The sequence below is a fragment of the Mustela erminea genome, chromosome 3 (genome assembly GCF_009829155.1).
Source record: "Mustela erminea isolate mMusErm1 chromosome 3, mMusErm1.Pri, whole genome shotgun sequence".
NCBI classification, from domain to species: domain Eukaryota; kingdom Metazoa; phylum Chordata; class Mammalia; order Carnivora; family Mustelidae; genus Mustela; species Mustela erminea.
The window spans coordinates 109,999,993-110,144,171 of record NC_045616.1 but is presented as its reverse complement, the minus strand read 5'-3'; the positions used below and the strand labels follow the sequence as shown (position 1 = coordinate 110,144,171).

General features: G+C 34.8%; 1 pseudogene; it reads right to left on the bottom strand.

Moving 5' to 3' along the window:
* Nucleotides 1-66,221: 66,221 nt before the first annotated feature.
* Nucleotides 66,222-141,986, bottom strand: LOC116587235 (annotated as a pseudogene).
* Between the last annotated feature and the right edge of the window lie 2,193 nt (nucleotides 141,987-144,179).

Here is a 144,179-nt window from a genome sequence, read left to right as displayed (position 1 = left end):
GTTATGGACACTGGGGAGGGTACGTGATATGGTGAGTGCTGTGAAGTGTGTAAACCTGGTGATTCACAGACCTGTACCACTAAGGCTAATAATACATTATATGTTAATTAAAAAAATTAAAAAATTTTTTTTAATTAATATAAATAAATAAATAAATAAATAGAAGGACATGTTCATGTATTTTCAAAATAGATGATGATTTTCATATTAACTACAGGAATTAGATTTTATTCAATATATTTAAAGTTTATTTTAAATTCAGTGTTATTTATAAATCCCTAGACATTACATCTTCTGCTATTAAACTTACAAGAAAAGTTTAAGGTATCAACCTAATTTTGGGGGGTGTGTCAAGCAAAAAAATCATAAAGATACTGAAACGTAGAATCGAGTAAAGCCAAAATTCCTTATGCAGCTACACATACTTACCATTTTAGTATTCCTCATGTCCTAACATTTTACCTCTCATGTTCCAGTTGTGCTAACAAGTCATTGTGACTTTATTGGTCTCCTGGATTTTGTTTCTTCTGCTTAGAACCATCTCTCATCTCCCTTTTACTAGAGAGAAACTGTATGTAACTTTGATGCCAATCACCTGACAGTAACTGTCACATTGTAGATTCACATTAATAAAATTCATTTTTGTTTTTTGAATTCATGAGACATGCCAGGCAGTGAGCTAAGCATTTTACAAGCCCTGCTTTCTTTAATCCTCACAAGAATCTTAATGATGTTATAACCAAGACTCAGAAAGGTAAGTCTGAAAATTTACCTAAAATCCAGTAAGAAATGAGTCTTGTTGATTAAATTAATAACAAAATAAATTATGAACATCATATTCACATACCAGCCTTGCACACATTTCATATACTGTGTTTTGAGTAGTACGTTTAGAATCCATGCTAGATCCACCCCATTTCAGAAGTTTTTATTCAATGCTTATGATCTTGATCTTTAAGAATCCTATTTTTTAATACAATGTTTAACTTATTCTCATCATTCTTGCATCACTTTCCTGATTTTGTTTTATCCAAATACTCCTATATTGTTCTTTAACTAGTGTTTCTCTTTATATTGAATTGAATGTTTTTATCTCTATGGCATTTATTTATTTACTCACCACTACTAGTTGACTATCTGTATTGCTGATTATAAATAGGGTAAAAGCAAGTACAAAACAGTATTATCAAAATTCAGCTAAACATTATCATGAGCTATGCCTTAGATTCCTTTTCTGTCTGTTAAAGATTACCAGCAATTAGAGATGTGTTAATGACAGGTTGGTGCAAAATTACTTTTAGCCTTGATTTAATCAGGATTGAAAGATTATTGAAAAGACTCACTTTTTATGTTATTCGACTTAACTTAATGACATGACTTTGTGACCCCTAAAATTATTTTGGGTACTCTGTGAGATAGGGCTTGTAAAATATTTAATCCAGTGCCTGGTACATCTCATTTATTCAGTAAATATCATATATTCTTATACATATCCCATTCTTTGTAACACAGTTGAGGGTTAACACTATCTTGTTCCTATGGAATGGGATCAAATGGGAGCCTTCTCCCTAGAGTTAGCTATAATTAACAATGAAGGAGTGAAAATTGATTGAAAATCCATAGGTTGACAAAGCACACCCTATTTATCAACTCATCATTTGAACTGTCTCTCATTTAACATATAACATAGAGTTCACTGAGACTGTTGATCCTTTCTGGGTAATTTCTACCTGCTGCCATGCATGTTAATATTTACAAAGTTTCTGACAAAGAAAGGCATTGGAAATTTCTGGAGAGTATTAAACTTAATTGAAAAAACAGAGTAGGAAAGGGGGCTATATTGAATTTGATTCACTAGAGAAGCAGAAGCAGAAGGATCAATGTATACCTTCAACAGAGTCAGAGTTAAACTTGCCTCAAGATGTCACACTATTAAGCAAAGAGCAATGGTGTGTAACAATTTCTGGAAACTGAAAGAGGAGAAAAGAAATTGTACTTCTGGCAACTAGTTCACAATTATTCAAGAAATGGATTTTTTAAAAAATATTTTATTTATTTATTTGACAGAGAGAGAGAGATAACAAGTTAGGCAGGGAGGCAGGCAGAGAGAGAGAGGGAAGCGGACTTCCTGCTGAGCAGAGAGCCCAAAGCAGAGCTCCATCCCAGGACCCTGGGATCATGACCTGAGCTGAAGGCAGAGGCTTAACCCACTGAGTCACCCAGGTGCCCCAAGAAATGGGTATTTTTGATACTGGAAAGAGAATAGTAAATATAAGTTTATTACTGGACTTAATATATGCTGCTGAGAAAGTGTGTTTAATTCCAATCATATTTAATATTCACTGAGAGTATGATTATTAAAAATCCATAGTGAATCTTTTGCAAATATAGACAAAAAATAAAATGTCACACATTTTATAGTAACAAAGTTATTATACCTTCCATATTTTATTAAATTTCTTGCTTTATCAAGCAAAAGGCTAGAGCATTAGGATTCCCCCAATTACACTAATCTATCAGACTCCCATGCCTATATTAGCTATATTAATTAATTAATTAGTTAATTAGGGAGAAAATTAAGCACAGGTATTTGTAAATTCCTAACAAATATCTCTGTACATAATTAAAAAGGTAAGTATATAACCCGGGTCTCGTGATTTGCCAACATCGTAGTAGAGACACTGCCAGCATACTCTGGAATGTCCAGTTGAAGTTGACATTTATGAAAGAAACTGAGTAATGAAGTTTACTATAATTAACAATGAGGAGTAAAAATTGATTGAAAATCTATAGGTAGACAAAGCACACCCTATTTATCAACTCATCATTTGAACCGTGTCTCATTTAACATGTAAACACCATCTGTGTTAGTGCTTTCCTCTCCAAGGCCTAAAATTGTTGTAAGCTTGTTTCCAGAGAAATCAGCAGTTTCTGCTATTTAATGTAAATGGACAAGGTCGTCCAGTCTCAAGATAGCTAATGTAAATGGTGGTGCGAAGAGTCCATACTCACTGAGAGAGTAGGTGAAATCCTTTGATGACTACAATCTCTTCTGGAAGACTTGGGAAACTACTAACAATTTTAATAAGAAGACAAGAAGTATTTGGTACATTTATTTTTTATATTTTAAAATGGCATACGTGCAACAAATTATAACTTGGTTCCTGAGCTGGTCATTTGCCTCTTGTCTTAGTTTTTGTTTGTTTTTCATATTTACTGTGGTAAAATAGATATAAAATTTTTATGTGTACAATTTTAAGTGTACAACTTGGTGGCGTTAAGTACACATTGTACTGTCCATCTCCAGAACTCGTTACATCTATCCAAACTGTGTTCCCAGTAATCTCCTTCCTATTACCTGCTCCCCAGCCCCTGGCAACCACCATTCTACTTTCTTTCTCTGTGAATCTGACTATAGTAGGTACTTCATAGATGTGCAGTTACATAATATATGTCCTTTTGTGACTTGGTTATTTCACTTAGCATATCTTCAAGGTTAATCCATGTCGTATATGTGTCAGAATCTCCTTCCTTTTTAAGGCTCCAGTATTTCATTTTACAGATGTATCACATTTTGTTTATCCATTTATCTGTCAAGGGATATTCGGTTGCTCCCACCTTTTGAAAGATGAATAATGCTGCTGAATAATGAATTATGCTGCTATGAACATGCAAGCACAGATAATCTGTTTGAGTCCCTGCTTTCAATTTTTTGTGTGTGCATATACTGAGACATCGAATTGCTGGAACATATGGTAATTCTATGTATGATTTTTGGGGGAATTGCCATACCATCATGGCTTATTTTTATCCAAAGGAATCCATACTGATTTTTTTGTGTTTCTGTCCTCATATTACTATCTTCATACCACCAGCACTACTCTCTTTTTCTCTCTCTCTCTCTCTCTTATTCAGATTGGTTTTAGCAGGGGAGAGTCATTATGAAGCCCATTAATCTTCATTTTTCACAGCAAGATTCATTTTATAGGACTGGAAGATGCAGAAATGGAACCACACAGCACTTCGTCAGTAGCTAGGATTTCTAAATGTGATGCCGACTGAAAATTAAACACAAGAGACCAGACAGCAGCTCTAATAACTCAGTAATTTCTAAATAAATAGACTGAGATTGATGGAAATGAAAACAGTTTTCTCTAACAAGAGAAAGTGTGCAGGGTAGTAATATTTGCCTCAAATATGCTTTGCATAAGGGATTAAAATTCCTGAAAGCCTCTCATTTTCCCATCAGAGAATTTGTTTCTTCTATCAGTCAAATGGTGGTTAATTATCATATTTCAAGGAGCAGCTCATTAATTCATGAACTAAAAATAACTAGATATTTATGTAGGAAGATAACATATAATAACAGATAACTTGAATGGCTCTGCCAATGTAAATGGTCTTCCAATTTCATGAAAGTTTCAGGAGGTGATTGCGTGCTAAAAGTTTATACCAGCTGCTAATTTCCACTTCAAGAATTTAAGAAATTTTGAATTTTGGAATGAAATAAATTTAAAACTACATCCCCAAGGAAAATCCTTCCCTTTCCATTTGATCAATTTTGTTTGGCTGTTAGGTGTTGACAAAGAAAGTTATAATCAAGGGAATAAGAAACTGGCAAGGAAAGAAATAAAGTATTAAAGCGACAAACTAGGTAAAGGACCTTGAAAAAGGGAATGGGGGGGAAAAGCACCAGGAGAACTGGGGCCCTTATCTTTTCTCTCCTCAATTCCAAAATATGTCCCTAATTTCCGAAAAAGTACATATATATTTAGCATACTATTTAAAAACCTTCTGCTGCAGCGTTAACTCTTTCACACTTAAAATACCGATGACTGGGAAATATAACTTGCTTCTTTTCAATTGTTTTATTTAAAATATTTGGCAGAAAATACCTATAATGTATAGATTGATGGTGAATTAAAGAATATTAAGCCAAGAAATATATAATTTTAATTTAGAGAAAATTTGATTGACATTTTAAATTTTTTGACCAATGTTAGGAGTATATTTTGACCCATGTTAGGAGTAAATTTTTCTAGCACTGACACAATTTTAACAACTATATTTAATTTACATATGAGGAAGTTGAGGTCATCTAGAAAGGGAAATTTTAAAGGAGGACATTAAACTCAACTTGCATGACAATTTATATAATCTTAATATGCTAATTACCCCATCAAAGAAAATTCGACCAACTTCCCCAAAGATGTGTAACATTCTAAAACAGGCATGGAAAGCTCTGACTCTGCCATTGTTCCCACGTTATCCTTGATGCCTACCTCTGAAGAAAGTCTCAGGCACTGCACATATACATTACCAGTTCTAAATCTGTTTGAAGAATCTAGTTTAATTAAAATTTCCCTTTTAGGGGCACCTAGGTGGCTCAGTGTGTTAAAGCCTCTGCCTTCAGCTCAGGTCATGATCTCAGGGTCCTGGGATCAAGCCCCTGGGATCAAGCCCTGCATCACGCTCTCTGCTCAGCGGGGAGCCTGCTTCCCGCCCCCCCCGCCCCCACACCCCACTCTGCCTACTTGTGATTTCTGTCTGTCAAATAAATAAATAAAATCTTTTTTAAAAATTCCCTTTTATATCTCTGAAACTTTAAGCAAGATAAATATTTGTAATCCATAAGTATAAATATTGAGATTGGCCCTATGTCATAGTAAAACTAAGTTTGACTTACAACTTTCAGTTTTCGCTACCCCACCATGAGCACATGAAAATGGGACATATGTTCTCTCACTTATGAGAACACACATATGCCCAGAACATTCCTTCATATCCTCTTTTTCAGGTTTATATCCTCTTCCACTTTCAGGTCTTGGCTTAATCATCACTTCTTCCAAGAAGTCTTCCCTGATTTTGTACATGCGGAGTATGTTCCTCTTCTTCTATCCTTCTATCATTCCTGTGCTTTCCCCATCCCTCCTCTCAGCAAGTACCAGTACAATATCATACTATCTTGTGATTATCAGTTAACCTATTGCACTTCTCCTCACCAGATCTGCTAGTTTAATAACGGCAGAGATTCTACCTGGTTTTAACTCACATTATTATAAGTGATCTAACACAGGGCTTGCCCCATAGTTGACACCTATGTATTGTGCAATGTCATTAACCTTCTCTGAATAAAAACATTCATTCTGTATTTGTGCAGAGAATTGCCTATTGGCATTTAGAAAAATTAATTTACGATTATTAGCTTTTATAGTGTTGCCACTGAGTCTAGAAGAACAGATAGACACATTTTAAAATAGTGCTATATTATTTCATTCTTCTTCTTTCAAAGATTTTATTTGTTTATTTGAAAGAAAGAAAGAAAAAGAGAACAGCAGGAAAGGAGGGGTACAGGGAGAAACAGACTCCCCGCTGAGCATGAGGGCTGGGGTGCTCCACAGTCCAAGGAGGCTCCATGCTGGGCTCCCTATGGAGCTCCAGGACTCTGAGATTATGACACTTAACTGATGGAGCCACCTAGTCACCACCCAAGTGTACTTCTCATGGACTAATGGTTTTAATTTAGATCAGTGCTTGTCAAAATTAACTGTGCATAAAAATATCATGGGAAACCTGTTAAAATTGAGAATCTGATTCTGTGGGTCTGGAATTGGGCATGCACCCAAGCATATTTCTGTATTTTTAACAAGTTCCTAATGTTATTGATACTTCTGTTCTCTGGGCCACAACTTTGTGTAGTATTATTTTACAGAAAATATTTTTTGCCATCTCATCATCTGAAGTTATGTCATTAAGATAGAGATATAAAGAAATGGTCAGGGCACCTGGGTGGCTCAGTGGGTTAAGCCTCTGCCTTCAACTCGGATCATGATCTTGGGGTCCTGGGATTGAGTCCCGCACCGGGCTCTCTGCTCAGCGGGGAGCCTGCTTCCTCCTCTCTCTTTTGCCTCTCTGCCTACTTGTGATCTCTCTCTGTCAAATAAATAAATAAAATCTTAAAAAAAAAAAAGAAATGGTCAAAAAGCAAGAGGAGGAAGAGAAAGAGGAGGTAAAGGGCAGAGGAGGAGGGGGAGAATGGGAAGGGGAAGGAGAGAGAAAAGCCATTCTACTAACCAAGGAAAGTGGCAGCTGCCTTCCTCATATAGTGTGTGTGTATTTATATAAGTATATACATGTGTATATGTGTGTGTGTGTGTGTGTATATACATATGCATATAAACTATGCATTTAGGAAAAAGAAAGGCACTAGAGCAAAACTACCAAATTATAATCTACGGCTTAGATCAAAATATAGTTATGATAAACATTGAGAATTTAGTGACAAGATGGTCAACCAAACACTTCTTTTAGAGCATTGAATATAATTCAAAGCTCCTGTGTTAAAGGATAGACTTTACAATAGCAGGATAGAAAATCTACTGTTAATAATGAAGAGGAAGAAGCTGGCAGACAAAGCAGATTTTCAGAAAAGAATTAAAAATCAATTCACTAAAGTTGGAAGAAAATAAGACTCTGATGCACTAGGAGGAAGAATGAGAAAAAAATATATTTTTCAGTAGAACAACAGAGGGGAAGAAAACCAGGAAAGTAGGCTCAGGGACCTAAATTTTTTTTTTCAGTATTTATTAAGGAATTACTATAGTCCAGGCACTTTATTAGGTTTATGGCATTAAATATTAAATAAGATATTGAAAATATTCAGTTTTTTTGGTTAGACATAGACATAAGTGAAAAATTACAATAAAATGTGTTACAAAGCCATATGAAACAGCATTTTATACTTAAAATGGGAACATCTGACTGCCTAGCTGTGGACACACATAGGAAAGGTAACAAGGAAAAAACATTTGACTTAAGTCTTAAAAGATGAAAAAGTGCCCCACCAAGAGAAGAAAGAACATTCCAGGCATTGGAAGTTACTTAAAAAGATGTGTAAACTGAGCCATTCTGGGGTAATTAGTATTACTAAAGAAGGTAGATAATACTTTGTGATTATAGGAGTGTGTGTGTTTGAGAGGGAGGAGAGAAATGGACAGAGAGAGGAAACAGAGAGAGAGAGAGAAAGAGTATATATATATATATATATATATATAATCTCATTTTAGGGGGAAGAAGGGAAGACACATTTTATTGGTTGGTTAAGAGGAGTCATTTTGCAGTTAAACTATATGTAGCTTTTGGGGCAACAACTTTAAGCTTATTGGAAAAGAGGAATACTAGTAGTGAAAATAGAGAAAAAAGTGATGAGAAGCATAATTTGATGCAGTATTTTCATATATGAACACTTTATAAACTATATACATTAAACTTTCAGAGAGAGGAAACAAAGAAATTTGAGGAATAGTAATAATGTCCTGCTATAGAGACCTTGGCTTAAAATATTTCCCTTTCTGAGTTTCAGGTCACAAGTCAAATCACAAAGTGAAATTGTGTTACAATGTTTATGATTTCCTTTGAATTAAATGATATTAGTATGAAAGTAATAATTATAAATATATAAACATTTAAATATATAAGCATCTTATTTTCTTTAGGACATGCTTTAGACAACAGAAGTTTTAGCGACTTCTTAGAATTATTTTAGGTGGTACTAAAGGTACAATAAAACTCTGGTTTGATTTTGAATTCTTCTTTTACCTCCTTACATTTTTTTAATAAAATGATAGGATTAAGCAATTGTATAGTAAGTTGAAGATACCAATCATTTTTAAGTGAAGTCCCAAATAACAATAATAACATAACAAAAGAGGAAAGAAGTATAAAGTAACAGCTTTAATACACATGATTTTATCTTGTTTTTGTATTGTTTTTATATTGTTCATCAGCCAATACATTCCAACATATAACATAGAAAAGGGAAATTAGTCTGGTTTTGCAATTGACTTGCAAATAACATCACAGGCAAATGGAATTCAATGGCAAACTACAGCAGACAGACATTTCTCATTGACTTTCATTAGACATGCAGCCTGATACAGAAGTGAGAAGATTGTGCCTTGGGGTTTGGCAGTGTCTTTCTGCAGGAAAACTAGCAGGAAAAGGGAGCTCAGTAGCTTCACATCAGGGAAATGCTTAAAAACAGTGTTAATTTTTCCCTAAATCATTGTTTACAAGGAGAATAAATAAGGGAAGGATACCAACTACATCATTCTCAAAGCTGTATTACTGAAAATGACTATCAGTGTTTCAGTAGAATAAAAATTCATCTTTAGTGAAAGGATTTCTGTTTAGACTCATAGATAGATAGATAGATAGATAGATAGGTAGATAGATATGTATAGGGTTTTTGTTTTTGTTTTTGTTTTCCTAATGATTAGTATTATCCACCTTTAAGTCCTGGGCACTGGCATTTTATGAGAATATATTCCTGGAATACTTTTATAATTCACATTTGCATAAAACCAGATAATGCTGACAACTGAGAGATTCTATTCACCTGTCAATGGTTACTGACTACTGTTATTAGTAGCAACACATTTTGCAATTTGAAATTATGTGATAACTGGCATACTTCACATTATTTTGGATTTTACACATGAAATGAGTTTCACATAAATTTTATATTACATTATTTTAAATTGATGTAATTCAATTTAATATAATACATATTTCTAAAGACACATTTGAAGGTTTAATATCAAGTGTTTTATTCTCAAAACTTGACCTAATTTAACCTCTCAAACTGAAATGGTTTTGTCCTTATCTGTTGACCTACTTGCGTTTCTCAAAGAAATTAAAGCTCAAATAATTAAATGCTTCTATGGGATAATAATAAAATACTGACCTTAATATTATATACTCAGATAGCAAGTCTTATTAGAATTGTTACTTGTCTTTAATCTTAAATCTTTAATATAATTAGGTAGGTTAATGGCTTTTAAATTTTATTATATTAGCTGAGTAGTCATGTATGGTTCTTACTGTACACAGGGTTACCATAGTTATTTTCCTTTTAAGAATGTGGCTTTTGTAGTACTTATCAAGATGATATTTTTACATAAAACCTGATACTATAGACCTATTTAGTACACTCAATAACTGAGATTACTTGAAAATTGCTAAAAGCATATGCTCTCATGAAGAGAAACATCTATTTAATAATCTTCTCATTTTTACTGAAAAAACTTTTTATCTTTCTTACTAACATCTTCAAGCTTTGTACCACATGTCAAAGATATGTTATTTCAGGTAATAGGGATTATGGATATATAACATAAGACGTCTTAAGATAAATTGCTCAGTAATCCTGACAGAAGAAATAATATGTCTTTTTTGAAGATTATTTTTGGTAACATTCCTTAGAGTATAAGTCTGTGTTTGCTGTTTTTCTATCAAATAATGAGAAAATTCCAGACTCAAGTAGTAGCAAGTAAAAAATATATGTTTACAGTATAACTGATGGACTAATTAAATTAGTTTTCATTATAAGAAATAAAATGACTTATAGGTCTCTTCCTCTAAATAAGCACTTTTTAAATACAAGGCTATAACTAAACCAGGGCTTTCCACGATATCATCACTAAGAATGATAGTAGTTTTAGGAATTTGTATAATGAGCTCTTTAAAATAGATGATTAAGTTCTCATTTATTTCATCTAAGAAATCCAAACTGTTAATACCAATATTAAATCTAATCATATTATGTCCTAAAACATTATTTGAATTCATTGATGTGAGGGCAAATGATCATAAAATGTTCTCTGAAGTACATTACAGAGGAAACAAATACCCACCCTGCGCATTATTTCTGAGAAAGGACAGAGTATTAAAATGCTACTAGATGACAGCCCAGCTTGGGTTTAGAGAATTAATGAAGAACAAATGTTCTAGGTGCCACATAAGCATGCCATTCTCTCTATGGGATGACCTTTAGTCTTCCTCAGTTAGCTAATGAGAATTTCTTTGTTATCTTTCTTGCTGAAGGACCTCAGGGCCTTATATCATTATTGAGTGAACGCAATGTCACCTCGGCTGGCAGAAATGTTTCCTCTCTTGTCAGGAAGAGAAGTTTCCTTATGTCATCTAGAGGAAGGATAACACAGAGACTGGCAATTGTGACCAGACATTTCAATCAGTAAAGTCAATCCAGTGAACCTGCTGGAGTTGTTGGATCAGAATATTTAAAACTCTCTTGTGTCCTGGAATGTAGAAGATTTGTTATTAGGGATGAAGAAAAAGTTGTAGTAATCTATACTCAGTATATTTCTTATCTAGTAGGCAATTTTATTTGATTAGGATAACATCTTTTTTTATGATATTATATATAGATAAGTAAATGAATACTTTTGATCCTCGAATTACATTGACACAGCCTATCTGACCCATATTCCCATAGAGATTCAACTAATGGGAACAGAAACAGGGAAGAAAGGAGGAAGAGATCCATGTAGCAGCACCCCAAACAAGCACGACATTTTCCTTTTAACATTCAATTTATTTTAACAACAAGAACAACAAAAAAGCATTGGGGAATACTCATGTATTGGTGTGAAAATAAGGATACCAGAAGGTGTTATGTAAAATGACAGCCATAACTTATATCTGCAAGTCTTTTGGAAGGCAGGTTTTCAGGGAGCTTAAATATTAGCTCTGACTCTGTATTGAAATGCCTTAGGCTGTGAGTTTAACTATCTCTCTATGGGTTAAATCCTATCATTTAACTGTTGAACTTCCTCCAGCCTTCTGAATGCTATCCAGAGACTTGTCAATATAAAGTAGTAGCAAAGAGAAAGTTTAAAGCCTCTTTTTTTCTGAGGATTAATGGCATCAGTGATTAATGCTGAAGTTACACAAGTTTGTAAATAGAAAATGGCTCCATGTTTTTATTTTTAAAGGGCTAAATTATAAGAAGGTTGCAGCCAAGAGATTTCATGATACAGCCCAAAATATTTGGCTTTAGGTGGTTGGAATAGATTTGGCTCTAACAATGTCTAGCCTATAAACCTGGATAACAGAAATGCTCTCTGAGCCCCAGTTTCCTCTTTCAATGGGATAGAAATGAATTTTCCCCATAGCAATTGAAATAGAAAAGGTACTACAGTTTCTAGAGGGTTAATTAAATGACATACAACATGAAAAAATGCTTTAAAAATTTAGGGTCTACCATCATTTATCAACATATAGTCAGTGTTTATGAATTTTGACAATTACCTTGATGCTCACATGAAGTGGATCAAGTTGACAATTTCGGTCCAACCATGGAGAATTTATAACTCATATACAAGATTGTGCAAAATGGCTAATTAACTGGATATATTACCCATGTTTCTGGCTTCTATAAACTTTGTACTTTAAATACCTACCCTCTATGCATAGGCTGGTATGCCTTGTTCTGGACAACCCAATAATATGCTGAGATCATCTTGCCTTGGCCTCCTGCTTCCCTAGTCCTCCGCACCAGAAATCCTCCTCCTAGCAATATACCTATCAAATACAAATCAAACAATTCATGTTCTTTGCCTCCAACCACGTAACTTATTGTGCTCTCACAATAAGGCCACTGTTTCTACTCCTGTACCAGATAGCTAGGGATAGCCCCTAGATTCTAGAGCTAAGGACATTGTTCAACCTAGCCAATTCTAATCCTGCTTACCTACCTCACCCATCCCTTCCCATAGAAATCATAGCATTTCTCAGAAATAAGAAATCGCAGGGTCTTTTCTTTTCTCTGTGCCTCATAACTGACCCAGGTACTTTCCTATGTGGATCCCCAGGGGGTTTGGCATGCCTCTCCTCTTGGGGACTCTTTTCAACGGCAGTTTTTACCTCATCTGTTGGACTTACTATATATCAGATTTTCTATTAATTCACTGTATTTTAAATCACTAGGTTACTTTTATACATAGCTGTGCTTAAAATTACTTTGATATATTAAAAGACACACACACAGAAATAATCTAGATAAGCTATCTTTTCCATGACAAAATAGTCTAATGAAAGAATTCAAAGGGGTAGTCTGATAAACATGTTTTAAGGTATTTTTCTATTTAGGTTGTCTTGTTTGAACTTGCCATATTCATATTATTTGAACCACTCAAATATTTACAGGTATAAGTAGGAGGAAGTTACTGTTTTACTTCATTTTCACTTACTCAGAATTTACTCAACAAATACTTATGTACCTACAGTGGTGCTAGACAGTCTTCTAAATGTTGGAAATATAATAATCAAAACTGGCGATGTCTCAGTTCTCATAGGACTTACATTCTAGTGTGGAGACAATGAAAAGATAAGATACTGATAAATGAGATACTGATAAGTGCTAAGAGAAAAAATAATGCAGTGAAGGGTGATCTATGTGGCTGTTTGTGTGTCTGTGTGAGAAAGAGGGAGAATACGATAGAATGACGAAGGACTCTGAGAATGTGGTATTTGAGTAGGAATCTGAGGAATAGGGAGCTAGCTTTGAGGATATCTAGAGGAAAAGTATTCCAGCCAGAATAACAAGTGCAGAGATCCTAAGTGAAGAGCAAGGTCAGGAATCAGAATAGAAGCTGCTGTCACTGAGGCATTATGAACTAAAGCGCGAGTAGGAGGACATGAAGTCAAAGGGGAAATGGGAAGGGAAAGAAAGAACAATGGGACACCTGGAGATGAGAAGCCTTTGGAGCCACTAGCTGATATATATATTTTTTTAAGATTTTATTTATTTATTTGACAGATAAAGATTACAAGTAGGCAGAGAGGCAGTCAGAGATAGGAGGAAGCAGGCTCCCTGCTAAGCAGAGAGCCCAATGTGGGGCTCGATCCCAGAACCCTGGGATCATGACCTGAGCGGAAGGCAGAGGCTTTAACCCACTGAGCCACCCAGATGCCCCAACTAGCTGATATTTTAACAGAACCTCTTTGGCTGTTCTATTGAGAGTACACTATTGAGGGTTAAGGAAAGTACAGAGACCAGTTAGGAAGTTACAGCAGTCATTGAGGTAAGAGACACCATGGTGGCTTGGGCAAGAGGCTGGCCAAATTATTTAGAAGGAAAAATCAAATGGATTTTTTTAACAGATGGTATTTAGAGCTTGAGAAAAAGAGTCAAGGATGACAACAAAACTTTTAAGACTGGAAGGACAGATTTACTATTCATTGAAATGATAATTTAGGAAAGGGGAAATGGATATCAGAAGTTCAGTTTTGGATGTGTTAAGCTTGAGATTCTTATTGAAAACCCAAGTAGATATCTAAAATAGGGAGCTAGACGGGACACCTGGGTGGCTCAGTGTGTTAGGACTCTGCCTTTGGCTCAGATCATGATCTCGGGGTCCTGGGATCAAGTCCCGCTTCTGGCTCTCTGCTCAGGGGGGAGCCTGCTTCCCCTGTCTCTCTCTGCCTGCTTCTCTGCCTACTTGTGATCTCTGTCTGTCAAATAAATAAATAAAATCTTAATAAATAAATAAATAAATAAATAAATAAAATAGGGAGCTAGATATAGCTATATATTTATATATCTATATATATAGTAGAGTTCATGGAAATATCCCAGCCATATGTAATTGGGAATTCACTGGCATGCTAGTTATATCTAAAAGCATCAGACTAGATTAGGTCACCTAAGGAACAGGCATATATGGCACATGTTAATATATTATCATAAAGTGAATGCCTCTGTAACTACTATCCACGTCAAAAAAGAATATCAATACCCAGAAGCTTCCCTCATGTTATCTTCTAATCAATAAATATTTCACTAAGTATATTTTTTAGTTTGGCAGTTTTCCTTCAGCAGATAAAAACTATCAATCCAAGTTCTCTGGATTTCATTTTTGCTGTTGAAAGGCCACTGTTACTCTGTTTCTCCTTTGATCATAGTATTTATTTTTCTCCCTTCTGGCTGTTTTTAAATTTTTATCTTCTTTTTTTCTTTAGATATTGTACTATGAGGTGACTACATGTGGAATTCTATTTGTTTCTTCTTTATTGATTGTAGGAGTCTGTGAATATTCAGCTTGATGTTTTTAATTAATTTTAGAAAATTCTTAGCCATTATCTATCTATTCAAGTATTTTTATCTTATTTTTCCCCCTCCCTCTGTAAATCAAAACTTTCCTATTATGTCCTCAGTATTATTCTTCTCATCTGTATTTTCCATCTTTCCATCATATTTTCCATTCTCTTTGGGAATTTTTTTAACATGTCTTTTATTTCTGTTCATTAATTTTCTCTTCAGTTCAGTCCAGTATGTTCATGATCCTATATCTTAAATTTTTGATTTAACTATTATACTCTTGAGTTCCAAAATTTCTGTTTCTTAAAGATTGTCTGCCAGAATTCTCAATCTTTTATCGTCTTGAAAATAGCACATATAGGTACTTCAAAGTTGGGATCTGAGGGCTCCAATGTCTGGGTTTTTTGTGTGTCTATTTAATTGTCTGCTGTTTCTGCCAGGTTTTGGGGATTGTTAGGTTTTTCTTTACTGTTCATCTCTTGTTCCCTTGTGTGCATGGTTATGATTTATTTTGTATTTACATAACTGTTTTTAAAAATATTGAAACATTAAAATCTTTAAAAAAATATTGAAACATAAGGTGATCTGTTTTTCTTGAGATAATTATCTTACCTTGTCTTATTCATTATTTTCATTTGTTCTTGCTGGTATCTGGAACCAAAGCACCTCAATGATGGTTTAGAGATTAAGTCTTAATCATTAAGGTAATTCAAAGCTGAGCTTGAAATCCTTAAAAATCCCTATTTCCCTCTTTTATTACTCAGTTACAGTCATTCAGATCCAAGCCCAAAGTAAAGAAGGTCACCTGGTTTTTTCTATTGACTGATACTCCATTCTTAAATCCAGATGACCTCAAAAGCATTGCTCAGCCTCTTAACAATCCTTACATACATAGCAAATGTCCACATGGGAAAAGCAGTCCTCAAGTACTGGACAAATTTCTTAGAAAGTCATACTCCCACCATGTCCTGACTGTGTTATCCTGGGGGAAATCTCTCTCACTATATAATATAAATATATTTTTTTCCAGTTTTTCTCATTGTCCTCATTATGTGGATTGCTCTAAATCACCTAACTTCCATTATTAGAGACTCCTCAAATGTTGCACTTTTAAGTTTGCCTTTTTTCTTTTATTGAAGTCAGTTATGCACAAAATAAAACTTGAGAATGCAGTAAACTATGTAAATACAAATATGGCTTCATGATAGTATGTACCTTTAAAATCTTTTTGACTATGACACATATCCCACAAAATATACTAAAAATAATAAAACATCTTGAAGCTAATGTATTAGTTGTCCATATTGGCATTCTTCCTTATTTATACTTTGTAAATGCAAGCAAACCTTGTTCATTGTAACACTCTGCAAGTTAACACACAGTTTAATTTTTTTAAAGAGCAATTATGGCTAAGTAGCTGATTTGGATAACTTTCTCAGTTTTTTTCACTTCAAAACAAAATTCTTTAAATTCATTTTAACTTAAAGATCTTTAACACCTCCTATATTTGAAATATCTGGTTTTTTTTTAAAGAATTTATTTATTTATTTGACAGAGAAAGAGAGCACAAGAAGGGAAAGCAGCAGGCAGAGAGAGAGAGAGAGAGAGAAGCAGGCACCCTGCTGAGTGGAGAGCTGAATGTGGGATATGGGGCTTGATCCCAGGACTCTGGGATTATGACTTGAGTAGAAGGCAGATGGTTAGCCGAGTGAGCCACCCAGACACCCCTGTATTTGAAAGATCTTAATAGATACTGTGTCCATACATAGGCAAATCCCACAACTTTAATTAGAACTAATTTTTTAAAGTGTTATCTACTTTCCCATATACTTTTTGAACGGAGGTCCCCTGGAGCAACAGAAATTTCAGAGACACAGGGATCAAACTTGCATCTGGGCCTCAGTTCTGCCATTTAGTAGTTCTATGACTTATTGAGTAACTAATTCAATGTCTAAAATTATTCATCTCTTAGAATGGTGAGGCATTACCTTGCCATACAATTAATAGTACCTAACACATACTTATGAGACTGTTAAAAATATTGTTTATTTTTTCTGTAAAACACCAAAGAAGATAGTGATTCCTTTTGTGACCTTCAGCCAGATATTTATTTTTAGAAAACACTAATTTAATGAACTCTTTAATTTTTTTAATATAGAATTTTATTTTTCATGCAAAAGATATGAACCTTTATAATTGCTCCCTACATTAGACTTTACTTTTAGTGCAAAATAGATAGAATGTATCATCTATGTTCACTATGGAGAACGTTACATAATGATCTAGAACTTTAGTTCTTAACAAGCGATAGTACTTTGAACATACTCATGAAGCTTGACTCAGAATAAGTAAGGGAGGGGCTCAAAAAAAATCGGGAGGGGCTATTGAAGGCTTTACATTGTGGAACCCACATTGCTATAATGACTAAGGAATAGGAATGCCTTACGGAGACCATAAATACTGAAGAAAGATAAACCTTCTATATGTCCGAACCAAAATGAAAACAAGATTAAAATGAAATGGCCTATGGTAGTTTCATGTGTTCAAAGACCATGCTGGGACTATTTTGAAACCTCGTACTCCTTATAAACCCCTCAGAATATGTATACTTTTCTATGAAATCCTTTCCATGTTTTAGCAATTCGAGGCTAGCCCTTGACCTGCATAGAACGGTTGGGGAATGGCAAGAAACCTAAATAAACTTGCCTCACTTCAAACATTGCCAAGGCCCAACAAATATCCAAGGAACTTGCCATCTGGTATTTGGAATTTGGTGTCAGAGAAAATATGAACAGAAGCTCCTTTAGCTGCCAAACCATTTCTGAATGTATTGGAGTGTACATTAGGAATATATTATAATACAAAAAGCAGAAAAAATCTGACAACGGCTCAGACAAATAGGAGATTATTTTTCTTATAGATGAGCAAGTAAATATGCAGGCATTCCAGGGCTGGTGTAGCTGCTCAAAGATGTAAGCAGGCATCCTGACTCATTATATTTCTGTGCCCGACAATCTTTAGTATACACTTCAGGACTTTTGCTTGTCCCTCATAACCACAAAATAGTTACTTCACCTCCAGACACCGTGTCCTTAAGAACAAAAAGAGGCAAACAGTGAAAGGATTTCTTCGAGCAAACCCACCTTCTTATTCAAAGAAGGATCTCTTTTCCTGCAACTTTCATTTAAACCTCATTGACTATAAAGTGTGTCAGTGGCTTCCCCTAATTCCTGAGGGAGAAATGGAGTACTTTTCTTTCTAGTCTTAGTGGTAGAAGAATACAAGTGAGGAGAAAGCTGGGAATGGGTTTTGAGGATGATAGCCATATTATCTATCTCAAAGTAAAAATATAATGGGAAAACTTAATTATATATTGTTACTATATATTATTCTTTATATTATTCTGATATAAAATGATGGAGAAAAATGCCAACAGGGACATATACCATGTAGAAACCTGATAACTGCGGCCCAACATGCATCATGTTTTCAGATATCCTTCCATATAATGCAGATACTGATATATCTGTGCTTGTGCTCTCTCTAGAACATTGCTATGTGTCCTATGGAACAGTGTGCTTTAGGTCATGTTTGAGTACTTTGAGTGTCAGGTAATCTGAAATCCTCTGGTGTATCTGTAACAAGTGGCTTTCCAGTACACTTATCTTAAATAGCTTAAAATTGCTCTCCATATGTGTGTTGTAACATGTGAATATGCACATCAAAGAAAATGATGGTACAATAAAGTGATATTCTTAGTACAATGAAATTAATTGCCTATTTATATTGGCATCTGTTTAAATTTTCTGTTCGACTACTTTTAAAAACAAACAAAGATGTCCAGGTATAGGTTAAGAATATGAAGCTTTGTATTTTTGTCCTTGCCTGTTTCATATCATTAGGTTATCACAAGCCATGAGATAATACAGTACATCATAGGTAGTGTAATCCATGGTAATAGACCATATATTAAGATGCTGGGCAATGAAGAATTTGTTTACTCTCTTATGTTGGCCACCTGCTATCATATTAAGTTTAATAATCCAAGACTAAAGAATGAAAGGAAATGCAGATTTAAAAAGTCAAGAAATGTTACAGCTTATATTATCTTCTGAATTAAAGTTCGCATTAAAGAAAATTATTTCAATTCATGCAAGGTTCTGAGTCAGTGTCTACAGCTATTGTTAGTGAGGAAGCTTTCTGAAAGCCAGTAGGTTTTTGTGTTTTTTTTGTTTTGTTTTGTTTTGTTTTTATTATTATCTATTGATGAGACCTATTGTCTGATTCCCACATGTACCTCAAATATTATTTAAGAAGCAAGGCTTTCAGGGTCACCTGGATGGCTCCATTAGTTAAGTGACTGACTTTGGTTCAGGTCATGATCCCAGGGTCCTGGGATTGAGCCTTATCAAACCCCTACTTCTCTCTCTCCTTTTACCCCCCACCATGCTTGCTTTTTTTTTTTCCCTCTCTCTAATAAATAAATAAAGTCTCTCTAAAAAAAAAAAAAAAAAAAAGAAGCAAGGGCTTCAGTTCAAGGAAGAACCATAGAAAGAAAGTGCTTGTGGTTTTAATAGAAATGAAAAGATCAGAATATTTAAAAATTTGAATACATAAAATGTAAATATGAAAATATATCCAGGCCACTGGGTTATCATAAATAATATGATTATAATAAATCAAGAACCAGTTAATCCACAGAATAGCACATTCAGTCTAGAGTCATTCTGAAGTCTGGAAGTCAGTTTTTTGAAAGTTTGAGTTGAAGCTGGCTCCCGAAAGAATCAAGTTAAAGATTTGCCCTTTACTATGCTCTTCCACAAATTAGTAGATTACAGTCAAGTCAAAAATCTATTCATGAGGTGCCTTGGGTGGCTCAGTAGGTTAAGCCTTCACCTTCAGCTCAAGTCAGAATCTCAGAGTCCTGGTATCAAGCCCCACATTGGGCTCTTTGATCAGCGGGGAGTCTGCTACCCCCTCCCTCTCTGCCTACTAGCGATCTCTGTCTCTGTCAAATAAATAAATAAAATCTTAAAAAAAAAGGGAAAACACTTGAATTAAAAAAACAAAAAACTTATTCAAGAGTGGATACCAGAGTATGGAGATTTCCACACACTGACTTTGAGTAGATGCCGTTTTCCAAACATATTAAACTACCAGAGTATTCTTCAATATGTCATAATTTTTGTGTTTGTCATAAATGATACTTTATTACATTATAATTTATATACCTTACAGTTGACTTTTACCTTATTACTTTTTAATTTATTTTTACTTTATTATTTTTTATCTCAAAAATAAGTCAGGAATACCTATTAGCTACTGCCCATGCTACACATGGCTACTATACATTCACTTTAGAGTCCTTTCTAGGGGACACATTAATACAATAAAGGACAGATGAGTGAGCATATGGTTTGCTAAATAATGTTTATAATAATTAGATCCAGATCACATTTAAATAAAGGGTCAGTGGCACATAAATTGGAAACTCAGGTTTAACACTTTTTTAGTAGTAAGAGGTTAGAGGCATTATTACCAACGCATATAGAAAAGCCACATGCCATGAAACAAATAAATCTAATTATTAAAATGTTAAAATACAACACTGCATAAAAAGGTAGTGCATTTCAAAAATATGTTTAATGTTTCTATGAAGTATTTACCAGATGGCCACAATTGTTGCAAATCCATGACAGATCTATAATTATTTCACAATCTAGGATATATAGACAGCTTAAAACATGTGTGAACAATAGTTAATAAAGATATAATGATAATGTTTATATCCTAATAGAAAAGCCATTTTTTACATCTTTTTTAAAAAACTTCCTATATTTTATGTAGTTTGGCAGGGTCATGAATATCAGTGAAAAGAGATTTAATACACACTATTTGGGGATGAGACCTTTAGGAATCATGGCCCCAGTCCCATCTGGCCATTGTAAATATACTAAATTTCATAAGAATATTTCTCTGGATATAGAAAACTTTGTGATTTTAAGATAAGTTTGTCAATACAAAAATGACTTTCATTGGTTATATTTTATTCTTTTTGATAAATAGAATAATCACAGATAAAGTCTAGAAGCTACAATAAGTCAAATATATATATCTGTCTATGAAGCCAGGATAGAAAAGAGATAATACAAAAATCATCTGTGGCATATTTCCTATAAAATTATTTCTACTTAAGTTGTCTGCCACAACATTTGCACAATTCATTGTAATAATAATAATTATATTGATAATACACATACTACCTTGAATGCTTGGCATATATTAAAAGTTTCAATATTAGCTTGTCAAACATCCTTCTCAAAAGTTCAACTTACCATTAGCTATCAGTTTTTCTTTATTTTCCCATTCCACTATGTCACAATGCTTAAAAATACATCAGTAATCACAAGAAATTTTAAGAAAGTATATATTTGCATGAAGTATATTTAGCAAATAAATGTATACTTGATGCCCTTCTTGAGGAATCACAGTTCAAATTACTATATTAAAATCTTCACAAAATAGTAAAAACTTCTATTTAGTGTGGTCTAAGCCCAAATGTATTTTCCTATGCAACTCTTCTTCCATATCATATTATTAACATATTTTCAAATTCTGGTGCTTTATGAAGCACAGTTGGGGAAAATTACCTTTGGCTTATAAAATGTTCACTTATGCCCACACGTAGAATTGCTATTCGTTTATCATATGCATAGCAATCTCCTGGATAAGTGTTTTTCAGCTTTTTTTAGAATTGCCAAATTCAGCTTTCTATGGTCTATTCCACTTCTAGTGAATCCCCAACATGGAAATAGGACCAGGTAATACTGGTTTTACTAGGTGAATCTAATCTAAAAAATACTAAAGTAGATCATTGAGGCCTGTAAGGACAATTTTATGTGCTTTCTTTACTCTTTACATTAGAGAATGCAACTTGATATAAAGGATTGTGATCATTGAAAAAGTTGCCAGTAATCCAAGGACTCAGTAAAAATTAAAAAAAAAAAAAAGGCCTAGGGAAACAAGAATGAATTAAAAAGAAATCTAGGTGAATAGAACGAACATAACACCAAAATCAGTTAACCTTGTAGGAACTAGCATGAAAAGGGAGAAGAAAGCTCCACTAGAGAGTAATACCATGGTCAATGTATGGGAAAGGGATTTGGAAGGAATGGTTACCAGGGAAATTAGAAAACCAGTACATGAGATTCTGGTTTCTCTGATTACCTGGACAGAGGGTAGAATTCAAAAGGCAGGTATTGGATAGGATTTTTTTTTTTTTTTTTTTTTTGGTCCCATTGAGCTCAGTGAGTCTTGTTGAGTGAAACTATGCTATCAGTGCTGCAGTTTAGAGGTTAATGACTGCTAATTTTTAATTCCAGTAGAAATAATAGTGTTGTTAAAATAGGAGAGTATAGAAACTGGTACAAACATCGTTCATGAGGTCACTTCTAGGCATTATTACAGAAGGACAAATAAGCACAATCATGTCTACCTATTCTCTTAGAGCTAAGAGTTCCTGGTATACTATTCAATGGTAGAAGCTGTTTAGAAGAAAAACATGGCTAGCACACCATATTGGTTATTTAATGAATTAAATGGGTACATAATTATGGGAACCAAATGTGTCATCATTTAAGGTCTAATTTCTCTTAGAGGCTAAATTACCCTTGAGATAATCAGCTATACAAGAGTGATTTTCCTTAGAAGAAGGACTCCTGCAAACAATGTGTTAATAGCAGTCAAGATTTCCTTGGGAATATCAGCTTCTCAAGTCCTATCACCTCTACCTCTTTGTCTCTTCCTGTTCTTCTCAATTCCCTCCCATAGTTACCCTTACTTCAGTTACTGAAAATCCCTTAGACTCGGCATCGCCCCAGTTCTCAAAAACCTTGGCCTTTTAAAGGTAGAAATAGGGACTTAGTTGGAAATTGTGATTCTGTGTACATAGTGGATGTTCAATAAATTTTAATTGAATGAATTAATTTATAAAGCTGTGACTGAGTTGCCATCATTAGGACATTTATTTACTCATCAAAAATGAGGGGAATTCTCTTACATTTATTTACTAAGAGGGGTCAAAGCTGCAATGGTCAGATTAACATGGGAGTCCAGATGGTATCTTGTTTTGTTTTGGTATTATTTTTTTGATGAGACAATTTCAGATTTCTCTAATTTATCTCGGGCAATTTTCAAAAGAAATAAAAACCTCAAATAAATGAAAACAAAACAATGTTAACATCTTTACATGTATTCTAGAACTGTCCTTTAAATTCTATTTTCCTGAGAAGATATATTCTATGAGGTTTAACCAGACTACAGCTCCTCAGTCTGTAACCAGATTATAGACCCTCATTGTCCCTCATAAAGAAGGAGAATCTTCATTATAATTAGAAAAGATTTGCAAGGGGCACCTGGGTGGCTCTGTGGGTTAAAAAGCCTCTGCCTTCAGCTCAGGTCATGATCTCAGGGTCCTCTGCTTAGTGGGGAGCCTGCTTCCTCCTCTCTCTCTACCTGCCTCTCTTTCTACTTGTGAACTCTGTCTGTCAAATAAATGAATAAAACGTCTTTAAAAAAAAAAAAAGATTTGCAATATTTCAGGAATGCCATTGGTCATTTTCAAATTCACCTTGGGTATAATATAGATAATATATTTTTTCTTTCTTCTCATTTCCAGGATGAATAGGCCTGAGTTTACCCCAAGGCTGAGAAACCAAGCAAAAATGCTTAATTTGTTCAATTACCTTCAAAATTCAATGATATAACATTCTGGCTCAAACTGGGCATATTACAAAGTTGTTGGTTTTTTTCTTTTTCCTTATAAAACCTGAACATAGAACATGTAACTTGAAAAGAGATGGATTTTCACAACAACTTCTCATTAATTATAAATAAAAAACATTATGTATGCTTGAGAGTTGTATTAATATTGAGTACACCTAATCACTTCTACTTTTTTTTTTTGAAAAATACTTCAGAGGTCAATGTATTCTCTAATATCTGAATTTGTAGATGAAAATTCTCTTTCACAGACAATGATGCTAATTTTAGAAATAAATTTGATAGACATGCCATGCACTAAACATATATAGAATTCTTCTAGGCAAGTGTTAAATTTTGTGACAAGAATCTAAAGCATTGATTACCAAAGCTATGAATGCAGAAAACAATGAATCCAAATTCTATTTCCTAGTGTTGTCAAAAAACCTACAAATACTTTTCTGGTATTGCCTGAGTTAACTACCATATAAAATTATGGCCCAGAACTCACAATTTTTAGTGGACCAATATTTTATAATATGTTTTAGTTTATATTATCAAGCAATTGTCAGACAGGTAGAAAAAAAATCACAAAGTGCTATTTTTCCAAACTTAGTTGCTTTTTGTTCTTTGGAATACTTTTATCTTTTCCTGTCAAAATGTTCATCTTCCTACAAAGGAAAATGAACATAATTATGATCACCATTAATGTTGATTTTTTAGTCAAAATGTGTCTGTATTATCTGGGATAAGAAAGCAGATATTTATTAATAAAGAGTTTAAAAAAGGGAAAATGAAAATATGACTAAATAGAAGTAATTGGAATAAAGAAATGCAGAGGGAAATATTATAGCAATAAAGTAGATGTAAATCAATGAATAAAGCTAAACATCCCAAATACTTACTTAAAAATTCTGATGTTTTTCATTCTGAAGCAACTCTTAATCCAATGTTTCTTGATGTTTAATGTGAACTCATATCCTCTAGGCATTTTGCTAAAATGTGGATATAGATGTAGGTCTGGATTGGAGCCTGAAATTTCAATCAGATATTGTTATCACTGTTGATCTCTGAGTAGCAACATTCTGGAGAACAACCTAAAACTCAACTCAAAAATCTAGTATGAAACACAAAATTAATTACAAAGATTATAACTCGTTAAATTTGAAGAGACAAGACAAAATTTTAGGATCGTAATCAAACTATATAGAACATAGTAGACATTGAAATACTAATCTATAAATTTTATATATTATACTATTGAATGGTTACTCAATATTTACAGAAAATAAAAAAAATTGAGGACAAATGCTTGTGGACTCCTTGAAGGGTGAGGCTTTGGACATCTGATTTTTATTTAAATCATTCTGCATCTGGCTTCCAAAGATGAACTTCAAAGTATTTGTAGTCTCCTAAAAAATATTTGAAGGATTGCATTGTGACGATTTGTGCCATTTTTCAGGAGAGGGAGACCAGAGATTATAGATGTTAAATGGTTATAACAAAAAGGTTCTGAAGAGATTTTGCAGTCTGATTCCTCAGTTCTCAACTTCAGGAAGAAAATAAGTGGCACCAGATAAGACACCAGAATCATAAGACACCAGAATCACATCTGTGTCTATATCTATCTATACACAAATAGTATACATACATATAAACACGTATATGTGTATACATTTATACATATGCACACACACACACATAAATACAGTTAATTTATTATAGGAAGTTAGGAATAATAGGAGTAATTATGTGAGATAAAGGTTTTATTTAACTTAAAATTAATTAAACAGTCATTCCAAAAAAATGTGGAGTATTTCAAAAGCCACCTATCATAAGCTATGGTCACAATATAGCTGACGACTATATCATTTCTGTATAAATTATCTTATTTGTAATTGGCAACATTTCATATATATCATATTGTCAAAATTTCAAATATGTATATAAATACAACTTAAATATGTATTAATTTTAAGATCCCTATAGGGGACAGTCTTGTTATTAATACAGTGAAGAGCAGATGCTGTAGCATATGGCATACTAACTCATATTTATGTTAATTTTATGTAAATAGGATTTTAATACAGCAACATTAATCTGTTGTTGCTTTGGTTTTCTGATATATCACTTTACTCTGTTTTTGGATGAGATTAATGTAGGTAAGTTGAGACTTTCTGAAAAAGTCCCTTTTTAGCAGTGTAAAGAGTAACAAATTCCTTAAATCTTTAACACACATGTTTAAATAGAATGTCAGATCCATAAAGAAACGAAGAATTTATCTAAATCTTGTTCTTGTGCTCAATTGAAGCAGATTTTTAAAAAATACAAATGAGAAACAACATGGTATTAGCAGAGAAAATAAACATAAGTTTTATTTCAGCTAAATAGCTATCATTTGGATAGGCAAAATAGATTGGAGGAAAATTCCCTAAATTATGTTCATAACTTGAAGATGCTATTACAAGTATGTACATTTTTCTTTTATTTTAGAAGTTAAATTATTAAGTGGATACTACTTTTATTAAGGAGGTTTTGGTTAATCCTTTTTAATGTGTGTTCATCTGTTTTTATGTTATAAGGACAAAAATGTACCAAGCTTATGTATATATTTATGTATGCATATGTACATGTATGCTATTTAATAGTAATGCAACTTTAAAAATTACTTTTTAAATTGACACATAATTGCCATATAACATTGTATGTTTTAGGTGTGCATTATATTAGTCTTAGTTTAATATGTATATATTGTGATCACCAGAAGTCTAGTTAACATCCATCCATCACCATGCATAATTGCAAATTTTGGGGGGGGGGAATTTTGGGGGGGAATAAGAATTTTAAGATCTACTCTCTTAGCAACATTCAAATATAAAATACAGTGTTGCTAATTATGGTCAGGATGCTGTACACTACATCTCCAGGTCTTATTCATCTTATAACTGAAAGTTTGTATCTTTTGACCCCCTTCACCTGTTTTACCCATCCCCCAACACATTCCTCTAATAAACAACAATCTGCTGTATCTAGGAGTTCACTTTTTTACTTTTTCTAGACCTCCAATATAAGTGATATCTTATAGTATTTGTCTTTTTCTGTATGACATTTCAGTTAGCATATTTCCTTCAATATTTTTTATTATTTAAGTTTTCAAAATAGAAATATAATACTTCATATCTTTATAGAGGAAATATATTGGAGGAAATTTACCTCCTTTAGTTTATTCAGAATTGTATTAACATACTGAAAGATGGTATAAAATGGACTGTTTGATACTATTTTGGTATTTATTACAAATTAATGATGATTTATACTAAATTAACATACTGAATTTTAACTATTTTGAGTTATATTATGAATTATATTATTATACAGTATTTAATGTCTTATAATCCAGTGCTAAATTTAAGGATGTTTAAGAATATTTAAAACAGAAAATGAATCACCTAAATCTCACACCCATAATAAAATTTTATAGGTTTTGTGATCTGCATTTGCAAGAATCTGGGAAAGAATTTGCTTGTCTTTGCTCATTTAAAAATAATAATTATTTTTTTAATATTGTATTTATTTATTTGGCAGGCAGAGATCACAAGCAGGCAGAGAGATAGGTAGGGAAAGAGGCGGGGGGGGGGGGAGGAGGGAGCAGACGACCCGCTGAGCAGAGAGCCTGATGCTGGACTAGATACAGGACTCTGGGATCATGACCCCAGCCACAAAGGCAGAGGTTTTTAACCCACTGAGCCATCCAGGTGCCCCTAAAATAATTATTTTTAAGGTATTTAACAGGCATTGTTTTTAAAAGGTCATATTTATAGTTATGTAGCTATAAAGCAGAAATATGTGCTATTTTGTTTTTGTGGTTTGATTAACTCAATCAAGATAAAGTCAGAGCTTAAAAAATATATAATTCTAGTCCAAAATGAAGAACTAATGTGATTTAATCTAGTATAAAGTCAATTTCCATAAGTAAAGGAAACCTGTAGTGATTTAAACATGTGAATAACATTTTTGTGGGCAATTGATGGATATTTGAATAAGGACCAAACACTATTATAAGATAGAATGACACTAAGCCCAATTTATGGGTAAATCTAAATTTCAACAAGTTGTTTTGAATCATCTTTTGGACTCATTTGTTATGCATGTGAAATCTTTTTTTGCATGTGGAAGAAGTTTATATAGAAATGTATTTAAAATGCATGCTTAAAATGAAAACTTTTGTTATTTGATAATATGAGACATTATGATGCAAAATACTTCTAGATTTATTCAGAAGAAAATATCACTAGTAGTCAGCCTAATGGTGAAATTTAATTAAAGGGTCAGATTATGTTTATTGTGACTTGAGCAGAATGCATTGTTTAATGAAATATTTGAAGTGGAGAACAATTTTAAGAGGAAAATATGTGACTTTTCACATGGACTCATACTATCTTTATAAAGCAATGTTTTCCTGACTATTGAAATTACCATTTAAAGTGTAGTCCTAGATTTCTTATAAATGTTGAGGTTAATGATGGCTGCTATCTCACAGAAAGAGTTTCATCTTCTGAAATCTAACTACACTTGGGATGTATGCCAAGGTGTATAAAATCCTGCAGCTGGAGCCCTGTATTCTAAGAGCCACGCCGTTCTTTGTAGTTGTGATAAATATTTCATTTATTTGTTTCAAAAGATAGTTGATGTCCTGAGTTTAAGTAGAAAGGCATAGGGTATCTCTTCCTGCCTCAAAACACATGTAATATTTTCTGAAGTCGCTAGTGACTTACTCACACAAAGAAAACAATTGCTTTTATTTAGGATATTTAAAATTTGGCACCCTGAATGACGTTTTTGTCCATGGATTGTCACTGCAGCCTGTTGACAGTGGTTTTTTTTTTTTTTTTCATGTTTTAAACAAAAATTCAAAGTACCAAGGAGACTCTAGGAGTTCTGCTATGCAAATACAAAATCCTGAATACCTGAAATAGAAAATAATTTTTTGACAGAGACACATGCATGACATTTAATTTAGGAAATGAAAGAAAAGTGTAGAGAGGCGGGGGGTAAAGCATATGTAATATCCTAAGTTACCAAATAAATGTGTTGATAAATGATGTATCATAAAACACAAAAAAAGAAGAATCCTATTGTTAAATGACTGGACGTTTTATTCAGGGGAGAGCTGTCACTTTGAAAGGTCAATAAATTCTTTTTATTCTCAAAATCTGTGGTCGTTGGGATGTCCTGGGAATTTACAGTCCAGCCACAGTGAAAGGACAACTCATGTCATCATCAGGAGACTACGATCCGATCATATATCTTTACTTGACAAGAACTGGCAATTTAATCTGACAAGACTCTTGCCAATGAGGACAGCTTGAGGAGTTCCACTGCTGTGGTAAAGATTTGACATGTCATTGAGGGATGTTGTGCAGAGGTCTGACAATAAACCAGGACTTGCTAATGCAGTTTAGGATTGCTGTAAAAATTTATTAGAAACCAGAGACTGTAAAATCACTATACTTCTTCAGAACTGTTTTTCTTTCCCTTACTGAATATTTATGTGATGTTTAATGCACAGCACATGTTTTAAAACTTGTTTCCTGATGGTGTAAAAGAAGTCTATTATAATGCACATGAAATTGCACAAAATTCAATTAAATGCATGAGAGAGTAAGCAGAATGTCCACCTGTAAGCCCATTTTGACAAGATTTTTTTCATTGATGGTTTTAGTGTTTGTAAATTTAAGGAGTTTCAGTAATGGCACTTATGTTTTAAGAAACAAAAGATATTTACATTCATCTGGGAATAATTTAACACAACTTAAAAGCATGTATGACTTGGAGTAGTAGCATTCTATGTATTTTATTTAGAAGGGAAGGAGAGAAAATCTAACTGTAAAGTTACTGTTAATTGTCGATGCAACTGTGGCTGCTAGGTGATTCTACATAATCCGTATTAAATCACTACAGGAAAACAGAAAAAGGGAAGGCAGACACAATACAATTCTATGTCTGTTTTTTGCAGTATGCCAGCTCTCTAAAAGGTATTTCCAAATAATTATGTGGGTCAACTAAGACATAGATATAAATCAGAAAATACCATGCCTTTTCATAGGTCCAGATATGTTCAAGCTACAACTTAAGTGAGAATATTGATACTGTATCAGCAAATAAACCCAAACTTGCCCATCCAACCCTCACATCATATTAAAGGCAATCTGCTAACCGCTATGGGAATGGAACTATAAGAGACACAGTCAAAAACATGCAGCACAAACAAATACTTAGGAGTTTAAGAGTGCTGTATCCTGAGAGATATAACCTCAAGGTGACTGGCTAGCATGAAAGCATAATTAAAGGAAGACATAAATTGATTTGAAATTTCTCCGTCCTACCTCCCAAGTGTACTTGAGGATCTTAAAGCTATCTCTCACCTGATAAATCCGTTGTATGGATTTACTCAAACAACTGTAACCATTTCATTCTCTGCTCTCTATTTATTCAGTCTTTTCCCAACCTCTTCAGTAAAGGATAAACCTCATTCTGGCTGTCCTCAACAGGAGTCCTTAACTCGGTGTCACTTCTCTCTGCCATGAGTACCTGGGGAAAGGCGTATGAGACTATTTGGGAGGAAAGAATCATATTGGGAGCACTCTGAAATGGTTGAAAGACTGACAGGATGATCAGGCATACCTACACAGAGAATATAGTTTGGCAGTTGATCCATCATTGCTTTATTCCCATTTAAGAATAGAGCAATTTTTGTCTTGAGGATTGTGACTGCTCACTGAGTTGCATTTCAGACTTTGCTGCGTTTCCTCTGCATTCTGCAGACTTGGCACTCTCATTCCACTTCACACTAATTGTGATTGCTGACTCGTGCCTGGATGGGAGGCTGCCAAAAGGGCAGGTATCCCAGAGAGACATCATTACCCAGGTTGGCAAATACCTGAGAGCCCTATTTAATGATACAATCTTATTTTACAACGAGGGGCAGGCTTCCAGTCTCACAGCATCAGTTCCTAGTCGTAATATTGTTTGGCAAAAACCTTTCATATTCCTTTGCAAAATAAAAAGAAATAAGCCATGGGGATATAAATCAATGGTGGATGATCAGATACCTGGAAAGAGTTAGAAAGATGTGAATAGCTCTAGGGTAAACATACGTACGTAATTGATAAAGAATAAAAGTTGATGCCTTGCCTAGAATAACTTAAGAAATTGTATACATAAAAATAGCTTTCTATAGAGATTCAGGACTTTTTTTTTTTAACCAGACTTTGCTCCAATATTCATCCTGGAATTGAGGTCACTGCTAAGTTATTGAAAACTAGATCGAGTGGGTATGACAGGGGACAGAGGATCTTTGTAGCACCCAGCAGGATATACAGGACAGTTTTTATATTCAGTGTTATGTTGTAGTGCTATATGCTGAAAAACTAAGCATGCTAACATGTTCTGTCTTTGCTTTATTTGCATGATTTTTTAGATGAAACTTAATATATGTATATAAAAGAAAGGCAGGAAGGAAGGAAGGAAGGAAGGAAGGAAGGAAGGAACAAAGAAAGAAAGACTCTTAACAGTGTAATGAGTAAGTTCTCCTGACACAAATTCCAAATCAACATCACCAATGGCAACCATTGTTAAAAATATTTTTGTATATTTCAAAATCTGTCTATACATGCAAACATAAATATGTGGGTGTATGTATACAAACACTTAACTAAAATACATGCATCAAAGCAGAGTACACACACCATTTATTTTATTTTTGTAACAATTGTATATAGCAATGCACAGGCTTCTGGCTCTCTTTTGAATAATAAGTTTATTATACTCCATTGTATGGGTTTGTCCCAATTTCATAGTGCCTTTAAGAGCATTTATTATTCCCACTTCCAAAAAAATGAATCATTTTGTATATACTTCTGTACATTTAAAGGAGAAAATCAATTGGATTAATTCTTGAAATGAAAATTACTGGTCAATGATTTGATTATTAAAATTTTGATATATATTATTAAATCACTCTCAAAAAATTGTCTCAATTAATACTTGCCACAATATACATGGGAAAAGTGATTGACCTTTTTATACTCTTGCTAATGCTGTGTATTTTCAAACTTTTCCAACTTTAAATTTTTCAACTCGATAGGTGAAAAGTGGAATCTCACTGACATTTTTTCAAGTGCCAAGCTAATGGATGAATATAAGAACTTCAGCAACATTTTAATGTGGGTGAATTGAGCACATCTTTCAGCTGTAAAAGTTAAGAGATCCCATTTCAAATTCACAAAATTGCTCACTATGTTAGTGATTATGCATGTGATTCTCTTTTAATCAGATTAAATTAACCAGCATATAGATTTTATTTTAATAGACACTAATTAAATACCACCAACTAAACTTATTGTGGATAATCATGGTTTTTGAAAATTAATGGTTAAAGAAGGGGAAAGAAATTTTTTAAAGACTCCAGGCAGATAATTACACTCAATTTAAATCAATCTTTAGTGTGATAACTTAAGTATCTAGCTGCAGGCATGTATTATGGCAATAGGATTTTTATAGTACAAATTCTGAAGTGTAGAAAAGTTTCAGTGAAAACATTTGAAAACAATAAAAGGTTTCTTTATTGTGAAATTACTGTAACTTTATCACAGAAGTAAAGTTGTTAATAATGACAGTATCATGGCTATTCATGATTCTGTAAGTATTCAATTTAAAAAACAAAAATACTTGATGAATGCCTATAGTATACCAATTTAGGTGCTAAGATATCCATTTAAACTATGTCAATCATGTAAAATTTTTTTTTAGTACATGATCAGTTTGTCTATTTTTCTAGAACTTTAACTCATGAAATATACCTTTACTTTCTAGTTTAATCTCATCCATAATTTAATAATCACTTAGCAGAGACAAAGAAATGCGAAAGAAATAGATAAATTTCTATGCAGGGCCAAACCTTATATAATAGCATTCTATAGCCTTTTCTTTGTGACACATTTTAATCTTTCATTACTGAAAATGTTCTTCTTGTCTTTTTTTCCTAATTTTTGGGATCCTAGTTTAGGAATAAAGCCCATATTTCTTAAAACATTCAACTTTGTATTTTTAGAAAGTAAAACTTTTGCCAGGCAAGAATATTGATACTTTATGTGGAAAGCCATCAGATTCTCAACTTCCCCATCTGCTGTCTCATGCTCTCTTACGATCTTATTTCTTAAATAAAAATTTCTCTTAACTTGAAACCACTAGGTAGGGAGGATAATCTTAAACTGTCAGTTTATAAGTAAATAACAGAGATAGAAAGAAGCCCTGTATCCTAAACCATGTAGTGTCAGTGTGTAAGGATATTTACCAAAAAAAAGTTTTTAATTTATACATAGTTAAAGGATTAATGATTTTAATTCATAATATAACTTCATTACAAAATACAGTGACAAACAACTCTAAAACATAAAAATATTATTTACACAAAATGTATTTTTCATTCACCTTTCATGTCCCATAGAGAAATGTGATCCAGGCTGTCCAGGCCTCCATCACATTGTCTGTTTGAAACAGAGTTAACTGGACATTCAAAAGGGAAAAGAGAGATTGGAGATTGGGCATTTTGTTGCCTCTTTCTGGAGGTGATATACAGGGTTTCAAATGAAATTTCATTAGAATTCATCACATGGGTCTGCCCAAATGGTGGAGGGCTATGAAATAAAATATCATGTTTGCACAAAAGGAGGGGAAAAGAGTACAGTAGTGAAGACTAGGAGTTTCTACAAAATTACTTTTTATAAAAAGTCAATTTCCTAAATGCCTTATTATGAAGGTATGGTAATTAAGAGAGTGTTTTATTGACATAGGGTTGAACGAATAGACCAATGAAATAAAGAGCACCAAAAAGATACCTATGGAATTAGAACTTTGATATCTCACAAAAATGACTCTCCCATTGAGGAGAGAACATTTAATGGAGGTAGGAAAATGGTTATAATATAAGGAAAAAGATAAAATCCAATCCTTATTTCATTAAAAAAAAAACACCTCAGTATTTATCAAGGATTTTAAATATAAAAGAAAAATTCAGATTCAGTAGAAAATGTAGATAAATATTGTTTTGAACTTGGATAGGAAGAAAGTTCTTAAAAGAAAAATGTAACTGTATTAAAGTCAAGAACTTTTGCTCATTAGGTACCCTAAAAAAGCTTTAAAAAAATTACACTACTACCAAAAATAACAACAAATGCTACCCTATGACCCTGCAATTGCACTACTAGGTATTTACCCCAAATATACAGGTGTGGTGAAAAGAAGGGCCATCTGTATCCCAATTTTCATAGCAGCAATGGCCACAGTCGCCAAACTGTGGCAAGAGCCAAAATGCCTTTCAATGGATGGATCAATAAAGAAGATATGATCCATATATACAATGGAGTATTATGCCTTCATCAGAAAGGATGAATACCCAACTTTTTTATCACCATGGACTGGACTGGAGGAGATTATGCTGAGTGGAATAAGTCAAGCAGAGAGAGCCAATTATCATATGGTTTCACTTACTTGTGGAGCATAAGGAATAACATGGAGTACATTGGGAGAAGGAGGGAAGAAGTGAGTTGGGGGAAATTGGAGTGGGAGATGAAGCATGAGAGACTGTGGACTCTGAGAAACCAACAGGTTTTTGGAGGGGAGGAGGGCAGGGGTTAGGTGAGCCTGAGGGTGGGCGTTAAGGAGGGCACGTATTGCATGGAGCACTGGGTGTGATGCATAAACAATGAATCTTGGAACACTGGAAAAATAAAGTTTAAGTATTAAGAAAAAAAAACCACAAATGTGTTTTCAATGTCTCCCATTGTAGATGAATATAATGTAACATTTATACATTGGATTATTTCCAACAGAGAAATTAAATAAGCCATATCAGCAATTGGTGAACCTTAACAATATCATATTACATGAAAGACTCCCAAACAACTAGATGTAGAATGATGTACTTTATATAAGTTTGAAAATTGAAGTATAACAAAGATTGAAATACAAATATAACACAATTGAAATACAAAGACAATATCCATAAATGTAACAAACTGTATTAAAAGGAAAAGAAGAAAGTGGCCAACACAATTTTGGGTCATAGAGTGTGTTCACAGGTATGCACTACATCATTAAAGTAGCTAACTGATGAGTAATGAGACGATGTTGTGAATCAAGGATTCTAGTTAATCCAGTCTATGAGCCTAGGCACTTAAACAATTGATAGAAGCCAAATTTATATTATATGTAGTATAATAATATGTATAATTTTAATAATCTTTAAATATACTTTACTGATTTAATAATATTTAGTAATGATAACAGTATTATTTTTGGAAAGAATTTTCATAAACACAAAATAGGGGCCTGATTTAAGAATTATGAAAATATATTATTTTATTTTATTTTATTTTTTCAGCGTTCCAAGATTAATTGTTTATACACCACACCTAGCCCTCAGTGCAATGTGTGCGCTCCTTAATACCCACTACCAGGCTCAGCATAATCTCCTCCAGTCCCGTCCATGGTGATACAAAAGCTAGGTATTCATCCTTTCTGATGGAGGTGTAATATACCATTGTATATATGGACCATATCTTCTTTTTCCATTCGTCTGTTGAAGGGCATCTTGGCTCTTTCCACAGTTTGGTGACTGTGGCCATTGATGCTATGAACATTGGGGTACAGATGGCCCTTCTTAAAAATGGAATTTTTAACTACCTATGAGCTCAGCATGAGCAAGTTGAATACCATAGCTGTGTTTCAAAAAGTTACAGTGAATTCTGTGAAATTAAAATTTGTAGTATTCCTCTTGATAAAGTCCTTCTAGTTGAATCACTCTACTGTAAACTCAAACACTAGAACAGTAGTGAGGGCAACATTTGAGAGAGGCTTCCTAAATAAGTAACCATTGGTTGCTATACAATGTAGTTAAGGACATACAATTTGGTGTTTTAAAATATGAATACAGGGGTGCCTGGGTGGCTCAGTCAGTTTAAGTGTCTGACTCTTGGTTTTGGCTCAGACATAGTCTGAGGGTCCTGGGATTGAGCCCCAAGTTGAAGTCTTCTTGAGATTCTTTTCCTCTCCCTCTGCCTCTCCCCCTGGTTGTACATCTCTCTCTCTCTCTAAAATAAATAAATAAAATCTTAAAAAATATCATACAAATCTTCATTTTAATTCTTTACTAGATATATTGGATAAATGGCATCAATTCTCCTAAACTCCGCTTCTCCCTTTATAAAACTGGGATAGCAATATTGGAGATAATGCCGTTAGTTCACTGCCTAGCATGTGATAATCTCACAAGAAATGAACTATTGTTATCCTACCATTTTTGTGGAATTCAGATGATGAGGTTTATAGAAATTACTGTTACAAACAAGATAGTGGAACTTAGGTTAAGGAAGGATACTCTGGCGTAGAATAAGGACTGACCTGATTTTTTTTCAACACGTTAAAGTATTATGATTTAATAGAAAGGTTAGAGATATTTGGGGTGGCTTGAGAGAGCACAAGTAGGACCAGTTGAAGGAAATTACAGGAAAGCAAAATTAAGATTAGAATTAAAAAATTTTTTCTAATTAACTAGCTGTCCAATTTTCAACAAATCAACCTGTAAGGGTGTATTGTATAACCCAAAAATACTACAACAAAAGAGGCATGACTTTTTAATATAGGTCCCAACCCTGGGTAATAAGTCATTTACACATCCCTTTCATTCTGTAAACTTTAATGATACAAAATAAAGTAAGGAGGTAAAAATTAACATACTACCATTTCCTCTAACAAAGATGTAGGTTCTTAGTGCTATAACAGTGTATTAGTTTCCTATAACTTATGTAACAAAATACCATATACTTTATCGCTTAAAACAAAAAAAAATTCATTCTCCCAAAAATATTGAGACCAGATATCCGAAATCAGTTTCACCACTCTGAAATCAAAAGTTTTGATAGGGCTCCCTCCAGAAGCTCTGCGGGAGATCTGTTGCTTTCCTCCTCTGGTGGCTTCAGCATTCTTTGCCTTGTGACCACATCACTACAGTCTCTGCCTCCTTGGTCACCTTATCTTCTTTTCTGTTGTCAAATCTCCCTCTGCAACTCTCATATAAACACCATTATGATGGTATTTAAGGATAATCTCCCATCTCAAAATCCTAGATGAGTCTCATCTGTAAAGTCTTTTTTTTCTCCCCATAAAAGATAATAGTCAATGATTTCATGGATTAGACAGTGCATATTTTGGGGGTAATAATTTAGTCTAGCATCAGTACTTTCAACTTGAAATAGTTTATTTGGTCATATCGTTTTGACTGATCAAGCCAATGTTTTTAGAGAGAAAAATCTATTTCCATGTCATTATAATATAACTTTCCTAGAGAGGTAGAGCATAGACTACTAGACTCCAGAAGTCTTAGTAGTCTGGGGAGGATACAGTTTTTACGACATCCTTTTTACTTCACGACTTACAGTCATGGGTCAAGGTTCAGGAAATCTTGGTGCATGCATGTGCCACATGTAGTCACTGCTTGCTCTTTTTTAATTTTAGTTCTATTTTTTTCTTTAAGATCTTACTTATTTATTTGACAGAGAGAGGACAGTGAGAGAGGAAACACAAGCAGGAGGAGTGGGAGAGGGAGAATCAGGCTCCCTGCACAGCAGGGAGCACAATGTGGGCTCTTGATCCCAGCAGCTGAAGGCTGACACTTAATGACTGAGCCACCCAGTGCTACCACTGTTATAGCACTAAGAAGCTACATCTTTGTTAGAGGAAATGGTAGTATGTTAATTTTTACATCCTTACTTTATTTGGTATCATTAAAGTTTACAGAATGAAAGGGATGTGTAAATGACTTATTACCCAGGGTTGGGACCTATATTAAAAAGTCATGCCTCTTTTGTTGTAGTATTTTTGGGTTATACAATACACCCTTATAGGCTGATTTATTGAAAATTGGACAGCTAGTTAATTAGAAAAAAATTTTTAATTCTAATCTTAATTTTGCTTTCCTGTAATTTCCTTCAACTGGTCCTACTTGTGCTCTCTCAAGCCACCCCAAATATCTCTAACCTTTCTATTAAATCATAATACTTTAATGTGTTGAAAAAATATCATGTCAGTCCTTATTCTACCCCAGAATATCCTACCTTAACCTAAATTCCACTATCTTGTTTGTAACAGTAGTTTCTATAAACCTCATCATCAGTGTTTATAAGTAAAGTTTTACTGGAACACAGGCATAGTCATTCATTAATTTATTGTCTGTGGCTGCTTTAGATTTATGATGGCAGAGTTGAGTAGTTGAGACAGAGATCATTTTAAGTCAAAAGCCTAAAATATCTACTATTTGGTCCTTTACAGGATAAGTCCACTGACTCCTGATATAAATGGTTTTCTTTGACTCTTCAAACTGCTCTTTATATGTGAAGATAAACTTTTGGATTATGTTAAAACAAAACAAAAATTCTCTTAAGTGATTTGCTCTAAAAATTGAAGCCTTAGCTTCCATTGAATATTATTTCCATAAGACACTAACAAAATCTACTTAGGTGTTCAGAAGCCAAAAATTTGTCCTCATTCTCTTTATTATCCATACCCTGAGGGCAGTGATGAAGAAAATCCTGCTGGCTTTCGAATGGTGGAAGAAGTTTAGGGATAGAAATTGAGAAGGTGTAGTCCACATCTCAGAAACAAGACTTGTATCGAGTTAAACAAATAAAGAAGTTAAGTAAAAGGTTTTTTTCCTGTGCTTTCACAACCATTTAGTTGTTTCAGCATACATTAAGGAAAATTTCTGTGTATGATCATATTAAACTGGTAAATTAATAAACAAGACTTAATGATATGTTCTATTTATTCAATGTGAAGATAAGTAGGCAATTCACAGTAAAGTGATTCATGTGAAGGTTGCTAAAAAATTAACCTTTATGAATACACTTGATGAAAACTTAGTTTGTACTTTACAGAATCACAACTACATCAAAAGATAAAATGTGTTTAGGTTAGGACTGTACATGATAAAATGTATCCTGTTTTAATTTGGCTTAGGATATAGATTTTCAAGAATGAATTAGCTGCTACTTTTCAGCTTCTAGTTGACAGTGAAATACTATATGGAATTTGTTCTTCTAACCCTGGTTGTCAGTCACAAGCCTATTTTAATAGGTTTCTTTATTAAATCTGTATCTTACTTTTTTTTATTCTGTAAATCCATTTGAGAGAGATTTAAAAAATATGTTTGTCTTGGCAAGGAGAAAGTAAAAGAGGTGAGAGAAAATCAAATTGAATTTATGCATTTATGTATTTTCTTCATATGAAAAGTATCAATATGCTTAAAGAAAATTGTTTTATTTTTGAAAATAATTTTTTCAATTCCCTTTCCAAGATATGATGTCTTCAGTTATATTTTCTCAATAAATTGGATGCAGTTATCAATATTTCTACCATTCTTGGGAGATTAAAAAAAGCCAAACTTCTTCTTTAAAAAATAAGTGATTTTTTGAATCATCAGCAATAGTGAAAGAATTCTTTTTTTTTTTTTAAAGATTTATATATTCATATGAGAGCGAGTGTGTGAGTAAACACAGGTGGGGGGGCAGAGGGAAAGAAAGAGAAACCCAAGCAGACACCATGCTAAGCATGAAGCCTGACGTAGGGCTGCATCTCAGGACCCTGATCATGACCTGAGCCAAAACTGAGAGGCAGATGCCTAACCAACTGCACCATCACCCAGGTGCCCCAATAATGGAAGAACTCTATGCCATCAAGAAAGTCATGGTTAATAAGTGACTCTTAATCTCACAAAACAAACTGAGGGTTGCTGGGGGGAGGGGGTTTGGGAGAAGGGGGTGGGATTATGGACATTGGGGAGGGTATGTGCTTTGGTGAGTGCTATGAAGTGTGTAAACCTGGCGATTCACAGACCTGTACCCCTGGGGATAAAAATATATGTTTATAAAAAATTAAAAATTTAAAAAAAAAAGAAAGTCATGGTTAGATGATTTAATAACAGTAGTTCTTCCTGTTTTACAAACACTGGTTATAGTTTATCATGTTAACTTTTAATAGAAGGATACTTTCAAGAGACTGAGTAGATTCTATTTCATGCTTCATTATACTGTATATAAATTGTAAATTATGTTTTTAATTATCACATATGAAGATAATTTATATATTCTTTAGAAACTGCTACTCAGTTACTATATATAACAATACAGATATGTGCGTGTATTCATGTGCCTATGTATACAGTAGTGTTATGAAACATAAACTTTGGTAGAGATGTGGGTCTGTGTCTCAGCTTCTTGGCTCCCTGAGACAAATACATTTTCTGAGATTCAGTTTTGCCATTTGAAAAATGCCAATCACATAAGATTTTCATGATGATTCAAAGGTATGTCAAATATATATCATCTATCAAGGCTTAAAATGTAGTGCCCATCCACTCCTTTTTCTCAACTCTATGATTTTATGTGTTTAATTTTTTTAAAAAGAGCTCTAATTACTATTTAATATAACCTTTAAATTTTGACCCCTATATTCTATGTTGTCTTGACCAAATAACCAATTACCCTTCAAATCATTTTTTCTTCTTATTTTCTTTTTAAGTTGACTCATTAGAGCCTAATAATCTCAAACTAATTCTTACTTATGTGGTATAAAGAACACAACAGAATATGAAGATCTTGGATATACTATAGTCATACTTTTTTATGTAAACTCAGTTCAAAACATTTATAATGATTATTCATTGAGCCTCTGCTTTTGATGGTCCATAAACAAACAAGTCACCAAATCTGAGGCATGGCATCCAATTTTAGACAGCTCTAATTATTTGATGGTTTTACTTAGGGAGAGCTAACATACAGCTGCTCTCTTTGACTTTATTCAACCCATCATTCCATACAAATGCTAGATCACTCATCCTCTAAGTCCTTTCCTTTCTGGGCTAAACATAAGCCTCATTGTTCCTTGAATGAAGACAGTTTGCATCTTTGTCCTCACTGGAGTTCCCATCACTATTATTGAGCCAGAAACTGTACTAAGTATTTATTATCTCATTTAATAATCACACTAATCCTAAAGAAGTGGATGCTATGACCACCTTCCCCACACACATTATTTTAGGTAGCAGATGCAGAAACAAACAAATAAACAAAATAGTAAGGTGGCCCAAAATACACAGCCAGTATGAGCTAAAACTTGGCAATATGGTCTATTGACTAAACTGTGAAGCATTACAATAACACGGACAGGCTCAATTTTATAAATATTATTTGTAAAATATAATTAAATAAAAACTACATTCCAAATGTGATTTCACCAAAGCAAAGAACTTTGCTTGTTTTGCCCTGAACACCCTAATAGAGATCAAGAAATAACATAAATTTTTTTTTCTTGGAAAACCAAGCAAGAATATTAATTAAGGATACAATAATCTAAATCCCATAAAGCATAATATACTTCCCTGGAAAGTCCACAGGGACATTAAAAACCTCCTTCAAATCTTTGACAAGACCTGTATTTCTGAGAGAAGTAAGTGATAATAATGAACAGAACCCTCTTTTTATTTTGAGAGGAAACATACTTAAAGGAAAGAGGAAATGCTAATCTCTCTTCTTTCTGGAATGTGGGGATAGGTTTCCCATAAGACAATTCAAATAAGAAAAATGGTGGGAAAAAAATAAGGTTTTAAAATACTGATTTAATTACTGTGTTATTTTTAGCCAATTGGAAATGACTACCTTGATAGACATATTGAGAAAGACTTTGAACTGAATCTGTTGTTAGTAGGAAAGAGTGCCATAATCAATTAGTCATGCCTGTCATGGGTTCATGACTGGGGAAGAGCAGCATATGCGATATATTTGCTATTACTCAATATTGTTTAGTCTAGCCCCTTCCATGTTTCTGTGAAATTCCAGGACATTTACTACTCTCATAATTGAGGGGTCATTAAGATATAACACAAAGAATATGCTTCTATACCTATCATTCTTGATTACTCCCCAATAATAAGCTCTATTGGTTATCAGTCTTTTTTGAGTTTGATCTTCATACGTCTCCCACCTCAGCTTTCTCCTGCCCCTCATCTCCTCAGAAATGTCTCTCTGCCACACACATGCACAGAACACACTCGAAAGCATCCTTTCTTTTATGTGCATTGGGCATCGGTTTTTCATGAGAAATGAATTCTCTTTGCATACCAGTAACTGAATCCTGACTCCATTAGGACATGCTTCCCATCAAGTTTTCAAGAGAAACTTGTATTCCCCAGTGGCTCACAGAGCTGAGGAGAAGGTGATAACTTCATCATCCTCCTCACTCACTAGAGCTACCAAGACTTTCAGACTATATCCTCTATATACATGCACTCTTCCTGCTTTCAAAACCATAGCACTCAGCAATCTGCTCTACACAATATCTCATCGATCAGTTTTACAGTCATTCTCCCTCATCCACTGAATATTCTGGTACCTGTTCCATAGTTCTTTTTTTAAAATTACTCTACTAGTTTCAGTGTTTTAAAAAAGACCATGGAAAATCTACGCAGTATCCTAACATTTCATATCATGTAATATGATCTCTTTTCAATATTAGTTTTTCCCTCTCAGTGTCACATATTGAATTTTATTCTTACCTCATCTACTTCCAAAATCTGCAGGCTCTGAAATCCCACTCTCAGATGAAAGTCTTCAATCATCAAATTTTTGTTGTTGTTGTTTGCTATGTTCACCCACCACAATGATTCAACTTCATTAAGATCAGAAATTCCTGGGTTTTTTTCTTCTCCATACCTTTACTTGCTTTCTTAACTAGTTCAGTCTGACATACATACCTTTAGAAATCATCCTCAATTCCTATGCCTCATTTGTTTTTCCAACTCATCGTTCAGAGGAAAGAAAAAAAAAGAGAGAGACCTTGGATGACTTAAGGTATTCATCTTTCTTCAACTGTGTGTGGGTTGCTTAACACTCTTAGAACAAAATAAAACAAATACTGTTTTGTGGCATCATTTTCATTTTCTCCATTTTTATTTTCTCCTTGTCAGGCTTACTGTTTCATTTCGGTGCTTTAGCTCATCCATGTCTCCCCCACAACCAGAGACCTCACACTGTTAATATCCCCTCTTTTTCTAGTCTCCTCAACCTCCTTCTTATTGTCTTTTCCCCATATATGGGAAAATGTTCAGGTTTCTCTCATATTTTAAAAACTATTCTCACCTAATTTTATCTTCACACTCTAAATAACACCTTCTCTCACTCTCTCTTTCCCTCTCCCTCTTTATTTTCCTGAGGGTAAAGTTTCCTGGGGGAATTGTCAACTATACTCATGGTTTCTTCTTTATCAGATGTAATTGCTTGGCTTCCTCAAAAACTGCAAACATACTTAATGTTTTCTCTGGTATTTCAAAGTTTTTCTCAACAAGGGCACTCATGTTCCTAAATCCAATAGACAGGATGCTGTTCTTTTCTTACATGTTATCTGCCGCTTCCAGTCGGTGAACGGGAGACGAATTAGGCACAAACAAGTCAGCGGCAAGAGATTGGGAGCAGGGGACAACAGTCGAAAAGACTGCTGCCCCAAGCAACTCCACAGTCTCGCTTTTATTAGATAGAAACAACAGTCCACAGAAGAGTCGATGAAGTTCAAACGTTAGTCATATGCCTTGTAGATAAACAAGAAGGGGGGCAAAACATGTCTGTACAAGTAGTATAAAGTTTATAGTTGAACAAGCACATTCAAAGGACTTATCTAAGTAGCCACAGGTGCTCTACGGGGAGGGGAAAGGGGAGATAACGGAAAAATGAAGCAGGCGGCGTTCTGCCCTGAGTGAGCCGGGCATCCCCAGCCGCTCAGCTTCAAGGCCGCATATCGTCCTCTCCCCCAGAGGCCTGTTGCAGTATCTATTTTTCTTAAGGCTGTATCTAAATGTGCTTGGTAACTAGTAAAATTTCCCAGGGGTTATATTTTAAGTAATACATTGTTCTGAGGGGCAGTTGCAGTTATCTCAAAGTGTTATAAATGGCTTGACCATTTTTTCTATTTTTAAATTAGGGTAAAGTTTATACACAGTGAAACTGACCCTTTAATGTACATTTCTGAGAGTTTGACAAATACATACAATTATATAACCGCCATTAAATTAAACATATAGCCTAGTTCCATTGTGTCCAAAATTTCATCTATGTCCCTTGTAACTCTTTTCAAGAGTCTACTAATGACTGATCTGTTTTCTGTCCCTTTTGCCTTTTCCACCATGTTGTATAAATAGAGTAATATAATATGCAAACTTTTAAATAATTTTTTTAAAAGATTTTATTTATTTATTTGACAGACAGAGATCACAAGTAGGCAGAGAGGCAGGCGGAGAGAGAGGAAGGGAAGCAGGCTCCCTGCTGAACAGAGAGCCCGATGTGGGGCTCGATCCCAGGACCCCAGGATCGAGACCCGAGCTGAAGGCAGCGGCTTAACCCACTGAGCCACCCAGTCAACCCAATATGCAAACTTTTTTTTTTTTAAAGATTTTATTTATTTATTCGACAGAGAGAGATCACAAGTAGGCAGAGAGGCAGGCAGAGAGAGAGAGGAAGCAGGCTCCCTGCTGAGCAGAGAGCCCGATGTGGGACTCGATCCCAGGACCCTGAGATCATGACCTGAGCCGAAGACAGCGGCTTAACCCACTGAGCCACCCAGGCGCCCCAATATGCAAACTTTTAAACCCAACTTCTTCTACTTAATATAAAACATTTGATATGCAATTCACCATCATGTTATAGTAAATGTCAGTAGTTTATTTCTTTTATTGCTGCTAGTCTTCTACTGTATAGATATACCGTATTTTAACCATTCACCAATTTAAGGATATTTGGGTTATTTCTAGTTTGGGACAGTTAACAATAAATCCTATATAAACTTTCAGATACAGATATTTGTGTGAGTGTAAGTTTTAATATATTTTGGATAACTGTCTAGGAATAGGATAGCTGGGTCATATACTAACTGTATGTTTAACTTTATGAGAAACTGTCAAACTGTTTCCAACATGGTTGTACTTTCTGTACTACCTCCAGCATATTAGAAGAGTCCAATTGTTCCATATCATAGCATAATTTGGTACTATCAATTGCTTTTCTCTTTTTTTCTCAGTCTAAGAAATAAATGGTAATAACACACTGTGGTTTTAATTTGCATTTTCCTAAAAAAATATGTTGTGGAACACATTTTCATATGCTTACTTGCCATTTGAATATCTTCTTAATGAAGCATTTGTTCAGATATTTTGACCGTTTTTAAAATTGGGTTATTTTATTATTAGAGCTTTGAGAGTTCTTATTATACTCAGGATAAAAGTCCCTTATCAGATACAGTGTTTGCAAATGTTTTCTCTAAATCTTTGGCTCATTTCCTCATCATGTTAAAGGTGTTCAGTTTTCTAAATTTGATGAAGTCTGGATAGCAATTTTTTCTTTTATGGATTATGCTTTTGGTGTCATAGCTATGAAATCTTTACCTAAAAATTTCCCCTATGCTCTCTCCTAGACATTTTATAGTTTTTTTTAATTGTTTTTAAGATTTTACTTTCAAGAGTCTTAATACCCAAAATATACACCCAACATACAATCCCAAGGTCAAGAGTTGTATGTTCTACCAACTGAGCCAACCAGGCGCCCCTAGACATTTTGTAGTTTTAAGTTTTCCTTTTAGATCTATGATCACTTCTGAAGGCTGAATTCTTCCTCCTCGTCCCCCTAACTCTTCTTCCTCCTCCCCCATCCCCTCCCATTCCCCTTTTGCTCCCCTGTCCTCCTTCTCCTTTTTCTTCTCCTCTACCTCCTCCCCCTCTTCTTCTTCCTCCACTCTTTCCTCCTTCTTCTCCTTCCCCTCCCCTCTCCTCATCCCCTATCCAGGAGTCATTTAGCCACTCTATTATCTTGAATATCTCTGAAATTAATCTATGCCTCTTCAACCCATTGCCATTACCTCTATGGTGGGTTTCATCATCTCTATCCACAATATATAATAAGAGCCACTCAACTGGCCTTTTTTCTAGTTTCCCTCATATCCTGTGTAAGGCATTCTTTAAAATGCATCTGTATTTCTATCCTATCTACTGTTATATTTATTTGTGTATCTTTGGGGAAATCGAGGGTTTCTAAGCTTCAGGGTTTTGCTTTTTTTTTTTTTTTTAAATCTATATGCAGAATAGTGTAGTTTTATCACCTGGTTGTTGATAAAGTTCAATAACTGTACATGACAGGACATTTTATAAAATATAAGACTTTTACAAAATACTTACACCTGTCATTGCCTGTTATGGTTGAAGTCCCTTCATTTCTCATCTGTGAATTAATTTTCTGTAAACCCAACCTACAAAATTGCCTATTACAATTATAAAAATTTCATACTGTTTGCTTCATTTCCATTGTAACCCTGAGGATATATTAGCCCTAAGAATTACACAAATGCTTTCTATTGAATAAACTTTGAAAAAAAAAATTACATGAGTAACTTTCTTACATTAAAGACAACAGGTCTGCACTATTTACATTAAATCTAATGTAAGTTAAAGGATATTTCATCCTCTCAGATACCTTTATGATTAAGAGATTAAAGTACTTCATATACTTGCACAGTTAAAATCTCAATTTTTAACAACCTTAAAATAAGAATGTATGATAATCATGATTCATATAATTCAGTATATAAAAATTATCCATAAGTTTATTACATTACTTAACAAAAAAAGTTTCTAGAACTTACTGCTCACACTAAAAATGAAAACATCTTACTATATTTCATGTCTTGTTTTGGAAAATTAAATCAGTAGCCATTCATGGCCTATGAATATGATACACGTTGCCTATGATTTGCAAGTTACCTAACAGTTGCATTCTTGGTATTTTTATATACCTATATATTTGGAAACAGTAGGCAAAATGAAAAGAGACAGTATCTAAATGTATATTTTACATTGGGCTCAAACATCAAGACAGTAACCTAGGAAAAAATAACTTTATGTGAAAGAAGATTTTGTGGATTAAAGTTTATCAACTTAAAAAGAACCTATTTTTCTGCTCTAAATACATATGAATTCTGAAATATAGGAAATTTGAGAACTGGGGCATTTTATAATGAGCTTAAAGAGCATTGGTTCTCAATAAATATTTATTTTTTAAGTGAGTAAATAAGTGAATAAATTATTGACAACTTAAATGTCTGACAACTTTCATATAGAAAACTCTCTGAATTCTTTTATCCAGGGCTTTATCTTTACATGTATCTTTTTTTTAAATGGCAAACTATGAAAAAATCACTAACATCTTGAGTTTCATTTTGTGGTCCCTGTCTCTGTAGGCTAGTAGGCCCCTCTCTTTTTCTCAGAGTTTCCAATTATATAATTGCTTTAAGTTGTGATCATCTGACCAGATGCCTGAAAATTACCTGATCTATTTAATATAACTTGTTTAGCTGAATCAATTTAATTTCTAGGCCATATGTTCACACAATTATTTCACTTAATCCATTTCAAGGTGGCTTCCTCTTTTGCGCCTTGCTGATTCACCTCCCTTTGATTGATCCAGCTCTAGAATAAGTAATGACCTACATGAGAATTTTAAAATAACACTGCTGAAATATCAAAAGACACATTCTATTCATCTTCTCAAGCCAACCATTCCAGGAATAATAAGTCGTCTTTAAATTCTCTGTCTTGCCTTTTTCTTTCACAGAAAATGAAAGGCTTATAAAAGGTATGTCCTGATCATACCGACAAATTAAAATATGAATATTGGATTATCACTGAAGGTCCAATAAATTCCAGTTAAATCAAAATATGATCCATTACATTTTCTGTAGTAATTTATCAAAAGTCCCCTTTCACTTTTTTGTGTGCTGTGCAAAACCGAACATTTAATAAACATGACAAAAGACAATCTAATTAACCATTTTCCACTTAGAAATTTAGGGAGTTCTATTTTCTCACCTTTTTATATTAATTTGATTTTTAAAGTTTCTTGACTGTACCTGACTTGGAATAGTTTTAGCTAGATTATCAAGTTCTGTTTCAAAGTATAGTTTTGTTAGGAAAAATAATGAAGACTTAAATGATATTATTCTGTTCTGTGTAAATTAACCCAAGTTTATTCCTGTTTGTCTCATTTTGATGATCATCATGAATAGAGGGAAATAAAAAGGGATGGAGGGAAATAGTTTTCTTTTTTGGCATTAATCAACCCCCTTGCCACCCTCCTCCATCCTAGAGTCATGATAGAACCACATTAGACTTTTCTTACATGAGGTTTTCTGTAGTATCAGAATATTTGCAATGCCTGCCACCCTTTTTATTACTGATAGATAGATATGGGGAAACGGCCAATTTCTGTACCTTATTTCCTTACATAGCAATTCTAGCTTATCTTTGACATAAACTCTTCTTTACTCACTAACTTGAATAGTTTAACATTAAGTTTCATTTGTTTGGGGGAGTATTTTTAAAAATTAAAATAACATTATTAGTATTTCAAATAAGTATATTAACCATGAGATCTTTGTATTTCAGATAAGAACCATTAGTATTAAATTTTAGATCATTGATAATTTATTCTTTCAAAAGGAAGAAGTTGACTTACACAGCCTGACTTTCAGTAAGAAGTAGTGGCCCTAGCTCTGGGAGTGTTGTAACCTTACTTTGTCCTTAACCCACTAAATCTAACAGATGGGTGGAAAATTCATTAATTTTCACCATGGAGTATTACATTTTTGGGCTCTAAATAGATTCGATTATGTGAGACCTGTCAACTCCTATTGATTTACCTATTTCCTCCTGAATTTTTTAAATAGTTCTTATTAGAGGCTAGCACATTTCTCAACAATATTCCCTATAGAATCAAATAATGAGAAATTATTTGTTGATTGACTAAAGCAACAGATATTATGTGATTTACAAGGTAATTGAAAAAAATACATTATCTAAAAAAGAGATATATCAAAAGGTTAAACTTAAATATTTAAGTTCTATAATACAAAAAAAGTGTATCACTCATTCTGCAAGCTTAACTGAAAATTTGTGAGTTCAATGAGTACATTTTAAAGGCTCAATATATACAGAATAAGATAGGGTATATGTAACTGATGCTCTCAGGGACCTAATGAGATCCCCTTATTTTGATCATTTCATTGCACATGTGCCAACGGGCTATCATCAGCACTTGCATTCTCTGTATAGGGACTTTCTCTGGCTGCTTGGCTACTTTATTGCCTATGGGACAAGCTGGACCATTATCGCTCTAGAAGCGGCTTTAACTAAGGAACAATGCAAGTTGATATATAAATATACTTATTCTTACCTCTCAGGTTGGGATAAGTCAGGTTTTTTACTGGGTCCCAGATTTCTCTAGGATTCAGTTTTGTTTACCCTGAAAAGTAACTTGCTTAAAAAATAAACGCTGACTGACCATCTTCCCTAGTTTGCTTCCCATTCCCCTAGTGTTTTGACCAACAATGACATTCCAAAATAACTACTTGTACTGGAATCCTTGCCTTAGAATCTGCTTCTCAGGAAACCAAACTAAGACAGCGAGATATAGATGATATTCATACAGATATAGATACTAATTTAGATATAGATGTAGATATAGGTTTACATGATTCACCATCATCATCATCAGGATGAGATGCTGGTCATCAATTTTAGATTATATTTCAAAAATAATTTACAGTTTATATTGAAACCACATTTTATAGTCAGCACCTCTTCCTGTATAAAGTCCACTAGTGGGGTGCCTGGGTGGTGCAGTGAGTTAAGCCTCTGACTTCAGCTCAGGTCATGATCCTAGGGTCTTTGGATTGAGTCCTGCATCAGGTTCTCTGTTCAGCAGAGAACCCTCCCCTCCCCAAGCCTGCCTCTCTGCCTACTTGTGATCTCTCACTCTGTTAAAGAAAGAAAGAAAGAAAGAAAGAAAGAAAGAAAGAAAGAAAGAAAGAAAGAAAGTCTTTAAAAAAAAATAAAGTCCACCAATAAGTCTCAATGAATAAAATGATGGCAATTCAGGAAAAAAAATTGTTATGTCTAGAAAAAAAATAGGAACATAAAGTAATGAATTTTGCATTGATACTATTTATTGGTAGAGTCGTTTCTTTTATTTTTTAGACTGCAGAGTATGAGTAATAATGAATTTATCTCAGTTTTTATTATCCTTATCTCTATAGCCAATTTCAGTTGCAAATAAACACAGTTTTGTTTTTATCTCACTTTGAGATAGAAACTACAAACAAAAATAGGGTCTTTAAAAACAAACATTTTCTTTTAAGGGTTTCTAAAGTATTATAATTATAATTCAATTTTAACTCTTAACTCTTTTAAAAAAATCAAGTTAATGCTTATAGCATTACAAAATATCATATTATTTCCCAAGGGTACCAAAGATGTCACTGAAGCAAATGAAACTGAACTTCTGGATGTTGCATTCACATAAATGCTTTATAAAAGATAACAGTAGTTTAAGACAAAAAATTTTGCAAAAATAGTGCAGGGAGTCCCTACATCTACTCATTTACAATTCCTTCAGGTTCAACTAACAGTGGTCTTTTATGTATTTGTAGTACATTGTCAGAACAGGAAACTGCTATCGGTGTAATACTGTTAACTAAAACATAGACCTTTGGGGTGACTGGGTGGCTCAGTGGGTTAAGCCTCTGCCTTCAGCTCAGGTCAAGATCTCAGGCTCCTGGGAAAGATCAAGCTTCACGTTGCCTCTCTTTTCAGCAGGGAGCCTGCTTCCTCCTCTCTCTCTGACTTTCTGCCTGCCTTTTTGTCTGTTGGTGAACTCTGTCTGTCAAATAAATAAATTAATTAAAAAAACAAAAAACAAAAAACATAGACCTAAGACAGATTTCACCAATTTTTATATGCACTCTAAGTGTGTTCCTGTGTGTCTCTGTGTGTCTGGGTTTGTGTATGTTTCTAGAAAATTTTATCACAAGAGTAGCTTTGAGTCACTGATGATTTTAGAATATAGGTGAGGTTCAGTGGGGTGGAATCTGGAGCCGATGAACAAGAAAGAATTCTTGAGACATCTTTTGTGCAAAATGGTGGTTTATTAAAACATGGGGACAGGACCTGCCGGCAGAAAGAGCTCCTGCCACGTGGTTGTGAGGGGTGGCAGGTTATGTACCAAGGGGGTGGGGGAAGTAAGGGAAAGAGAGGTTTCAATAGAACTTTCATATGCTAAAGAGGACCAACAAGATACCAGAGGCCTAGAGGCCTTGCCATTGTCAAGGTTATTTTTCCCTCTAGCAAGGTATTAACGTGAAGATAGTTGGGAGATTCCTAAAGAATCTCCTAAAGAATCCTAAAGTGGAGGTGGGGGAAGGTTGTAGGGTCTCAGCTTTTGCTTTGTCCTTAGCCAGCCTTCTGTTCCCTCATCAGTCACCATCTCCTCAATCTGGAAACAGAACTGTTCCATCACCAAGAAGATACTACTTAATGTTACCTCTTAATATTTACATCCGCCCTCAACCTTAACTCTGGGCAATCATTGACCTTTTCTCTACCACTGTAACTTTGTCACTTTGAGAACATTGTGTAAATGAACTAATAGCACAATATGTAAACTCCTTGAGATTGCTTTTTATTTTTTTCACTCAGCATAATATCCTTGAGATTGGTCCAAAGTCCCTGCAAGTATTTGTTGCTTTTTATTGCTAAGTAGTATCTCATTATATGTATGTACTATCTATCTTAACTATTTACATGTTGAAAGACATTTGCTATGAACATTTGCGTATACTTTTTTGTGAACATAAGTTTTCATCTCTGTAAGATACATGCTTATGAGTATATTTGTGGGGTACATGTAGGTTTATGTTGGTTTTAAAAGAAATGCTAAACTATCTTCCAGAGTTGCTGTACTGTTTGTACTCTCAACAACCATGCATGGGACATCCAGTTTTTTTTCTTTTTTTAATATATATATATATATTTTTAATTTGACAGAGAGAGATCACAGGTAGGCAGAGAGGCAGGCAGAGAGAGAGAGAGAGAGGAGGAAGCAGGCTCCCTGCTGAACAGAGAGCCTGATGCGGGACTGGATCCCAGGACCCCGAGATCATGAGATCATGACCTGAGCTGATGGCAGAGGCTTAACCCACTGACCCACCCAGGAACCCATCCAGTTTATGTTCATTCTGAACATCAGTTACATGCTTTTTTGACTATCATACAAATCACGTGATCACTCTAGAATGCTGATTCTCAAATGACTTAGTTGATTATACCTAAAATCACTCAGGGAGCACAGACGCAGATGTCGCCATTATTATTAATGATAACAGCAACAGTTTACTGCATTTATAGTGGCCTAGGTTGGCCCTAGGCTATTTAGTTTCCACAATAACTCTTTCAAGTATGTTATTATTATCACCTTAATGATAAAAAAATTAGACTGGAGTGATTTAATAACTTACTGATGTTCACACATATAGTCAAGGAGAGTGTCAGTGTTCTAATTTCAGTTTGAATTCCAAATCAAAGCTACTTCATTCATAATATAAATTCATGAACGGAGGCTGGATGTGAAAAAAAATGACAGTAATTAATTTGTTGGGATGAATTTCCCTCAGCTAAGGTTAGTGTTTACAATGCTGGTGACTAATTTGTAAGGTGAAAGAAGTTTAGATCCTCTCTCATATACCTTTGAGATATAAAGCTCAAGATACAAATTTATGAAGAGTAATATTGTTTTGTAGAGAAGAATGACCATTTTTGAGAGACATCATTTATTTATTTGAGAAAGAGGGAGAGGGTACGCACATGCACCCATGGGAACACAAGCAAGGAGAGTTCCCCCTGAGCAGAGAGCCAGACTTGGGCCAATAGATTCTAGGAACCCAGGATAATGACCTGAGCCAAAGACAGACACTTAACCATCTGACCCACCCAGGCACCCCAAAGAATGACCATTTTAGTTAAATATATGTCTCAAATATTTGCAGGCCATGTTATTTCTGATATCAGAAATTTACTGAAATAATACCAATAAGAAAGATACTTTTAAAGGTAACGGAGACATGACTTTCTGTATATTAAATTTGGAAAATGATGTCTTATAGCAAACTTATATCTTATAGAAACTGTATTTTCTAGATAAGTGCTCCTATGAGTACTGGATAACCAAAAGACCATAATCTAATTCAAGATAAAACGGTTTAGTAGAAAATAATTGAGTTTTCTATTGCTTGCCATATACTGAGAAATGATGTTGTATATTCATTTAATATAATGAGAATCTCATTTAAATGACATCTATGTAAACATTTGATGTACAGAATGATGTTGGGTTTGTACTCCGCTTTTGCTGACATGTTAGCATCTGTCTTCAATCTGTTAGAAGAATGAGCTCCCAGGTTGTTGTTTGTTTATTTATAATACTGCAGATTTTTTCCATGGCAATAGGAAAGACTTACTAGAAAGATGCTTTCTTCTAACCTTAAGAATTATAGTCTAAATCACTAGTTTAAAAATGTCAGTTTGTAGGCTAAATTTTTAATTGAAATGTGTATGTAAGTTACCTAGCCTGGAGCAGTAAGGTAAAGTATCACCCCACAAATATAATCACTCTCGTGAAAAAATACCACTAAATAAACAACATCTCAGATGCAAAATCCCTGCCTATCTCCCCACCCCTAGGATTGGAAATAATCATTCACCAGCTCTGTTCTAACTCCTAATAACCCAAAGGATACTTATAAACTACATTCCCTTCCTTTTACATGTGTACCTTAGATTTGCCTTTTATAGGACTGAGGAAGAATGGTGAAACTTGCTATAGCTAATTTAATTGGATAGGGCAGAAATGTAACATATTAATCCAGTCACACTGATTCTTTACTCATAACCTTCTGATACACTACATGTGTGAAGTGGGCTCTTTTAACACCTTGCCATGTTCTGATGTCCGAGGATTACTGTAGCCTTTTCCATCTTGCGATGGATCCTGCTTCCATTGATTGATTCTGCTCTTGGGCTTTCAAGTGGGGATAGCTCTTTCCTGCTTCAGGAAACTCATACAGTCATTCCTTGCTGTTGAAATGCCCTTGTCCAAACCCCATTTGGCCATATCAATGCATCACTCAGCTTTACTTCCCCAGACTTCCAAATCGACATCAATGTTTCTGTTATACTCTCTCATATTCTCCAGTTTTAATTTGTATGTATTATTACAAAATATGACAAATGTTATTTGCATGATTATTTGTTTAAAGGCAGACTTCTACATTAAAATGGAGACTCCATCAGGGAACGACAAATCTTTCTCCTACATATTTAGTGCCATGCCTGATCCCAGTTGTGCAGAAAGAGTTCAATAAATATATATTATGTGAATCAGCTGCCCATAAATACCTGCTCTGCTAGTTTATAGGAAATTTCTGAAAAGGTTGCTATTATGCAAACCTTTTGGTTTTAAAATAGAATCCAAGGTCAGAGCAAGTCAAGGATCAAGTTTCCAAATGAGGTACTCATTAACTTTGAACAAAATTATACTATAGCTCTTTATAGGCTAGAAATACATGTTTCTTAATATAATGCATGGACAGTATTATAATTATTAGTATAATAATATGATTTGGCTAAGGTTTAATGTAGAATTCTCAACGGAGAGATTCCCTCTGACCAAGTAAATTTGTTGGCTAGCCAAGCTTTACTACAATTCATTCTGCAAAAATGGTGCAAATCCAACTGGGAAAAAAATTATTATACTTTTTGCCTTATATAGAATATTTCACTCCCACCTTTCAATAGGTGGGGCATTATGGCTATGATTAAGACTTTGAAAAATAATGTTTCTTGCATTCTTTAAACAATGAGGTTTTTTCTTGGGGAAAATATTAAAATCAAATTAGATTTGTTGAGGTATTGCTATGACAAAAATGATTGTCCAGATCTTACCTGGATAATGGATTAATGGTAGGAAAATCATTTATTATTTTATTCAAGTGATAAAATAATTTAATTATCTATAAATTTTAAAGGACCAATATAATTTGTCCCAAGCAACACTATTTATTAAGATATTTGGCTAGTTTTCTAAAATGTGTAACATTAATATAGCTTTGGTTTAGTATTATTCATATTTTCCCCTAAATTTTAGGATTAATTTAGATATTAAAAATTTATTTAATATCTTAAGCGTAAAAAAATCTGTGGATATTTTAAACATTTTTTTATTTAATTTATTTTTATTTATTTATTTATTTATTTATTTTAATTTTTTATTTTTTATAAACATATATTTTTATCCCCAAGGGTACAGGTCTGTGAATCACCAGGTTTACACACTTCACAGCACTCACCAAAGCACATACCCTCCCCAATGTCCATAATCCCAGCCCCTTCTCCCAAACCCCCTACCCCCAGCAACCCTCAGTTTGGTTTGTGAGATTAAGAGTCACTTATGGCTTGTCTCCCTCCCAATCCCATCTTGTTTCATTGATTCTTCTCCTACCCACTTAAGCCCCCATGTTGCATCACCACTTCCTCATATCAGGGAGATCATATGATAGTTGTCTTTCTCTGCTTGACTTATTTCACTAAGCATGATACGCTCTACTTCCATCCATGTTGTCGCAAATGGCAAGATTTCATTTCTTTTGATGGCTGCATAGTATTCCATTGTGTATATATACCACATCTTCTTGATCCATTCATCTGTTGATGGGCATCTAGGTTCTTTCATAGTTTGGCTATTGTGGACATTGCTGCTATAAACATTCGGGTACACGTGCCCCTTTGGATCACTACGTTTGTATCTTTAGGGTAAATACCCAATAGTGCAATTGCTGGGTCATAGGGCAGTTCTATTTTCAACATTTTGAGGAACCTCCATACTGTTTTCCAGAGTGGCTACACCAGCTTGCATTCCCACCAACAGTGTAGGAGGGTTCCCCTTTCTCCACATCCTCGCCAGAATCTGTCATTTCCTGACTTGTTGATTTTAGCCATTCTGACTGGTGTGAGGTGATATCTCATTGTGGTTTTGATTTGTATTTCCCTGATGCCGAGTGATATGGAGCACTTTTTCATGTGTCTGTTGGCCATCTGGATGTCTTCTTTGCAGAAATGTCTGTTCATGTCCTCTGCCCACTTCTTGATTGGATTATTTGTTCTTCAGGTGTTGAGTTTGCTAAGTTCTTTATAGATTCTGGACACTAGTCCTTTATCTGATATGTCGTTTGCAAATATCTTCTCCCATTCTGTCAGTTGTCTTTTGATTTTGTGAACTGTTTCCTTTGCTGTGCAAAAGCTTTTGATCTTGATGAAATCCCAATAGTTCATTTTTGCCCTTGCTTCCCTTGCCTTTGGTGTTGTTCCTAGGAAGATGTTGCTGCAGCTGAGGTCGAAGAGGTTGCTGCCTATGTTCTCCTCAAGGATTTTGATGGATCCTTTCGCACATTGAGGTCCTTCATCCATTTTGAGTCTATTTTGGTGTGTGGTGTAAGGAAATGGTCCAATTTCATTTTTCTGCATGTGGCTGTCCAATTTTCCCAGCACCATTTATTGAAGAGGCTGTCTTTTTTCCATTGGACATTCTTTCCTGCTTTGTCGAAGATTAGTTGACCTTAGAGTTTAGGATCTATTTCTGGGCTCTCTATTCTGTTCCATTGACCTATGTGTCTGTCTGTTTTTGTGCCAGTACCATGCTGTCTTGATGATGACAGCTTTGTAATAGAGCGTAAAGTCCGGAATTGTGATGCCACCAACGTTGGCTTTCTTTTTCAATTTCCCTTTGGCTATTCGAGGTCTTTTCTGGTTCCATATAAATTTTAGAATTATTTGTTCCATTTCTTTGAAAAAGGTGGATGGTACTTTGATAGGAATTGCATTAAATGTGTAGATTGCTTTAGGTAGCATAGACATTTTCACAATACTTATTCTTCCAATCCAGGAGCATGAAACATTTTTCCATTTCTTTGTGTCTTCCTCAATTTCTTTCATCAGTACTTTATAGTTTTCTGAGTATAGATTCTGTGCCTCTTTGGTTAGGTTTATTCCTAGGTATCTTATGGTTTTGGGTGCAATTGTAAATGGGATTGACTCCTTAATTTCTCTTTCTTCTGTCTTGCTGTTGGTGTAGAGAAATGCAACTGATTTCTGTGCATTGATTTTATATCCTGACACTTTACTGAATTCCTGTATAAGTTCAAGCAGTTTTGGAGTGGAGTCTTTTGGGTTTTCCACATATAGTATCATATCATCTGCGAAGAGTGATAATTTGACTTCTTCTTTGCCGATTTGGATGCCTTTAATTTCCTTTTGTTGTCTGATTGCTGAGGCTAGGACTTCTAGTACTATGTTGAATAGCAGTGGTGATAATGGACATCCCTGCCGTGTTCCTGACCTTAGCGGAAAAGCTTTCAGTTTTTCTCCATTGAGAATGATATTTGCGGTGGGTTTTTCATAGATGGCTTTGATGATATTGAGGTATGTGCCCTCTATCCCTACACTTTGAAGAGTTTTGATCAGGAAGGGATGCTGTACTTTGTCAAATGCTTTTTCAGCATCTATTGAGAGTATCATATGGTTCTTGTTCTTTCTTTTATTGATGTGTTGTATCACATTGATTTGCGGATGTTGAACCAACCTTGCAGCCCTGGAATAAATCCCACTTGGTCGTGGTGAATAATCCTTTTAATGTACTGTTGAATCCTATTGGCTAGTATTTTGTTGAGTATTTTCGCATCTGTGTTCATCAAGGATATTGGTCTAAAGCTCTCTTTTTGATGGGATCCTTGTCTGGTTTTGGGATCAAGGTGATGCTGGCCTCATAAAATGAGTTTGGAAGTTTTCCTTCCATTCCTATATTTTGGAACAGTTTCAGGAGAATAGGAATTAGTTCTTCTTTAAATGTTTGGTAGAATTCCCTCGGGAAGCCGTCTGGCCCTGGGCTTTTGTTTGTTTGGAGATTTTTAATGACTGTTTCAATCTCCTTACTGGTTATGGGTCTATTCAGGCTTTCTATTTCTTCCTGGTTCAGTTGTAGTAGTTTATATGTTTCTAGGAATGCATCCATTTCTTCCAGATTGTCAAATTTGTTGGCGTAGAGTTGCTCATAGTATGCTCTTAATAGTTTGTATTTCTTTGGTGTTGTGATCTCTCCTCTTTCATTCATGATTTTATTTATTTGGGTCCTTTCTCTTTTCTTTTTGATAAGTCTGGCCAGGGGTTTATCAATTTTATTAAATCTTTCAAAGAACCAGCTCCTAGTTTCGTTGATTTGTTCTATTGTTTTTTTGGTTTCTATTTCATTGATTTCTGCTCTGATCTTTATGATTTCTCTTCTCCTGCTGGGCTTAGGGTTTCTTTCTTGTTCTTTCTCCAACTCCTTTAGGTGTAGGGTTAGGTTGTGTACCTGAGACCTTTCTTGTTTCTTGAGAAAGGCTTGAACCGCTATATATTTTCCTCTCAGGACTGCCTTTGTTGTGTCCCACAGATTTTGAACCATTGTATTTTCATTATCATTTGTTTCCATGATTTTTTTCAATTCTTCTTTAATTTCCCAGTTGACCCATTCATTCTTTAGAAGGATGTTGTTTAGTCTCCATGTATTTGGGTTTTTTTCAAACTTCCTTTTGTGGTTCAGTTCTAGCTTTAGAGCATTGTGGTCTGAAAATATGCAGGGAATGATCCCAATCTTTTGATACCAGTTGAGTCCTGATTTAGGACCGAGGATGTGATCTATTCTGGAGAATGTTCCATGTGCACTAGAGAAGAATGTGTATTCTGTTGCTTTGGGATGAAATGTTCTGAATATATCTGTGATGTCCATCTGGTCCAGTGTGTCGTTTAAGGCCTTTATTTGCTTGTTGATCTTTTGCTTGGATGATCTGTCCATTTCAGTGAGGGGAGTGTTAAAGTCCCCTACTATTATTGTATTATTGTTTATGTGTTTCTTTGATTTTGTTATTAATTGGTTTATATAGTTGGCTGCTCCCACGTTGGGGGCATAGATATTTAAAATTATTAGATCTTCTTGTTGGGCAGACCCTTTGAGTATGATATAGTGTCCTTCCTCATCTCTTATTATAGTCGTTGGCTTAAAATCTAATTGATCTGATATAAGGATTGCCACTCCTGCTTTCTTCTGATGTCCATTAGCATGGTAAATTCTTCTCCACCCCCTCACTTTAAATCTGGAGGTGTCTTCGGGCTTAAAATGAGTTTCTTGGAGGCAACATATAGATGGGTTTTGTGTTTTTATCCATTCTGATACCCTGTGTCTTTTGACAGGGGCATTTAGCCCATTCACATTCAGGGTAACTATTGAGAGATATGAATTTAGTGCCATTGTATTGCCTGTAAGGTGACTGTTACTGTATATGGTCTCTGTTCCTTTCTGATCTACCACTTGTAGGCTCTCTCTTTGCTTAGAGGACCCCTTTCAATATTTCCTGTAGAACTGGTTTGGTGTTTGCAAATTCTTTCAGTTTTTGTTTGTCCTGGAAGCTTTTAATCTCTCCTTCTATTTTCAATGATAGCCTAGCTGGATATAGTATTCTTGGCTGCATGTTTTTCTCGTTTAGTGCTCTGAAAATATCATGCCAGCTCTTTCTGGCCTGCCAGGTCTCTGTGGATAAGTCAGCTGCCAATTTAATATTTTTACCATTGTATGTTACAGACTTCTTTTCCCGGGCTGCTTTCAGGATTTTCTCTTTGTCACTGAGACTTGTAAATTTTACTATTAGGTGACGGGGTGTGGGCCTATTCTTATTGATTTTGAGGGGCGTTCTCTGAACCTCCTGAATTTTTATGCTCGTTCCCTTTGCCATATTGGGGAAATTCTCCCCAATAATTCTCTCCAGTATACCTTCTGCTCCCCTCTCTCTTTCTTCTTCTTCTGGAATCCCAATTATTCTAATGTTGTTTCGTCTTATGGTGTCACTTATCTCTCGAATTCTCCCCTCGTGGTCCAGTAGCTGTTTGTCCCTCTTTTGCTCAGCTTCTTTATTCTCTGTCATTTGGTCTTCTATATCACTAATTCTTTCTTCTGCCTCATTTATCCTAGCAGTTAGAGCCTCCATTTTTTATTGCACCTCATTAATAGCTTTTTTGATTTCAACTTGGTTAGATTTTAGTTCTTTTATTTCTCCAGAAAGGGCTTTTATATCTCTCGAGAGGGTTTCTCCAATATCTTCCATGCCTTTTTCGAGCCCGGCTAGAACCTTGAGAATTGTCATTCTGAACTCTAGATCTGACATATTACCAATGTCTGTATTGATTAGGTCCCTAGCCTTCGGTTCTGCCTCTTGTTCTTTTTTTTGTGTTGAATTTTTCCGTCTTGTCATTTTGTCCAGATAAGAGTATATGAAGGAGCAAGTAAAATACTAAAAGGGTGGCCACAACCCCAGGAAAATATGCTTTAACCAAATTAGAAGAGATCCCAAATCGTAAGGGGGAGAAAGGGGATAAAAAGAGGTTCAAAAAGGAAGAAAGAAAAAAAAAGAGAAAAGAAAAAAAAAAGAAAAGAATTAAAAAAAAAGAAAACAAATAAGAAAAATATAAAAAAGAAAAAATATATGTATTAGATAAACTGGTTAAAAAACGTTAAAAAAGAAAAAGGTAAAATTTAAAAAAAAAAATTTACCAGAAGGCGAGAAAAAAAAACAAAAAATGAAAAAGAAAAGAATTAAATTAACTGCAAGACTAAAAAAAATCACAGGGAGAAAGCCATGAGTTCCGTGCTTTGCTTTCTCCTCCTCTGGAATTCTGCTGCTCTCCTTGGTATTGAAACCGCACTCCTTGGTAGGTGAACTTGGTATTGGCTGGATTTCTTGTTGATCTTCTGGGGGAGGGGCCTGTTGTAGTGATTCTCAAGTGTCTTTGCCCCAGGCGGAATTGCACCGCCCTTAGCAGGGGCCGGGGTGAGTAATCCGCTCGGGTTTGCTTTCAGGAGCTTTTGTTCCCTGAGCGCTTTCTGTAGAGTTCTGGAGGACCGGAATACAAATGGCGGCCTCCTGGTCTCCCCCCGGAGGAGCCGAGAGCCCAGGGCCCCACTTCTCAGTGCGCCCTCAGAGAACAGTGCCAGTTACTCCCGTCTGCCTGACCTCTGGCCGCGCTCCGAGCTCATCGAGCCTGCGACCGGTTCAAGGTAACACCGAGCTGTGAGCTTACTGTCGGCCCTGTCTCTGTAGCCGGCTTTCCCGTTCCAATACCCGCAAGCTCTGCGACACTCAGACACCCCCGATCCTTCTGTGACCCTGCGGGACCTGAGGCCACGCTGACCCCGCGTGGGCTTCGCCCCGGTTTAGCCTCTGGAGGGATGTCCCTCAGCGGAACAGACTTTTAAAAGTCCCGATTTTGTGCTCCGTTGCTCCGCCGCTTGCCGGGAGCCGGCCCCTCCCCCCGGGGTCTATCTTCCCGTCGCTTTGGATTCACTTCTCCGCCAGTCTTACCTTTCAGAAAGTGGTTGTTTTTCTGTTTCCAGAATTGCTGTTCTTCTTCTCTTCGATCTGCCGATGGATTTTCAGGTGTTTACAATCTTTAGATAAGCTATCTAGCTGATCTCCGGCTAGCTGAAGTAGTCTCAGCCTGCTACTTCTCTGCCATCTTGACTCCTCCCCCCTATTTTAAAAATTTTTTAAAACATTACTTTCTCTTGGACCACTAACAGAAATCTAAGTCACCTGGATAAGTACTAAGCTTTTATTGACACAGTAAGAAATTAAAGGTTTCAACTTCTAAATTTGACAATCTTGTAACTTAAAAGCATATTTATCTATTTTTAAGTGCATATTTGAAATATAGTTAAAATTATTTAAAATAATAAACATGAAAAGGATTCTAAATGACCCCAAATATGTAAATTATATACATTATATAAATTCTGACTATAAGCATCATACTTTTTATATTTTCTTTAGTCTGTAAGGGTATGCTAGAACATGATCTCAGGCCATAATTTTATTATGATGTGACTCTATGATGACTTACAGTAAAATGAAGGTAATGCAAATATTTATTTAGGTTAATGTTCATTAGCATATTCTTCCCAATATGAAGAATGATGACTATTTATCAAAATAAAGGGCCACCTGACTTAGTTTCCTGAAAGAAGTAAACAAAATTAAATATATCCTTGTATATTTAGCTTCCTTAAGGTACAAAGCTATATAAATTTTTTACAAGAAAATAAACAACCATATCAAGAAATTTAAAGGATATTTGATTTTCCTACACAATGTCTATTCTAAAGTATGTAGATCTATATAATCAATACAAAATAAAATCAGGTTTCCTATCCATAACTGTATCAAGTAAAAGTAGTACTAAATCAGAAGGTCCTTGGGGATGCTGGGAACGAGATTATGGTCAACGTGATACATATGACAATCACTTTATGGGTCTGCAAGGAAGAACATCAAAAAGGCATCCACCCTCCAGAACACGTGCACGTGTTAATTAGAAACCCAGACACCTCTCAAGTGGGCAATTCCATAGAGTATGCACCAGGGTCAGGGGCAGCAGAAACTGATATTTTTAACATTGATTAATGATTTTTGTCAAGCAGAGTCATCCCTTGAAGGGTACTGTCCTAGGGCAGTTCCCAATGTGAGGAGACTCCACTTTCATGGACATTTTAATGATGTTCAGAAAAGAGAAGAGAGGTCAGCATTTCACCCAACCTTCACTCAAAAGTAGGGCTCCTACTGCCACCCTGCTTCTACCTGAGCAAAAAGCCTCCCAAGAATTGCTAAAAAAACCAGATAACAGATAAATGATCAATATTCTTCTCATGTTTCATATAGCCTTCAACTCAGCATGCTTCTATCATTCAGAGTTTATTGAAAGTTAGCTGAAAATTACTGCATGTTTTTCTGCCATTTCAAACTATTGAACTTGGAAAGCACACAGCTTTTAAATTAAATTCAAGGGAGACTAGTTTTTGCATAAAAGAAAAAAATTCTAACAGGTGTAAGAAAATGGGATTTAGACTAGGAAGACAAGTGAATGTTTTATGAAATTTGAACTGACTCACAACAATCAGAATACAACCAGCAGTGGCTTAGGGATTAATCTTTAAAGAAGACTGGTGACTGTGTCATGCTGATACATGCATCTCCCAAGAATTGACTGGCTTGTGTTTGCTTAGTAAAGATTTCCTACAGGTTATCCCAGTTAAGCTTGATAGCTTGTTAACAAAGAGTTCCTGCCCAAGGGCACCTTATAGACATTTCACATTGTACTAAATACCATCATAAAATTTACGTGTAGGCAGAAAACAGTCTGTTTATCAAACCTTGCTGAGTTTCCTACCTTAGGTGCATATTTGCAAACCAGATTTACAACCCAACATGTGTTGGCTCATGTCTCAGACACCAAGACAATGCAGCAGGTGAAAATCAGACATTAATAAAAAGGGTGTAATTTTGCTGTAATTAGTATGAACTCAGAACAATTCTGTCACTTTGATAGACTGAGAATTATCAATTAGCATACAATGTAAAAAAATGCTTTGCTACTGGAGGTTTGTGTGGCAATGATTGTGTGAAAGAGAAAATACTGTACTATTAAGCCACTTTAAAAACTGTTATTTCCAAATACATGTTTGCTTTACGTTTTTAAACATTGTTAAACCAAACATGTCTAGCTTGTCCAAGATTATAAGATTATAATTGTGATTGTTTCTTTCTCTAAGGGAAGTTGGATCCTTCAGTAGAGATTGGCAATACATGTTAATAGACATAGTTCCAGGAGAATACATTATATACCCACACACTCTAAATGTATGAGTTAAATGACCTTCTATTACTTGCTTGAAATTTTAATTCATAAAAATTGGTCAATATTTAAAGAGACGTCAGCATAGCAGTATGGTATTTTAAAGTTGGGAAAAGAGAAAATAGCAAAAATAGCAAAAGAAAATAGCAAAGATACCACTAGCTAAGACTAAAGCTGAGTTAATAATCAGGAGTGAGATTAGTTTTATAAGGTACCTTAAAAATAAACAAAAAACAAAAAGATACAACAATCACAAAACACTAATTTAAGACAGATCATGAGGTGGATTTCAAAGAGAAGAACACTCACAAATAAAATAACAATAAAAAACACATTAGACATAATCTTAATTCTAGACTCTAGTCACCTCATTGCCATACACAAAAAATTTTTGATTTGCAAAATAAAACCTACATCCCTAATCCCAAAATTTAATCCATGGTCATTGTCACCACCACCACCACCACCACTAACATTATCACTATAATTATCACCACCCCCCACTGCTATTTCCTTCTCTTTCTCAACTACCTCCTCAAATATTTAAAAATCTGTTATATGCCAACCAATTACTTAAGGACATAGAACTAATAAAAAATGAGTTTTTGCTACAATTTAAAGTCTATTTCTCCTAAGTTCTCAGCTCTTTATAAATGTTCTTAATTTACTAAAAAATATGCCTCTACAATTTCAAATGTGCTAAAAATGATTTTAATAAAAGGTTTAAGCCATATGTAGAACAAAAAAGTTATTTCAGTTCCTAATTAAACATTGTTTAGATTTATATTTTTATCAAATTTAGCATTTAACACCCTTACTTTTGAGCACAAAAATAATTTTTTAAATTAAACCTTTTCCTTTGAGATATTTGTGGACTCATGTGTAATTGTAAGAAAAAAGAGAGAGAGACACCTGAGTGCCTCAGTTGGTTGAGCATCTGATTTTAGCTCAGGTCAGGATCTCAGGGTTCTGGAAGGGAGCCTTGAGGCAATCTCCAAGCTCAGTGGGGAGTCTGTTTTTCCCTCTCCCTCTGCTCCTCCCTCTGTCTCTCTCTCAAATAAATAAATAAATAAAATCTTTAAAAAATATATTTTATTTATTCGACACAACAGGAGAGAGAACAAGCAGGGGGAGCAGCAGAGGGTAATGGAGAAGCAGACTCCCCACTGTGCACGGAGCCCAAGGGGGCTCAATCCCAGAAAACCCTGGGATCATGATCTGACACAAAAGCAGATGCTTAAACAACTGAGCCACCCAGGAGCCCCTAAAATCTTTCTGTCTTTTTTATTTTTGCTATAGTGTATTCGGAGATCTTTATATACTCTAAAGTCCTCTGTTGGATAAATGATTTGCAAATATTTTCTCCCAGTCTGTTTCTTATCTCTCTCTCTCTCTCTCTCTCTCTCTCTCTCTCTCTGTGTGTGTGTGTAGAAGAGAGACTTGTTTTTTCATCCTTTTAATAGTTTTGAAGACATTCAGTTTATTTATTTTTCCTTTTATGGATCATGGTTTTGATATCAAATCCAAGAACTCTCTCCCTAGGCCTAGATCCTAAAGATTTTCTATTTTTTTCTAAAAGTTTTAAAGTTCTCTATTTTTACATCTTAAGTCTGTGATCTATTTTAACTTCAAATTTTGTATAAGGTTGTTTGTTGGGTTGATTGATTGAGTTTACCTGAGATGTCTAAGTGTTCCAGAGCCATTTGTCAAAAAGTTATCCTTCCTCTGTTGAATTGACTTTGCTCTTTTGTCCAAAATCAGTTGAGCCTATTTGTTTGTGTCTATTTCTGTTCTCTATTTTCTTCTTTTGATCTTTATGTCTATTCTTCTACCTATACCATGTTATCTTAATTCATGTAACCGTACAGTAGACCTCAATATTAGATTGATTCCTCTGACACTATTCTTTTTTCCCCAGTACTGTTTTATCTATTCTAAGGTTTATGCCTTCCCAGATAAATTTTAGAATGAGTTTGTCTATATCGACAGAACATCTTGCTGAGACTTTGATAGAAATTGCATTAAATCTATAGATCAGTTTGGGTAGAATAGACCTCTTTGCTGTGTTGCATTTCAATACACAAAGATGGTACTTGTCTTTCTTTTCTTTTCTTTCTTTCTTTTTTTTTTTTTTTTTGACAGGGTTTTCTTTGATTTCTTTTATCAGCTTTTTGGAAATTTTGTTATACAAATCCAATTTTGAAGAATAAAATGTCCCTCCCACCCCGGTAATTTTAATTTTATAAACAAGAAAAAAATCCAAGCAGAATTAGTTTAGGGGGAAAAAGATTAAAAGAAAAAAAAAAAAAAAAGCCAGGTAAAGCATTGCTAAGCATGCAGAAGAGGAGGAGGAGGAAGAAGTAGGGAGAGCCAATAATTCAGGTGTGGCGAAAGTGCAAGGAAGGGCCAGTATACACTGCGTGCCGAAAGTGCTGCTGTGTTTCCACGGCTAAGGAAGCTCAGTTTCTGTGCTCGGCTGGTGGCCAGACAGTTAAGGTGCAGGTGTAGGGAATTTAGGGCGAACCCTGGAACCCTGTCGGGCTACAGACCTGGGGAGTATTATGGATTTACCCCAATCTCCCACCTTCACCATCATACAAGTGAAGAATGTTTTAACTTTTCTGTCCAAAGTTCTCAGAATTTCTTTCACTTTCCGGAGGTCACCTGCATTCACGGTGTGCAGGGTGGTGGCCAAAGACCAGAACAAGTCCGGCATGCGAACCACAGGCTCTGTTTTGCAGACACCAGGGATATCCATCAAGTCATCTCTGTGGCACCTGTGTCCCTGGGTGAGCACGGGGTCAGGAGGTCATCGGTTATGCGAGGTGCAAGAAGGACCGCAGACCTTTTTGAAGTGTGCTCCTGACGGTCGTGTTGAAGTACTGTTTCTCTGTGAATACCCCAATCTTTTGGAAGTTTTCCTTAGGACAAACAAGGGACTTAATGTTAACGGAGATACGTGTGAAAACCAAGCTGTTCTTCCAAAAACAGTATGTAGAGGTTTCATTTTTATAAGATGTTAGAAAAACTATAGCACTCTGTCTTAAGTGTTGACTATTGTGTGTCTAGTGCCAATTAAATATTTAAACTTTGTTAGAAATCTGAAGGCATATATCAAATTATGTAAACGGTGGGAATTCAAGCAGACTTGGATTCTGGCTCCATATAGCTATTTTTGTTTTGGTTTGTTCTGTTTGATCCTGATCATTCTCAACTGTATATTATGAAGTTACATTTGCCGTGGAACTAGATAGAAATTATTTTAAACCCTAGTTCTACTGCAGAGCTGATCAATGACTTTAGCTAATTTACCTCCCTTATTAATTTTCCCATATCTGATGTGGGAATAATGGCATCTGCTTCCTAGGAAGGAGAAATGATTGTAATGATGAAATGTAGTGCTTACAACATAAGCATTTAATCATTGGTAACTTACGACTTTCATAAGCTTGTATGACATGAAAAGGTATTCATACGATGGTAGTAAGGTAGTGGTACAAAATGGAACAATCAGGATTTTGGAGTAGACATTTATAAGTATGGCATCATTTTAGAGGTTCTAGAAAGGTCTTTTACCCAAAATACCTCTCACAATCTTTGATCCATCCAAAATTCTCTCATTAAATTGAAGTTCTTTTTCTATTATTTTTCTTCTAAAATGCAAATACTCTTGGGTAAAATAAGACATCAAAACTTTAGTAGATACAAACAACATTTTATAAGTTGCTCTAGCAAAATAGTTTTTGTATGCAGCATTTTATCATATTAGAAGATATTTGTTCATGTTTTGAAACATTTCGCAAGAAAATAAATTTTGCTGTCAGCAGAAGTTATTGTCAGATACTAGAGGGGAATGATCAGAACATTCCTGAATACTACCACTTAGCTACACAAAAGTGGGGGAACAATTCTCCCTTGTTTCTCCAGATTCTCTCAAGCATTATTAACTATTAGCTTTGCACTTTTAGTAGTGTGGTTCGAGAATAAGGATCAGCTACCCTCAAATCGTCTGCAAATAAGTTGTAAAAATCCAATCCCATAGCTAGCTTATATGCTTTAATAACAGATATATAGTCTAATGTTTTCTAAAAAATCCCCCAAATTATTCTGGAATCTGTGTCAGCTATTTCCTGCTTCTGGAACTATAATGCTTTAATGAATTTCAACTTAAAAAATGTAGATTTTGATGTTTTGGTTAGGAAATAAATCCAAGTAGCTTTAGGTTCTGAGCAGATGAATAAGAATGTTTAAGGACATGTATATGCTTAAAAATTTTTTTAAACTTTATTTGCATTTTGATAATGGGGCAAAGCAGACTTTTGGCTAAAATAATGGCAATAGAAGCTACACCCACTGCCAAGGGTGCTTACTTTGGCTTCTCTAAGGTTGAATTTAGCTCAGAACATGAACAGGCAATTTTATGAGAGATAGAGTACCAAGTGCTAAATCAAATAAATATATAGGTAAATGCCTAATGAACCTCTGAAGCAGATGTGGACAATTTCAATATGCTAACTATTATATAAAATTATTAGTTAGAGAGTGCAAAATAAAATCATATTAAGCATAGCACATGATATAGAAAATGGACAAAAGCAAAGCAAAAGAAGGCTTTGCCAAACGGTTTTGAACTGAACTTCGTTTTAAACATTTAGCATATGTATGTTCTGAATAGCTTCTTTCAAAAATACTTTTAAAGATAATTTAGACTTTAACTGAACTACATTTCCAATTGTTGTGGAGCCTCTTAGAGCCCTTATTTTGCTTTTTTTTTTTTTTTAATTCAGAGGAAACAAAAATTTTAAACTTTTTATAATGTCCATATGTTAGCATTAAATCTGGTACTGTAGAAAAAGAAACAGCCTTTATCTTTTAAAGGTTTCCACCTAGTGGCAAAGTTATTTTGAGCAAAATGTAGGACCTAAGTGATTAAAGCATATTGAAACAGTAACATTAGGCAAATGTTTCATCCTTAACCCTTTAGTGAAGTTGAGAACCATACATTACATACATTCAAGATGTTAAAAGCAAGTGACCCACTAAACAATGTCTTAGAATAAGGCCAGTTTTCTTCCTTTAGGTTTACTACATTGCTGCCTAAATTGCTGTTAAGGATGGCATAACTCTAGGAAAACTGTGAGAAATTGTTATAAGCTTCAGAGAAAGGTGCAGCATATGATATAGTAATTTTCTTTAGGATTACAAATAAAATATATATGTGGTCAGATTATTCATAGTGAATAATATTGTCCTGCAAATGAGTGAGGTGATGAACTCTTACCATTAATTAATCATACAAATTTGGGGAAGACTGCCTTTCTAGTTCTCCATTTTATGCTCTGCAAAATGGCGGGGGGGAGGTTGAAATCATATTAGGGACTATATGCTAGTAGGCATGGGCCAATTTGGCTTTTTGTGTATTCTGTTTAATCTGTACATAGTAGAAGAGGAGGATGAAGGTGAAGGGGGGAGTTGAAAGTATTTTAACTTTTAAATAGAACAGGCAGTCTGTTGAGTCCCTTTAGACAATAGCTGTTTTACTTTTTATGTTACCCATTTTGGCTCCAAAACTGCTCCAGAAGTAGATAACTATCATTTCTTTTTTCCTAATGAATGAAGAAACCTAGGCTTATGGAAGTTAAATGATTAGCCTGAGGTCACATAGCCAAAAAACGGAGGGACAGAGATCCTAGTATACTGTAATCCAGAAGTCAAGGTCTTAACATATTTCAAACTAGGGATATGACATCTATATTTTATTTATTTTTAAAAAGATTTTATTTATTTGACAGAGAGAGAGAAAGAGAGAGAAAGAGCACAAGCAGGGGGAGTGGGAGAGGGAGAGGGAGAAGCAGACTCCCTCCTGAGCAGGGTGCCTGACATGGGGTTCGATCCCAGGACTCTGGGATCATGACCTAAGCCAAAGGCAGAGTCTTAACTGAGAGCGATCCAGGTGACCCCAACATCTATATTTTATAGTTCATTAGTCATTTTTTACCTTGCCTCAGTATACCTCAGTTTTGAAGATGCATGCATGGAAACAAAGAGGTCATCTTTTATTTGTAATGTTTGTTATATTTTTGTGGCTACTGTGATTTATATAATTGAAACATATTTTGATAAAGATAAGAGCAAAGAATAAGGCAGAGAATTGATATAAATTTTTTTCCCATAAGATCCTATCAGAACTTCAGCATGGATTTGTGTAACAAAATGTTACAAAGCACTTAAAATAGAATTTGAAATATCTCTAAAACAAGTTCAGCATTTGGGTGACATACTTTTATGAAACTGGTCCTGGGATTGTAAGGCTGATAACTTGTTTACCAGGGAGACCAAAGAGTTCCCTCAATCACATGACCAAATGCAAGAAATGTGGACTTTGAATATTTACAATATTTAAATCTATCTCCTCTTCTAAATATGCATTTTAGCAACATATATGCTACATCAGCAAGGGAAAAGGACAGGAGGGTAACTTTTTGGATTCTTCCTGTGGACCGGCACGTCTTAGATTCAGAAATCCAGTGATTAAAATGAAAAGATTACCACAGAAACTTGTATGTAATATGACTCATTCCAACAAATTGTACATTAATCATACTCAATATGTGTGATTCACATCAGCTCATCCTAAGGAAAGGGCAACATAGTGACTAAAATTTTCACATTGCTTTTCCAATAATGTTTTACTGTGTGGTTTTCATGTGAAAATTGCTGAAGTTGGCCTTAAAATGCCAAAGAAATTCTAAGCATATTCAGGCACCTGAGCTCATTGTGCATTTGAAATTGCTCTATGCTCTGCTCTGAGTAAACTGACCACTGAGGTTAATAGTCATCAAGCTAGGGCTTTCTGACCTATTGGAAATTTAGATCTTAGCTTACTTTGTACTGCAGCATCCTCTGCTAGTCCTCCAAGGATTTACTGCAAACTGTACAAAGCAATTATGAGTTTGAGAAACGATGAAGCCAGAGAAAGCAAGATTAGCTTCCTAAAATTTTCCTTTTCTCTTTTTTTACTTTAGTCTTTCACTTCACAATGAGTTAACAGAATGAGGTAGAGAAAATTCTCCCATAGTTTAGAAAGTTGAACCTCTTTCCTTGCTTAGGTGATAGCACTGACACTTCACACAGAGGGCTAATTTACATTTAATGCTCTGGAAATTAATTACAGAGAATAAAGATAATTGTAAAAGCACCCCCAATATGCACTTCCAAAAATAAACAAACAAACCACATCATGATTACTAAGCAGCCATCTAATGCTTAATTTTATGCACAGTGGGAAGGGCACCAGTAGTCTGGAAAAGGATGGAGGGGAGAGAGGAAAAAAATACTAATTTGAAATATGTAACAGCAGAGGCAGTTTTATGTGGTAATGACCTGCAGCTTTCCCAGCAGGAGTGGAAGTCCTCAAAGCCTTTTGCATGGAGTCCAAGGATGTGTTTACTGGAATTTGGGTCTAGCCAGTCAGCCAAATGACTTAAATGATGATTTGACCAACTTCAAGAATTTTTCCTGTGCCAGTGGGTGGATGTGCCAGTCATAAGCACATTGCTTTTTATTTTTTTAGCACATTGCTTTTGCTGTTATGATGAATTGGTTGTGTGTCATGAAACAAATTCCTTTGACTAAAATTATCCTTTTATATAGAAGACTGAGACTTGTTTACCTCGAGAGGAGTCACAATGTGATCAAATTTACATTTGATATTATTTTAGAAATTTGAGTGTAGAGTTCTATTTCTTTTAAGTGCTGCAGTTAACTTCAGTGGGGGCAAATAAACCCTTTGTCATATGTTCCTACATGGTGCCTACCAAAGCATTTGTTGGAATTATGATAGAGGGCAAGAAGAAAGAGGAGCATGAGTAAATAATTTGTGTTCCTATGTCAGATAATCAATGAAGCTCCCGTTCCCTAAGTTCTATTTAAAATAAAAAACCTTCTCCCCTACATTCTCAGCTACAGACTAGGTAGCAGGAATCAATGGTTTATTCTTTCACAGGTTTGGAAGTCAGAAATTTAAAATTAGTATTGCTGGGATGAAATCAAAGTTGTGGAAGGGCCACCTTCCCACTGGAAGCCATAGGAGAGAATTTGTTTTCTCCTTTTCCGTTTTCCACTCCTTTTCCGTTTTCCTTTTCCGCATTCCTTTTCTTGTGGTTACATTGCTCCAGGTTCTGCCTTGATGGTCACATTCTTCTCTCTTATGTCTACAGTTTATTTCTACCTCTCTCTTACAAGAATACTTGGGATTGCATTTGAGGACCATTCTGGAAATTCCAAAATAATTTCTCCATGGTCACATCGGTCACATGGTCACATTGTCTTCTCTCTTATGTCTCCAGTTTATCTCTGCCTCTCTCTTATAAGAACACTTGTGATTGCATTTAAGGACCATTCTGGAAATTCCAAAATAATTTCTTTATTCAAAGATCCTTAATTTAATCACATCTCCAAAGTCCCTTTTTTTTTGCTGTAAAAGGTAACACTGACACCAGGGATTAGGACATGAACATCTTTTGGGTGAGGACATTATTTAGCCTACCATGGTCTACCACCTGGTCTACAAAGATTCAGATCCATCCCACATGCACAATAGAGCTGTCCCATTCCAACATCCTGAGAAGTCTCAACTCATGAAAGTATTATCTCAAGTGTAAAATCTCATCTAAATATTATGAACTCAAAGTCTTAAATTGCATTATCTAAATAATCTAACTTAGAAATGAGTTAGAGTCTGGGTATGATCCAGTCTGGGACAAAATTCCTCTCAATTTCTAGATCTGTGAAACTAGGAAACAAGTTATCTGTTTCTAAAGTACAGTGCTGGGACAGGCCAAGGATTAATAGCTATCTACATTCCTAATACAAAAGGGGGAAAACAGAAGGGAAAAAGGAGTCACTAGCCCCAAAGCAATTTCAGGATCTAGTCACTGTTCATTAGATTCCAAGTGCTGGGAATAATCATCTGTGGTTTGAGGCTTTGCCTTGTGGCCCATGACTCTGGCCTCTGTATACACAGATCTGGTCTTTACTCTTATACCCATGACTCTGGCATGTTGACCTATGGCACTCTATTGGGAATTATATATCCTTCATTGTATCCTCTCTTTGTCCCTTACAGGCAAAGATGGCAGTATTTCTACTGGTAAACATTTCTCAATTCTTGTAGGTCTCCAGGATCCCCTTTGTGACAGGGATTTATGGCAATAGACAAGAGTCCTCTATACCTGTTTTCTGGATAATCCCATCTTTATTTGTGGCTTCTGCTGAGATGGTTGAGTGGGTCCATGAGTCACATGCTTATGCTCTTTAAGAGCCCTCTGTGAGAGAGTACTCTTAACTTTTGATTGTTTGGGCACAATGGCCAGTGGTTGTCTAGCCATACCCATAGCTTTATATTCAGAGTTCATTTTCCTCACAGTAAGTCCCATAATTTTAGAATTTTTTGTAATGTAAAGAGCCTGAGAATTTCCCAAATCATGAAGTCCTGGTTTATTTTTGCTTACTACTTTCTTCCCTGAGTTTTCCTTTTTCCTCTGACATTTGCTATAAGCAATAAGAAGAAATAAAGCTGCACTTAAACCCTTACCTAGGAAATCTCAGTGAAATATTCAAGTTCATTGCTTATAAGTTCTGCTTTCAATATGGTAGGTCATATTTCTGCTAGACTTTCTGATGCTATGTAATAAGGATCACCTTTCCTGCAATTTTCAATAACACTTGCTTAATTTCTTTCTGATCCTTTACTAGACGTGCTTAAGCATCCGGAATTTTATCACGAGTTAGTTCAAAGAAATCTAAGTTTTTCTATCATGCATCTCAAAATTATTCCAAACTTTACCCATTACTCAATCTCAAAGGCACTTCCATATTTTCAGGAATTTGTTACAGCAGCACCCTACTCTCAGTATCAAAATCTGTTTTAGTTTCCTGTGGCTGATATAACCAATTATGACAAATTCAATGACTTAAAGCAACAGGAATTTATTCTCTCACAGTTCTGAAGGCCAGAAATCAGGAATTATTATCGCTGGACTGAAATCCAGTTGTCAGCATGACCACACTCCCTCTGGGGGCTCTAGGAGTGAATCTATCCCTTCTTTCAACTTCTGGTGACTACTGACATTCCTTGGTTGTGGCCACATTACTCTTCAAGGCCAAAATTTTAAAATCTCTGTTAGCTCCATCTTTACATCACCTCCTTTCTGTGTACGTAAAATCTCCCTCTGCCTCTACCCCTTGACAAGGACATACATGATTTAAAATCCACGTGGATAATCCAGAATAATCTTTGCTCCTCATCACAAAAAGTTTTTTAAAAGATTTATTTATTTATTTGAAATGGAGAGGGCACAAGCAGGAGAGGCAGAGGGAGAGAGAGAGAGAGAATCCCTAAGAGAACTCTTTGCTGAGTGTGGAGCCCGATGCAGGCCTCCATCCCAGGACCCTGAGATCATGACCTAAGCCAAAACCAAGAGTCAGGTGCTTACTCGACTCTTTTGAGTGCCCCACCTGGGTGTGCCACCCAGGTGACCCACAAAATTCTTAATAAAACCACATCTGCAAACACCTGTTTCCCTATAAGGTAACATTTATAAATTCCTACGTAGGTTCTGCTGTATTATTGAAATCATAGTGTCTGACTTTGAACATAGAATTACTCAACAGTCACTTTTGTTTCTACTTGGAAATGAGTACTTGGTTTACACTTACTTTTCCATACTCACTTTTTCCTGAGCTTTTCCTATCTTCATAAATGACATTGTCAGGTGGGTAAGCCAAAAATTTAGGAGTTGTTGTGAAGTTCTGTCCTATTATATTTAGTCCATCAATAAGACTGATTGACTAGGACCAAGATACTTTCTTCTCTCTTTTTCCAGTGCTACCATCCTGATCCAAGCTATTGCTCTTTATTGCTGTTTATTTCTCTGGACATTAGCAGTAACTTCTTAAACTATCTCTCAGCTTCCGTTCTAACCTCACAATCTACTCTTCCAACAGTGATCAGAGTATAATCTTCCAAATTTGGTCAGCTAATGTCACTCCCCTGGTTAATATCATTCACTGGTTTCCCATCCATCCTTGGAGTAAAGCTCAGATGTCATACCTTTACTTAACATGCATCATGTAATCTGTAGTCTAATAGATTAATTTTCTCTTTCAAAAAAATGGGCCTCTTTCTTAATGTACAATAAATTAAAATGGCCACTTCTATTCTTAAGGAAAAGAAAATATTTGTTAAAATGGGAACTTTTTGTACTTAAATAATGTCATTTAATTATATATTTAACCTTGCTTTATAAATAGTATCTTCAGGTACTTTTGAAAGATATTTAGAAATATGTGGTTTCAATTACAATTAGATGAACTTTATGTTTGTCGCTTAGTCTGTGGTGGGTATTTTACTAGTATGAGGTCTGAACCTACAACTACCTTATTAATTATCACTTGATAAATGTGTTAAATTTTTCATCGTAAGGCCAAAAATCAGCAGTGATTTATAGAATGCTTGCAGTGAGCCCAAATACATACACATAGTAAGTTGGAAGAATATACATTTCTCCCTGACCTGTAAAAATGTCTCCTTTTTCTATTTTGTCATTTAGTGCCTCAAAATTAAAGGAACCTTGTGAAAGAAATTATACTACTCCAAAGTCAGGATGTTGGTGCAAAAGAACACACACAAAAAACTGAGTTATCAACATTTTTAGTCATAGCTGAAAAAAATGCAAAATTAAAAAATTATACCTTTTGTTTGTCATGTTGATAATTATAAATGTTAATACCTTTATTTTATTATTTTATTTTAATTTAATTTAATTTTATTTTATTTCCAGTACAGGTAACATACAGTGTTATATTAGTTTCAGGTGTACAATATAGCAATTGAACACATCTGTGCAATCCCTGGTGCTCATCACAAATGTGGTCCTTAATTTCTATTGCCTATTTCACTCATCCCCCCTCCCCCACTCACCTCCCCTCTGGTAACCATCAGTTTGTTCTCTATAGCTGAGTCTGTTTCTTGGTTTGTCTCTCTCTTTTTTAAATTCCTTTTTGCTCATTTGTTTTGTTTCTTAAATTCCACATCTGAGTGAAATCATATGGTATTTGTCTTTCTCTGACTGACTTGTTCTCTTAACAGTATACTTTCTAACTCCATCAATATTGTTGCTAATGGCATGATTTCATTCTTTTTTATGGCTGAGTGGTATTCCATTGTGTTTGCTGAGTAATTTTATGGCTGAGTAATATTCCATTGTGTGTGTGTTTGTGTGTTTGTGTGTGTTTACACTACATCTTCTCTTATTTATTTATTAATGGACACTTGGGTTGCTTCTGTAATTTTGTTATTATAAATAATGATGCTATAAACATAAGGGTGCATATGTCTCTTTGAGTTAGTTATTGTTTTTGTATTTTTGGGTAAATACGCTGTAGTGTAATTATTGGATCATAGGGGTAGTTCTATTTTTTAGCTCTTTTAAAGTAATATTTTTTATTTACTTATATGATAGAGAGATCAAGGGAAGGAGCAGAGGGAGGGGGACAAGCAGACTCTGAACTGAGCGTGGAGCCAATGCTGGGCTCAATCTCAGGACCCTGAGATTATGACCCAAGCTAAAATCAAGAGTTGGACACTTAACCAACTGAGCCATCCAGGCATCCCACTATGTTTAACTTTTTGAGGAACTTCCATACTTTTTCCACAGTGGCTGTACCAGTTTGCTTTTAATACCTACTGTTAACAAAAGTATAGAAAATGCAATAATTCAGATACAGTGTACTTGTACATTGTGCTTATACTTGCTCAACCATATTAGAGTTATTTGACAAAAATCATTGCTATCCAACTCTTTATATATTTGAATATAGCTCTTCCCTTTAACTTAATAAAATAATCAGATATGTGCAGGAAATTTATATGTAAGGATATTCATTATATCATTATTTACAAGAATGAAAATTCAAAAAATCTGAAAGCTTATCTAAGAATTTAGAGAATTGAATGATTAAATTATGTTACATTTATATGCTGAAATACCATGTAGCTATTTAAAATCATGATTTAGAAAAACATCCTATGACATGAACAAATCTTCAGGATATATAATCAGAGCAGTTACGTGCTTTATGATACTGGTTTTGTGAGACATGCACACATAAAAAGATCTCTTACCTGTTATCCCAATCAGTGATGCAGAATCAATATTCTTACAATTCCATGAAATTATATGCATACTCACACATAAGTGCTCTGTAATGAGCTATTATCTTTGTCAATAGAATATAACAACAATATAAAACACATTTAAATTAGACTTAAAAAATTGTAAATTGAGCCTTTCATCAAGGGGTGCTTTGAGGTGTCTAGGGGATATAAAGGCTAAAGATAAAGAATTCCTTAATTTCAAGGGTACTGATAGCGTCATACTGAATATGATACTAGTATTCATTCTGTGGAGGGCGTACTTTGGTAAAACCAACCAAATTCATGTGTTTAGGGAAATATTACTATTATAAATGTGAATACCTATTTTGTACCATAAAAATCTTATATGAGTATTAGATTTTAATAATTTATACTAAAAGATTCATTAAAATAAACTAATCTTTAAAAGGAGTCCGTTCTTGCTAAAAGAATCAGAGAAGAAATTATAGTAGACTCCAGATTCTGAGCACTTTTCTTACCATCTTTTTCATAACTATAATATCTTCATTCTTAAAAGGAACTTATATGGGGCACCTGGGTGGCTCAGTGGGTTGAGCCTCTGCCTTTGGCTCAGGTCATGATCTTGGGGTCCTGGGATCAAGTCCCACATCGGGTTCTGTGCTCAGCGGGGAGCCTGCTTCCTCCTCTCTCTCTGCCTGTCTCTCTGTCTACTTGTGATCTTTGTCTGTCAAATAAATAAATAAAATATTAAAAAAAAAAGGAACTTATACATCTGTCACATCTTATAAGTAATCCAAAAATTGTCTTCTTTCTGTGCACTCAATCATATTCTATTCCTTTCTTTGCTGTTTCTTTTTCTCAGAGCCAGAATTATTGTTATCACCAGCTACATAGGACTGTCAACTAATAAAAACCAAGTCATGTGCTTTCTAGCTCTCTGCACTTCTTCAGGGATGTTCTATGAAAAGAGTTTACATCAAATCCAAGAGAAATGGGGAGGAGTTGCTACTGCCTCAAAATTTGCTTAAACACTTTCATATAGAGTGTTACACAATGTGTATAGGTATTAATTATCCTAATTGCACATTTGTTTACCATAAAGCATTGGTTTTACCATAACAACTAAAACCCCAAAATGCAATCTAAATGATAATGAATACTTATACATAGTCACATGCATTTTTTCAGCTTGCTCAAATATGGGTAAGAGATTATAGATCAATGTACTAGTTAGATATAGCATAAACAGTTGCAAAAGACTCTGGAATCTAGGTTAGACTGTGTCTTTGAAGGCCTGCTTAAGCTTTGCTAACATTCTATTATTCCAGCATTTCTTTGTGCTTGGAAGTCAATTGCAGAGGTGTCTTGTAGGTCTTCTACATTTTTGTGTCTTTCTTATCCAGGGATTTCCATTTTGATGAATAGTATTTACAAGTTAGTCCCCTTCATTTAGTGGAGTTTATAGCTCTGTTAAAACAGGGAAAATTTTCTTCATCTTTGTATGCCTAGAATCAAGCAAAGTACCTGACACATAATAGATTATAGATACAATGAATGTTAAAAGGAATGAATACAATGATACTGATACTTTGAAAATGTTATAGAAATTCAAAATTGTAGAATTTTAACAATGATTTCCCAAAATTGGCCACTTACTTACTTTTGAGAGTAATTCAGGTTTAATTTAAGGTTTTCATGAAATTTATTTTAAAAATAATGATAAAAGAAATCATCTAATATTATAAAGACTGTTATGGAGATTAAAAATACTTCTGGAAGGAGAGGTGTCAAGATGGCAGAGAAGTAGCAGGCTGAGACTACTTCAGCTAGCAGATCAGCTAGATAGCTTATCTAAAGATTGCAAACACCTGCAAATCCATCAGCAGATCGAAGAGAAGAAGAACAGCAATTCTGGAAACAGAAAAACAACCACTTTCTGAAAGGTAGGACTGGCGGAGAAGTGAATCCAAAGCGACAGGAAGATAGACCCTGGGGGGAGGGGCTGGCTCCCGGCAAGCAGCGGAGCAACGGAGCACAAAATCAGGACTTTTAAAAGTCTGTTCCGCTGAGGGACATCACTCCAGAGGCTAAACCGGGGCGAAGCCCACGCAGGACCAGCGTGGCCTCAGGTCCCGCAGGATCACAGAAGGATTGGGGGTGTCTGAGTGTCGCAGAGCTTGCGGGTATTGGAACGGGAAAACCGGCTACAGAGACAGAGCTGACAGTAAGATCACAGCTCAGGGGTACTTTGAACCCATTGCAGGCTCGGTGAGCTCGGAGCGCGGCCGGAGGTCAGGCAGACGGGAGAAACTGGGCGCTGTTCTCTGAGGGTGCACTGAGGAGTGGGGCCCTGGGGTCTCGGCTCCTCCGGGCCGGAGACCAGGAGTCCGCCATCTGTATTCCCGTCCTCCGGAACTCTACAGAAAGCACTCAGGGAACAAAAGCTCCTGAAAGCAAACCTGAGCAGATTACTCAGCCCCTGGTAAGGGTGGTGCAATTCCGCCTGGGGCAAAGACACTTGAGAATCACTACACCAGGCCCCTCCCCCAGAAGATCAACAAGAAATCCCGCCAAGACCAAGTTCGCCTACCAAAGAGTGCGGTTTCAATACCAAGGAGAGCAGCAGAATTCCAGAGGAGGAGAAAGCAAAGCACGGAACTCATGGCTTTCTCCCTGTGATTTTTTTTAGTCTTGCAGTTAATTTAATTTTCTTTTTCATTTTTTTTTCTCTTCTTCTGCTAAATTTTTTTTAACTTTTACCCTTTTCTTTTTAATGTTTGTTAACTAGTTTATCTAATATATATATATTTTCTTTTTATATTTTTCTTTATTCGTTTCTTTTTTTAAATTCTTTTCTTTTTTTTCTTTCTTTCTTTTTGAACCTCTTTTTATCCCCTTTCTCCCCCCTCACGATTTGGGATCTCTTCTGATTTGGTTAAAGCATATTTTCCTGGGGTTGTTGCCACCCTTTTAGTATTTTACTTGCTCCTTCATGTATTCTTATCTGGACAAAATGACAAGGCGGAAAAATTCACCACAAAAAAAAGAAGAGGCAGTACTGAAGGCTAGGGACCTAATCAATACAGACATTGGTAATATGTCAGATCTAGAGTTCAGAATGACAATTCTCAAGGTTCTAGCCGGGCTCGAAAAAGGCTTGGAAGATATTAGAGAAACCCTCTTGGGAGATATAAAAGCCCTTTCTGGAGAAATAAAAGAACTAAAATCTAACCAAGTTGAAATCAAAAAAGCTATTAATGAGATGCAATAAAAAATGGAGGCTCTAACTGCTAGGATAAATGAGGCAGAAGAAAGAATTAGTGATATAGAAGACCAAATGAGAGAGAATAAAGAAGCTGAGCAAAAGAGGGACAAACAGCTACTGGACCATGAGGGGAGAATTCGAGAGATAAGTGACACCATAAGACGAAACAACATTAGAAATATTGGGATTCCAGAAGAAGAAGAAAGAGAGAGGGGAGCAGAAGGTATGCTGGAGAGAATTATTGGAGAAAATTTCCCTAATATGGCAAAGGGAACAGGCATCAAAATTCAGGAGGTTCAGAGAACGCCCCTCAAAATCAATAAGAATAGGTCCACACCCCGTCACCTAATAGTAAAATTTACAAGTCTTAGTGACAAAGAGAAAATTCTGAAAGCAGCCCGGGAAAAGAAGACTGTAACATACAATGGTAAAAATATTAGATTGGCAGCTGACTTATCCACAGAGACCTGGCAGGCCAGAAAGAGCTGGCATGATATTTTCAGAGCACTAAACAAGAAAAACATGCAGCCAAGAATACTATATCCAGCTAGGCTATCATTGAAAATAGAAGGAGAGATTAAAAGCTTCCAGGACAAACAAAAACTGAAAGAATTTGCAAACACCAAACCAGTTCTACAGGAAATATTGAAAGGGGTCCTCTAAGCAAAGAGAGAGCCTACAAGTGGTAGATCAGAAAGGAACAGAGACAATATACAGTAATAGTCACCTTACAGGCAATACAATGGCACTAAATTCATATCTCTCAATAGTTACCCTGAATATTAATGGACTAAAGGCCCCAATCAAAAGAAACAGGGTATCAGAATGGATAAAAAAAACAAAACCCATCTATATCTTGCCTCCAAGAAACTCATTTTAAGCCCGAAGACACCTCCAGATTTAAAGTGAGGGGGTGGAGAAGAATTTACCATGCTAATGGACATCAGAAGAAAGCAGGAGTGGCAATCCTTTTATCAATTAGATTTTAAGCCAAAGACTATAATAAGAGATGAGGAAGGACACTATATCATACTCAAAGTGTCTGCCCAACAAGAAGATCTAATAATTTTAAATATCTATGCCCCCAACGTGGGAGCAGCCAACTATATAAACCAATTAATAACAAAATCAAAGAAACACATCAACAATAATACAATAATAGTAGGGAACTTTAACACTCCCCTCACTGAAATGGACAGATCATCCAAGCAAAAGATCAGCAAGGATATAAAGACCTTAAATGACACACTGGACCAGGTGGACATCACAGATATATTCAGAACATTTCATCCCAAAGCAACAGAATACACATTCTTCTCTAGTGTACATGGAACATTCTCCAGAATAGATCACATCCTCGGTCCTAAATCAGGACTCAACTGGTATCAAAAGATTGGGATCATTCCCTGCATATTTTCAGACCACAATGCTCTGAAGCTAGAACTCAACCACAAGAGGAAGTTTGGAAAGAACCCAAATACATGGAGACTAAACAGCATCCTTCTAAAGAATGAATGGGTCAACTGGGAAATTAAAGAAGAATTGAAAAAAATCATGGAAACAAATGATAATGAAAATAAAACGGTTCAAAATCTGTGGGACACAACAAAGGCAGTCCTGAGAGGAAAATATATAGCGGTACAAGACTTTCTCAAGAAATAAGAAAGGTCTCAGGTACACAACCTAACCCTACACCTAAAGGAGTTGGAGAAAGAACAAGAAAGAAACCCTAAGCCCAGCTGGAGAAGAGAAATCATAAAGATCAGAGCAGAAATCAATGAAATAGAAACCAAAAAAACAATAGAACAAATCAACGAAACTAGGAGCTGGTTCTTTGAAAGAATTAATAAAATTGATAAACCCCTGGCCAGACTTATCAACAAGAAAAGAGAAAGGACCCAAATAAATAAAATCATGAATGAAAGAGGAGAGATCACAACTAACACCAAAGAAATACAAACTATTAAGAACATACTATGAGCAACTCTACGCCAACAAATTTGACAATCTGGAAGAAATGGATGCATTCCTAGAAACATATAAACTACCACAACTGAACCAGGAAGAAATAGAAAGCCTGAACAGACCCATAACCAGTAAGGAGATTGAAACAGTCATTAAAAATCTCCAAACAAACAAAAGCCCAGGGCCAGACGGCTTCCCGAGGGAATTCTACCAAACATTTAAAGAAGAACTAATTCCTATTCTCCTGAAACTGTTCCAAAAAATAGAAATGGAAGGAAAACTTCCAAACTCATTTTATGAGGCCAGCATCACCTTGATCCCAAAACCAGACAAGGTTCCCATCAAAAAAGAGAGCTTTAGACCAATATCCTTGATGAACACAGATGCAAAAATTCTCACCAAAATACTAGCCAATAGGATTCAACAGTACATTAAAAGGATTATTCACCACGACCAAGTGGGATTTATTCCAGGGCTGCAAGGTTGGTTCAACATCCTCCAATCAGTCAATGTGATAACAACACATCAAAAAAAGAAAGGACAAGAACCATATGATACTCTCAGTAGATGCTGAAAAAGCATTTGACAAAGTACAGCATCCCTTCCTGATCAAAACTCTTCAAAATGTAAGGATAGAGGGCACATACCTCAATATTATCAAAGCCATCTATGAAAAACCTACCGCTAATATCATTCTCAATGGAGAAAAACTAAAAGCTTTTCTGCTAAGGTCAGGAACACGGCAGGGATGTCCATTATCACCACTGCTATTCAACATAGTACTAGAAGTCCTAGCCTCAGCAATCAGACAACAAACGGAAATTAAAGGCATCCAAATCGGCAAAGAAGAAGTCAAATTATCACTCTTCACAGATGATATGATACTATATGTGGAAAATCCAAAAGAATCCACTCCCAAACTGCTAGAACTTGTACAGGAATTCAGTAAAGTGTTAGGACATAAAATCAATGCACAGAAATCGGTTGCATTTCTCTACACCAACAACAAGACAGAAGAAAGAGAAATTAAGGAGTCCATCCCATTTACATTGCACCCCAAACCATAAGATACCTAGGAATAAACCTAACCAAAGAGGCACAGAATCTATACTCAGAAAACTATAAAGTACTCATGAAAGAAATTGAGGAAGACACAAAGAAATGGAAAAATGTTCCATGCTCCTGGATTGGAAGAATAAATATTGTGAAAATGTCTATGCTACCTAAAGCAATCTACACATTTAATGCAATTCCTATCAAAGTACCATCCACCTTTTTCAAAGAAATGGAACAAATAATTCTAAAATTTATATGGAACCAGAAAAGACCTCGAATAGCCAAAGGGATATTGAAAAAGAAAGCCAACGTTGGTGGCATCACAATTCCGGACTTCAAGCTCTATTACAAAGCTGTCATCATCAAGACAGCATGGTACTGGCACAAAAACAGACAGACACATAGGTCAATGGAACAGAATAGAGAGCCCAGAAATAGACCCTCAACTCTATGGTCAACTAATCTTCGACAAAGCAGAAAAGAATGTCCAATGGAAAAAAGACAGCCTCTTCAATAAATGGTGTTGGGAAAATTGGACAGCCACATGCAGAAAAATGAAATTGGACCATTCCTTATACCACACACAAAAATAGACTCAAAATGGATGAAGGACTTCAATGTGCGAAAGGAATCCATCAAAATCCTTGAGGAGAACACAGGCAGCAACCTCTTCGACCTCAGCCGTAGCAGCATCTTCCTAGGAACATCACCAAAGGCAAGGGAAGCAAGGGCAAAAATGAACTATTGGGATTTCATCAAAATCAAAAGCTTTTGCACAGCAAAGGAAACAGTTCACAAAATCAAAAGACAACTGACAGAATGGGAGAAGATATTTGCAAACGACATATCAGATAAAGGACTAGTGTCCAAAATTTATAAAGAACTTAGCAAACTCAACACCCAAAGAACAAATAATCCAATCAAGAAATGGGCAGAGGACATGAACAGATATTTCTGCAAAGAAGACATCCAGATGGCCAACAGACACATGAAAAAGTGCTCCATATAACTCGGCATCAGGGAAATACAAATCAAAACCACAATGAGATATCACCTCACACCAGTCAGAATGGCTAAAATAAACAAGTCAGGAAATGACAGGTGCTGGCGAGGATGCGGAGAAAGGGGAACCCTCCTACACTGTTGGTGGGAATGCAAGCTGGTGCAACCACTCTGGAAAACAGCATGGAGGTTCCTCAAAATGTTGAAAATAGAACTGCTCTATGACCCAGCAATTGCACTACTGGGTATTTATCCTAAAGATACAAACGTAGTGATCCAAAGGGGCACGTGCACCCGAATGTTTATAGCAGCAATGTCCACAATAGCTAAACTATGGTAAGAACCTAGAGGTCCATCAACAGATGAATGGATAAAGAACATGTGGTATATGTACACAATGGAATGCAGCCATCAAAAGAAATGAAATCTTGCCATTTGCGACAACATGGATGGAACTAGAGCGTATCATGCTTAGCGAAATAAGTCAAGCAGAGAAAGAGAATTATCATATGATCTCCTTGATATGAGGAAGTGGTGATGCAACATGGTGGCTTAAGTGGGTAGGAGAAGAATCAATGAAACAAGATGGGATTGGGAGGGAGACAAACCATAAGTGACTCTTAATCTTACAAAACAAACTGAGGGCTGCTGAGTGGAGGGGGGTTGGGAGAAGGAGGGTGGGGTTATGGACATTGGGGAGGGTATATGCTTTGGTGAGTGCTGTGAAGTGTGTAAACCTGGCGATTCACAGACCTGTACCCCTGGGGATAAAAATATATGTTTATAAAAAATAAAAAATTTAAAAATAAAAAAAAAATACTTCTGGAAATTATAGGATACATTTACATATTCACTGAAAGCAGATAGAATAAAAAGAAATTGATTAAGTGAGCTCTGCTTCAGTTTACCTTCTGCAAGAAGTGACTTGACAAAAATACCCATTTTGTCTGTCTGAGGATGTATTGATTGCAGAAGGAAGGTAATTAGTATTTTGACTTATATGCAAGGTAAATATTTAAAAAAGCACAACTGCATGTATCCATTGCTATCCTAGCTCAAGAACAGAATGGATTGCATAACAAGGGAGAATATGTGAGCATGAATGTGGGGAGGGCTTATGTGGATGTATACACATGGAGAAATGTGTGAGAGTGTGTGTGTGTGTGTGTGTGTGCGCACATATGTACTCCTTGTGTTGGAAATGCATCAGGACGAAATTCCCAACAATTCTAAGATAAAAATAAATAAATAATGTAATGAGTATAATTACTTTACTTACCTTTCTCTTGGGAATACATTTGGGAGAATGGAAAAATGTTTGCTCTCACTTATGCTTAAACAATTCAAACCTTCCCCCTTCTCTAGGTAATATGGTGTTTTTGCTTATTTGTGAGCATGTGGCCTTCTTTTCTAGAAGACAACCCAAACAAACAGATCCGTATTCAATCTGTTGCAGGCTTTTTAATATAAATAGAAGAACTTTTTAAAAATTTGTCCTACCACTGTTGGTAAGTTGTGTAGCTACTTTTCTCCTCTACTTTCATTGGGGTATAATTTGGGGGACCACTATGTGGGCAACTAAAAAGCTACAGAGATGTGGAAATTTCTCTCAGTCATTAACTGTGAAATATAACCGACAATTAATGTCTATCATCAAATTAGGAGATAATGTTAGTTTTCACACTTGAGTTCTCAGTTTAATGCTTTAACTATCCTTATTAGGGGCTCTTAGCACATCAAAAGAGAGATCAGCAAAACAAATGATTAGCTCTCTGGTCAATTTGCTAGACTCCAATGGTAGTTTAATTTGGTAGCAGTGCATTTCTAATAAATGTAATCCTCATTTATTTAATGAACCCAATTTTAGCATAAATACAAAGTATGAAGGTAGGTAATGTATATTATAATTTGATTCCTAACTTTTTATACACACAAATGCCCATAGTTACATATAAATATATGTTATTTTCAATTGCATAAAAACTGTAAAAAGATCACTTTATAATTCAAACTAAATTGCCATATTCGTTATTTTGGTTTCCAAACCCTCTTTTTGGCAAATTTTATCAATCAAGCAAAAGGAAATATAGTATATGTCTTCCTTTAAAAGCCCTACAAAAGGTTAGTCTCTGGATTTTCTTTTGGCCTTCAACAAAACATAAAGAGGAAGGTTAAATGCCTATTGCTTACAAATGCCTAGAGAGGTCATTGAATGAATACAGTTAACTGTTTTATTTTTCCTAATTGGTATATGCCATGTTTAACCAACAGAAATTCCATCTTTCTACACAAAAGAAAAGCCTCTCTTATCTCACAAGTTGGGTTTTATTTAAGCCAGTAAATCGTACATAATATTAAAAAATGAATTTCCTTTCCAATTAATTTGTCTATTCTAATCAGTCTAAGGGGAACTAACTCCTTTAACACTTCAGGCAGATGCTTAGAATGTCTTTGGGGAATTGACCACTTCATTGCAGTTAAAAAGTGTATTATTTGGAGGCATAAATGGATACCAGATCTCCTTTTATGTTTTGGACCTTGGTACTAAATTGTAGTGGGCCACACACTGTTAGCCTTAATAGGATTAGTTTGGATATTAACAAAAGAACAATTAACACCTGCTGATATGATCACAGATGGTATCAAAGAGTAAGAGAAACTCAATTTTACAGGGACGCTCATCTAAGGTTTTTTATTGGGAGTGCTGGTACAAAAATGGCTACAAAATTCAGGGACAGTATTCTGTGTAACTGTCAGGGATATACTATGAAACTTGTATGAAACCGAAGTCTTTCTTTAGCTTGCTTAATTCTGAGGAACGGGTCTATCAGCGACTAGCTCTTTAACTCTGGGTATATTTCATTTCTTTGATTGTAGGTTTGTTTACCTATAAAATTGAAACAGTACTGGCCCCCAGTTTCTGGGATTGTTGTGAGGATTAAATGAGATAATCCAGGGAAAAGGGCATAATCCTGTTTCTTATGTATAAATGTGAGTCCTTATTGTTCTCATTTTTATATTGTATCTAATAATTTATAGACTTCACGAAGCTTTACAATTTTGAACTTAGTCAAAAACACTTTTTGATTTTGATGGGTACCATTTGCCCTATTTCCAAAGAATGTTTATAATTTTAATCATGAAGTGATAGTAAATTTTATCGCATGCCTTTTCAACTTTAGCGTTGAAAAACTTTAGAGGGTTCCCCACCCCTTCTATTAGTGTAATGTATTTCATTAACAGCTTAGACATTTTGGAATAATTTAGTAGTTAAGTATTGTGTTTATATATTGCTATTTCAATTTGCTAGTAGTTTCTTTGCTTCCATTTTCAAATTATATTAATTTATTGTGATTATAGTATCTCTGTTTAGATTGTGTGTCAGGGTCCTGATAGCATTACAGAATGAGTTGGGGATATTTAGGGGCTTTCCTGTGTTCTGAGTCATTTAAATAGTTGTTATATATTTCTTGAAATTATAAAATTTCACACTTGTGTTTGTGAGCAAAGGGCAGGGAATGGAAGGGAAAAATGATTAACTTTTTCCATTTATCTTTGGTTATTTATATATTCAATTATAAGTCTACTTTGGTAATTAATATTTTTTTAGGAAAAGCCCAGACATATAAGAATTCTAGAAGAGCCAAAGAGGTACCAGAACAAAGTAGAATCTTTAAGTTTCACAAAGGAATTTCACATGTATTTACTAGCGTTACATCTTACTGGATCATCCAAATTTCATAGTAAACAGGAAACAGGAAACAGAAATTTAGACAATTTAGACAAGAAACAGAAATTTATAGAAAATTTAGATTTGAATTCAAATGACGAGTACCACCTCACACACATTTAAAAAGAAAAAAAATAAAGAAAGAAAAAATGAAAAGGAAAGAAGAGAAGAAAAGAGGAAAGAAAAAAAAAGAAAACAACAGAAAATAGCAAGTGTTGGTGAAAATGTAGAGAAATTGGAACATTCATGTATGGTTAGTGGGAATATAGGATGTTGGAACCATTGTGGCTGATGATTCCCTAAAAAGTTAAAAATAGAGTTATCATATGATTCAGCAACTCCACTTCTGGTTATATACCTAAAAGAATTGAAAGCAGGACCTCAGAAGATATTTGTACTCTCTTATTCATAGCAGCATTATTCATAATAGCTAAGAAGTAGAAGCAATGCAAGTGTCAACCAGCAGATGAATGGATTAACAAAGTTTGCATATATATATATACATATATATGTATATATATATATACACACACACACAGCCATAAAAAGGAAGAGAATTCTTACACATGCTACAACACAGATGAATCTTGAGGGCAACATGCTAAGTGAAATAAGCCAGTCACAAAAGGATAGATACTCTATGATTCTACCTATATGAATTTCCTAGAGTATAATAAAATTCATAGAGACAGGAAGTAGAATGGTAGTTACCAAAGACCAGAGGAGGGAGGAAATGGGGAATCATTGTTTCATGGGTACAAAGATTCAGTTTTGCAAGATGAAGCTGGTTCTAGAGACAGATAGTGGTAATGGCTGTACAGTATATGAATATCCTTAATACTACTGAACTGTACACGTAAAAATCACTAAGATGTATATTTTACCACAAGTTAATTTTTTTAAATCAAATGGCAAGTAAATGACAGAGCTAAGCCAAGAAGGGCCTCCATATCAAGGGCATTTGAACTATTCTTGAGCACTCTAAGCCTAATGGAATGTATTTCTGCCATATCTAGCTCCTAAGGTAGATTTTCTGTGATATTTTTGTCTTTTTGTACTTTGATATATTAAAAGAGAAAAGAAAAACACATAAAAGTTGAAACATAAGGCCCTATGGCAATACCTAATAATTTTCTTTCCAAAATAGGTTTTCATACTCTTAGAAAGTCCTCCTCCAGGGAGCCTTTCTTAACTTTCCTAATATTTCACTATGTGCACCTGTCCCCTTCAACATACCCACTCCATCCTAGTCTTATTTTGTTCATATTTCTCATCACTCCATATTCCAAATATTTGCTTATTTTCTCTTTCTTTCTAGAATGGGATTCTCTGAAGAGTAGTCAATAAAAGGTTAAAGACCTAGGTTATACCCTCTATTTCTACTCTTGTAGCATGGATTTCAGTTACTTATTGTTTTTTTCTTTCCTAATAGTTCTTAGATTTTTGTATACATCCAGCCCAGTTAATAAATTGCTGAGGTCTTATTCTATGAAGGACACTATTGTACATTCCAGGGAGATAGTAGTATAAAATCTAGAAAATAAATAAATAAAAGGCCAAAATCTCTTCATTGAGCTCATGAAATAGAGGAAATAAACAATAAATAAGGTAAAGAAATGCAGTTTGTATTCTGTTGCATATATGATAAAAAGAAAATAATAGGATCTAAGGTATGTAGGAAGTTTTATATAAGGTTACACAGAGAATATGGCTTTTACTCAAAGACCTAGTGAAAGGAAGAGTATAATTTTGCTAGAGCTGCCATAACAAAATGCCATAACAAAACAGACTGATAGCTTAAATAATAGAAGTTTATTTTCTTACAGTTCTGGAGCCTAAACATCTAAGATCAAGGGATTATCAGGTTTGATTTCTCCTGAGGATTTTCTCCTTGGCTTGCAGATGGCCAGCTTTTTGCTGTGTCATCACATGGTCTTTTCTTTGTACATGCATGTTATACGTATCACTGGTGTCTCTTACTCTTTTAAGGACATCAGACATATTAAATTATGGTCCCAACCTAATGTCCTCTAAAAAGAGGCCTCTAAAAACTTAACTAGTTCTTTAAAGATCTGTTTTCTGAATATGGTTACACTTTGAGGTACTGGAGTTAGGGATGTCAAAATACAGATTTTTGGAGGACACAATTCAGCCCATAACAGAGAGAGAATAAGTCATGTAGGTATTAGGGGCAGGGCATTGCAAAGAGAACAAGTACAAAGACCCTGAAGTAGGAACACGTCTGACAGTGTTCTGACAGAATCAAAGAGGCCAGTGTGTCTGAAACAGAGAAAAGAAGAGAAATATAACAGATAAGGCCAGAGAGAAAACTGAGCTAGACCTTGTATATCATTGTAAGACCCACCTTTTTTTTTTTTTTTTTTTTTTTTTAGAGAAATGGAACACCATTAGAAGTGTTTGAGCCAGGGACATATGTTTGGACATATGGTTAGCTAGGACCTCTCTGATTGCTGTGTTGACAATAGACTAGGGTAGATGGAAGGGATACAGAGGCTCTTACAATAATCAAGATAGGATATAATGATGGCTTAGTATATAGTTGTGGCATTGGGAGAGGTAAAGGTGATAAGGTTCTGGAGTTTTGTACAATTTTTTTTTTTTTTTGAAGACCAAACTAGTAAGATTTACTGACAGAATATATGTGAAATAACAAAAAGAAAAGAATTATTGTTGACTAGGTACTTGAAGAATGTAGTTATCTGTGACCTAGAAGGAAGGGTATAGGTTAAACAGGTTTGGGAGAAATAGAGGGTTATATCAGTTTCAGTTTAATAGAAAAATAGTTAAGTAGATACAATAGTAGACACCTGCATATATATACTTACCCAAATCAAAAGACAAAGAGTTCAGAAATTATAGCTATACATTATATCTATGGTGATGTTACAACTGTGATGATAAGAAGTAAGAAGAGGGAAAAGAGAGGAGAAAGAAAAGAAAAGATTGTGTTATCTTACAAAGCCCTCAAAAGACTTAATAGAAATTACCAAAATCATGATAGTCTTAGTACTAGGTGCTCTGTTAAAACATGAAAAAAGATTTGTATATAGTACCTGTGTTTTGAGAATTCAAAACTTGGGTCAAGGTGAGGCCTGGAAGTGTTAGATCTTGTGCTGTCCATCCTTTCATGCCACATGTGGGTGAGGGAGCAAAAGAAGCTGTGTTTTTGGGTAACTGTTGGCCTTTTGATGAGAGAAAGATATTATACAAATGTGTTTCTTGTCTTTATGTACCAATAAAGCTAATTGCAAATCGTATTTTATTAAAACCCATTTGTATCTGTGAATCTGATTAGTCAACTTCTAACTACAGTTGTGGTATTTCAGTAATATGAAGACTCAATACACTCCTTTGGAAATCAGGATCTGCAAATTCCAGTGCTTATAGTATCCAGGCAGGTAAAATAAATAAAATATTTTAAAAGAGAATGGAAAATAACTAGAGAGAATGGCTGCGGCAGGCTAAATAATGCCTACCAGCCCCCACCATGTGATCCAGTTATAGATCTTGAGATAGGGAAATTATCCTGGATTATCTAGGTGAGCCCAAGTAATCAAAAAAGTCCTCTTAAACGGAAGCCAAGAAGCCAAAGACAGAGAAGATGATTTCACAAAGGAACCAGAGGTTGTAAATGTGCTTTGAAGATGGAGAAAGGAGCCATGAGTCAAAGAAATGCAGGTGGCCTTTTGAAGCGGAGAGTGGCAAGGAAACAGATTATCCTAAAGAGAGAAAGAACAGAAGGAGCGTAGCCTTCCTCCAGAAGGAACACAGCCCGGCCAACACTTTGATTTTAAACTTCTGACCTCCAGAATGGTAAGAGAATAAATTTATGTTGTGTTAAGGCACTACCCTTTCATAAAGCCATCATGATCAATTTTGAAACTGAAATTCAACTTTAAAAATAACCACACACAAGAATGGCCAAGGATTGAGCATTCAGGGTCAATTCAGACTGAAGATATCCAGTTTTCAACTGCTGTTAAACTGTGATTTCCAGGAAAATATTTTGCTTTCTATTTTACTTTACTAAAAAATTATAATAAAAAACCACCATGTCAGATATATATAATTTTACATGCCATATGGAAATGGTATGAATAATAATTCTCCCCAAAGATAATGCTAATTACTTTTAGGTAAAATTTAAAAAAAAAATAGGAAGTGCAATGGATCAATTCTTTGTTCACTTATCATTGGTTTCCAGCACTGCAAATTTAAGTCTAATTTTGAGGCAGATTTCCTAATCAGTTATGATAAACTATGTTAGAAGTTCAGCTTTCACAGTTAATCATGGCATATGATTTCTTTGGTTTCCAATGTGAAATTTGCTTCTACAAATTATAATCAGTATAAATGGAGAGAACCTTACCAAAAGAGATATACTTACATTGCTCTAAATATTCTAAAATACTGATGATATAATTTTTAATGGTATGCATATAGAACCATAGCCGAAATCTGAAATAAATACATGTCAAAATATTATTTAATCAATAAAGTTATCCAGAAAACCAGTAAAGTTGTTAGCACGTGACAGCGTATGGCTAGCATTCCCTACAGTTCAGAGAAAAAGAAGGAAAGATGGTATGGAAAATAAGTAATTCCTAGAATTTGTAAGGTTCATCTTTCAGATCTCCAGTATAATCCTTCAAATAAAGAGTGTTATATTTAACTAATATTTAATCCACTTCTCTAATAATTTTAGAGGTCACACTAATTAAGATAATGCTTAAATCATAAAGTATATTGGATCAGAAATATAAACCAGTTTCAATCAGAACTAAAAATAAACTAACTCTTAGTTCAAGTTAAGAATTAATTATTGGGAAACTTCTATTTTTTGCCAAAGTGGAGTAGCAGGGGCCAGATCTACCCTCTTCCCCAAAACAAGGAAACAAACAACAAAACTCAACAGACAAATATATATGAAACAGTAGTTTTCAAGATACTGGATATCAGGCAATAAGGGAGAGTGATCATGGAGAAATGAGAGGTAAATCCTCAAACAGTCTCATCTCATCAGCAGGTTGGACGAGAAGAGGTACAAGAGAGGGAACTCCAGAGATCTACAGAGGGAAATCTGAGTGTTTAGTAGAGTACTGATTTGTGAGGAAAAATATTATAGGGGCAAAGACAGAACCACCCTAAAGGATTAGTAGAAAAAAATACTTGAAACAGACACAGGTCTGGGAGTATTGTGTGTTCTACCAACCAGATTAGAAAAACTCATAACTTCCAAGGCATTAGAGTATCAGAAGGTTTTGCCTCAGTTGGCTAGGGGATGGGGTGGAATTGGATAACTAGTCCTAGACTAAAGATGGCTCTTGTCTTGCCAAATGAATTTTAAATGCAAGTCTCAAATGATGAAACTCTTTTACATGTAACTTAACTGTGTCCTAGACAAAGTTCAAAAATGTATAAAAGAATACAAAAATGTATTGACCAAAAAATTTTACAGTGTCTGGCATTTGGAAGAAAAAAACGGGCATACAAAGGGCATTCAAAAGGAAGATATGCCCCATAATGAGGAGAAACATCAATGAACAGAAATTGATCCAGCACTGATACAGATACTGTATTTAGCAGGCAAAACAGTGGACACAATGGTTTTCCTTATGATCAAACATTAAGCAGAGTAGGGAGGATATAAAAAGATGGAAATCAGATTTCCAGAGATGAAAACTGAAATATCTGAGTTGAAAAAAATACATAGGATGATATTAATAGCAGATTAAACATTGCAGAACTAAGATCAGTGAACTTGAAAACAGCAAAAGAAGCAATCCATAATAAAACAGAGAGAAAAGAAGAATTTATTTAAAAAAAAATAAGGAAAAGAGTATCAGTGAACTATGGGACAATTCCAAATGATTTACTCAAGTAGAAGAAGCATGAAGAAAACTACTGTATGGCATGATATAATTAAATTGATCAAAACCATTGATAAAGAGAAAATCTTAAAAGAAGCCAGTAGTAGGGGGAAGAATTATTACATACAGGGTAACAAAGATATGGATGCCAGCAAATCTCTGTAGTACTGAAAGAAAAAAAATCAACCTAGAATACTATACTAAGCAAAAATATATGTATAATGAAAGTGACATACTTTTTCAGATTTACAAAAAGCTAAAAAAAAATTCATCACCAACACACACACACACACACATGCACACACACAGAGAAAAGAATTGTTAAAGGAAAATTATACAAAGAGGAAATAAGGAAGGCATAGTAAACATTTCAAGATACCAAATTGAACGTTTCATGAGCGAACTGTTTCTGGTATATGAATGCTGCAGTATTTGCTTCAAAGTGGGTAAACCAGGTCAGGCTATTTCAGGTGTTCAGTAGTTTTGTCTGAATTACCATGTACTCCATCTTGCATCTTTTTCCCGTTTACTTGAAGTTTACTATTTACCTGTTGGCACTAAAGTGCATGTATTTCTTAGGTAGAGGAGTTAGCAGATGCTCTGTTCTCTAAACGTGAAACTACTTCTGGATACAGAATTCAGAACAGAGGAAGCAGATAAAATAGTTAATAAGGGCTCTATAGATATGACCTTGTGTAAGCTGTCCTTTTCCTACCCCTTTGGTCCCATCTATCTTCTTGAATATCTGTTACGCTTTCATGAAAACCTACAGTTACTCATAAGGCTAATAAGTGACATGTGACTTTAGATAATCCCCCATACCATGATCAGGCGCAGGACATATTTCTGATTACTTGCTATCAGGTCAGGCAGTTATTTGGATTTTCCCACAATCTCCAACTGAGAATACCTTGCTGGGTCAACTTGATTGTGACTTGAGGGAACTATGGTGAGATTTTATTTAGGCAGCCAATATTGAACTGTGTACATATCATCCAATGGCTGTGCCCAAGATAAGTGCTTTAACTGGCCATGTGTTTCTTTCTGGCATCAATATTTATAGAATATACAAGTATGTATACAAGTAATGCATATAAGTAATGTATATGAATGGCATATATATAGGTATATATACACACATAAATATAGAATATACAAGTAATGTAAATGAGCAGGTACCATAAAGTTTGATATTTCTAACCAGAACACACTATTCTACCACCACAGAATACAGACACATTAGCTAAAGTAGCAAGACTATCTTGCCCGGTCTCTTATATTTAAATATGAGGGCATATGTGCTCCTTCTCAGACCTTGCTCCAAATAAGGCTTTCTCCATGTTTCAGCTCCAGGAAGGTTAGAAAGCATGCAGTAGTCTAATCCCAGTTCAACAGGCATCTTAGCGGGATGCCCAACTGTGTCACCATTATGGCCAGGTGAACCAATTCTTGTTCCTTTTAAGCGAGTGGATTCAGGTTCGGTGATGGACCTATGGAAATAGGCCTATGGAAATTGTAAATGGGTAAACCTGCTTCCAGACCTCTCTCTTTCTCTGTCTCTCTCTGTCTCTGTCTCTCTGTCTCTCTCTCTCTCTCACACACACACACACATACACACACACAGCTACCCTTGTGATTCCGTTTGAACAAAATTGAAGGCATTGTTTTCAATAATATGTGTTCCCTCTACAACTTTTTCTTTCTGTCTTTATATTTTGTTCAAATCAGAATGCAAGCATGTATAAGAAATTTCTTTTTTTTTTTTTTTTTTTTAAAGATTTTATTTATTTATTTGACAGACAGAGATCACAAGTAGGCAGAGAGGCAGGCAGAGAGAGAGGAGAAAGCAGGCTCCCTGCTGAGCAAAGAGCCCGATGTGGGGCTTGATCCCAGGACCCTGGGATCATGACCTGAGCCGAAGGCAGAGGCTTTAACCCACTGAGCCACCCAGGTGCCCCTATAAGAAATTTCTTGATAGGTCTCTCAAGTTTCTCTTTCTTTTTTCAATTCAGTAGTTTTTAGTATATTCAGAGTTGTGCAACTATCACTACAATCGGTTTTATATTTTCATCACTCAAAAAGGAAACTCTGTACTCAATAGCAGTCACTCCTCATTTGTTGCCCATTATACCTGCCCTGGTCATTCAGAAATCTACTCTCTGTATAGGATTGGCTAAATCTCGAAATTTCATATAAATGGAATCAAACAGTATGTGGTCTTTTGTTATTTTTTGCTTTCACTTGGCGTATTTTCAAGATTAATTCATATTGCAATAATTATAGTACTTTGATGTTGTTATGGCTAAATAATATTACATTAAGTGTATATACCACATTTTCCATATTCATTTATCAGTTGATAGACATTTGGGCTGTTTCTAGTTTATGGCTATTATGAACAATGCTGCTATAAATATTAATGTACAAGTTTTTGTGTGGATATATATTTTCATTTTTATTGGGAATATGCCAAATAATGGGATAGCCAATCCATATGATAATTGTATTAAAACTTTTGAATACCTGCCAGAGTGTTTTCCAAAGTGGTGGCACTTTATATTGCTACCGAAAATATATGAGGCTTCCATTATCTCCACAATCTTGCCAATATTTTTTATTATCTGCCTTTTGATTAGAACCATCTTAGAATGTGCAAAATGGTATCTCATTGTGGTTTTGATTTGCATTTCCCTGATGACTAATGATATTGAGTATGTTTTCATATTTTTTGGCATTCATGTATCTTTTAAAAAAGTTATTTAGATCTTCTGTCCAGTTTTTAGCTGAATTATTTATTATTGAATTGTAACTGTCCTTTATATATTCTGGCTAAAAAGTCTTTTATCAGATATGTGACTTGCAAATGTATTCCATTCTGCATAATGTCCTTTAAAGTACAAAAGCTTTAATTTTGGTGACATTCAATTTATCTATATTGTCTTCTCTCACTTGTGCTTTTTGCATCTTGTATCTAAGGAGCGTTTGCTTAATACAAGGTCACAAAGATTTACTCCTATATTTTCTTATGATAGTTTTACAGTTTTTGCTCTTATATTTTGGCCTAGAATCTGCTTTGAATTAATTTTTGTATATAGTGTTACATTTGTTGATTGAAAACATCTGATCTTATTAAATGGACAATGGAAGTACAGCTTTCAGCCTACCCAGTGCTACTCTAATGTTGGACTAAACCATATTAACTTTGATGTGGAAATACAGGAGTGTCTCCTCTATCCTTTCTCTGTTAACACTGTGAAAATTACTTGGTTTCTGCTTAAACTATCTATCAGGTCACTCTTTTACTAAGTTCAATAACATGGTGCGTTTTACCCACAAACTTTGGTTTCTCTTATTATCTGCTCGTAGCAATTGCACATGTACCTGAATGTACTTTACAGGCTGTACCCTGCAGATATCAGTCCCTTTATATAGTACACATCAGGGATAGGTCATCAACTTGGGCAACACTTGGCCTTGATAGTCTCAGGTCACCACTGATAATGCAAATTCCTTCATTATAAAACAAAGTTGTCAAGATTTTTTTCCAACTTTTGCATTTTTTTTCACATTTTTCCTTTATTTTTTAAAAGACATACCACTTACTTTTGGGTGTCTGGGTAGTGCAATTAAGTGTCTGACTCTTGGTTTCAGCTCAGGTGGTGCTCTGGGGGTCGTAGGATGGAGCCCCACCTAGGGCTTGTGCTCAATGCAGAGTCTCCTTGAGATGATCTCCCTCTGTCCCTTCCCTGTCTCATTTGCTCTCTCATCTTCAAAAAAATAAATAAAAGATACATTACTGACTTTGACGCAGTGAGCAGTCATGAATGGAGGGAAAAGTAAGAATAAGGATTTAAAATCACTTTCCGCTGTGGTAGTTACTTGAAGATTAGATTCTATGATATATTTCTAGAAATTATAATGTTCTCTGTAATCTTATAACAGATTTTACAGTATACTATTAAACAAACCTTTACTAATATCTAACCTAGTGCAATAGTTATTGCTAAAGGAAGAGGCTTAACTCTAGCCAGCATAATTACTACACACATAAGACATCATGATAAACTAAATGTAATGTTTATGGTGCTTCTTAAAAATATTCCAATACCAAAAAAGTCATATTGTTTCCAGATAACACATAAAATGGTATGGTCATTATCTATTAAAATACCAAATTTATTTTTTTATCTCAAATGGCATAGGTAGAGGTAAGGGTGTGGGAGGAAAAGTATACAATGGAAAACCACTTGTGCTTTTTGTCACTGAAAAACAAAAATATGAATGAATTCCTACTTTTTATACATTTTTTTCAGTGACTTGAGAAATGAGGAGACAAATCACAGGGAAAAAAAAAAAACCCATGATATCTTTGTAACATTGAATCACCCTTTAGTAGTGGAAGAATTGGTTTTATAACATTTAAATGATCAGTTTAAAAGTAAGAACAAGGAAGAAAATAAAAAGAAAATATGATTTGTTATCCCACTGGATGATATTATTTCAAATTCATAGAATTACTTATTTCATGAAAGTCATTTGAAGATTAAAAAATCAAACTACTAAATTCTTAATGAATAGAAATAAAATGTGGAAAAGAACTTAATGGGCTTTAAGGCTAAAGTTTCAGTTTTTTAAAGTACAGTAATAACAAAAGAAAGTCAAAGTCTTAAATTACTCTGCACATAACCTTTGGTACAAATATAAAGCAGTAAGACTAACATACTCATGCTCTATAGTTTACTCATTGCAAAAGTATGCAGTGGCCAAGATGTTGGACACTGATTGTTGAAAACAACACTTATTACCATTTATTTTGCAAAGAACAATCATCTACATAATAGATTTCTTTTTAAGAATTATCATATAAATGTAGTGTGCCAAAAAGCATATTAATTTTTTTAGCTTTTATGTTAAACAAGAATATAACCATTCTGTATAAAACAATTGGCCATTATTTTTCCTCCACAAATTTACAGTGACATATCTCAGTAAAGAATATTAGATGATTAAAAATTAACAGTGATGTGTCAAATTTAATGGCTACTAGTTCAAAAACTTTTCCTTCAAATTCATGGCAACATAGCCCATTTAATAATGTTTCTCCTATTGTATAACAAGATTACATATGTAGTACAGTACTTTCTCACAGAACTAAGACTCCCTTCAAAATGGTTAAGTGGATTTAAGTCTAATAATTTGCTTCAGGACTAGTCTTACTCTACAGACTTTTGGTCTATCTGTGTATAGACAAAGACATGTCCTAAGAACTTGGTATCATATTTGTAAAAACAAACAAACAAAAACAAAATCTTTATCTTTTGGCATAGCTTAAGTTGAAATGTTATTTATCAGAATATATTATTTCCTTTGTTTAAAAAAAGAAAACAGAAAAGATAACAGTAAGAAAAAAATGCTTAATAAAAAGGAAGCACAAACTTTCCTATTGTCAGTCTTCACATCTCCCTCCTTTAATCCCATCAGAAAATTTTGAAAACTGCTTTTCCATAAGACATCTAACGGCATTGCTTAAACCTAGAATCATAAACTCCTTCCTTTTTTTTTTTTTTAAATTCAGAGATATATCAACATCCTCTTAAAATAAGAGACAAGCTAATGAAACCCCTTGCTTCAAAAAAGGGCACATTTTGATGAATCTACACAGGAGGCAGGGAGACTCACTAATATCCACTCCACCTTTTGCATGACTTTAAAGCAGTTATTCCCAATGTGTGGTCTTGCAGTATGGACTTCACCTGGGAGCTAGTTAAAATACAGATTCTTAGGTACCACCCAGACTTACTGAGTCAGAAACTCTAGGGGTGGGGTTGAGCAATCTGTGTTTTAACAAGCCCTCTAGGTGATTCTGATGCTGGTTCAGATTTGTGAACCACTGCTTCAACGCTGAGATAGGGACAGTGGAAGAAAAGGAAACTGCTGTAAATTCTGCTTCAGAATCATAAACTTCAGTGTTTTGAACTAGGCTGGAAATCTTGCTTTTAAACTTAGGAGTATGAGGCTAGGTAAGATGGTTTTCTCATTTTTTCTTATTTATAACATGTAGAAAATGTCACATATATAGGGCATATATATATATATATATAGTTATTTGGAGTATAAAAATAATATATATAAAAACTTGGTAGTGCCATTCAGAAGCAGGCATTTATTAATGCTTGCTATAAACCAAATAGTATTATTAAACAAGAAAATAAATAGACTCTTGATTAAGAAGAGTTAGTAAATTTTTTCTGAAGCTTAAATTGGGTTCTCTAGTTCTAATTCACCTCACATACCTGTGTTCAAATATTAGTCATGGAAATTATTTTCAATATACAGAAGTAGAAGATGGCAAGTTTCCATTCAGGCAAATCAGGAGGCCTACAAATGATGGATTTATTTAATAGAGAATCTCTTCATGTTAGTTCTACCTTGGAGTGGTTAGAGGACTCTTCATGCATGAATTTCTAAAAATGCTTTTGAAGCTATTAAAATATTGAGATATTATCTACAAAATGACCTTAGGCCAAAAGAATTAAGGTATGTATGGTTTGGTATCCCAGAAAGGGAGATCAAAATCAAAATTTCATCAGTAAAGGTGAGAAAAGTGTTTACATAGTTTAAACATCTATAAGAAGACTGACTTAAAGTTTTACTTATTTCTTTACCTATTAAGGATAAATATTTATGTTTTAAAAATATCTTAACATGAAAAATATAATTTTTAATAAAATTTCCATGCCCCAGTAACCCCTGTTTACTTAAGATTGTATGTAGTCTCTTCGATAATCTATCTTTTTGACTTTACTGAAACATGTCCCTTTTTCCTCTTGAATTGCTTTAAGTCACACTGTAGTCTGTTAAAGTCCCTCTCTAACTCTCTGGACAGAGTGTGCTAACATGGAGCTGGAGTTTTCCAAAGGGGCTGTCATGATCTGTTGACTCGATGATCCATTAATGACACCTGAGTGTTCACAACAGAGCCCTCCTCAGCTTGCTGCTGTTTAAGGCTGGCCCCCTGCAGGTGCATTGTAAGCACCCAAATCAACCACTAAGGTCATTTTTATTAGTGGCATCTGCTTACAAAACAGGGCTCCAGGGTAGTATGATTCAGTTTAGGTGAACCCTGACAACTCAGAAGAATCCTACTCTTAGGGACCAGTCACATCTTGTTATAATAATGAAAGTATTTTTATTATTATAGGAGTCACATTCACAGACTCCTATGCCCTATTGTGTAAAAATTTAAGAACAAGTGTTTCCCATTTTATATCTTTATTTCTCCTACCTAGCAGTAATGAGTTTTAAAGTAAATCAGCACTCCATCTCTTCTTGGCGAACTAAGATTAATTCCTTTAGAAATACCACATTTAGTTTGCTGAAAAAAGTCCAGTGAGCAGATATAATTCTAAAAAAAGTTTAATAGACTGGCAATATAAACATTGGTAATGAAAGATAAACATCTTTAAACTCAACTTAGGGAGTACCCCTATGTGAGCTGAGCCCCACGTGGGACATCTAACCTACATACTCTTCTGCTCCAGACAACCTTATAAGATGTAAAACAAACAGTCTTTTATTGTTTGACACTGAGTGACTTCTTTTAAACTTTATCCTCAACTTGTGTGTTTCATTTTAGTTAATGGGATAATAATACACATTCAGCCATTTTAATTCTACCTGGAATTTTATTTGTTTAATTGTTCCTGGAACACACTTGAAACCATTGGGAAAGCACACCAGTATTTAAAAAAAATTTTTTTTTCACCATTCTTTGTCACATGAATAATAATAATCCTTCTACCATGATCTCACTGATATGAGGAATTTGAGAAACAAGACAGAGGATCATAGGGGAAGGGAGGGAAAAATGAAACAAGATGCAAGCAGATAGGAAGACAAACCATAAGAGACTCTTAATCTCAGGAAACAACCTGAGAGTTGCTGAAGAGGAAGGAGGTGGAAGGGATGGGGTGGCTGGGTAATGGACATTGGGGAGGGTATGTGTTATGGTGAGTGCTGTGAATTGGGTAACACTGATGAATCACAGACCTGTACCCCTGAAACAAATAATACATTATATGTTAATAAAAAAATAATAACCCTTCTACCTTAAAGATATTAGAAAATAATACACTGTACTTGAGTAAAGCCATCTATTACAAAAGGATTTGTAACATACCAGTACTATATTTGGGGAGAAAAAAAAAAAAAACACTTGAATAAATATCCTTCACAGAACAACTCAGTTTTAGAAAGTTGGAGAAAAATCACAATATTGAAAGATGAAAGACCTTTTAGTACATGCATCTGCATTTTTGATTTGATATAAACTGTTAACTGAGCTGCCCTGATACTGGCCAGTATCACTGAAGAAATTGATTACTGATTAGTTGTTAATATTTTCATTCATAGAAGAACTCCTTGGTGATTAGGACAAAATGCTTTTTTTCCTACGTGTTTTGTATAATGCACCACTATGTGTAGATTTGGTTTCCAAGTTCTTTCATTTTCAGTAATAACACAGCTATTGAAGTATATTTCATCCTTATCTGGACAGCCTTATGCATGGATAAGCTGAAAATTTTCCAACTTGCCCAACTCTTCTGGATGACATTATTTGAAACAGGATTTTATTATGTTACTTACTCAAAAATATTCTTTGGTTTCTTGATGCAAAGAAAATAACACAAATGTTCAGTAGCCTCTAATTTAGAACCTTCCATGATCTGGTTTTGATATAACTGTAGACCTCACTTTCATTATTGTTCTTACACCCTTACAACCAAAACCGCAGTATGGGAAAAATGTCCTCAATCTATCTCAACTTACCTCTACTTAACTGGTGTACCAGTTTCAACCATGCTCTCCATTCTTCTTTCTGAAATATATGCCTGATATTCATCACATATACCTCACACACAGATAGTAGTAACTGCTATTTGCACCTCCAATTCATCAATCAGTTGAATAATACGATTACTGAGAAGGCTGTACCCAAGCATATTTATACATATTGCTATTATTATAATTTAAAAAATTAATTATATAGTAATTGATAACCATAAGTTGAAAATAACCTTTTTCCCTATGAAAACTAAGTCATATACTTTGGAAATAATAATAAATTAATGTCTCAAAAAGTATTGCTGTCAAATCAGTTGTGTCATGGTAGCTGTAAATTATTGGGAGAAAAATCACAGAAAACTAAAAAGAGTCTGCATTTATATTTCAGTCAAATATCTTTATGTTTCACTTGTGACATTTTAAAGTGAAAATGTAATTTTAAGGTGACAGATCTTGGGTGTGGCTCATGCAAAGGAGGTGACAAATTTATATTAAGACATATATAGTAGTGGATTAATGGTGGCAATTCTTTTGGAAAGAAATTGTGGATCATGCAGACATCATATATGTAATGACAGAAATAGGCATCTAAATACAATGTAGAGGAGGTTGTACCAAATCTAGAGCTATTTAAAAAAAATGCTCCTTTTTATTATGAACATTTTCAAACATTTATGATAGGTACCATTAGCTTTTTATTAGACTATAAATGACATTTGGAAAATGTACATGTCATAAGCTTGATTAATTTTCATAAATTGTACACATCTGTGTAATCAGGAACAGCCTTATGAGAACTCAGACAGGTGCCCTATGCTCCATTTCAGCCACTCCTCCTCATTCTGGAAGAGTAACTACTTTCTTTAAATTAGCTTTGCATCTTTTTGTTATATATATAAATTGTACATATTATTGTGTTTAGCTTCTTTCTTGTAACATGTTTATGAAAATGTTTGCTTCATCCAATTGTATGTCATCCAATGTTGTGGCAGCAAACTACCCTTTCTGTCATCTGAGAGCAGATACTGGGTGGATTTAGTGAGAAACAAAAGGCTTTTCCCTATATCTTTTTTATACAGTTGACTTTTGAACAATGTAATTTTGAACTTCACAGGTTCATTTATATGTGGATTTTTTTTTTGTAAATAATGCAGTACACTAAATGTATTTTCTATTTCTTATGGTTTTTCTTAGTAACATTAGTTTTTCTAGCTTTCTTTACTGTAAGAATACAGTGTATAAGACATACATAAAATATGTGTTAATTGACCATTTATGTTTTTGCTATGGCTTCCTGTCAATAGAAGGTTTTTAGCAGTTAAGTTTTAACTGGAGTCAAAATTTATATGTGGGTTTTCAACTGCGTGGGGAGGTTGACACCCGTAACTCCAGCATTGTTCAAGGATCAAGTGTGTATATTTATATTTGCATTTTATCACTCAGTTCCCTCTACCTGAACTGTTTGGCCTTTTTTTTTTTTTTAAACCCATATCTGTTATCAAAATGTAATTTTGATAAAATTTTATGTGTGACCTTAATATAAATACAAAATGTGCATGTAGTAAACCTTTATTTACCTTATTAATGAGAGAATTAACAAGATGGTAAAGCTAATCTAAAGAGTATTTGAGGGACCAAGTAAGCATAGGGCTTGAAAGAAAAATGTTAGAATAAATTGCTAGGTGAGATGCAAAGTTGGTGACCATCCTATGAGATAAAAAGCTCCAAGTTAACATGAAACTTCAGAATCTGGTCCCTAAATAATAGTTAATAGTATGTTGAACAAAGCTGTATCCTTCTAGAGAATGAAATAATAAATAATCATTGAATGTGCCTGTTGGACAGTTTCCCAGGATAACACTGATGGAATACAGATGTCATTTCACCTTATTTCCTATCTATCCATTACGGTCAATTTACATCACACTTCCACTCTGGTCTTTAGGATCATCCAGCTGGAAGGCCAAGGAGCTAGGCCAAGGGTCACTGACAGTACATGGAATATGCTCAATATGAAATCGGTGAGTGAATAATTGTATTCTGCCGCCCTAGGGGCATATCACTTCTTGAGCAGAAATGGCTAATTAAGAATGTAATTAAATTTTAAATCATAGCTGGAGAAATTGTACTGTAGAAGAGAGATAAATTAGAATACATCATGGTGCGGTTAGCAGGTTTGTGTTCTTAAAATGACTAAATATGCAGTGGGAAATAATGGACTTATAAAGTACTCTGCTTTTTAGATTTTCCTTTTTCTGTTTCATCTTTTTGCCCTTTCCTTTGATTCTGCATGATTGAAATATTCCCTTTGTAATTCTCTCTTCATTTTAGTCTTGTGAAGCCAAACTATAGGAACCATCTATCTCAAGTCTCATTTTAGCCATTTTTCTTCCATAACAGAGCTTAGAAAAGCTGTGTTAAGTAATGTTAAATCATGGGCTTTTATGGTCACCACTTACCTCTCTGGTTCTATGACCATACCATTTTTCTTATTGACCATTGTCAAGTGCTTGCTCTACTCATCTCACTGGACTCATTGGAATTTTATTCTTTCCTTCTTAGTGTCAAAAAATTCTCTTCTACAAAATTTTGTTGAACACTAATCTTTTCTCTTTAGCTTTTTAGAATAACTTCAAGAAATCTTCTCATTTAGGGAATGTGTGTGATATCTCAATGAGTATAGTTTAATCAGAATTTGTCCTGTTTTCTCAACTTCTCTAAATAACTGAAGAAAATAAGTTCTTGCTGGGATGTTTCTGAATTATGTATACTGTTGTTCAGACTCACTTTTCTTACTTTTGATACCTTAAACTGGAGTTGGTAATGCAAAATAAGAGATGGAATGATGTAGGTATGTCTGGCTGGCTCAGTGGGTAATACATGCAACTCTTGATCTCCCGAGTTGAGAGGTCAAGTCCCATATTGGGTGTGGAGCCTACTTAAAAATAAAATCTGAAAAAAAAAAAAGAGGGGAGAGGATAATGTAATGTAAAACTTACTTTTTTCTTCTTGAACTCTGAAAGTATAAACAGTAATTGATAGAAACCTCATATTACATTTTTTGTGAAAATTCAGGAAAACTGTTTGGTGATAGCCTGAATCTTCAGCTTTTAGCTGTATGTGACTGAATTAAAATTAAAGTTTAAATTAATAAAATTCGAAATTCAGTTCATTAATCACAGCAGCCACATTTCAAATGCTCAGTAGCCACATATGGCTACCACATTAAACAGTGCAAATGTAGAACATCATCATCACTGAAAGTTCTCTTGGACAGTCCTGACCCAAAGTATGCAGTAGCTGTTTAATGCAAATGTGTGCACTAAGGACCTCAGTTACATTTTTAGGTAAAGTGCCTCTTGCTTTTTACAGAATTTTACTTACTGAGTTCACTAGGGATTGGTACTATCAAATGGGCTTATAAATGAGTTGGAAGAGATAGAGTCCAATGAAATCTTCAAGTTTGCAGATGAAACTAAGTTCTTCTGGGAATGGAAATGCCAAATTGAAAAACTATGCTTGAAGGCTTTATGAGGGGTCAGATATGCATCAGAGGAACTTCTCTCTAAGCAAGTATAAATGTGATAAGTATAGTTGGAAATAATTTCATGATTATAGGATTATGAATTCTATTTTCCTGGTAAACAATCAACCAATGGTTTCATTATGTAGTTAATGTATTTTCTTCTCCAAAATAACATAATTTGGTTATAGCTCAAGATAGTAAAAATAAATGTACAAATAAATGATCAGGAAAGTATTTCCTATATGTAGACAATATTTAATTCTGTGTATCTGTGAAGGAAAGCTTCACAGAGGTGATACTTTAACTTGTTTTAATAGTTTAGCTGTAATTTTCCAAGTTGAAATGGAGAAAAAGGCAGTCCTTTTTTTGTTGAGGGATCAACATAAGCAAAAACACAGAAGCATAAAAGAATCAGGGGAGTTGAGAGACAAAGAGTTCTTTGTGGTTGAAACAAAATTGTGTGATGTAATGATTTAATTTTAGGAATGAGTACCAAGCCTTATTGCATAAGTTCTGGATGATATGCTTATTTTTTTTTTAAAGATTGTATGTATGTATTTATTTTGTGAGAAAGAGTGAAAGAGAGAGTCAGAGAAGTATGAGAGTGATTATGAGCTGGGGGATGGAGAGGGAGAGGGAGTCTCCTCACTGAGCAGGGAGCCTGATGCAGTGCTTGATCCCAGGATCCTGGGATCATGACCTGGACCAAAGGTAGATGCTTAACCAATTGAGCCACCCAGGTGCTCCATAATATACTTATCTCAAAGATGAATAAAAATAACCATTAAAAAATATTCTTTAAGCTGTAGAATGAATAATGAGTATTTTAAAAAGATAATTCTAGCATTAATAAAGATCACTGGTTCTCAACACGGGTGATTTTGACTCCTCGGAGACAATTGACAATGTCTGGATTCGTTTTGGTTGTCATGACAGGTTGGGAGGTGGCTAATAACGTCTTGTGGTAGGAAGAAGGGATGCTTCTAAATATCCTATAATGTACAGGATAGCCCTCACCACAAATATCCAACCCCAAAAGTTGATAGGGCCCACAGTGAGAAACTCTGACATAGACAATGCATTGGAGAGATACTTGGAACAATAAAATCATTTAGGATGTTGACGCAATAGTACCTTATGGAATGAAGTTACACTAATTTGTTTATTATTCTTAAGTTTGGAAACAGTATTGACAAAGTGATGACAGAGTTAAATGTTTTAAATTAAAAAAACTAAAAGGAATCTGTTGCCTCTTTTATATGTTTGGTGTAATTTATAGAATGATTTACTCACACTAAAAACAAAGATCAAGAAGAATGTATTGCAGCACTGCAAGTAAAATTGAAGAAAAAAAAAAAGACCTATACTGACACGTCTGGATTTTGTTTTAATTATAAGGAAAAATAGGGAGAATCTCATACTTTTCTAGAGAAAATATAGAGTTACTTAAAAATGCAAAAGATGTCCAGCATCAGAATTCTCAATAACATTAAATTTCAGGGGGACATGGTATATCACAATTTCAGGCCAAAGCAAGGTGTTTTTCATGAACAAAGGTAATAGAAATACTTCCAAATTTTACAAGACACAAAATATATATGAACAACATAATCTTATTGAAAAAGTTACTTAAAGGTGATAAGCAATAAATGATAAAGAACTCAGTGTAAGAAGGATTTTTGGCTCTTTTGCTATTTGGTAAACCCAGGAATTAAAGACTGGATTTTTGAATTTTAGCCATGTAAGATATAAATCCCATACAAAGCTTGATCCTGTGAGTCTTGCCTGATCTATATATCTTTGGTTGGTTTTGCTCTCTCAGGATCAGCATATCCTGTACTTTATATCTCCTTGTTGGAACACTTTTCTAAAATGGCTAAGAAATGGACTGATTGGGTCATTGCCTAAAAGTTGTAGGTATGTTGTTTCTGTAATCTTATCCCCATGAATGAGGAATTCCATAAAGAAATATTATGGCATTTGTAAATGACCTTAGGCAGTGTGGTTCTGTAGGTTTAAAAAAAATTCCATTTAATAGTCTGAGTCTCGAAATTTTTTAATAATGAAAGAAAAATAAAACAAATTATCTTTTTCCAAGTTTTTTATTTAATAACTCCTTTTCCTTGTCTGGAAGCTGGGAATTTTATTCTTGTGAAAGACTCAAGAAATATTATGAAAACAATGATAATGAATGAAAATGTTTAAATAGGTTCTGGAAGATAAAGTGTGGTGTTTAAAAATATGTGAAAATGCCACTGACATGTGTTACATATTTTTAAAGTTTCAATTATTTCTTATCAAGTTGGACTCTTTCATGGGATTTGGCAGATATTTTTAACATGTATGTTCTGGAATTTTTAGTTGTTTTACATAAATGATTAAAGTCATTTTGAAATAGAACATAAGAATTAACATGTTAATTTGGAAAGCAGAAAAAGCTACATGCATTTAATGCTATATGTATTAAATCTAGAAGACAGAAGATTCTCCAGGTTTTTCAGTTATTCTGTTTCTTTTTATAGTTTGAGGTTCTGAAGAAACTTGATTAGCATTTGCTTGTTCATTTTAATGGCCAAAAGAAATGTTTAGAATACTTGCTTTCACTTTTTCCAGGCTAATATTACCCTAGCTATGCAGTAACAAAGTTATTGGTATTTCCTGGTCTGAAGTAGACCGAAAACTTTTTTTTTAAAAAGTTTGTATTAAAGTACAATATATGCACAGAAAGTATGCACCTCAATAATTTTTACTGACTGAATATCCTTGTCACTTGCATAACAGATCATTCCTGGTACCCCATTAGGCCCTCTTCTGCTCTTCCCCAAAGCAGTACATTATCTTAACTTCTTAGAGCACATACTTATTTTGTCTGTTTTTATTTCATATAAAAGGGGTAATATAGTATATGTACTTTTATCTGACTACTTTAGCTCAACATTATGTTTATATAATTCATTCATGTTGTTGCATGTAGTCATCATCATTGCTCTATTATGGGAATATACCTTAATTCATTCTTTTTTTTTTTTTTTAAAGATTTTATTTATTTGACAGACAGAGATCACAAGTAGATGGAGAGGCAGGCAGAGAGAGAGAGAGAGAGAGAAGCAGGCTCCCTGCTGAGCAGAGAGGCTGATGCGGGACTCGATCCCAGGACCCTGAGATCATGACCTGAGCCGAAGGCAGCGGCTTAACCCACTGAGCCACCCAGGCACCCCCCTTAATTCATTCTTAATTCATACCTTAATTCAGCTTTAATGAAGTTTGAATAATAGCCAGGTTTCAGGTACCACAAATAATATGCTGTGGATGTTATTACATGTGTTTTGGTAAATATTTGTAAACATTGATGATGAGCATATACATAGAAATGGGAGTTCATGGACCATAAAGATGGCAAATGTTCACCTTCAGTAGAAACAGCCAACTAGGTTCCCATAAAAGCTGTACCAAGTTTACACTTCCAGAAGCTGTGTTTGGGAATTATGGTTGCTCTGCATCCTCATCAATACTTGGTATTTTATTTATTTCTTTTCTTTTTTCAAGATTTTATTTTGTTTTTTAAGCAATATGTATACCCAGCACAGGGCTCAAATTCACAACCCCAAGATCAAGAGTTGCACCCTCTATCCACTGAGTCAGTCGGGTGCCCCTATTTCTGTATTTTCTAAATGGCTTACTCAGGTGATTATTGAGATATTTCATTATGCTTTTGGTTTTTATTTCCCTAACAGATTTTCATATATTTAATGGCCGTTTGTATACTCTCAAAGAGAGGTTTTTAATGGAGAGGAATGTTTTCAAAAGTGATAGATGCACAGGAAAGGGATGAGTGGCTGTTACCTGAAATCAGGAAGCCACCCTGGCCTTTGTCTTGGAGAGCACTTGGAGCTAAGCTGAGTCGCCGCTTCTGAAATAGGGCTGCCTCAACTGCTGCTGTTAGTACCTGAAAATGCTGGAGTCTATATTTCCTTGGTAGTTGCCTTTCTGCTAATTTGAGAGTTGAATAGAGAAGGACTTTTTGTCTTGCTTTTACCTTCTAAATTCCTGCCTCCCACTTGTAGGACCTATCAAGAAACCAGCCAAGAGAATCTGGAATTGTCATTTTCTGCACACCACCTTTCCCTCCCAGTAACGAGAAAGCGTGGAGGGTCAGGAAGCAAAGTGCATACCAGCTGACTGGATCTGCCCAGTGCTCTTTACCTTAGCGCTCTAAACATCAAGGAGCAAGGAGGTTCATCAGGGCGATAGCCATAGATACCTGCATATAAGAGTGTATTAACATTTTCAGGCCACTGCTTAATCAATAGTTTCATGTGTGTAAGCACTTTAGAAAGTGCTCTCGAGAAATTAAAAAAAAAAAATTAAAATAGTTGCTCTTACAACTCTTATAACTTCTTGATGAATGAAGAAAAATACACATGTAATGTCAGTGAATAATACATAAAATTGGGAGGCTGAGTTGTGATAATAGTCTTGAGTCATTAAAGATTTGTCTGAGAGCAGGAGGGGAGAAATGACAGCTGAAGAAGTATGACACGTGATGGGGTTGAACTTTATCTCAAAGGGTAATTAATGTTTGCAGAGGTGAAGGGAAGAAGGAAAAACATTCTGAGCAACAGGAAGAACATGAATGGGATAGAGAACACAGGATTGAGTGGTGGGATCTTTCAAAAATCTGAAGATACTATCTTATTTTGACGTAAAGTAAGCTTTAGAAGAATATACCAGAATTAACAAACTAAACTTTTTTTTTTCTTTTACCAAGATTGCTGTCAATTTGGAACTCTAGAAACCACACTGCAATAGATAAGGGAACTAAGTTGTTTACCTCAGAGAAGAGAAACCAAATGGGAATGCCTATAAAGTGTTATATAGAAGAAAGAATGAACTTTTTTGGTTATTTGAAGAGGAAGAGCTCCAGTCATTGCACTAAAGTTAGAAGTATTCAGCTCTAAATTCAATGAAAAGGAATTCTTTAAACAATTGCTATCTGAAAATGAAACATACTGCCTCATGTAGATTTAATATCTTTAACCTTGAGTTGTTTTCACAGAAGTGACCATGTATATATCAGGCAACACTGTATACAGAACAAAGAAAACGATCACAAAGTCCCTTTAAAAAAAAAAAAAGGAGTAGGTAGGGTGGCATTCATCAAGAAACCTGAAAAACATTTAGTTTACACTTAGTTTTTCTTACCTGCCTACTTTGTGCCAGGTACAATCAAGGGAAGGGTGAATAAATAAATTAATAATTAATAATTAATAAATTAATTCCGTGTTCTCTAAAACAAGTGTGAAGGAAAAAAAATAAAATAAATGTAAAGGAATCTAGTCTTACAGGTGCTCCATGGGTGAGGAATAAGCTTGAAGTAAAATAATGTTGTGAAATTCTATATCCATTTAACTTTTTTTTTTTTAAGATTTTATTTATTTATTTGACAGAGAGAGATCACAAGTAGATGGAGAGGCAGGCAGAGAGAGAGAGAGAGAGAGAGAGACATGGAAGCAGGCTCCCTGCTGAGCAGAGAGCCCGATGCGGGACTCGATCCCAGGACCCTGAGACCATGACCTGAGCTGAAGGCAGCAGCTTAACCCACTGAGCCACCCAGGCGCCCCTCCATTTAACTTTTTAATAATAATTCACAGAATATAAAATGCTTTCATGGATCTGCAATGAAATGAGCTTGCTTAAACTCTGAATCATGTAGCATTTTCCAAATTTATCTCAAAAACAATCTTTTTAAAGTATAGCAACAGTCTGGAACTTGTGTTTTCATGGGACCAATTTTTTGCGATACATTTTAATTATAATCACAACTACTGCCTATGGGAGTCTATGATCTACTAAGGGAAAGAGGTAAAACACAATTTATCTCAATGGTGGGGAGGAACAGGAAAGAATTTCTGGAAAAGTATGTAGCTAGAACCTATAGGATACTCAGGTATTACTGGGAAAGAGGATGGAAAAGAGTCTTTGAGATAGGAAACTTCAAATGTGAAGTCCTACTTGTGATTATGATTCATTGGTGAACAGCATGATACATTTTTAAAGACATGTTTAATATGTATTTGATATTTAAAATCTATTAATACAGATTTGTTTTGCATCTCAGATTTTTTGGTAGGGCTCTACAAAGATTATTGAAACACAGAATTACATAGCCTGAAGTGTTGCGACCCTCTAATCAGAAAGTTTTCTAGAATGGTCTGACATGAACGTATTCTTTATTTAAATGTTTTTGGTCACTGGGAACACTCTATCTCATGATGCATTTTCCCTCCTTACAGTAAGATGAGATCAACCTTTCTGTAACTTTCACCTGTCCCAGGTCTGCATTCTTGAGTTGCAGAGAAAGAAATCTGGGCTTTGTTACTTTGGGAGTACTAAAGAGTCATTTTCTCTTGGCGATGGAATTTAAAATCAGGTCTATTTAATGGAGTTTTCACTTGCTCTGCACATTCATTTTAATACCAGACACTTCACTGCTTTTGACATGTGAAATATATCTGTATGTCTTAAAGTTTTCTTAAGACTACAATATAAATATTGAGTTTTATATAACCTTGTATTTATCAAGGGAGTATTTTGGGGATTTGGTTTCAGCATCTTTTTGTAAAAATGTTAGATCTTAGGAACATTTTCATAATTCAGCAGGGTCTGTAATGTTAATGGACCTGAGCAGCAGGATTCTTGGACCACATACTATAATTACTCCTTAGAGTGCTTGTAATTTCAATTCCAGAGCCTAATGCTAGCTGTAATTCATTTGTTTTTCTTCTCTTATTGAAAGTGATTCACAGCAGCCCACTGATTTTGGAAATCTATTGCTTTTTCTCAATTCTAAGTTGGTAGTCAAAATTCAAATTAAAATATGGTATTGGAAAAAACATGGTAGGGATTGAAAAAATTAATGGATAGACAAATATTTTCTTTGGGCAAAAGATTCTTTTAAAACCATTTAAATCACTCAGGGACAAATTAGAATTTTCTTTCTTCTTTTTCATCTCAGCCTTCCAGTGTTCAGAATACTGAAGTTTAAGGAAAATATGTTCTTCTTTTGGTTGAAATTCAATAGTTGCAAATTACTCAGTAACTTCAAATTCTAATTTAGACGTGAGATATAGGCAATAAATCTTGATAATTTTTGTGTGTGTTTGTGTGTGCACATTTGGTATCTCAAGATTAAAATATAAGACTTTTCTTCAAACCAGTTAAAATTATTTTAGCTTAGCTTTGAGTAGAGAGTTTTATATCTGTTTTAAATCAATTGAAACAAATTCTGTGATTTTATAAAATGAGGAAACTGAGTCTAATAAAAGTTAAATGATTTATATTAGAAGTTGAAATTTCTTAAGTATATTCACCCAATATGGTGAAAATACTAACACCTAGTATGGTGTGCTGTTTTACTTGCTAATAGACCCAATAGTGTTACAACAAATTTAAAAGTATTTTGGCTGTTCAAATAGTGATGGTAGTTTTATTTTAATAATTATGGTTAAGGGATGCCTAGGTGGCTCAGTTGCTTCAGTTAAGGGTCTGCATTGGCTAAGGTCATGATCCCAGGGTCCTGAGATAAAAGCCCTACATTGGGCTCCTTGCTTAGCAAGGAGCCTGCTTCTCCCTTTGCCTGCTCTGCGTGCTGCTCCCCCTGCTTATGGTCTTAATTTGCTCTCTCTGACAAATTAATTAATTAATTAATTAATCTTTAAAAAAGTATGATTAAGTTCAAGAAGAAAGAGATATCTGAATTAGAAATCGAAACCTAAGTAAAGCTAACTCACAAAAGATGTGATACTTATTATTTCTAATTTTCTGGTTTATTTTTTTCCCACCAGGAAAATCATCTCTTGTGATCTTACCTTATGAAGAACTTCTTATGGTAAGGAAATTTAATCAATCAAAATTTTATAAAAATGATCATAACATGTTTATTGCTGGTCATTATCTGTGTTTTTTTTTCCAAACAAAAGCCCAATATACAAAGGGCTGAGAAAAAGTAGATTGCTCCTGCTTCCAGGCATTTTCCCCCCATTAATCTGATCTATTTATTTATTTATTTATTTATTTATGAAATACAACCTGGTTGTTTTTTTTTTAATGGTACATATCACAACCTGATTTTTACTTGTTTATATCTTGGTTGACTATCTTTCTCATTAGAAGGTACCTTCTAGGGGATCTAGCATGCTTACTTATTGACAAATATCTGACCTGTACTAGATTTTTGTTGAATAGATGCATTAATGATCACTAAATAAAACAGGATGGTGGGGTAGATTGAGTGGTTAGAGAGTGATGATGGCTATGTCTGCTAGAGTAGTCAGAAAAACCTCGCTGAGCGGGTAACACGAGTGGAGACATGAATGCTGAGTTGGGGTCAGCAATGCAAAAACAAAGACTTAGAATATTCCAAGTAGGAGGAATGACAGATACAAAGCCCTTAAGATGGGAAAGAGGTAGAAGACTTTGTTTTAAAGATCTATAGATTAAGGTCTCAGTCTTAGAAATTAATTGTATGGAGTACGGACTTTCTAGAGCCAGATTCCTGATGGACAGCCTTAGTCATATGCCCTCCTACCACTTTGCTATCACCTCTTAAATGGACAGTAAATACAATTTTCATGATAGAGACATGTGGCACTTACTAGAGAATGACACAGAAATCAGCAGCTGGAAGAATAGGAAACTTGAAGTGCCACATAGACATGTAAACTAAGAAGCAAGGAAAGTTTTATATAGTTGAAGGAATTATAAGCATTTCATTTGAATAGTTTGAGGAGTAGCAATAGGGGTAGGTTGGCTGAAGAAGTAAGCAGAGGTGAGAATTATAGGGGAAGAGGTCTGTCATAAAGCCAGACATGTGGATGCTTTAGAATCTTGTTAGTTTTTAAAACATTTTTTTTCAGTAAATAATAGTGGTTGAGAATGTGATATCTGAAGCTGGATTGAATCTTCATATACCCACTTACCAGCCTGTAACCTTGAGCAAGTAACTATTGTTTTTTGAGCCAAACTTCCTGGCCTGTAAAATGGTACTACTATTTGAATGTACATCATATAGGTACTAAATAAGTTAGTTTGAGTAAAATGGGGAAAAATTGGAGAATTTTAAGTATAGGAGTAACAAGATACTGCTTGAATTTTAGTGCAATCATTCTGGCTTTTGAGTGGAAAATTCACTGAGGAGTGAGAGCAAAGGTTGAAGTAGGAAAATCAGTTAGGAGACAATTGAAAAAATCCGGTTTGGAACAGAACAGTGGCAGTAGGAAGGATGAAAAGTGGTCAGAATCTAGATATAATTTGAAGGTAGACCAAATAAAGCTAGCTTGTGAATCAGTTGAGAGATGAGAGATAAAGTAAGGAGTCAAGAAAGACTCCCATGTTTTTTAATATGAATAACCAAAAGGATAGCATAGCCTTCACTGAAATTTGAAAGACCAAGATGAAACATGTTCTGTAGGAAAATAAAAATTCCCCTTTGAACATTTTTATTTTAAGATGTCAGTTAAACCTCAAAAAATGGAGATATTAAGTAAGCAGTTATATATTTACCTTAGGATTTAAAGTCATGAGATAGGATGAAGTCACCAAGAGAGTGGTTCAGAAAGAGAAATGAAAGAATCTAAGACCCAAGGACTGGGATACCTCAGTGTTGGTCATTGAGGTAGGAAAATAACCTGAACATTAAAGAAGAAAGTGCGTCAAGGTAGAGGGAATGGTCAAACATGTCACCTGCTTCTCTTGGATTAAGTAATACCAGGTGAGGATGAAAAAAATCAATGTAAGGAGAAAAATTGAAAACAGTGAGCATGGAAAACCGTCTCAGAGTATATTTCTGTAAAGGAGAACAAATAAAAGAAGTGGTAGCTAAAGGGGAGGTGAGAATGGGAACAATCTGTTGGGGAGAATAAGATAGATGACTCTTACCCTTGAGTGGGTGAGAAGCCATGGACTCTTGTTCACATTGCAGAGGGGCACTTATTAATGGGGATGTTGATGTTTCATCTATCTCATTTAGATGAAAGAATATATGGTAGGAGGGTGAAAGTTGTTTGACTTTCTCAGTGAAATAAGAGAGAAAACTGACAACTGAGAATCTGATTGAGGGAGTCTCAGAAGTTGAAGATTTAAAGAATGGAAAGGCATATTACAGTTGTCTATAAGTGGTCTAGGAAACTTAATTATTAAGTTTTAAAGGAATTGTTAAATATTAAGGAATCACTTAAGATTCATAATCAAACATTTCGAAAGAGACCAGTCTTCTCTCTTTTCTCTTCTTGTTCCATTCCTTTTCTCTTCTCTTCTTCTTTCTCTCTTTCCTATATGTATGTATATGACCAGAAAGTAAGTGCTCGAACTTGTGAATATGAAAATCTTGGTTGTTATTCGTATGATGGTATAATGTCAGAAGAATCATCTCCTATAAACTGATATCACTAAGATTTGTAAGATATTTGAGAGAGTGATGAAATAGAAAGCAAGCTTTTCAATAAATTAAGAGGAATAACATGAGGGACAGAAGTTAACTATAAAGAGTGGTATATGGTAATATTTGTTGACATATTCAAAGTTAAAGCATGTGAGAGAGAATGAAAAGGGAATAATCAGGAATTGGAGATGAGGCATACAGAGGACACTTAGCCAAATACAGGCTCAGGTGTGTGGGGAAAGAGGGAGAAAAATATACTGAATATATATAAAATATATATATATATAAATTTTATACATATATAAATATATATAAAAATATACTGACTTGCACAGAGCACAGTGGGCAAGTTTTAGGAACTGTGGAAGGCTAGGAGAGAAGGAATAGGAGAAGCTGTGCAGAGTCTAAAGGGATGAAAATGTAAGAAATGAGATATGAAGTCAGGAGCTTCTTACAGTGATCTGAAATAAACCACAATGAAGGCTATAGGGGTGGTGGTCTCAAGGAAGAAGTATTGAGAAACTTATGGCACCTGGGGTACCCTCTGTACTATTTCTCAAGGCAGTGGGAAGCAAGAAAATTCCAGTATTGTACCCACACATCTCTCTCTTGACAATCATCGTGGAAGTGTTTGACACCTGATGAGAAGTTATCTTAATCTGGGTGCAAAAAACTAGAGGTGTGTAGTGAATTTGTTGTTCATATAATACTCATTGTTAAAGTGAAAAAATAAAAAGAAATATATATATTCTGATCCAGGCCAATTGTAATCTTTTGAGATTACTTGGGAAGGGGTGGTGGTCACTCTCCTGGAGTATCCCACAAAATTTCACATTGAGTAGGAATCTTATTTAGATCAATCTCAAATTATTTTTCCAAATTATTTTGATTTAAACAATAGGTGGTTATGTTAAGAAGCCATTCCTTTTGTATTTAATTTCTCCATTGACTTGATTAAGTGCAACAGTTTTTCCCTCTAAGATTTCTCTCACCGGGAGGTTTTTCACGGCTCTCCTTGTTATCCTTTCTCTTCTTTTGGTTGTCTGGCAGTGAAATCATAATCCTATCTTTTACAACATCACAGGCTGATAGCAGCATGAGCACACTCAGAGGATTCTTGCTCTCATTAAGCTTTTAATTTCTTTATTGACTTTAATTAAATTTGAGAGGCTTCTTCAATAACAAAGAAACATGTTTGTATGTTGTATTAGTAACATTGTATTCACGGGGCGCCTGGGTGGCTCAGTGGGTTAAAGCCTCTGCCTTTGGCTCAGGTCATGATTCTAGGGTTCTGGGATTGAGCCCCGTATCAGGCTCTCTGCTCAGCAGGGAGCCTGCTTCCTCCTCTCTCTCTGCCTACTTGTGATCTCTGTCAAATAAATAAATAAAATCTAAAAAAAAAAAAAACCATTGTATTCACTAGACTATAGATGATATTTTGGAGGAAAGGATAAGGTGTTCTGCTCTCCTAGAATCAGAAATGTGATGTTTTCCATCGTTGAATTTCTTGCTTTTTTTTTTTTTAAGATTTTATTTATTTTTTTGACAGAGATCACAAGTAGGCAGAGAGGCAGGCAGAGAGAGGGAGGAGGAAGAAGGCTCCCTGCTGAGCAAAGAGCCCAATATGGGGCTGGACACGGGGACCCTGGGATGTGAAGCCGATGGCAGAGGCTTTAACCCACTGAGCCACCCAGGTGGCCGAATTTCTTGCTTTTAAAGGAGACATTCCATTATATGAACCACCATAAAAATTGCACTACTTCCTAGAAAGAGCTTAAGAAGTCAGTGATTCTCAGGTGAAACTTTATAAACAGTATTTTAGCTGAATTTGCTTAGTGTAAATCATACTAAACGGTGCCTATGTTTTTTAAAATGCAATGAGGATCTTTGTAAGTTCAATAAAAAGTGCTTATTGAACACCTCTGATATCTTATTCACTGTTTTAAGCAGTGAATTTAATTGGTGCTTTAGGGAAAAAATATGCCTGCTCTCACAGGACCTGTATTACAATATAGTAATGGAGATGGACAACAAACAGGTAAACTGATTTAAATAACATTTTAAATAGTTATATGAAACTTGAAAAAATTAAGCAGGATTACATGATGGAGTGACTGATAGAATGGAGGGTGAGGACAAGAGAAAGTGGTCAGAGAAGGTTTCTTTGAACAGGTGATAATTCAGCCAAAAGAACTATTCATTTATTACATTCAGTCTTTTTCTTGCTAGTTTTTCTTTTTCTTGATAGTTTTGGTAAACTGATTAAATCTGCTTGTTGAATTAAAGTAGCATATCAGTATTTGGAATCAGAGCTAATGGGAAGAAATGAAAGTTTATTTCAAATAATAAATAATATTCTTAATTTCCATAAAAGGATCCAAATCAAATATATTTACTCATTATTTGAGGTTCTTGTAATAATTAGAAACTTGCCATAAAGGGGAAAATGAAGTAGATAAAAGTGCACAAAACCTGAAATTTGCTTCACTGTGGGTAATATTCTATAGCTACACTCTTCAGCTAGTCAACACTAGTCCCATGTGGCTATTGAACATTTGAATAAGGCTGTATCTCATGCTGAGATGTGCTGTTAGTGTAAAACAAACAACCTATTTCAAAGACTTAGTACAACAAAAAACAAAATTTTTTTAAAGATTTTATTTATTCATTTGACAGAGATCACAAGTAAGCAGAGAGGCAGGCAGAGAGAGAGGAAGGGAAGCAGGCTCCCTGCTGAGCAGAGAGCCCGATGCGGGGCTCGATCCAGGACCCTGATATCATGACCTGAGCTAAAGGCAGAGGCTTTAACCCACTGAGCCACCCAGGCGCCCCAAAAAACAAAATGTTTAATTGATTATAGGTTGAAATAATATTTTAGACAGACAAGTTGTAATTATGTATATTTTAATTAATTTCAACAGTTTCTTTTACTTTTTAAAATGTGGCTACCAGAAAATTTAAAATTCTATATGCAGCTTTATTTATTTATTTATTTATTTATTGTGGTCACATTTTGTTCCTGCTGATCAACACTGTTCTGTAGAATTGCCAAGTGTCCCTTACACAGATTGCAGAGAATTTACTGCATATTCATTTAAGTGAATTAAATTTTCATGAAAGAGGGCATATTTTCCAATTTAAATGACAAAGTCCAAATTGAATTTAAGACAAAATAATACTGAGGTTATATTATGACCAATGTCTATTAATATTTGGGCATGACCTGCTAACACAAAATAATCTTTGAAATCTACTGATTTGTCACCTCATGACAGTGCACGGGAGAAGAATGAGGCACAAAAAAGTCAGCTGCAAGAGAATGGGAGCAGGGGACGACAGTAAAAAAGACTGTTGCTCTGAACAATTCCTGTCTCATATTTATTAGAAAGTGGGTAACAACAAACAAAGAAGCCGGAGAAGATTACACATTGACCATGAGTTTTGTAGATACGAAAGAAGAAAGGCAAAATATGTTTGTTTACATAGTACCTGACCTACAGTGAGCAAGCCCAAACGAAAGGATTGTCTGACTAACTGCTGGTGCTCTCCAGAGAAGGGGAGATAACGAAAAAATGAAGCAGGCAGCGTTCTGCCCTTGCGTAAGCTCGGTGTCCCCAGCTGCTCGGCTTCAAGGACGCATACTGTCCTCTCCCCCAGAGGCCTATTGCCAGTACATGTTCTTCTTAAAGCTACATCTACGCATACTTGGTACCGAGTATAATTTCTCATAGGTTATATTTTAAGCAGTATGTTGTTCTGAGGGACGGTTACACTGATTTTTGTATTATGTTAGGGAAAAAAACATTCTAATTTGTTGGGAAACATAGAATGTCTTCTAGAATACCTAGCTACATTGACTAAGTCAAATGTCTTTTCATTCTCCATGATCATGTACAACTTGAACTAAAACTTAGGTGACTTTTTCAGGTACCACCTTTGGGTAAAAAGAAAGAAGTTTTTACTTTCACAAATTAAGCTATCTAACTAGAAACTGTAGTGATATTTTTCATCTGATCCAAACACTTTTATACACAGACCTCAGTCTAAGTAATTCAACCAGCCGTATGAACTGTCAGAAAAACATTCTCTCTAGGTTGAAACTATTCTGATGAGAAAGAGGTTATCTACTCTTGTCACTTGTTTACTTGCTTGCTTGTTTTATACAGCCATTTTCCTTGCTTATGACGCATATTTTAAAGGCAGAGATACTCAGAAGTAACAACATTGTATGTGTAACAAATATACCAGGTCACAATTATCAGTTTAGGATAAATAGAAAAGGCAAACCTAGTTTTAGTTTAATTTCTTAAGCACATAAATTTTCTATAGGGTCTTGACTTGATCGAGCACAATAATACCCTATCTGGTAAAGAACTTTTTAGAATTTCCAAATGTCTGGGTTCTTTCAGGCCAAATGGAATCCTCTTTAACAGTGAGTAACTAATTACTTGAGGATAAACTTTTGAAGGATTATGTTTTTCACTCCATGCTTGTATGGATCCCTTGTTCATGCTGATGAAATTTAGAATCTTTGTATAGTGATTAACTATTACTGCGTAACAATTACTCTAATACTTAGTGGCTTAAAACAACAGTGTCGCTATGCTCACTGATTCTGTGGGTTAGGAATTTTAAAAAGTCACAAAATAAATAGATTTTCACTCTTTAGTGATATCTGGGGCCTGGCTTGACCCTTAGCCTGGATTCTCAAAGGGCGCATCAATATATCTGGAGTCTTCATGTGTCTTGGGCTTTTTAGAAAATGGCTTCCTCAGAATGGTTAGACCCTTGCATGTCATTTCAGAGTCCCACAAGTGAGTGTTACAGTGAACAAGACAAAAGCTGCATTGATTTTTATGACTCAGCCCCGGACATCATATAGTATCAGTTCTGCCATGTTGTATTAGTTGCAAGCAAATCACAAACTCAACCAGATTCTAGGGAAGGAAGGAACATAGAATTTACCTCCTCATGTAAGGAGTGTCAGAGAACTTGAACACATGTTTTAAAACCGTCAAATACTGGGGGACCAATATCTCTTCAAAAGAAGTCTTGAAAGACAAATATAGAATTGTAAAGGCAGATACTAATGGAACAGCTATTTTTCTGGTAATCTAATGTAGATAATTATATGATTTTTATTATTGGGTGTTGGGGGTGGTAGGAGAAAAATTATTTGATCCATTAAGAAATTAGTAATATCTAATTTTCAAAACTTGAAAAGAGAATTTGGAATTTTAAGCTTTTAGCATCAAATCTTTTTTGCTTTTACTATAATAACTTTCATTTTCCTTGAACTTCATCTTTTCAGTTCTTAAGAATAAATGCATTAGTATTACTTTTTTGAGTAAATATTGTGTATTTATATATAATAGAAAATTAAGCCCTACTGAATTAGACTGCGGTCTTTGGAGAATCATTATTTCTTTCATTCTTTAAGCTTTTGATATCTATTTAGGATTATATGCTTGCTTATTTTTAAAATAATCACTCTCCTAAATGATCTTTTTGAAATTTTGTGTGCTCATCTATTGCTCTCATGCACATAAAAGATACAAAGATATGGACCCTGCTTTATGGAATTTATGTTTTTAATAGGAAGATACATAGGATACATAAATATGCAAGTAACAAAAAAATCAGGAAGTCATAGTTTTATAGTGAAAGAAAATAGGGTGAAAATAAAATAAAGTAAAATAAGCGATGTGATAGGACTGGAGAGGAGGTGTGGTTTTGCTTTGGAATAAAACATCAGGGAAAATCTCAAAATCTAAATCACGATATCTAAACTGGAACATAAGTGATAAGACAGCTGTAGATTTGTGAAAAGTCTGGTGACTTTTTTCTAATGGTGACTATGGTTAGTTTTATCTATTAACTGGGTTATAGAATGCCTGATAGCTGGTAAAACATTATTTCCCGGTGTGTCAGCTGAGGGTATTTCTGGAAGAGATTAGTATTTGATTCAGTAGACTAAGTAAAGAAGTCTGCCCCCACCAATGTGAGAGGACATTACCCAATCTGTTGAGGGCCTGAATGGAACAAAGGGAAAAGGACAAATTCACTCTCTTCTTGAGCTAAAATGTTAATCTTTTCCTATCCTCAGGCATTAGAGCCCCTGATACAAGGGCCTTTGGGCTTGAATTATACCAGTCTGTAGAGGGCAGATTATGGGACTTGCAGACCTATATAACTGGATGAGTCACTTCCTAAAGTAAATCTCTCCTCCCCTTCTTTCCTTTTGTTATTCCTATCTATCTACCTATCATCTATCTATCTATCTAATCATTCTGTCTATATCCTATTAGTTGTTTCACGGGAGAACCTGACTGATGATACAGTGACCATTTCAAGTAGAACAGCATTAACAATCAGCCCCGGTTTTTTGGCCATATTTTAACACTTGCTCCCTCTTGCCTATTACCTACTTCTCCTTTTCAGCAAGAAAACAAACAAAAATTAAACAATGAAAAAAAAAGTGAAACCACCTTATCTTTCAAGATCCAACTGAGTTATCAACTTGCCTTTTTTCACCTTACAAAATATTCACTTTTCCTTCTATCTTTTCAGAATGTTTTACCACTTATCATATTGTATCATTAGTATTTGGCTTGTTGCTGTTTATTTTCTTACTAAATGGAAGCTTGACTGGAGTAAATGTGTTTGGTTTTGGTTTTACATGGGGTGGGATGTACGTTTGTGTTTACCTCAGTGTTTGGCACATAATTAACTCAAAAAATGTTTCTTTAATGTAGTTTTGAATCCACCCCCCCTTTTTTTTAATGTTGAGGCGGCCATTTGATAGTAAATTTTTCCCGGAAGACTTCCGTTCATTCAGTTATATTTGACCAGGTGTTTTTGTGTCTTTGCCAATCCACTATAGATGATATGATGGGAAAAACACCTGATAACTCACCTGGAACAATTTTAGAACTTGAAAGAAAGTTTAATGAATCGACTATGTTTTCAGTCAGTGATAACCCCTGAACAAGAGAGGATTGATACTTGTTGTATGGGATTTGCAGCTTTTCTAACACATTCCACCAACTAATCACCTCCTGTTAAGTGTAAATGTGTTTTCAGTGTCCTGCTATCTGAAGAACTACTGTAGTCATTGTTTGGTAATTACAGGTTAGCTTATCTATTAAGAACTGTGAAAAAAAACAACAGTTGTGATAAAGCCATAAATGTACATTCTCATGCAAGAAAAAGAAAAAAAGACAGGGGAAGAAACATCCTTTTCTTCCCTTTGTTTTCCTAAAACTCTAGCATCCTATTATTTCTCCTATTTCTTCATCTGCCTTTTTTTTTTTTTTTCCTACTTTGAGTTCTCTTCCTATTTAACTGTGGTCCTTTTCTAAAGTCCTAAGTTTGTTTGATGATTTTCTGTCTAAATTCTTTCTACTTAATACTGAATTGTTATTTTGGTTTCCAAATTATAAGAGTGATGATAGTAACAACTGATAACTAGACTACACTTCAGAGTTTCTAAAGAAATTCCCACTAATTATCACATTTGATAAAGCTTTTATTCCTGTGAATCTATTGCCTACAAAATAGCATTTTTAAAGTACCTGTCCATATTTTAATTTTTTGTGTCATCTACCTCACTGTTATCCTAAGGTTAGTTTCCTGACTGCTCTGTAATGATGGTGGTGCTGATACTTCTTCATTGTAATGACTTTTTAGTTGCTTTCATTTCACTCTCTTCCAAACATGCTCTTTATCAATTTTAAAATTTCAAATTCTCCTTTTTTGAAACATTCTCTCAGTCTTCATCAACATCTCCATTCCATAACATTAGGAAAGCTGACCAAAGTTATTATTTTATCTTATTGTATGTTGTTAGAGGTTTTCGAAATATTTGTAAGTAATAATAGAAATTCCTCAAAAGAGGTAACCATTATAACTTTAACTTCTTATTACTTAAGGTCTTGTATATAACAGGTTGTACAATAAAGTGTTGTGGCAGATTGATTTTCAGGAGAAGTGGTTTCATTAAATAATTTGGTAAACCAAAATACAAGTGAGGAAGATGATTTTTCACATGTTCTGATAAAATATAAATGTTCTTATATTAAAATGCAGTACGGTTACACTTTGATATTATAGAGCCCCTGAGTTCCTATAGTCCCACTAAAACCTGCTTAAGGTTGATAGGTTTTACAGAAAGGTAAAGTTTAAATGAATTAATCTTGGATTAGGAATTGTATTCAAAGCATGGATTCAGTGTAGAACCTGAAGAGTGAAGAGCTTCTCCTTGAGAGGTTATTAATAACACAATGAAGATGGTAGCATAATTCTTGTTGAGTTGATGATCTTCTTAATTAGATGTTGACACTTGTATTCAGTTGAATTTAGTTATTTTTTGAATCACTGATCATCAGCCTGGAAATTCTTTTTTCAGTTAATAGATCAACACTTAGTACACTTCCTATAATAGGACTTAATGTTGAAAGCCACAATTTAGAAAACTGAGAAGGGAAAATGAATGGTGCCCATTAATTTTATCAGCCAGTGGTTTTTCTTATTAGTCAACATAGTCAGGGGGTACATCTTAAGTGCCAGACTTTGGTGAACACGTTTCTTATGGTATTTAAATAAAAATAAATTACTTGTAACTTTGAGGTGGGGGAAATGCTAAATGTAATTAATACAAAATATGTTGATACCTAGTTCTTTTGACTCTCAGTTGGATCTGCATTATCTAGGTAGAAAGGGTTCTTTCAGTTAAATGACATGGCTTCTGTATAAAGTCCTATCACTGAAGTAACTGAGGCAAGAGTTAGAAAAACTATTGCCATGTAATCAGAGAGCTGAGATGATGGGGGTTTTGGATGGAGAGATAGTACCTTTTATGACATTCACAGCCATCTAATTAGGAAGGAAAAAATCCTAAGTGATAATAACAGAGATAGAAATTTGTTTGAAGGGCACCTGAGTTGCTCAGTAAGTTGAATGTTCCAACACTTTTAAAAAAAAAAAATTAATTTAATTTTTTTTTTTCAGTGTTCCAAAACTCATTGTTTGTGCATGACACACAGTGCTCTATGCAATACGTGCGACTTATTGGAACCTATGTTCCAACTCTTGATTTTTGGCTCAGGTCATGATCTGAGGGTCATAGTATTGAACCCTGTGTAGGGCTCTGTGCTCAGAAGGGAGTCTGCTTGAGATTCTCTCAGTCCATCTCCCTCTGCCCCTACCCTCTGCTCTCTCTCTCAAATAAATAAATAAATCTAAAGTTAAAAAAAAGAAAGATAAAGAAATTTGTTCAAAAGCATTAGAAAAATATAAAAACCAATGATAAAGACTCTACCTAAGAGGTTAACTTTAAAAAAATGGTAGATGCAGACAGACATTTATGCAATCAGTAATTTAGACCAAATACATAGAAGTAACTTCATAACACAAACTGGCATAAATGATGATTGTAATATGCAGAGTTACAGAATAACATTAAGTAGGTGATGTAGAGGGAATATTTGGCGTGATTGGTTCAAAAACAATCCTTAGACTGGTTTAAGGATTTCCAATGCTTAAGGTACTAAGAAATTATATCAGAAACCCACTTTTTATCATGAAAATAATATAATTATGCTTTCAGTAAATAACACAATAAATAAAATATCCTGTCAGGGAATTCTCTCATTCTTTTTTTCTTCTTTAATATTTTATTTATGTATTTGACAGAGATCACAAGTAGGCAGAGAGGCAGGCAGATCTGAGAGGGTGGGGGAAGCAGGCTCCCTTCTGAGTAGAGAGCACGATGCGGAGCTTGATCCCAGGACGGTGAGATCATGACCTGAGCCGAAGACAGAGGCTTAACCCACTGAGCCATCCAGGCGCCCGAATTCTCTCATTCTTATTCAGTTGTGTTGTTAATATGATAAAATTCATTCCTAGATAATATGTGATAGTTAAACAGGAAAGATATTTGACATGGTGAACCTCTCTTCTCTCTCATTATCGTAGTTAAGGTGAGAAGGTAGGGTTAGATGTATCCTTAACAGAACTTGGTTTCAGTAAGTCTTGTTTTTGTCCCTCTGTGTCCTATTCAAACCTAGACTTACGGAGAATATATGCTGGTGTCAAAGTATTTAAAGAAGGAGGCCATTAGTCTGGGGTGGCTCTAATGCCTCAGTAATCTGTGTAAGCAAACCAAACCTACCTCAGAGTCAATGCACCTGAATCCAAGAAAATGAAACCTAACGGCAATCAATCCCAAACAGATGCTGAGGCTTTTTCAAGGCAGGCAACTGCTTAAGCTATAACCAATCAAATAATTGCTTTGCTTCATTGTCTTCTCTATAAAACCTTGCCCCTAGCTTTTGTCTGTGCAATGCTTTCAACTGTTCTTGGTTTGCCTATGTGATTCCATTAAAAGTATACTCAAATAAGCTCTTGAAAATTTTAAGGTATCTCAGTTTTCCTTTTTATACAGGAGAACATGACTAATTATAAAGTTTTCCTTGTAGAAATTAAATCCCATCAGAGAGATTAAAAACAAGCCTTTGTTAATATATGCTAAATAATTTAAGCCTGTATATTAATAAATGACAATTCTTAGAGTTTCAATTTCTATAGGAAATCTGAAGTGACAGTGATCACTGCTGTGTGTCAATTAAGACTTTTGGTTGCAGGGTACAGAAAATTTAACCCGGAATGGTTCAAACAAAAGGCAAAATCTGTCTCTAGAATCTGATACTTCTAACCATACATGCAAACTCATTAGCTGCTTGAGTCAGAGGATCAAACAATGTCCTTCAATCTGTTTGCTTTCTAGATCTTGGTTGTCTTTCACAGGAGCTCCATTCTCAGACAGATGTACTCCTTGTGTTTGCAAGTTGGGTACCATTAGGCCAACTACTGCAAAGAAAGTAGATGAATTCTGTCTGAGAAATCTTAGTAAAACCTGCTCAGTTGGTTCTGATGAGGTCACATATCCATCTTGGAGCCAATCAGAGGCAGAGAAATGTGAGGCTTTTATTGGTCAGGTTTGTCACATGCCAGGCATTTAATTACAAATGGAATCATTTTCATGGGAACCACACGTGTTGAGACTAGGTGATGACTATTTCCCTAATGAGAATAAATAGCCAAAAATATATATTAGCTACTGCGTGACAGATCTAGAATAACCTGGGAGTTTTATAAAGGAGCCTGGAATAGTTTGGCCTTGAAGAATGGACAGACATGACTCTACTAAGAAAGAAAATGGAAACTGAAGAAGGATTCAGAATCTTGAATGTTATCACCACTAATAGAATTACTGTCAGTGAAATAATGCTTTTAAAAAATTAAAAAGGATCATACTGAGTACACACAAACTAATAAACTTTTACTAAATCATAATCAATAATAAAAGGTAATTTACAAACTAATTTATTCCAGAATCAACTGTTTCTGAATTCCAAAAAACTAGAGAAAGATTTGGATTATTTTTGTTTTTAATTATATGTTTTTTAAATTGTTTAGGAAAAGTTAAAATTTAAACACCAGATTATTATGGTACCCTAAAATGTCTCATGGATTTTCTTTGGCTTCCTGAACTTCAAATTTACAAAAAACAATTAAGTGAAAAAATAACCAAATAAGAGGTAAATAGAAGGAAAGATTGTCACTTTGAAAATGTAAGCTGTACTATAGATGTTGTATCCTTAGTTTTATTTTCTACAGAGACTGTTATAAATCTTGGGTGCTCAATCATTTAATCGATTTGATTGGTTTATGTGTATTCAATTAAGGCAAAGTTGAAACTTATTGCTCATGGTGTGATTTAGTAAGGAAATATGGTTGGGAGTCAAAGAGGAGAGAACAGGGAAGGGGAGTGAAGGGAGAGGAAGAGGGAGAGAGAAAGGAGAATAGTCTGGAACATGAAATGAAATATCCTCCTATGCCAGATATGAGAGATTCAAATACCTTTTGATCTGTAGAATGTGTGAAGTATATTTCTATTAGAATGGAAATGCCTTGCAGTGTGAGTTTTCTGCATTATAAAGAAAGGAAGGAGATTGGTTTTCTGTTCATGCTTCGGCTTTATCTTTTATCATCAAAGGTGCTGCTATTTTGGTGTCAGGTCCTGAAATGTGATGACAACATATGACCTTCACAGATTCTGAGTGAAATCCAGTGGGTGGTATGTACACTCACACCTGTGTTCTCTCAGACACAATTACTTATACTCAGGATAACTTTACATCAGCTGTGTTAATGATGTTGTATCATCAAGTGATAACATGATCACAGCTTTTGACACTGATTTTCCTAAGTATGGCATCAGTTTTCTTATAAACTTATTACCTTCTTCTTTTTTTCCATTAAGCTCCATTTTATTTTGACTGTGAGGTTAATTTTCATTAAGACTGAGTGAAATGCTGAAGGGAAAATATAGACTCTGACAACTTCAACAAGAAAGGGAAAAGAAAGTGGCAGAATATTTCACAATAAATGTAAAGGAAGACAAGGCAACATTTTGTGGTTAAAATTAAAAGGAGAGAAAATAGGTGCTTGGAAACTCAGCTGTGTGGGAGTACTGGAATTTATGTACTGTTCTTAAAGGGAGGTTGAATGGGCCTCAGAGTCTGTTTTATTTAGCTTATTAGGCAACTATGCAATATGTAATCAGAGTTGTCAGTTAATTTTTAAAAATTATTTTAACTTTTGGAAAAGATTGAAATGTAAATAATGAGATGAATGAAACAAAAGATAATTTATTTTAGTATATGATCTACCTTGAACTTGGGGATGTATTATTTGAACTTTAAGAAAACATTATTCAGGGGTGCCTGGGTGGCTCAGTGGGTTAAAGCCTCTGCCTTTGGCTCAGGTCATGATCCCAGGGTCCTGGGATCGAGCCCCATATCGGGCTCTCTGCTAGGCAGGGAGCCTGCTTCCTCCTTTCTCTCTCTGCCTGCCTCTCTGCCTACTTGTGATCTCTGTCAAATAAATAAATAAAATCTTAAAAAAAGAAAAAGAAAAGAAAACATCCTTCATTAAAGATGACTCTTTCTAGAGAACTGTACTGGATATGTGTATATGGATATGTGTAGTGTTTGTATTTTATCTTTCTTTTTAATTCACATAATTTTGTGTTGATGTGTTTTAAGATTGGGCTTGCTGAGAGTAGTTATTACCCCATAAGAACTACCTCTTGAAGATCTACTCATTTAGTGTTGAGGACAGAATTGTAAAGCTTAGAAAATTAGAAAATGTCATGCACTGTACACACACTCACAAGAACTTATAAGCAAATGAATAGGTCCTTTACCTGGGAACTTTGAAGCTTAAATCAAATTTGCCCAATTTTGGTACTTATTGAAAAATATTTTGTTTGTCCTTTTTGTTTGTATTTGAAACAAACAAAATTTATGTGTCTAAGTATTTTGAAACAAAAAGATGGGTCCGACACAGAAGTTTCAGAGAATTTAAGGAATTGCAGTGACTAAATATTTAATATAATGAGAATTTTCAGTTTTCCTTCTTCTCCCTGAAAATAGAGTTGATAAAGCTGGAGGATTACTTAAAGCTTGTATTTCAATAATATCATCAGCATTGTTCAGAGATTTCAATATATAAACCCAGTAATAATCGAGAAAAATATTATCTCATTAGTTGATCTTATCAGATTTGTGTTAAGTCTGTTTCTTAAAGGGTGAGGTTTTTTTTGTATTTTTATAATTAAAAAATTCAAAAAGTTGAAAATGAAATTATGAAGAAAATAATATTGGAAGTATCCATAATCCTCTAATCAGAGAAAACATTTTATATATTTTATTATTACCTTTGCATAAATACAATTTTTACTTAAATTGAGTTTATATCACATATTGTTTTTGCGTTTTTTTGAAGATTTATTTATTTATTTACTAGAAAGAGAGAGAGAAAGAGAGAGGCAGAGGGAGAAGGAAATTCTCTCAGATTCCACGCTGAGGGAAGATCCAGTGCGGGGCTTGAGCTCATGACCCTGAGATCATGACCTGAGCCAAGATGAAGAAATGGTCGCTCAACAAATTGAGCTACGTAGGCACCCCTGTTTCTTTTGCATTTTATTTTAAAATTTTATCATAGATGATTTCCAAATCATAGAATATTCTCAGGATCATTTTAATGAATACATGGTATTTCAGTCTTTGAATATGCTGTAATTTATTTAAAATTTCCAAAGAATTTGAGTATGTTGTTCTTTTTCTTTTTCCATTTTAAAACAGAATTGTATTTATATACTTTAATCTTTATAAATTAGATTATTTTAATATATATGCATATATATAAATCAACCTTAACTGCTAACTGATAATGATACAACACTAAAGGCACAATCCATGAAAGAAATAAATGACAAAATAGATTAAAATTAAAATTAAAACTTTTTGCTCTGTGAAAGATAATGTCAAGAGAATGAGAAGACAAACCAAACAGAGAAAATGCTTACAAAAGACTTATTGATGAACAACGGTTGCCTAAAATATACATAGAACACTTAAATATCAACAATAAGAAGACAACTCATTAAAAAATGGATCCAAGACCTTAAGAGATACCTCACCAGAGAATATATATAGATGGCAAATCAGCATATGAAAAGATACTTCTTCACATCATATGTCATCAGTGATTACAGATGAAAAACAATGATGTATCGCTATATACTTCTTAGAATGGACAAAATCCAAGATTATGGACAACACCAAACTCCAGTAAGAATGTAGAGCAATGGGAATTCTCATTCATTGTTGGCTGGAATGCAAAATGATGCAGCCACTGTGGAAGAAAATGTGGTTGTTTCCTTACAAAACTAAGGATGACCCCAGTAATCTACTACTTGATATTTACCCAAAGGAGTTGAAAGTTTATGTGAAAGTCTTACATCCACACAAAATCTTCACGTGGATGTTTGTAGTAATTTTACAGAGAATTCAGCAAAACTTAAAAGCAACCTTTTAATGTCCTTCCATGTGAATGACTAAACAAATGCTGCACATCTAGACAGTAGAGTATTATTCAGCACTTAAAAAAAAAGAAGTTATCAGGCCATAAAAAGGCATGGAAGAGATATACATACCTGTTACTAAGTGTTTAAAAGCCAATCTGAAAAAGCTATATATACTGTATGGTTCCAACTATATGACATTGTGGAAAAAACAAAGTTTTGTAGGCAATAAAATGATATGCGGTTGCCAGACATTTTGGGGAGGGAAGAGAAGAATAGGAAAATCACGGAGGATTTTTAGGGCAGTGTAATGATGTATATACCTCATTAGACATTTGTTCAAACCCATAGAATATTTCAGTAAGAGTGAGCTGCAGTGTGAACTGTACACTTTGGGTGATTGTGATGTTTCCATGTAGGTTCACCATTTGTAACAAATGTATCATTTCATAGGGGAATTTGATAAAGGAGAAGGGTGTATGTTTGGGGAGCCATCATGTAAATAGGAGATTCCTGTATCTTGCTGAGAATCCAGAATGGCTCTAAAAAATAAAATCTAAATTAAAAAAAAAATGCTGACTAGATAGACAAAAATCATATTATATTTTAATTTGCATTATATGTATAGTAAGTGAGAAAAGAACTTTTATTTTTTTAAGATTTTATTTATTTATTTGACAGAAATAGGGGCAGAGAGAGAGAGAGAACAAGTAAGGGGAACAGAAGAGGGAGAGGAAGAAGCAGACTCTCTGCTGAGCAGTGAGCCCTAAAATGGGCTCAATCTCAGGACCCTGAGATAATGACCTGAGCCGAAGGCAGATGCTTAACTGACTGAGCTACCCAGATGCCCCAGAAAAGAACTTCTAAAACAAATATAGTATTCATTCTGAATTTTGTTTCTTAATTGCATATTTATATAATTTGCCTCATTTTTTAATTGCTGTTTTGTATTTTTTTTTCAGCATCCAAATTCAGTTGTAAGAGCTACTGGGACTTAAAGGTTTTATGAAGATTATAAGCATTCTTTCAATAAAAAAATAATTAAGTAACATTTTCATACCCAATTTTTGAGCTAGTAGCTACTTTACTCTTTTTTTTTTTTAAGATTATTTATTTACTTATTTATTTGACAGAGAGAGAGATCACAAGTAGGCAGAGAGACAGGCGGAGAGAGAGAGTGAAACAGGCTCCCCGCTGAGCAGAGAGCCTGATGTGGACCTTGATCCCAGGACCCTGGGATCATGACCTGAGCTGAAGACAGAGGCTTAACCCACTGAGCCACCCAGGCACCCAGCCACTTTACTCTTTTTGCTAAAACATCATTTGCAAAGCTTGACCTTGTCCAAGTTATATAACATGATTGTATTGGTATTGCTAGGGACAAGTCATTATTAATTAATGGGGAGGTAGTCTAAGGTAAGCTGCTATTGTCAAATGTTTTCTAGAATTTCAGATTTGCTATTGTATTTTGATAATGTATCAAACATTGATTCAGCATGAAATTGAGATGACACAAAATTTTGGGGGGGTGAAAATAATTTTGACACATAAAAATGTTTATGTAGTTATAGTCATAGGTATGTTCAAAACTATGTATTTGTCCAAATTATTGTAGGCCTGTCCAAAACCAAACAAACCAAACCAACAGACCAAAGAATTAAGGTCCTCCAAAGATACCAGAGTGTATGAGTCAGATGGGACTATCATAAATAAATACCACAGGCTTGGTGGTTTAAACAATAGAATTTCATTCTCTCACAGTTCTGGAGGCTAGAAATCCAGGATCAGGTTGTTGGCAAATTTGGTTTCTTGTGAGGCCTCTTCTGGTTTTTCAGAGGGCCACCTTCTCATTGAGTCTTCACATGGCATCTTCTTGTTGACAGGGAGAGACAGTTTTCTCTTCTTAAAAGGAGACTAGTTTTATTGGATTAGGGCTCACCCTTATGACCTCATTAAGCCTTAATTACCTCCTTAAAGACCCCAGCTCTAAATAGTTTCACAAGGGGCCAGAACTTCAACATAAGAATTCTGGGGAGACAAAATTCAGCCCATAATAGATATGTACAGCTTTTGTTAAACCAGTTTTTTTAATTTATAAGGGAAAGAAAAGATTCTGGGCACCAGATTTATAATATGTAAAATTTCTAAAATCTTAACTAGGAATTGATATCAAAATAAGTGGAGTAGTACAATAAAGAAGACTCTGTTTCCCACCACTCACAGTTCATTTCAGCAAGTGGGAGCTTTTCTAACTCTGAGTGACCATGTTCTATGACATAGTCTCTTGCTTAAGAAAAATGCAATGCCGTGGACAAATTCAGGCAAAATATGCACTTTATTGTGAAATTTATAATGTGGGGTGCCTGGGTGGGTCAGTCATTAAGCATCTGTATTTGACTCAGGTCATGTTCCCATGAACATCCAGGCTCCTGGGTCAGCAGCTTCTCCCTCTGCCTGCTGCTCTTCCTGCTTGTGCTCATTTGTGTTGCTGTCTCTCTCTCTCTCTCTCTCTCTCTCTCTCTCTCTGACAAATAAATAAATAAATAAAATCAAAATAAAATAAAATTTATAATGTGTGTAAGCCTATATAAGAACTTTGAAAGAATAACAAATCCTTCATTGTGTCACAGTAAATGCAGGGAATGCCAGTTTATCTCTGTTTCTTTTTTCCTTCTTACAACTTCTTATATACCCAGAGGTTAGAACAAAGTTGTTTAAAATGTAATCTCCAGGGGCCATCTGCCACTCCCATTCTCAGATTCTGTTGGGTCACCTCTGAAGTTTGACTGTAAGAAAGTGTACCCCTTTAAGACCATTCTAACAGATGGTTATTTTGATGGTTTCCCAGATTTTTCTATGTTTTAAAATGAATGTATTCGTGCCTATCTGAGAAAGTGTCCACTGAGAAAGTGACATTTTTCTCTGCTTTTGTTTTTTAATTTCCATCCAACTGAAACATCTATTTATGAAAATGGCTTTATGGGGAAATTGTGACATTCCCTAAGGCAGTCCTCTCACATTATCTGTAGTGAACCACCCTACAAGCAGAAGCAGATCTGGTTGCCTAATAGAGCTTCTGATGCAGCAAAGACTGTATTACATATTATTTTTCTGACTGTTTTCAGGGTCATGGTCTTTCCTTCACTCACAACTATATTATAATGGTAGTCTTGAAAATAAGTATTGCTTTTCTCCATACAGATTATAGTATTTTATAGGCTAAGGGTGTAACTTTTCTCTGTTGCTTGGAGTTATAGTGGTTTAGTATGCCCGTGCTTTTTTAGATTTGGGTGTGTAATTAATCTTTGAATTCTTGTTGTTGTTTGCCTGAATCATGTTAAATATGAATATATACCAGTGGCTACAGTTTGGATCTAGACATAAACATTTTAAGTATTTTAAAGGTTAATTTTAATGTACTGTTTTATTCCTTCTTTCAGAATTAATATGAAATCATAATATTATACATCATGAAGTTGAGACACATGGTATAACGAGTAAATTGTAATGAGGGAATGGACAGTGCTCAGTGAAGTTAGGGAAGGCTTTCTTGGGCAAAAGTCTTTTTCCTGATATCTGAACTGTGAGGAGTAATTAATTAAGCAGGGGTATGGTAAGCAGAACCCAGAATTTGTAGCCAGTGGTTGACCACTACTAAGTCTTCTGAGCTTTTACTAAATAACTAGAAAAGGCAATGTAAAAAATTTGAGCAAGGAGTAACTTCATCTTCTTTATATATTTAAGTAAACACTTTGATTGCTCAGAGATGAGTAGAGGGTATCAAGAATGGATGCAGGGAGACCATTTAAAAAGCCATTACCTCCACCTGGGTGAGAGATAATAGAAGTTAATCCAGAGAATTGAGGAGATTGCTGGGAAGAAATCCTGGGTTTTAGCAAATATTTAGGGATGAGGTTGATAAGACATGGTGACTGATGGGATATAGGAAGTGAAGAAGAAGCTGATCTAAGAATGATTCCATTTTGAGTAAAATCACTCATCAAATTTGGGCAGAGAGGTTTCATTTTCAGTGCATGGAGTTTGAGATGCTCTAAAGACTGCTAAATTTAGTATGCCTGGGCTAAATGGAGAAAAAATAAATAAAAAGTTGAATGGAATGAGAGCACAGAAAGAAATGTTATAAGCTATGTATATGTAATATATATGAGATTATGAGTGAGATTACCTACAAAAATAATATAAAATGCTAAAAAATGTTAAGAAAGCACTTCAGTTTACATGGAAGAGAGATTATACTTGTTCTTTGTAGTTCTAATATAAATTAGTATCAGTAGGTATGAATTACAGATAAGATAAATCCACATAGGTATTAAAAAAAAGTTTTAGATCCTCATAGCTTTAGGAGTAAGAAATTAGTTTTGGAAGTGGTAATTCCTCATTGACATTTAGACATTGAAGATTATATTTTAAACCTGATATTATTATTTCTATTATAAAATAAAAAAAGAGGGGGGCCTGAGTGGCTCAATTGAGTGACTGACTCTTGGTTCCAGCTCAGGTCACGATCTCAGGGTTGTGAGATCAAGCCCCATGTGGGGTCTCCATGGTCAGCGTGGATTCTGCTTGAGGTTCTCTTTGTCCTTCTCCTATTACCCCTCCCCCTACTGTCTTGCTCCCTTTCTCATATTAATAAATCTTTAAAAAAAATCAAAAGAAATAAAATATTTTCACTTTGTTTTTTTGTAACTTGTTATGAGGAATATTGATTCTTTAGTGATTTTAAAAGATTACTATTGATGATTAAAAGAAATAAAAAATGAGAGGAAGAAATAAGAAAAAGAGTTGACAAAAGTCAATAATTTTCTAAATCATTATATGCCATCTGTAGTTACAAAGCTAAAATTATCATACTTTCAAAAAAATCCCTATTTAAAACAGAGGTTTGATGTTTCCATGAATCCCAAGGTTAGTCATCATACTTAGAGAAATGGAGAAATTATTCCATGTTGCACTTAAATTTTATAGAGCATTTTGCAGTATTATTTAACTGTTTCAGGTTTTATGTCCATCATGGTAATTGTCCTCCCACAAAGATATGATAAGAAATAGAGCAATGGGAATAAGTCTGCAGATAAGTTTTATTTTTTATTTAGTTATTTTTAAAATTTTATTTATTTATTTGACAGACAGAGATCACAAGCAGGCAGAGAGGTAGGCAGAGAGGGAGAGAGGAAGAAGCAAGCTCCCCGCTGAGCAGAGAGCCCAGTGCGGGGCTCAATCCCAGAACCCTGGGATCATGAACTGAACCAAAGGCAGAGGCTTTAACCCACTGAAACACCCAGGTGTCCCTCTGCAGATAAGTTTTAAAAGCCACTGTAAACATCACATAACCCAACATATTTGGTATTTGGTTCTTCCCCTATGAATTATTCATGGCCAGAGAGTGCGGAATCATTTACAGCAGTGGGGTACTTATAAAATGTTGAATGAGGAATCATTGCATATTTGTCATCAAAAGAGTAACTATGTGAGTAGCCATAGTTTTTTTTGTTGTTGTTGTTGTTGTGGTGGTGGTATTTTTTTTTTTTAATTTTTTATTTTTTATAAACATATATTTTTATCCCCAGGGGTACAGGTCTGTGAATCACCAGGTTTACACACTTCACAGCACTCACCAAAGCACATACCCTCCCCAATGTCCATAATCCCACCCCCTTCTCCCAAACCCCCTCCCCCCAGCAACCCTCAGTTTGTTTTGTGAGATTAAGAGTCACTTATGGTTTGTCTCCCTCCCAATCCCATCTTGTTTCATTGATTCTTCTCCTACCCACTTAAGCCCCCATGTTGCATCACCACTTCCTCATATCAGGGAGATCATATGATAGTTGTCTTTCTCTGCTTGACTTATTTCGCTAAGCATGATACGCTCTAGTTCCATCCATGTTGTCGCAAATGGCAAGATTTCATTTCTTTTTTTTTTTTGGTCTGCTTTTACATAACCATTTTAATGTGTAAAGAATGCTAGAGTTAGGAGATACAGAGTTTCTATTCAACATCATACTCCATCAGCTATTTTGATAACACAACATAATAACACATTATGTTGTAAGCAGTAAAAATACTATATAATTATTGGATTGTACTCTGAAACACTTTAAAACTTGGTTCTTGTCCATTCATACCTTTAAACAGCTGTTTTAAAATCTTGGTTATTTTCGAAGAGGAAGAATGAGTAAAACCCATGAGAAATGGTGGGGCAGATAATAGGGTTTCCTATAATATTCTCCATATCTGCATTCTTTTGTAGGATACATTTACTGAGTGTACTAATTTTGAGCTTTGTGCTAGGGCAGTAGTGCTCAATAAAATTCTAATGGGAAATGGAAATGTCAATCATATATGTAATTTTTAAGTTTTTATAGCCATACCATTATACTATAATTGGTAAAATTATTTTAATATGTCTTATTTTAGCAAATATATTAAAATATCACCATTTCAACATCTAATCCATATAAAAGTTAGTGAGATATTTTACTTTTTTTGTTCTAAGACATAAAAACTGCTTTGTATTTTAAACTTACAGCACATCTCAATTCAGACTAGTGACATACTTCAAGGGCTCAATAGCTACACATGATTAGTGGCTCTTATATTGCATGCAGAATTGTAGGTACTCATACATGGTTTATTCATAATTTCTGATTATCCCAATAGATATGTGGAAATTGAGAAATAAGAGTAAAGATTTCAGGATTGAAATCTAATTGCTAAGAACATAAAACATTACTTACATATGAAATCAATAAGTGAATTGTTTGTGAATAAAATAGTATAATGCTAGGTAATAACTGACAAGGTTCTTGGCTTTGCAGGTAAATCATAACTGTGACATAAGAGTTATTCATATTTGATAGTGAAATATGTACAAGTACAACTCTTAATCACCCATGGTGGAGTTAGTCAGAATGGTATACAGACCCAAGAAAAATTAGAAGGAAGAAGCCTCAAAAATTAACCAAAAAATATCCTTAGAAGTAAGGATTGCACCTTCATTTAATTATCTCCAATTCCCAAGAGAAACTAGAGAAAATTTGTCCATCTTTTTATAGCTTATTAAAAACTAATTCAGATGAGTTAAATGAGTCAATTATAATCAGTTATAACATTGCCTGGGGATTCCAGAAGAAAAGTCAAATTAAAAACATGTTAACTTTTTCTATCTTTTAGTTGTAAACACCATCTAAAAATCACAATTTTTGTAAAAGATATTCTATATATCAAATAAGACTGCTTAGATGACACTTTTTTTTCCCCCAATATATCCTATTTAAGTAATTTTTATGGCATTTCTTTGCCATCTTCTCTTAGTGGTTTCTGATTATTCTCCTAGTACGATGATCAGCATCAGGAAAAAGGAAAACCTTAAAATAAGGTCTTATTAAATGTAGCAAAATTAAGATGTTAAAATTAAGACATATGTATTTTTTCAGGGATGAAATCAGGTAACTTTTTTCTGTGGAAATGGGATTTAATATTTCATAATTACAGTTTACAGTCTTCTTTATAGCAAGTAAAGTATGGGTGTGTTTTATTTTCTGCCCTACTAAGTCACTTCTAACAGCCAGACATTTTGGAGGAACAGTTAGGTGTAATGAGTCATTCTTTAAGATCTCACCAAGAGTGAGAATACTGAATTTCTTTTCAGGGCTAAGTAAAGCTTCAGTGTAAGTGCCAAATATTTACTAGGGTCACTAGATTTGTCCAGTTACTTTTCCTATTAAGAACTTGATACACAGGGATGCCTGGGTGGCTCAGTCCGTTAAGCAGCTGCCTTTGTCTCAGGTCATGATCCCAGAGTTCTGGGATCGAGTTCCGCATCAGGCTCCTTGTTCAGCTGGAAACCTGTTTCTCCCTCTGCCTCTCTCTCTCTCTTTCCCCCTCCCCTTCTCTATTATTAATAAATAAAATCTTAAAAATAAAAAAAAGGAATTTCATACATAGAAAAGTGGCATAAGAATTATATACTGTTTTTTTAACAAGGTAGCTTCTTAAATCTTTTGAATATGTTTTAAAGTTGTATCAGTAGATACCAGGAAATTTATTTGGAATATTTATGTGTAGCATATAAGCATTCTGTAAAAATAATTCTCACTGCAGCTTAATGAAACTTATCATACAGTAGTGTAAATTTTCTGAATTATAATATGAAACATTAAAGGGGTTTTCTTCTTCTTCTTTCTTTTTATAGTGTACTAGGAATCTTACATTCCCTGAGAAAATATAATAACTAATATTTGTCAATTTTTTCAAAATTTGTCTCATTAATATTTAATACCTTTTATGGCAGCTAGGGTCTTGGAACTTTTCTCTGGTACTTCTCTCCACACCCCTGCCCAACTTCAAGGACAAATTTCTAGAGTATTGTATGCATCTCACTATCCTTTACAACTCTTCAGTTTCCAAAATCTTAAAACTTATTATCTGAAACCCTGTATCCTTCCAACCTTCCAGTTCCCTCAGTGGCACTGCTACCTACCCTAGCCATCATTCTTCCTCTCCTCTGCATCTCCACCTACTTACCCCATCCCGCACCTCCAGTGACCTAGAACTTTGACTTCCATTAATGAGTCAGTCTGTAGCTGGCTTTGCTTACCTCTTATCGAGTCTGGACATATTCATTGCTTATTTCAACTGGGTTCTCTTTAGATTTTTTATTCTTTTGTTTTTCTTAATTAACCTTACACCACAGAAAACTTGCCACTGAGAAAAGGAATCAGTCCAAGCTTTTGATTTGTCTTTTCCTCATCTCAGCTGCTAAGGACTTCTAGAGAAACATTACATAGCCTCACTGATCAGGACCATTAAGGTTATGAATATAGAATCTTCCAACTTAACTGCATTCTTTCTCTCTCTCTCTTTTCCCCTGTTTTTTTCCATGGAGTTTATTCGGGCAGACCTAGGGACAGGGAGGCTCTGCACGTAAAAGAAGATATTGGGCCTCTTGCTGGTGAAGCATGGCTTGTGTTGGCAGCTCAGGACCCGGCAAGGCAGTGGGAGTTTGATCTTGGAATCATGGAACTGCTTGGCTGCCAGTGGGCACTTGCTGGCTGCAGTCTCCTCCACCATCATGATCTGGATTGAGTGGGCCCAGACACAGTGCTGTTCATCCATGTGTCAGTAGCACTGGGAGACACACTTCCTGCAGTGGTCAGGTCCTGGTCCTCTCAGTACATGTTGTGGTTGCCACTTCCAGAGTCATAGCATAGTCAGGTGCCGAAGTTCTTAACCCGTAAGGTAGATTTCTTCAACACCTGTCCACAGGTAGACAATTTGTAGACAATTTCCCCTGAACTCTTCAGTCTTCAGCTGAGATGCAAAGTACCAGAAGTAAAACTTGGCAATGCCATGATTAGGAGCAAAGATTCACCTGGATAGAGGATAGGAGTGTACCTTTTGGAGGTGGGCAGGCATCGCCACTCCACCTTGTACTCTCACAATGTGCTTGAGGCCTTTAGGGTGCGCTATCCACTCTCACTGCCACCCATGAAAGGAAGTGTTAACTGGATTCTTAATAGTGCCTGATACCTCGTTCTTTCCTTTCTATTGGTTCCAGTTCTCTTTTTGCTGTGGCTGTTCCAGTGTCACTAAGCCACTGACCCTTACCCTCAACAGATGTCTTGGATTACTTCCTGACTGAGAAAACAAGTCATCAGTGATAAAATTTCTTACTGCCTTCTCTCTTTAGCATCTATCACAGATCCTTCACATTGGGCAATACTATTTATCTCCCTTTCTCCTCCAATTTCAGAGAATGAAATACCTTTTCCTTTTCAGGGTTAGTTCTCCAACTATGTTCTTGATATCTCTTCTGTGTACTCTAGGAACTTCATTCATCAAATTTCTCCTTATTTTCTTGGATCTTCAAACACATCTTTCCCATGGACCCTTTCTTAAAGCAAACTAAAATGTTTACTTTTCCCTGTCATTAAGTAATCTCTCCTGCAACCTTACATTTCCCCAAGTTAAATTTCCATCTCTGTCCCATTCACATTTATACTTTTAAAAATGACTGAATTCCCCATCTCCTATTCATCAATTTGCCCAATGTAATCTGTCTTCTATTTTACCCATTTTCTCAAATACTTTTTTTGGATACGGACTATCGTACTCCCTATTTGATAAATGAAGATTTTGCTTTTTGTCTCACTTCAACATGGTCACAAAGTGACATTGTTGGATCCTCGTGTTTTCAGTTAGATTGTTTATATTCAATAAGAGAACATTATATTCTTAGCCGTGAGTGCCAGGCCAGCTTCTGACAGTACCCAGGCTTTGGTGTTAGTACCCAGCCAGTTCCTGGATATTAAGGGGGTGATTTTCTCCTTCTCAACAACAATGATGGTGATAATGTCAATAACAAATGATAAGTGCATTTGATGCTTATATTGTTACCGTTTTAAATGATTGATAATATTAAAACCTTTTAATCCCCACAGCACTCCTTGATAGGTACTGTGACTTTCTCCATTTTGTAGAAATTAAGACACCAGAAGGGGAAATAACATAAGAGAACAACAAAGCTGATAATATTTAGAGAACAGATATATCAGCTATTTCTTACATACCATTGCATAGTTCCCAATCGTACTTGTCTCAGGAACTTGGCCTCTTATTTTGCATTAGCTTCCTTGTGATTGTGTAACCAACAACTCACCAGTGCCTTTTCCATTCATGCTGAATCTATCTTGCATCCTGCCACAAGACATCTCTGTTGCCACTGAGGACCACTTGGTATCTTTGCATGAGCAACCTAGGAAAGGCAGGGAGCTAAAGCTTTTGGAGCAAATATTTAATGTTGCTGAGAGTTGGTGAGTATTCTCCCTTTCATCCTCCACATGGACTATTCTGAAATATGAGAGTTCAAATGCCCTCTTAGAAGACTGTCCTACAATCAAGAGATCAAATCTGTTTAACTTAATACTGAATATTTGTTCTCTGTATATCCTTGACTCACCCAGATTTCTCTTCACTTCTGCTTCTCTGGAATTGTCCTTCCTAATAAACTGGTAGTATACATACTTTTATGCCAGGTTTTGCTTTTTGAAGAACTTAGGCAAATTGGATCCAAACTGTGAAAATTCCACCTCGATTGTCTATAGTCTGTTCTTATCAGATAGAGCATAGAGGTTGACAACATTGGCTTTAGAAGGTAAATCTCAGTTGGAGTCTGGATATTGCCCCTAATGAGCTATGTGACCTTGAATAATTTATTTAATCTCTCTTATCCTGTCTTAAAAACTAGGGGTAACAGTACATATTTAAATAGTTCTATCTCCCTATCAAGGGTTATGACATATTTAATAGTTTGCTGTGACTAGCACACTGTCTGACATATAACATGTAAATATTATTTTTTGTCATCATTATTAATATCTTTCAAAACTTGTTCTTTTTCCTTCATTCCAGTATATGTGAACATTAACACCACCCAAATAAACAAATTTTAAGGAAATCCTTGGCTCTTTCATCTGCTTCAACTCTTTCTCCTCCCAAACTTTCATCTTATAATTACTGAATAACTTAATAATTATTTTATCTCTCAAATACTCTCTCATATCTATTCTTTATTAATATTTCTATCCTTTTCACAGTATCTTACCATAATTTGCAATAATAGTATACCAAGTGAAATGATTTTTCTTGCCTACTCTCCTTGACATGTCATGGTCTACCCTTTACTTTCCTCAGTCTTTTAAAGCATATCCCCATTCATCACTAATACTGCTGAATTGTAATTGATTACTTATTTCTCTGTGACTCTAAAGGGTTTACCTGTCTTAGCAGTATTGGCATTTTGGGATGTTTAATTATTTTTCATGGGGCTACTGTTCTTTTTATTGTAGGATGTGTAATAGTACCTCTGGCCTCTACCTAGTAGATGAAGGTAGTGTCCCCTCCCGAGTGTGACAAAGAAAAATATCTCCAAACTTTGCCATATGTCCACTGAGAGTAGAACCACCCTAGTTTAGACCACTGCTCTAGAAAGTGAGTCCTGTTTAGAAAACTGTTTAGAAAACTGCTCTAGAAAGTGAGTCCTTTACAGACTGGGGTTATGTTTTATTGACATATATCCCTAACACCAACCACAATGTTGGAAAATGGTAAGTATTCAACAAATATTTTAATTAATGAATAAATGAGTCCTCTCTCCAAAGCATTTTTTTAACCTCTAGCCACTCTTTTGTCTAGAGCTTTTAGCAGTTTGCTATGCCTATGTCTGTTTCCCCAATTACAATATATGACTTCCTTATATCCTTAACCCCCACAGAATAAATGGAATATATTAGGTTCTCATTAAATCCTTATTCAGTTACATTTAATTATAAAATTAATGTCTATATAGTCCATGAATATGTTCAGGCCATATATTTCTCATTATGAAGCTACTATATGATCACAATTGTATGCTCTCACATCTTGCATAACTTTCCCTTTGTGAGACTTGTGGCAGCTATAATTAACTGTGTACCCAATTGTTTAATATCTATCTCTGTAGGGTATTTGAGACTGAAGACAGTGGATATGTCTTTTCCCCCCTCCCATGTGGCTAACATAGAATTTGTGCAGAGTACATATTCAGTAAATTATAAATCTTTGTCAAATGAATGAATTGAAACACATTCATGCTGTTTCTAAAGGACATGGAAAACTTATATACTGGAGAATTTGGTTAATATATGTATCATGGTTCACTGATTTATATGATGCAGCATCTTTGAACCTATATTATGAAGTTTTAAAAAGTCTCATCTTTGTCAAATTAGTGAAAAAGTAATTTGCCTCTCTAAATCACTTCACAAAAGAGAGGACTTGAGGCTGTCATAAGTCAATACAGATGTTTGATATCCCAGACTTGCAATCT